The 144179-nt window shown below is 36.1% G+C and overlaps 2 protein-coding genes across 4 annotated transcripts in view; one reads left to right on the top strand and one right to left on the bottom strand.

Annotated features, from left to right (window-relative positions):
* Positions 1 to 27930: 27930 nt before the first annotated feature.
* ptbp3 (polypyrimidine tract binding protein 3) lies at positions 27931 to 64291 on the bottom strand. Of its 3 annotated transcripts, XM_073829138.1 has the most exons (12): positions 64145 to 64291; positions 59160 to 59327; positions 56028 to 56138; positions 51218 to 51392; positions 49629 to 49634; positions 42186 to 42260; positions 41299 to 41438; positions 39332 to 39365; positions 38817 to 38909; positions 36296 to 36512; positions 33330 to 33407; positions 27931 to 30800 (listed from the first exon to the last, which is right to left on the bottom strand). In XM_073829138.1, the coding sequence occupies exons 1-12, from the start codon at positions 64277 to 64279 to the stop codon at positions 30668 to 30670; spliced, it is 1365 nt and encodes a 454-aa protein (XP_073685239.1). In that variant the 5' UTR covers positions 64280 to 64291; the 3' UTR covers positions 27931 to 30667. The 3 variants fall into 3 exon arrangements, with proteins under 3 accessions (XP_073685239.1, XP_073685238.1, XP_073685240.1); XM_073829137.1 differs by lacking the exon at positions 49629 to 49634; XM_073829139.1 differs by lacking the exons at positions 42186 to 42260; positions 49629 to 49634.
* A 68715-nt stretch (positions 64292 to 133006) lies between these two features.
* The window catches only part of hsdl2 (hydroxysteroid dehydrogenase like 2), a 13832-nt gene continuing 2659 nt past the window's right edge, over positions 133007 to 144179 (top strand). Inside the window, exons 1-9 of the mRNA XM_073830077.1 lie at positions 133007 to 133195; positions 134412 to 134575; positions 136139 to 136237; positions 136327 to 136441; positions 139387 to 139490; positions 139602 to 139700; positions 140906 to 141100; positions 142280 to 142351; positions 142480 to 142626. Coding sequence (XP_073686178.1) covers positions 133179 to 133195; positions 134412 to 134575; positions 136139 to 136237; positions 136327 to 136441; positions 139387 to 139490; positions 139602 to 139700; positions 140906 to 141100; positions 142280 to 142351; positions 142480 to 142626 — 1012 coding nt within the window. The 5' untranslated portion in view covers positions 133007 to 133178. The remainder of the gene's footprint in view (positions 133196 to 134411; positions 134576 to 136138; positions 136238 to 136326; positions 136442 to 139386; positions 139491 to 139601; positions 139701 to 140905; positions 141101 to 142279; positions 142352 to 142479; positions 142627 to 144179) is intronic.

The following is a 144179-nucleotide window of genomic DNA, read 5'->3' on the forward strand; positions in this document are numbered from 1 at the left end:
AAAAAAACGCCACTCAAACCTATGTCGAATTCGCCCGAGATAAGGGAATTCTTTTTGATAGATGGTGCGTTTCTAGTAAAGTAGAGGATTTTGCTTCACTGAAAGAACTTACGCTACTCGAAGACTTTAAACAGTGTCTTCCAGAAAGAATGGTTTTGTATTTAAATGAACAAAAGGTTGCGACAGTATCTCAGGCAGCAGTATTAGCAGACGAATTTGTGCTTACACATAGAAACTTTTTTCAGCCAGTAATTGTAGAGAAGAGTTATGTAAAATCACCAATGAAGGTCCAGCAGCCTAAAGTGAGTGTCGAGAAGCCTAAAGAAACGCGAGACTGTTTTTACTGTCATAAGAAAGGACATGTTATTGCAGAGTGTTTGTCTTTAAAGTGAAAGCAACAATCTCAAGTGAAAGAAGTTGGATTTGTGAATACTGTGAGTCAAAGTGTGCATTTTGAACAGACAAAAGATAAAGTAGACAGTGTATATTTTCCATTCCTTTTCAAAGGTTATGTGTCACTATCAGGAAAGGAAGAAGATCAAGTAGAAGTGCAGGTGTTAAGGGACACTGGTGCAGCCCAATCGTTTGTGTGTTCAGATGTTTTGTTTTTTTCAGATCAGACATCAGTTGGGTCTAGTAGACTGGTCCAGAGCTTCGGTATGGAAATCATGAGGGTACCTGTGCACCGCATTCACCTGCAAACAGACTTGGTGTCTGGTTTCGTAGAGGTAGGAGTACGTCCAGTCTTACCAGTGAAAGGCGTATCCTTTATTTTAGGTAATGACCTGGGCCGGAGGAAAGGGTACCGTCACTTGAAGTGACCGATACATTGTCGACAGAGTGTAACCCGGATGAGTTGTCTCTGAGATATCCAAATGCATTTACCGCTTGTGTGATTACACGTGCACAATGAAAGAAAACTAATGAGGTGTCTTTATCTGACTCTTTCTTATGTGTAGATCAGGAGGCTGAGGAAGGGCCTGAAGTCAAGAGTCAAATCAGTGACCAGGTGAGTGAGGTCATAGTGAGTGGTCCATTGATCTTGAACATAACTCATGAGAAATTGATTGAGGCTCAGAGGAATGATGTTTCACTTTGTTTTAAACTAGCTGAGAGATCGGAATTGAGTAATGTCTCATTTGTTGTGGAAGATGGTTTACTAATGCGGAGGTGGCATAAAAGTAACGCTACTGATGATGAGTGGAACGTGGTCTATCAGGTGGTGGTTCCCTCAATTTTTCGCCAGCAGGTATTATCCTTGGCGCATGATCATGTGTTGTCAGGGCACTTAGGAGTGACAAAAACGTACAATCGTATTCTACAACATTTCTTTTGGTATGGTTTAAAGCGTGATGTGGTGCAGTTTTGTAAGACTTGCCATGTTTGCCTAGCCTGGAAAAATCCAGACCCTAATCTATTAAGATTATGGGTCTGGGATCGAGCAATGAAAACTGCCTAACTCGAGGGGCGGCACCAAGTATGCATTTGAAACTCTAACTGCACGCAATTGGATAACGCCACGACCAATCAAAACAATACACGCTTAGCTACCAGCAGCAGAGTTAAATGATGTTTCATTAACAAAGTTCGGGAGAAGTGCGTCAGATACTTAGCGTAAACATCACAAGTCAATCAGCGCCATAGGTTTAAATACAGCTGACTCACCTCAATTCACTCGATGGTTTATCAGTAAACCTCCACCACCCCATCTCATCACTCCGAGTTCTCACTACTCCTATTGGGGGGTACTCTGGGTTCGGGCCACTCCCGAGCTCGGAGCCCTTCACCGGACACCACGCCAAACATGCACTACTATTCTCCGGCTAATTATATGTAAGCGTGAACTCGGGAACTGATAGATTAAACTCTTGCCGTATCCAGTCGGCAAAACAGCAAAAACTTCCTTCTTGCAAAGGAACGATTCGAGTTTTCGGTTTTCTGTTCCTCTTTTATATGGAAAGCCAAGTCTAACTCGTTCATTGTAGCGGCCAAAGCCGTTTCAACTGTTGTTCATCTGTAGCGACAGCGATCTTTCAAAGTTTACTACATGATTCGGACGTCGCAGTGCTGTCATCATCAGCTTAGCTCGCCTCTGGCCCGCCTACATCAGATACACCGATTTGATTGGTTCCCACAGTTGCTTACGTATTGCAGTAACCTGCATCATTGCTCGATGCCAGAGTGTCTTGCAGAGACAATTCAAATTGTGCTCTCGCGAGACCTCTGGATTTCCAGGGTAATGTTTGCCAGTATTCTGGGAAACCGAACCAGGTGATTCCACCAGCACCTTTAATTCCAGCCCCTGTCATAGGCGACCCTTTCGAGCATGTGATCGTAGACTGTGTGGGTCCTTTACCCAAGACCAAATCTGGTAATCAGTTTTTATTGACCATTATGTGTACGGCGACCAGATACCCAGAAGCGATTCCTCTTCGCAATATCACAGCTCGAGCAGTGGTTAAAACGTTGATAAAGTTCTTTACCACTTTTGGTTTACCGAGAATTGTTCAGACGGATCAGGGAACCAATTTTCTATCCACATTGTGTGCTCAGGTTTTTAAATCACTTAATATTACTCATCGTATATCCAGTGCCTTTCATCCAGAGAGTCAGGGATCTCTGGAAAGGTTCCATCAAACACTAAAAGCAATGCTTAGGAAGTACTGTATTGAGACAGGATCAGAGTGGGATGAAGGTGTTCCCTTGCTTGTATTTGCAATTCTTGACACAGTACAGGATTCTCTCAAGTTCAGTCCATCAGAGCTGGTGTTTGGCCATGCCGTGAAAGGACCACTGAAAGTCTTGAAAGACAGGATGTTGGGTATTGCAAGATAAAAAAAAACAAATGTATTAGACTATGTGAGTAAATTTCATGACAGACTTCAGAAGGCTTGCATGCTAGCTCGTGAATCATTGACTGAAGCTCAGGGGAAGATGAAAAGGTGGTATGATAAATCTGCTGTAAATAGGTCTTTTGCAGTGGGCGACCATGTGCTGGTTTTGCTTCCTGTTCCTGGATCGGCGCTAATGGCACATTTCTCGGGTCTCTATAAGATCTTGGAGAAGCGGGGAGAGACCGATTACGTGTTAAGTACGCCAGACAGGAAACGTCAAAAATGGGTATGTCATGTCAACATGTTGCAAGCGTATCATACCAGAGATGATTCTGATGGCTCAATGGAGACTGATGCTCCATTGTTGTCTGTGAGATTGACTAATTCTGAAACTTTAGCCAATTTGTCAAGTTTCTTAGCACATCTCAATGCTGATCAGAAGAAGGAAGTGGTTAAACTTCTTCTATATTGGGTGATGTGCCTACACTTACAAATGTTTTACAACATGACATCGATGTAGGTGATGCCCACCCAATCAAACAGCACCCTTATAGAGTTAACTCTGCTAAAAGAGCTGTAATGAAGAAAGAAGTTCAGTATCTGTTGGAGAAGGGTTTGGCCAGTCCTAGTGTTAGTTCATGGAGTTCACCATGCCTTTTAGTACAAAAGTCAGATGGTACAGCACGCTTTTGTACTGATTACAGACGTGTTAATGCGGTAACGGTTCCTGACTGCTTCCCAATGCCAAGAATGGAGGACTGTGTGGACAGCGTGGGTTCTGCCAGATTCGTGAGTAAATTAGATTTGCTAAAAGGATATTGGCAAGTTCCGTTAACTCCCAGAGCCTCTGAAATTTCAGCTTTCGTAACACCAGACTGTTTCCTGCAATACAAAGTTATGGCGTTTGGCTTAAGAAATGCCGCAGCCACTTTTCAGAGGTTGGTTAACTTAGTTCTTGCCGACATTCCAAATTGTAATGCTTACCTTGATGACCTAGTGATTTACTCACAGAGTTGGTCTGAGCACATAACGCTTCTAGAAACCGTTTTTAAGCGTTTACAGGAAGCTACATTAACGTTGAATTTGGCTAAGTGTGAAATTGGTAAGGCTACAGTGACCTATCTAGGTAAACAGGTGGGGTATGGTCAGGTACGCTCGGTAATGGCAAAAATCGTAGCAATAAATGAATTTCCTGTGCCTAAAACCCGACGCGAGTTGCGTAGATTTTTAGGTATGTCGGGTTATTATCAGTGTTTTTGTCGCAATTTTTCATCAGTCGCTACTCCATTAACAACTTTGCTTAGTCCTTCAGAACCGTTTGTTTGGACTTCTGCATGCCAAATGGCATTTAACAATATTAAAGTGTTGTTATGTAGTGAGCCTGTCCTGGCTGCTCCAAATTTTTCAGTGGTGTTTAAATTGGAGGTGGACGCGAGTGATGTGGGAGCTGGCGCAGTACTCCTACAGGAGGATAAGGATGGAATTGATCACCCCATTTGTTACTTTTCTAAAAAGTTCAGTGGAAGTCAAAGGAATTATTCAACAATAGAGAAGGAAGCCTTGGCCTTGTTGTTAGCAGTTCAACACTTTGAGGTTTATGTGGGCTCTTCTACTTGTCCTGTAATCGTTTACACCGATCACAACCCGTTAACCTTTATTGCCCGTATGCGTAATCAGAATCAGAGATTGATGAGGTGGTTTCTTGTTTTTCAGGAGTACAATCTCGAGATTCGGTATAAGAAGGGTAGAGATAATGTAGTGGCAGATGCTTTGTCATGAATCTAAGGAATAGCGTCTATTGTTTTGGTTGGTTCTATCAAACATGGGTATATGTTTGTTTTTAAGAATGGGGGTGTTACGTCCTGTATTGGTTTGGGAGAGTTTTTTTTTTTTTTCTCTCCCCCCCTATCATTTCACAGGACCTGTGGTTGGACCACGCTTCTGTCAATCATCAATCCTGCATAACACCTGAAGGACCAATCAGACGTTAATGGGTGCGTATAAAGACTCGGATGTGACGCGAGATCGGGAGGAGTGATTCTTTCGCTCCCGTTTTGTTGTTATTTTTGTTGAATTTGAATTATCGTGTGTTTGAACTTTGCTCCTGGTTAATCATTTGGACGTGTTTGTACCGTGACTCGGCTCTCGGTTTATTTGTTCACGTCCTACCTCGACACATAGTGATGGGACCAGCTCAGCATGTCACATGACTTACATCTTACTTCACGCAGGGTAAAGTTGTCTAGACACACTAATTATTGAGCAGATGCCAATCTTTGTATTTATGTTTGTGAGTCAGAGTAGTTAGTGGCGTTTTACGCTGAAGATGTTATTTTCTTTGTTTAGTTTAGTTTTGGTTTGATGCTAGTTAGAGGGTTTATGTTTTATTATTTTCTTTCTTTTAGCACCGCTCTTGTCCCTCGCTTTTGTTTTTGTTTTTGTTTCTTTTGTATATAATTTGTAAATAGATCATTGTTGGGTTTTGAAGGTATCCTGGGTTTATTGTTTATATTATTAATGTTACCCTTATTGGGAGCTATGTAAAAGTGCATACCAGAAAATCTTACTAAATGTAGAATTCTGAATTCGATTGCCTGAGTTACACACACCCACACGTCCAAAGCAGAGAAAAGTACTTAGCTTGATCTTAACAATTTAATTTTTGATGTTACCTCCCAAACCCCTAGATGCCAAAATTAGGGAGACGTAACAATTTATATATATTTAGTTTATTTAATTACTTTTTTGTTGATATAAAATACATAGAAAATTTGTAAAATGTACTTATTAATTAAAAAATCATAATATATATATATATATATATATATATATATATATATATATATATATATATATATATATATATATTGTATATATAATTTACTAATTATGGAATGTAATTTATTGAAATGTTGACATTTAATTAATTTTTTATCTATCTATCTATCTATCTATCTATCTATCTATCTATCTATCTATCTATCTATCTATCTATCTATCATTTTTTGCTAATACAAAATACATAAAAAGTACATAGAATTTTTTTAAAATGTACTTATTTAATTTAAACTATACAATTTACTTGAAATGTATTTCAATGAAATGTAATTTATGTTTCAATTTAATTTCTTTTTAATTATCTATCTAAAATTTATTTACTTTTCTGCTGCTATAAAATACATATAAAATACATGTGAAATTTATAAAATATATTTATTAATTTCCAAAAATTACGGAATTTATTTTTATTTCTTTTTAAATTGACCTTTTTACTGATAAAATGTGTTTTTTTTATTTTTCAACTCTCTAAATGCATATAAAGAACATATGAAATTTGTAAAATTAAAATATTAATTAAAGAAATACATATTTTTTAATTTCTTTTTTTAATTGACCTTTTTGCTGACATAATGTGCTTTTTGTTTTGCAACAGTCTGATTTTGTGACTAATCTAGTTCAAGGTGTCTGTTTGGACAAAACAAGTCAGTGTTTGTAAACTAACTGTTAGTGTCCGAATTCCTTGTTGCATTGATCTCATTTTTTCCCTTAAGTGTCATATACTGCTGCACATTGCCGCTATTACGCTACTGTCTCTGAATGCCTGTGTTTGGATCTCAGTGCGGATAAGAGCAGGTGAGGCTTCAGACGGAGGCAGAGGTAATGCAATCTGGGTGTGGCGTCCATCTTTCACACACACACACACACACACACACACACACACACACACACACACACACACACATAGAGGTATCTTTGTCTCATCTAGCGACTGTCTCCACCGGGGAGTGAGAAATCTGAGCTGGCATGTGTGTACGTGTTGGACACTGGCAGTCCCACTGAGCCATCTGCTGTAGCAATGTGTCACTGTAATTAGGGCTGGATGGCTTGTGTCAGATAAGACTGCTCTTTTACAGCTCGCGTCTCCTGCAGCTGCACACGCTATCAGCTGAACAACGCATGACTGGCGGCCGTACAGACTCTTCTGATCGGCGGATTAAAGGATCTCATTGCAGGCAGAATCTTGCAATAATTTCCACTCTAATTATAAATTATATATGGTAATGATTGACTTGGAGTGTACCATTCACCCAAGAACTCACACTGAAGGAATGGCTCACCCACAAATGACCTGTTTTGCCTGTGATTGTGAATTATAGTCAAAATTTCGAGACATGAGCTCACAGTTTTGAGAAAAAGTAAAAATTGCGGGATATAAACACACAATTCTGAGAGAAAAAATAGCGAGATTTAAATGAGCAATTCTGAGAAAAACGTCACAATAGCGACAAATACGCTATATACTGAGAAAAGTCACAATTGCGAGCTATAAACTTGCACTTTTGAGGAAAAAGTCACAATTGCGAGATATAAATTCACAATTCTAAGTAAAAAGTCAGTTGCGAGATATAAACTCGCAATTTTTAGGGAAAAAGTCACAACTGCAGGATATAAACTAAGTTTAGAGAAAGAAAAAAATCACAATTGTGAGATATAATCTCGCAATTTTAAGAAAAAAAGTCACAATTGTGAGATATTAAATTGTAATTCTGAGAAAAAAAGTCATAGAATTTTTTTTTTAAATGTACTTATTTAATTTAAAATATATAATTTACTTGAAATGTATTTCAATGAAATGTAATTTATTACTATGTTTCAATTTAATTTCTTTTTAATTATCAATTCTGATAAAATTTTATTGATAAAATTTTAAGAAAAAAAATCACAATTGCGAGATATAAACTCAATTCTGAGAAAAAAGTCACAACTGTGCGATATAAACTTGCATTTCTGAGTGCGAGATATAAATTCGCAATTCTAACACATTTAAGATTTAATCAGAGATTAAACTCGTAATTCGGAGACAATAAAATAAACTAAATTTTGAGGAAAAAAGTCACAATTGCGAGATATAAACTCAATTTTGAGGAAGAAAGTCACAGTTGCGAGATATAAATTCGCAATTCTAAGTTAAAAGTCAGTTGCGAGACACAATCTCACAATTTTGAGGAAAAAGTCATAATTGCGAGAACTCAATTCCGCAAAAAAAAAGTCACAATTGTTAGATATAAACTTGCAATTCTGAGAAAAAGGTCTGTTTATTAGATATAAACTCGCAATTTTGAGTGAAAAAGTCACAATTGTGAAATATAAACTTGTAATTCTGAGAAAAAAAAGTAAAATTGCAGGATATAAACTCGCAATTTTAAGAAAAAAGGTCGCAATTGCGAGATATAAAATTAATTCCCAAAAAAAGTCACAATTGTGAGATATAAAAAGTTAGTATATAAAAGTCAGTTGTGAGATATAAACTCGCATTTTTTTTATAGTGATTTTTTTATTATAGACAGATGTAACACAAAACAGTACAGTGAGAAAAACAGTGTTTTTTTCCCCTATGCCCACTTACTTCCCTACCCATAAACCCCTCAGGAGGATTATAATGAAATTGTATATACTATACATACTATATATTTACAAAAATATGAAATGTATATAATGACATTTTTCAAATAAGAGAGGAAAAAAAAATTAACAACAACTAAATTAACCAAAAACAATTATACATATAAAAGTATATTCACATACTAACAAAACTCAGTCAGAATCTAGTGAGGTTAAAGAGTCAAAGGTATTTATGATGGGATTCCAAATTTTATAGAATTTAACAGTTGAGCCCTGAATAGTGTATAAACTCGCAATTTTGAGGGAAAAAGTTACAATTGCGAGATCTAAACTCAATTCCGAGAAAAAAAGTCACAATTGTTAGATATAATCTTGCAATTCTGAGAAAAAAAGTAAAATTGCAGGATATAAACTTGCAATTTTAAGAAAAAAGGTCGCAATTGCGAGATATAAACTCAATTCCAAGAAAAAAAGTCACAACTGTGCGATATAGACTTGCATTTCTGAGTGCGAGATATAAATTCGCAATTCTAACACATTTAAGAGATTTAAACTCGTAATTCGGAGACAATAAAATAAACTAAATTTTGAGGAAAAAAGTCACAATTGCGAGATATAAACTCGCAATTCTAAGTTAAAAGTCAGTTGCGAGACACAATCTCACAATTTTGAGGGTAAAAGTCATAATTGCGAGATCTAAACTCAATTCCGTGAAAAAAGTCACAATTGTTAGATATAAACTTGCAATTCTGAGAAAAAAGTCTGTTTATTAGATATAAACTTGCAATTTTGAGAAAAAAAATCACAATTGTGAGATATAAACTCACAATTGTTAGATATAAACTTGCAATTCTGAGAAAAAAGTCTGTTTATTAGATATAAACTTGCAATTTTGAGGAAAAAAAAATCACAATTGTGAGATATAAACTCGCAATTTTGAGTGAAAAAGTCACAATTGTTAGATATAAACTTGCAATTCTGAGAAAAAAGTCTGTTTATTAGATATAAACTTGCAATTTTGAGAAAAAAAAATCACAATTGCGAGATATAAACTCAATTCCAAGAAAAAAAGTCACAACTGTGCGATATAAACTTGCATTTCTGAGTGCGAGATATAAATTCGCAATTCTAACACATTTAAGAGATTTAAACTCGTAATTCGGAGACAATAAAATAAACAAAATTTTGAGGAAAAAAGTCACAATTGCGAAATATAAACTCAATTTTGAGGAAGAAAGTCACAGTTACGAGATATAAACTCGCAATTCTAAGTTTAAAGTCAGTTGCGAGACACAATCTCACAATTTTGAGGGAAAAAGTCATAAGTGCGAGATCTAAACTCAATTCCGCGAAAAAAAGTCACAATTGTTAGATATAAACTTGCAATTCTGAGAAAAAAGTCTGTTTATTAGATATAAACTTGCAATTTTGAGAAAAAAAAAAATCACAATTGTGAGATATAAACTCGCAATTTTGAGTGAAAAAGTCACAATTGTTAGATATAAACTTGCAATTCTGAGAAAAAAGTCTGTTTATTAGATATAAACTTGCAATTTTGAGAAAAAAAAAAATCACAATTGTGAAATATAAACTCGCAATTTTGAGTGAAAAAGTCACAATTGTTAGATATAAACTTGCAATTCTGAATAAAAAGTCTGTTTATTAGATATAAACTTGCAATTTTGAGGAAAAAAAAATCACAATTGTGAGATATAAACTCGCAATTTTGAGTGAAAAAGTCACAATTGTGAAATATAAACTTGTAATTCTGAGGAAAAAAGTCAAATTGCAGGATATAAAATCGCAATTTTAAGAAAAAAGGTCGCAATTGCGAGATATAAAATTAATTCCAAAAAAAGAGTCACAATTGTGAGATATAAACTTGCAATTCTAAGATAAAAGTCACAATTCTGAGATATAAACTCGCAATTTTGAGGGAAAAAGTCACAATTGCCAGATATAAACTTGTAATTTTGAGAAAAAAAGTCAATTGCGAGAAAAAAGTCACAATTGTTAGATATAATCTTGCAATTCTGAGAAAAAAAGTAAAATTGCTGGATATAAACTTGCAATTTTAAGAAAAAAGGTCTCAATTGCGAGATATAAACTTAATTCCAAAAAAAGTCACAATTGTGAGATATAAACTTGCAATTTTGAGTGAAAAAGTCACAATTGCAAAATATAAACTTGTAATTCTGAGAAAAAAAGTAAAATTGCAGGATATAAACTTGCAATTTTAAGAAAAAAGGTCGCAATTGTGAGATATAAACTCGCAATTCTAAATATATACCTGTAATTCTGAGAAAAACAGTCACAACTGCGGGAAAAAACCTCACAATTTTGAGAAAAAAGTCAATTGCGAGATATAAACTTGAAATTCTGAGAAAAAAAAGTCACAATTGGGATATAAACTCGCAATTTTGAGAAAAAAAGTTAGTTGTGAGATATAAACTTGCAATTCTGAGAAAAAAGTCACAATTGCGGGATATAAACTCGCAATTTTAAGAAAAAAGGTCGCAATTGCGAGATATAAAATTAATTCCAAAAAAAAAGTCACAATTGAAAAATATAAACTTGTAATTCTGAGAAAAAAAGTAAAATTGCAGGATATAAACTTGCAATTTTAAGAAAAAAGGTTGCGATTGAGAGATGTAAAATTAATTTAAAAAAAAAGTCAGAATTGTGAGATAAAAAGTTGTTTTGATTCAGTGGTGGAAACGGGGCTTCCATTAGACAGTTACCTGACATTTTTTACTTCACACTCCACAAAAAAAAAAAAAAAATCTAAATCCTAATTCATTTATTATAATCATGCTATTTTCATTATATTCAAGTCAATGTATTTACATGATTTCATATGCTACATTGTTATCATGATCACTATGCTATCCCTTACGTTATATACCATCTCGTAAGTGGATATTTCATTATTTAGAAATACCTTTTGACATTTGTGAAAACATCTTTATTTTTGGCAGTGCATTCAAAAAATAAGTAATAAGTAAATTTGTCTCTGTAATTACTTCCAGTTCATTTACCACAGAGAAATATGAATCAACAAGTTATGAGTGGGCTATTTTTGTCTAACATTAATATCTCTGCTCTTCTGAAAATTAGCACTGTATCCACAATCAACTCTAATATCAGGCCACCATGTTGTGTGTTTACACATAATTTACATTCCCTGCTGTACAATGGCCTCTAATATAAAACTAACCTACTTCCTGATCGCAAAAGAAATTTCCTATAAGGAAGTAAACAACTCACACTTTTATACAAAATGAGTAGTTTTGAAGAATGCCTGAGCTGCTCTTTTCCATACAATGAAAGTGGATGGTGATTCCAATCTTAATTATAAAATTAAACATATCAATAAGTTTTGTTAAAATATTTTTAAATACACTAAGTTTCTCGTGCTCATCAAGGCTGCATTTGATTAAAAATACAGTAAAAACAGTAATATTGTAAAATATTGTTACAATTTAAAATAACTGTTTTTTATTTTAATGTATTTTAAAATGTAATTTATTTCTGTAATCTAAAGCTGATTTTTTTTTAGCATCATGATCATGATCCTTCAGAAATGATTCTAATATGCTGATATTTATTTGCGTCTTTACTGTCAATTTTGATTACTTTAATGCAAAAAAATATGACATGCTGAGGTGTATTCAAGTCAGTGTATTTATGAATTGCATTCAGAACGCATTTCTATTTTATAAATGATTAAATTCAGGTCTGTTCTGACTTGAAATATAGTGCGCTAGTAACATGGACTGGTTTTATGATGATGTGCCTGCAGAGTCTCATACCTGCACTTAATGGCCTTGATGCTTTAAAGCCCTCATCTTCCAGAAGCAAGTCTTCCATGCATTACTCTATGGATCCAAAGCACTCATTCATCTTCAGTTGCCGGAAACATGATTCAACATCAGGGATGAAGGTCTGGCATGAGGGACTGGACATGCTATATTCCTGTAGTCAACATAAATCTTGTTTGCTACTTTACAGGCAGGTCTATTAACAGTAAACATGCTGAACTGGCATGACAGAGATGGAGGAGGCAATATAAGGAAATGAATCTTAAATGGAAATCTGAAAGGAAATGAAATTGTGAGATTTTATTAAAGCTCATCTGTGTTATCTAGTTTCTTTCATCTTTTGACAGCGTCCAATGTGAAAAATTAGCATACATACAGTGTCAGCCATAATTTATACATTAATAGGAAACTTCTTTATATGAGAATATGAAAAAGATCATATTTTGCCTATGCACACTTAAGATGGTCAGTGGATTGACCAAGTTTAAAACTAATGTACAGTGAAAATGTGAATAAATTTAATAAAATCAGAGAGATCATACAAAATGCATGTTAATTTTTATTGAGTACTGTCCTGAGTAAGATATTTTACTTAAAAGATGTTTACATATAGTCCATAAGACAAAAAAAAAAAAAAGCTGAAATTATTAAAATAACCCATGTCAAAAGTTTGGGAACCCTTGGTTCTTAATACTGTGTGTGGATGATCTATGACTGTTTTTTTTGGTTTAATGATAGTTGTTCATGAGTCCCTTGTTTGTTCTGAACAGTTAAACTGAGCGCTGTTCTTCAGAAAAATCCTTCAGGTCCTGCAGATCCTTCAGTTTTCCAACATCTTTTGCATATTTGAACCCTTTCCAGAAGTGACTGTATGATTTTAAGATCCATCTTTTCACACTGAGGACAACTGAGGGACTCAAACACAACTATTAAAAAAGGTTCAAACATTCACTGATGCTCCAGAAGGAAACAATGCATTAATAACAGGGGGTGAAAACTTTTGACTGTATGATTTACATGTAGTTCACAAGACGAAAAAATAGCTGAAATTATCAAAATAACCTTCAAATGTATGGGAAACCTTGGTTTTTAATACTGTGTGTGGTTACCTGGATGATCTTTGACTGTTTTTTTTGTTTTGTGATGGTTGTTCATGATTCCCTTGTTTGTTCTGAACAGTGAGTACTGTTCTTCAGAAAAACCCTCCAGGTCCTGCAGATTCTTCAGTTTTACAGCATATTTTGCATATTTCCAGCAGTGACTGTATGATTTTGAGATCCATCTTTTTTTTTTTTACACTGAGGACAACTGAGGGACTCAAACACAACTATTAAAAAAGGTTCAAACATTCACTGATGCTCCAGAAGGAAACACGATGCATTAAGAGCCAACTTTTGACTGTATGATTTTCATAAAAGATGTTTACATATTGTCCACAAGACCAAAAATAGCTGAAATTTTTAAAATAACCCCTTTCAAAAGCTCAGGAACCCTTGGTTCTTAATACTGTGTGTGGTTACCTGGATGATCTATGATCTATATTTTTTTGTTTTGTGAGCATCTTTTGCATAATTAAACCCTTTTTCAGCAGCGACTGTATGATTTGAGATCCAAATTTTTACACTGAGGACAACTGAGGGACTCTAACACAACTATTAAAAAAAGTTCAACATTCACTGATGCTCCAGAAGGAAACATGATGCATTAAGACCCAGGGGGTGAAAACTTTTGAACAGAATAAAGATATCTAAACTTTTTATATATATATATATATCATTAATGCGTCATGTTTCCTTCTGGAGCATCAGTGAGTGTTTGAACCTTTTTTAATAGTTGCTTGAGTCTCTCAGTTGTCCTCAGTGTGAAAAGATGGATCTGAAAATCATACAGACTTTGCTGGAAAGGGTTCAAATATGCAAAAGATTAAAAAATCAAGAAACAGGACCTGAAAGATTCTTTCTGAAAAAACAGTCCTCAGTTTAACTGTTCAGGACAAACAATGGATTCATGAACAACTAACACTAAACAAAAAACAAAAACAGTCGTAAATCATCCAGGTAACCACACACAGGTTCCTGAACTTTTGAAGGGGGTTATTTTAATCATTTCAGCTATTTTTTGGTCTTGTGGACAATATGTAAACATATTTTATGTAAAATATCTTATTCAGGACTGTACTAAATAAAAAATAACATGCTTTTTGTTTGATCCCTCTTATTTTTTTACAGATGCAAAGGCTTCCTAAACTTTCGCATAAAGCTGTATATGGACTAGGCATACTGTAAGCCATAATCTTTTTTTAAATTTTTTTTATGTTGATTTCATCTCTGCAGGTCGTTTTGACATTTAAGTTGAAGCTAAGAACAGCATGTTTAATATTTTTTCATGTAGTTTAGTTCATTGAGGCAAATCCTAAAATGCAACTGGTGTAACACAGAATGTAACTGTTTGCAGAAAGCATAAGCAGATACACCACATGTTTTTGTGCAAAATGTAAATGTGTATGTTTAAATAAATAATTTTATATAATCAAATTTCTTCTTCCCTAATTGGCTGGAATTACCTTTGTGTGTGTTCTGCTGCCCTCTAGTGGTCTAATGAACCCCCTTCTTCATAACCGGCCAAGAGGTTTAAAGACTTTGTAGCATTGTTACAACTACTGAAATGTAATTACTATTGAAAATAATTATATTTAACCATATGACAATATTTGTATCCAGTGGTAATGTTTCAAACAGTACACTACATTGTTGTCATTATGCTATCAGTTGTGTTATATGCCATTTTTAATTGTTAAGATATCGTTTGACATTTTTACTTTACTTTTGGCAGTGCAATCAAATAAGTCAAAGCATGTTTGTCGCTGATTACTTCCAGATGCCACAGAGAAATATGGATTCATATTTTTTGGTTTTGTAATTTTGTCTATTTTTCTGCTCTTTTGAAAATGAGCACTGCATCCACAAATACATTTCTAATATCAGCTTATGGTGTGTTTGTTTACTCATTAACTTACGTGCTCTGCTTCCTAATGGCTTCTAATTCAACATTAGCCTACTTCCTGATCACAAAAGCTATTTACATATAAGGAAGTAAACAAGTTTAGAAAGGTTACATCAGGGTATAATAATGCACTACTTTCTTAGCAGGTTGTGTTCCAAAGAACAGGCTTGCCAAGTGTTCACCACAATGACAAATCACTATAAGAAGTTTTGCTAAAGGCCTTAAAGGAATAGCTCAGGCAAAAATGACAATTCTGTCATTTACCCTCATGTCCTGTCAAACCTGTGTGACTTCTATTGTGGAACACAAAACATTTTGAAAACAATGAAAGGCTGAAGTTTTCTAAGTGAACCATTTCTTTAAATGCAATATGTTTCTGTCCATAGTTATAGTTATGGATAGTTAACCCAAAAGTAAAAATGTGCTGTTAATTTACTCACCCTCAGTCTATCCAAGATGCAGGCATTTCTCTTCAGTGGAACAGTAAAAATTTTAGCTGAAACCGTATGTGGTCCTTAGTGATTCATAAAATGCAAGTCGACAGCTTTGAGAGCCAAAAAAATAAGGAGCACAAAATATATTATGAGATATTGAGGTCTTGTAAAGTGAAACAATCAATCCATGCAAGAAAGTGAACATTATAGACTGTTTTCATGACACGTCATCAATCGACCATATTGGCGGCACTGAACGTAAACAATGCCACTGAACCAAGCATGCTGATTATTGCTGCTGAAAACGATCAATTATTGTCATGTTTTGGGCTGTAATCAGTCGGACCAGGAAAAACATTTGGAGCACTATAGACTTTTTCCCTGAGTAAAGGATGAGTGCCGCCATTACGAATTCTAATGTCAGATTGGATGTTCTTCTGTTCTGGTCTCCATAGGAACTCTTTCAAATAGCGTCCATCTGTTTTTAATTTAGCTTATGTCGGCAGCTTTATATCATTTACACATTCATTACACTTTGAGGAGTAAGGTACTGACAAATGACGGTCATTGCGACATTGCAAAGTGATGCTGCTATAGAGCCATGTGCTTTTTTAAAAACATTTTAATAGTTTTAACATTAGATTAACAGCTGGGAATATATGCTACTTTGACTAGAAACACTGGAGACCAGGGCCTGTATTCTTAAAGATTCTAAGAATCCTCTCAGAAAGCTTTTAATTTAGCTTAAAAATTCCTACGTGGGAGTCTTAGTTTAAGAGTGATTCAGGATCAATCTAAGAGCAACTCTGAGTAAAGAAAAGACAAAAACTTTTATCTTAGTGTGGAGGCGGGGTTGACCCCGTTGCTAGCTATGACACAGCCTTTTGAAGACTGTGATTGGTTGGTTGTCCAAGAAGGAAATAAAAGAGCACTTTTAAGTGTAGGGTCTAGTTTAAGCCTTCACTTTGAAATTATAGGCATGATTTTTCCTGTTTTACCGCACACACACCCATTATATAAGTTTATATATTTTATATGTTTATATATTTTTATTTACCACGCTGTTAATGTTGTATTTAATGTATTTGATAAGTAATGCACAGCAGCACATTAAGATTGTGAAAGTGCTGTAATTGTTTGTGTGATCTCTTTGCTTATAGAAGGTTGTGAACATACCCAAATTATTACTGCTGCATAGTTGCATTGTTTCCAGTTGCCAAATAAGTTCATGTAATAAATCTAGTGATTTCTTCCATTTCTGCACTACGTCAGAGATGTTAGCATGTCTCTAATAAACTCAGTCACAAACATTATATCTGCACAATCTCATGTGTAGCATCTTATGAAATCAATCTCATGCATTGTGTGCAAAATATTGCATTGCCCTCCTCATGTTTTGTCAATGTTCTCCAATGCTAAAGAAACTCTTAAGCCTCTTAAAAGTCCTCGTCCCTACTCCTAACAATCTGGGCCCGTATCCATAAAGATTCTGAGAATCCTCTCAGAGAGCTCCTAACTTAACCTAAAAATTCCTTGCCAGGAGTTTTAGCTTAGAAGTGATTCCAGAACATTTTCAGTGAACTCTGAGCAAGGAATGGATGGAAAATCCTATCTTAGTGAGGAGGTGTGGTTGACCCCGTTGCTAGGTATGAGTCATCATTTCAAAAGCCGTGATTGGTTGATCCTACAAGTTTGATGAAAATGAACTTTTGGTGATAATGAGCAAAGGATGTACCCTCAAATCAATAAACATAATTATACACTCTAATCTTACGCAGACTGTAATTGTAAATAATATTTCACATTCAAGAAAATATCTGGAAAATGAATAGTAAGCTGTAGGGGTTATAGCCTAACATTAGAATCTAAAATATGTGAAAACTTAAGCTCATTACACCCTGTTCAAATAATGATTCGTGTCTTATTTGCTCATATTAATATCCTAGCTGGCATATTTTGTACTTTCACTCCCATATGGACCCCATTGAAAACGAGATGTATTATCTCAAGGGGCTGTCCTTAATGAAGTAGAAATTGCAACGTTACAACTCAGTGTGGTCTTAATGAGGGTAACACGGCTCAGCTTTTCTACAACCTACAACCTATCCTACAAACACAGAAAATGTCCATTTTGTGCAGCTGCTTAGGGGAACTCCTAAGCCACTAAAAGTCCTCTTCCCTGCTCTTAGCAGATCTCGCCTTAGGAGCCCTTTTAAGCGCTAGGAATCTTGAGGAATAGCTTTTATATTAACTGGGATTTTCGTGTCACTTTTAGGGGAAATTCTAAGAAAATGTCATGACTCTGAGAATTTTCTTAGAATTTGGCCGCTAGGAGCCACTTTTTGCACAAAAATTCTTTAGGGATACGGGCCCAGGACCTTAAGACCTCTTTTAAGGGTTAAGAATCTTTCTGAATTACTTTTTTCTTTACTAGGATCTTTTCTTTAATTTTAAGAGGAAACACCCACATTTCTAAGAATTTTCTTAGAATTTTGTCACTAGGAGCAACTCTTTGCACTAAGATTTTTTATGAATACGGGCCCAGAAATGCAAAGCATTCTTCAGGTTAAGAGTCAGGCGTGACTTCCGTATTCAGGAAAAACATCTACAGACTGCCAAAAGTTAACAAATCAAGGAGAAGATTGCAAAAAAAAAAAAAAAAAAAAACTGTCTAAAAAACAAAAGGCGCTTGTGGCTGGCCAACCCTGCTGAAAAAAAAAATAGCTGAAACCAGGCTGGTTGGCAGGTCTTAGCTGGTTTAGGCTGGAAGCAGCTGGTTTTAGCTGGTCTCCCAGCCTGACTTTAGCTGGTGGTTTCCCAGCCTGACGAGCTAAGACCAGCCAGGCCAGGCTGGGAAAGTGGCCAAAACCCTTCTATAACCAGCCTGCTGACCAGCTATGACCAGCCAAAACCAGGCTGGTTGACCAACCAAAACCAGTCTAACAGCCTAGTCTGGTTTTAGCTCATTTTTCACCAGGGAAACTGAACCAGGTTTTCCAAGACAAGAATCTTGACAACATTAGTGTTTGTTCTTATAATTTCCAGTCAGGTAGGTGAAATAACAGGCTAATCTCTGGTGAAAAAAAAAACAGCTAAAACCAGCCTAGGCCGGTTGGCTGGTCTTAGCTGGTTTAGGCTGGAAGCAGCTGGTTTTAGCTGGTCTCCCAGCCTGGCTTTAGCTGGTGGTTTCCCAGCCTGACAAGCTAAGACCAGCCTGGCCAGGCTGGAAAAGTGGCCAAAACCCCTCTAATACCAGTCTGCTGACCAGCTATAACCAGCTAAGACCAGGCTGGTTGACCAGCTAAAACCAGCCGACCAACCTAGGCTGGTTTTAGCTGTTTTTTTCACCAGGGAAACTGAACCAGGATTTCCAAGACAAGAATCTTGACAACAATTGTGTTTGTTCTTATCATTTCCAGTCAGGTAGGTAAAATATTAGGCTAATCCCTGGTGAAAAAAAAAAACAGCTAAAACCAGCCTTGGTTGGTTGGCTAGTCTTAGCTAGTTTAGGCTGGAAGCAGCTGGTTTTAGCTGGTCTCCCAGCCTGGCTTTAGCTGGTGGTTTCCCAGCCTGACAAGCTAAGACCAGCCTGACCAGCCTGGCCAAGCTGGGAAAGTGGCCAAATCCCCTCTAATGCCAGCCTACCAACCTAGGCTGGCTTTATCTGTTTGTTTGTTTTTTCACTAGGGTTTCCAAGACAAGAATCTTGACAACATTTGTGTTTGTTCTTATTTCCAGTCAGGTAGGTGAAATATTAGGCTAACCCCTGGTGAGAAAAAAAACTGTTAAAACCAGCTTAGGTTGGTTGGCTAGTTTTAGCTGGTCGATCAGCCTGGCTTTAGTTGGTCATAGCTGGCGAGGCTGGTCTTAGCTGGTCAGGCTGGGAAACAACCAGCTAAAACCAGCTACTTCCAGCTTAAACCAGCTAAGACCAGCCAACCAGCCTAGGCTGTTTTAGCTGTTTTTTTCAGCAGGGATTATTAACTTTAGTTTAGTTAATTAGCCTACTAAATTGCTGCCTACTAAGTTCTTCTCTATATGATTTAGCAGTTTCCACACATTTTATAATTTTAAACATAAGTTTAAACAGCATAAATTAGCACAACAATGTATTCAGTAGTACATGCAAATAATGTTGTTTACATCCGAGTATTGCTATTGAGGAGCATCAGGGTAACTGACTAAAAAGTGCAAACCTGTAATACAGTTCTTCCTTATGTTTTCACGTGTATTACTGTAGTCCTAACTGTACTTTGCTTATTTAAATTTAATAAAAAAAAAATTAAAACCATTGCCTGCAAAAGATGGAAATCCTCTTTTCCACAAACTGATTCAGCAGTTTGTTTGCGACGTGATCAAGCAATGACGAAACATATACCCAATTAAATCAGCCAATAATAAAGTGAAACGCAATGGTTTACATATCTAAAGCATAAAATGTAAAGTAAGCTAGTTTTAACTTCACGCATGCATTAATGAATCTGTTTCCTCAGTTCAGTGACTGTTGGAGGATCGCTGAATAAGTGGCAAAAACAGCATCGTAGGATCACATACGCCGGTATTTTGGCTCATTACGAGTCGGAGTCACTGTCACACATCTTCAAGGTCTCACAAGTAAGTTTTGTTTAAATAACCTGTAGATTTGTGCTGCTCGAGTCAGGAACTGTTCAAACGATTCACTAAAAAGAACCGGTTCAAAAGAATGATTCGCTTGAGAACCGGACCGTTAGTGGATGCTGTAAACCTAATTTCGCTTCAAAAATATTCTTGATATATCTTTAATAGCCACGGGTATTAATATGCTTTTTTTTTTACTCTCAAATTGACCAAGTGTAGCATTTTTTTTAATGAATCACCAAGACCCACGGTTTCAGCTAAAAATCTTATTGCTCCACTGAAGACAAAAATTCACCTACATCTCGAATGGCCTGAAGGTAAGCAAGCAACTGCACATTTTCATTTTTTGTAAAGTATCCTATTATTCGGAGCAGGTTTAGACAGAGCAGCAGATAGCAGAGTTGGAGTTAGTAATAAGCTGAAGAGGTTAGAGGAAAAGGAAAGTTAAAACCATTCCAATACTCCTACAAACACAGATAAATCTCTCTTGAAGGAGAACCAAAGCTGTGTTTGCCAAGCATTGAACATGAAAGGAGAATCTGCTGAATTAAGGACAAATCTGGAAGGAAAGACATGAAGACGCAGAGGACATAGGAAAGTACAGATGTCATGACATTTATTCAAGGCATGCTACAATTAAAGTTGATTAGGAAAAACGTCAGCAGGGTGGGTAATAAGAATAAGAATAATAACTCTAATAATGAGTATGCATAATAAGCCATTCATCAACAGAAAAAGAAACGCTTTCTACAAAAAAAAAAAAATACAAATAAAATCTCCACTCAATCATGCACTGCAAAAATTAGAAAATATGTTTCTTTAATAGTTTATCTTCTATTTGCATTTATTACATCAAACTCATAAACTGGATACGCTCATGTCTCTCCCCAATTCCCACAAGTCACATAAACGGCTTTACAAATGAAAGCTGGTACTGCTATGATATCAAAATACAGAAGACAAATTGTGTTTTTATGTTAGTTTCCATAAATATAAAAACCAGTTCATATCGGTGTGTTTGTATCTTGTTCCCCGTAACCATTTTTTTGGCCAGGTTAAGGAAAAAAAAAACAATAAAATAACAAGGGAACACATATATACAGCATTTGTTTCCTTTTGGTAGTGAAACATTCATAAAACTATAAATTAGGTATTTCATTGCGTGTCAAAGCATCCTGAGATCAACTCAGGCACTTCTGTATGTGCGCTGTGCTTGAGCGACACCTCAGTTAGCTAATTTAGTCTAGCCCCTCCCTTTAATGCAAATTATACAGTTCAATTAGCATAATTATAGCCCATAAATTTAGTCGTGAGAAGAAAATAGAAAGCATTATGGCCAGAATTTAAAGTAGTATCTTAGAGGTCAACTGCATTGAAATAAAGCAATAACAGTTCCAATTCAATCAAGTCCTTTGGTTTGTCGTTATGGTTTGTCGTTTTAGAGTAAAGCTTTTTAATGGAATCGATGACGATATCAGCAAAAGTGTAACCGCTTATCCGTTTTACAGATCGATCCGGAGCAGTCCTTGAAATACTGAAAGCGTAAGGGCCCGGTAACACATTCAGAATCGCAAAATGAATTTCGTTTGAGGGGCGGGGAAAGGATATGGCTTGACCTTTCTGAGGGAAACAGAACAGACGGAGGGACACGTGACATGATCGAAAGTGGTAAATACAAGAAGTTTGTTGGTTTCTGATATACAGCCAGGAAATAAGTTACAAATAAGCTAGATGAAAGGCACATAAACTTTGGTCCTGCATTATTTGTGACTTTTTCAGTAAAAAACCTGGAAAAAACCATACACGTGTGTAACTGTTCGCGTGAGCGCGGATACCGACGAGAAAATGACGTACAACACAGCGGAACGTTGTTGCCTGAGTCAAGACGTGGTTGGAACATGTTTCGCTTGGAGAAACAAAAAAAAAAAACGACTTGTGACTTCTGTGACATGTTTATGGAGTCTGGCTTTTCTCCTGTTGATAAATAAAAAGCATCGCAGCCCGAAGCAGGCGCTCTGCGAAATTTCGCCTTCCCGAACGCTTCTGACGGACCTGACCTCTAGCGATCGCTCGCACACATCGGTGGACGTTACAGACCCAGAACTGCTGTTGTGAAGAGGCAGAGTGACAGACAACAATCTTGAACCAGTTTTCACACTCGTAATAAAGAAAAATCAACAACCCCCCAAAAAAAGAACAAAAAGTATCACAACAGAGCAAGAACGAAAACAGGCCAAAACCCCTAAAATGAATCAATTATAAGATACAGTAAATAAGATACAACTCCAAAACACACAGGCGGAGGTCTCAGACATCAGCATCACTCCATAGCAAAATAAAAGGCAGACCTGAACACTCAGAGCGAATGCTGTGGGCTTCTGGGTGTCTGTTTGGTCGTTCCGAGGCAAATTTAGACTGATCATGTGTATTAGGAGTTTCATAATCATATTAGAATGACAGAGCAGAGATGATATCAAGCAGATCACACAGTGTGATATAGTCCACGCTGGCAGATATCGATTTCTGAGTGGTCCTTCCTGTAGAAAAAACTCAACAGCATCATGTTATGGTTTGTGGGAGGTTGCCAGATTGTTGCGATATGGTTGCTAAGATGTTCAGAGTGTTTTAATGCTTTGCTACGCGGTTGCTAGGTGGATACTTACTGGCCCAAAGTAAAAAGAGGCCACCTTCAAGTTTCTAGATTAGTGGTCGAACGATTTTGATGGCTGATATAAATCGGATATCATACTACGTAAAAACAAAACACGTGCACACAGAAGAAATGCTGAAATTAAATGTACATAGTATTTACTGAATGTTATAAATTTAAAATGAATAAATTAACAACGTATTTATCTTAATAAAAATAAATCTGTAGCTTAGTAAAATTTACTACATATTCAGACTTAAATGCGTATTTGCTGAGGGTAGATGAGTATTATAAAGTATTATATGGGTCAATATCACTGTAGGGTGCCTTTTGGTGACCTGTACATAAATAGCTCATGATAACTTGACATAAAAATGACTACACTGTAAAATGTTTTCACCAGATTCAACTTAAAAAGTTCAGCAGCTGGCTTAAAATTTTAAGTTAAATCAGCTTAAAACTACAAGTCATTTTAACTTATTACAATAAAAAAATGAGTTGATTTAACTTGTGAGTTGAAATGACTTAAGTTGATGTAACTTAACATTTTAAGGCAGCTGCTAAACTTAAGTTGAAACTGGTAAAACTTTTTACAGTGAATGAAAGAGTGTATTATATTATTTTATAGATTAATAGTTATAGATTTTTTTTAAGTTTTGTGTAGGAGGATGCGTGCTATTTTGCTATGTCCCATGCACTGCTCATTAAATTTGAATGAGAGATTCAATATAGAATATAGTCAAATCATAAAATGTTTACATTTTGTTCTACTATTAATATTTTGTACCTCAGATTACTCAATTTAAGTGTATTGACCATTTTGGTAATAAAAACTATGTTTTTAATTAATAAAAAAAGAAGAAGAGCTTGTCCATGTTCCTTATATGGTTTTCCACCCTGTTGTATTGGGGAATTTGCCCCTTTAAGAAAAGGCCATCCCCTTTAGTGACATCAGGACAACAGATTTTTTTGTCTTTTCAGTGGCGGGAAATTTTACACCTGAGGTGAGTAAGCAGCTTAGCAGCTACCTTAAAATGTTAAGTTAAATCAACTTAAGTCATTTAAACACACAAGTTAAATCAACTCATTTTGATTGCAATAAGTTAAAATGACTTGTAGTTTTAAGCTGATTTAACTTAAAAACAACGCAGCTGCTGAACTTAGGTTTTTAAGTTGAATCAGGGTGAAAACGTTTTACAGTGACTTGCTTTTCCTAAGCTTTACATGTCCACCCTGTTGACATTAAAATATGCCGGAAGTGATTAAAAATACAGTATTTTCAAAATATGCAAGTTTAAATATACCAAATTCTCTTCAACGACCAGGATATTTAGCTGGTCACAGATTGTTGTAAGTGCTAATTAAAACTAAAAATGTCCACCCTGTCGTTTTTTCCACAATGTACACATGACAGGGTGGACATAGCATTTGATTGTAGTTAATATTGCCCAAAAACTAAAATGAATATAATTAATGTAATTATATATATTTATTAAAATTGAATAAATGTTTCTTTGTCATATTTTGTCATGCTTTCTGTGTTCTGCTTTATGTGTCCACCCTGTTATGTGCTGGTCCACCCTGTCGTCTTGAGATTTTAAAATAATATTTAAAATAATAATTGAATCATGTCTATATAATCCAATAGCAAGGTGCGGGGGCAATAACATACCAACCAAAAAAACTGCATCCGAATATCAGTTTTCTCCTAATAAGAAAAAAAATACATGTGCGAATTGTATGAGTTTCTTTTAAATCACATGGTTTATATAAAATCTTTTATGTATTTATAATTTGAAAGCAAACAAATAACCCTGGGACATCATACCTTTCAGAAAATACAATTTTCATCATAATATTGTAATGAAAATGTATTTACTAGTAATATATGTTCATGTCCATAACACGGTGGACATATCTTAAGGTTTATGCTTCGAATAATGGTCCATACTTAATTTTTCTGAAAAATGTGTGTTTAGTACTTGAGTTTCTACACTGTAAAAAACTATTTGTTGAGTCAAGTTAGAATAATTTGCTAACTTAAAATTTTAAGTTAAGTTAACTTGAAATGTTAAGTTGTGCTAAGCATCAACTTAGATATTTGAGTTTATTCAACTTAAATTTTAAATTTTAAGGCAGCTGGTTAACAAATTATTTTAACTTGACTCAACAAATTTTTTTTTTACAGTGTACTGTTTATGACATGACAAAAAGCAAATGGGGAATTAACACCAACATTTTTGACTATTGTGAGGGTTGAAAGGCACGCTATAGTGATACTGACCCATTTAGCATTTGCTTTTGTTACTAATAATATAAAAGCAAACGCTATGACACTTTTCAGTATAATTTTGTATAGTAATTTATAACTTGGAACCGTTAAATATAGAATAAAGATAAAGATGGAGAACGGGAGCTGTGTGCATGTAAACGCTGACTTTCTCAGCGCTGTCAAATTAAAAGTCCTGCTTTTGAGAAAAAAAATACAAAAATGATATATCGGTCGACCACTACTCTAGATATGACTTGAGTGGCTCCTTTAAAAGTCACGGAGTCCTTTTTTTTTTTTTTTTAGAAAAGAACAAAAACTTCACAGATGTGCTCAACAGCTCATAAATTCATACTATTTAATCAGAACAATAAGCAAGCTTACAGCAACCTCTGTCTCTGAGTGCGAATATTTATATCAGAAATCGAGGAACTTTTTTTTGGCCTAGAAAGGCTTTATGTAACAATGGTACGCGGGTCTAGCATACATATGTACACACACACACACACACACACACACACACACACACACACACACACACACACACACACACACACACACACACACACACACACACACACACACACACACACACACACACACACATTAGCGAGGGAGAATAGAGACCCACAGCATGCTCTGAACATTGTGGAGTTCACCGTTCACTTTTCTAATAAGAGCATTCACAGCACCATACATCATAACTTACATCTCATATCATATTAAGACCACATGGTACTGAGTCCCCACAAAATGCACATCTATAAGAGCTACACAACCAAAAACATAAAATAAAAATCAAGATCAAAATAAATCAACCCTCTCACCAATCCCACAAAATAGTACATAAGATATTTTAGGTAAAATTTCTAAAACCTATTTGATTATGAACACATAATAAGGCACGTAATAAGAAACTAGGTAAATACACAGTAAATATGATTTTTTTTTTTTCACCATGATTTCTTGAATGATTATAGTGGTACAAAAACCCGATGAGGTTTCAAATTTGATTTTTTTTCCTCTTCCATAAAAAAGAACAAATTACCAAAAATAAGTAACTTTTTTTTTCTCAAAAAATCTTGACAATCCTTAAGATATATAGACCTGAATAGTTTTGCTTTAAGACTGTAAACTTCAACAAAATTCAATTTCTTTTGAGAAGTGAAAGCGAGGTTTCGAATCGCTTCAGGTGAAATCAGTCAAAGACAAAAAAAAAGTCACTGTCCCTTGCCTTGCATGAACATGAAGCTTGATTTATTTCATAACTGTGACTCAAGGATATAGCGCACAGGCAAAGAAGCTGCTCCCTTTCGATGCTACTCAACAGGTCTACAGTGACCCTTCTTGGAATGTTAAAGCCAGATTGTACGCACAAGGGAGTCTTCATATATCCTAAACAGTCCCCAGTGAAACCAGTAATAATACGCTAGTACTAACTAAACAAATGCGTATACAGAATCAGCTTCTGAATGTGCACACCAATGTTCCAAAACCTAGTGAGCTGTCTACTTAGACAGCAATTTAAGGCATCACAGGCACGCTCCCGGCACAAAGGCTGTTCCAGCCTGCTAAGATATCTAATTTTGGCCAAAATCTAAGGCAGCATTGCTTGTATTCTTTGTGGATAAGGCAATCCCAGAATGCATTGTGAAGTTCATTCAAGATGGTCGGCGAATCAAGGCAAATGTTCATTGAATATTATAGCATGTCACTAAGATAATGTCACGGTACCTGGAGTGTAGAAATACATAGCACAAGCAAATATTAAGCATGATTTATTTATTTTTACACTCACATAGTTGTGATGTTTGTCGGTGTTCATGTAGTAAATAAAGCCTAAGTTCCAAATCTATTTGTCCTGATGCCGGAAGTAGAGTAGAGTACGTCAGAAGTAGATCGGGGCATTGCCCTCCAAAGGCAAAGTGCAGTAACTACGCCAACATTGAAACTGAGAAAAATGCCTTTAAAGTTTATACACCAGCTAGTCAAACAGGTTGACACTTTCGTTTCTCTGAAACGGGACAAAATTGAACCAGGAGACTTTGTCACAAGACATAACAGTTGTCACAAAGTCCATTTTAAGCCTTAACTCAATTTTGGCCAAATGTGTAGTTACTGTGCTTTGCCTTTGGAGGGTTGGGTCGCATTGTGCCACATCCAACATAGACAGTAATGGGTTCTTGTACCACATTATTAGCTTAGCAACATGATAACCTCAAACTCTATCTTTGTAATAAGCATAAAGAACAGGGTTAATTTTCACAGCCATTTTTGATTTAGATTTAGACGAAAATGCTTAATAGTCTTAATAGTCACATTTTAGTCTTTCATAGTTTTAGTCGACATAAGGTCATTGCATTTTTGTCAACTTTAAGTCATTACGTTTAGTCAAACATTTATTTTGGTAGCTATTTTATAATCTTCAAACAAAAATAGTCATTACTTCTAATAGTCTCTCTTTAGACCAAGGGTGCTCAACCCTGTTCCTGGAGATCTACCTTACTGCAGACTTCAGCTCTAACCCTGATCAAACACACCTGAACCAACTAATTAGGATCTGAAGGAGCACTTAATAACATAATTACAGACAGGTGTGTTTGATCAGGGTTGGAACTAAACTCTGCAGGAAGGTAGATCTCCAGGAACAGGGTTGGGCACCCCTGCTTTAGACCAAATCAGTTTAGCTTATGACAGGGGTTTTCAAACCTGTCCTGGAGCCTCCCCTGCCCTGCACATTTTGCTTGTCTCTCTCATCTAATACACCTGATTCAAATCATCAGCTCATTAGTAGAGACTGCAAGACCTGAATTGGGTGTGCCTAATAAGGGAGACATACAAAATGTGCAGGGCAGGGGAGGCTCCAGGACAGGTTTGAAAACCCCTGGCTTATGAGAAATCTGAATCAAGAATTGAATTTGGAAAAACTCAATGTTCACTTTTGAGTAGGTTAACATTAATGACACAGATAGGTATTTAATTAGGAATGCTGTGCCTTTAAGATGGAAGGCATGCATGTAATACTGACACATATTCGGTTTACGTTCACTTAAGCCATAACTGACTGTATTTATGTGAGATATTCAACACAATAGACATTTGGACTACTGATATTGGACACTTCTAACAGCGCAATTCCACCTGTCCCGCCTTTACTAACATTAGGTTAATCGACACCCTTCGGGTGCTGAGACCATTGTTTCAGATCACTAGTTCACGTTTTGGTAGCCTATCCGTCCACTGCGTCTTTCATACTGAGAAAAGATATGCAAACGCCCCTTATGATCCATTGACAGGGATGCACATTTTGAAAGAAAGTTAACTTAGCCTATAGGATGCGTTTTGAATGTCCGATAGCTTTCAAGAAACATTCTAGTCTGATTTCGTCTTGTTAACGATGACGCGACATAAATATATATTAGTTTTAGCTCACCAATGTCTCGTCTTAGTCACAGCACAAATGTTGGTTAACAGATATTTTTCATCATCTTTGTTGACAAAATGAATACTGGTAAATAATACATAGTACAAGCTCAATATTGGCATGTGCTGTGTTTTTCTACGATTGGACATGCTAACATCTAACTAAACTAAAATCAATCGAGACCTCAAATGCCACTCGAAACTCATAATGTATCAATTTTTGAATGGAATCAATGGAGGAGATGCTAGTTTTAGAGTAAACCATACTTGGAGCTTGCTTCCAAAAATCTGACAAGATTTCAATGGTCTCCATCAATTATTATCGAGTGTTGGAGGTATTTCCATTAGGTCAAGGTCAGGGGTGTCCAAACTCGATCCTTGAGGATCGGTGTCCTGCAGAGTTTAGCTTCAACTTGCCTCAACATACCTGCCTAGAAGTTTCTAGTATGCCTTGTAAGACCTTGATTTGCTGGATCAGGTGTGTTTAATTAGGGTTGGAGACAAACTCTGCAGGACAGTGGCCCTCTAGGACTTCGTTCGAGTTCCTCTCGAAGAGTTTCCTGTGCACTCCTAAGCTATTAGTCAGTTCAAATCAGTCACTTATTGGCTTTCATGGCAATTAGGATGCTGCCTTAGAAGGCAGCTGACTATGCAGCAGCTCACTAGGTTTTGGGAACTAGGTGGCGTCTCCGTCATTCAGAATCGCTTTTCCATTAATATTTGGTTTGGTCAGATGCAGAGGCATTTAGTGTGGGACTGCAAGGCAAAAGAGAGTGCCGCCCTCTTTTTTTTTGCTGTGACTCAATGGGCTTCGACTATGGTTTCTACAGAGCCCATGGCTGCAAACTCTCACACCTGTGGACAGAGCCGAGGAGTGAAAGAACAGAGTAGAGAGCACAGAACCTTCTGCCCCTCTGTGGAAAGATGGAAAACAAGAAGAATGAAAGGAAAAGACTCAACTAAGAGCAAGAAGGGGAACAGAATGGAGGAAATCATCAATTTCCCATCGAGATCACGGGCTATACCATTCACATTGAGAATTTCACTTAGGAGGAGGCGGAGCCTCCTATCAGGCTGGGCGTTGCTGATTGGAGCGTTTCAGTAGGGTTAACAGCTGGCCGTAGGTTTTCCGGAATGATCGTGCATGTTTGAAAATGGTCGCCCTGGTTCAGAGGAACCCGATCGACTGGACAACGACAACGCGTGCAGTTGCACACAGATGTTCTCTGACAGCATTGCAAGTGCAGAGAGCCCATGAGAGGCTGGTCTGTCCGATATAAAATTTTCATAACACAAGAAAAAAAAAAAAAAATCACGCCATTCACTATCTATTCACAGATGCCTACCATCTGGCTATACATCTTTGCACAGTAAACAGATATGAGGATGCCAAACATTCCCCACGGTGCCTGTCTTCAATTGAGATCGATCAAAGTGCAGAGAAACAAAAGGTTCGTAAGCCGAAACAGCTGCGACTTGTAAATGCACTCATTCTTGAATCCATAGCACTCTTATTTTAATGCTACTCTGAAGAAAAGGGACAAGCCCATTGGTCGAGGCCGTCGCTACAGATTTTTTTTTTCCAGCAGCACCTTGATGATGACGTCAGCGACATTCAAACGGTGACCGTGCGTTCAACACATCTCACAGGAGATGGGGCGCGCCATTGAAACAGCCAATGAGAATGTAGGTGTTGTTTTTTGGGGGAGGCTCAGAGGAAACTCCGTCCTCATTTAGGTCTAGGGAAACAAGGCCATTGGGCTACAGGGGTGTCAGTCTCCAATGCAATCGGCAAGTGTGCGGTGAAGAAACTTCCTCAGCATTTTGAGAAGATTCACCTTGTGTTAGTTTGCGTTTCACATCAACATAGTCCTCGCCAGTCGACTAAAGAGGGAGTCCTACTTCCTCCACACGGAGGTTCCCAGAAACATCACATTGTCATGGATATCCCATGTGTCTCCAGCCCTGGTTTCGTGAGAGTAAACCAAACTCACTCTCAGACTGTCTAAAGGTTCTGCAGTAGTCTCTTATTTGCTTTTTTTCTTCTTTTTTTTTCTCTAAGAAATCTCTAAAACTACCCCATGAATATCTGTAATTTTTTTTAAGAGTTTGTCAGCCAGTCTTGTTCTGTGAACGAAACAGTCAGACTGCTGAAGGTAGAAGGGCTGGAATGGGGAGGATGGGGAAAGGGTGTGTTTGTAGTGAAGGGGGTGCTAGATGGTGGATTTGGAGAAGGACACTCGCAGATGGTGGTTTTCTCCCAGGTCGTGGTTGTGGAGGTCGATAAGAGCCTGGATGGCTTCTTCCACCGAACCCAGCTGGATCAGCGCCATCTTGCGGTCCTTCCTATTAATCATATATGGATAGTGAAAATCAGACACTGGGTGATCCTGGGACAACTTAAATTTGGCCAAATTTAGGACCAGTTGACCCAATGACATAGAGATAAAGAAATTTTTAGAAACTGTAAAACACACATGCCAAGTTCTTGGAAATGTAGTCTTGGTATTTGTGTTGGTTTCAATTGGTTATTTATACCATTTTCAACAAAAGTTTAAATGTCAAGGGATAGTTCACCTAAAAATGAAAATTACCCCTTGATTTACTCACCCCCAAGCCATTCTAAGTGTATATAACCTTCTTCTGTTAGATACTAATACAATTGGAATTATATAAAAAAGAATATCTTGGGTTTCTCAAGCTTTATAATATAGTGGTTAAGATTTTTGAGCAAAATTATGCCCTCACACATTTTTTTAACAAAAATGCTTATTTTGTACTTCTAATAAGTGACTGGTGTTTTGTTTTGCTCTCTCCACTGCACTTCCACGTTCATCACTTCTCACAAGAGCTTACGCTTAAGTCCTACGTCATCACAGTGTAAGATAGAAATTACGGTTTATAAAGTTTTAAATAAGGACATTTTCGATCACAAATGCATTAATTAAAGGAACAATATGTAAAAAAAAATTAAGTATAAAAGAAAACACTCGAACAGTGTTATGTATTTTGTTGACTTGTGTACTTACATTACTCCCAAATGTTTCAAAGAATGTTTAAATCAAGACAAATAAGAATTTAAGTAGTGTAACAGACCATTTCATTGGGTCACCTGCCAATTATGTCAATTATGTTTATTTTGTAGAAAACATAGAAACACTAAAGACGCTTTATTTTGTTGTGGTTTGTACGGTTGCTCGATTATGGCAAAAAGCATAATCACGGTTATTTTGGTCAATATTGTAATCACAATTATTTAACACAATTATGACTGGGTCTAAAACTTTATATTGGTGATTAATCTAAAGATAGCAATACAACAGAAAATAAGATACAAATGAAAAAAGTAGCCTAACAGCCAACTACAGAAATTGAATGTAAAATAAAATTCAATGTAAGAATTAAACATGCTTTGTTTCTTATTAAAACAAAAAAAGTCCATTCAAGAGCGGTGAGTGTTTTTTCTCTTTGTATTTTTATGTTTTATTAATATTGAGCACAGAGACGGCAGAATAAATATTTTTTTGTTGCCGCTTTAAGAGCCACATGGATCCAATATGTATTATGATCACTGACAAGGGTTTACATGAATAATCACCAAGCACCTCATTTTGAAATATTTTTGCGCGTATTTGACCGTTTAGATGCGCACCTTAAAGATAACTTTCCATGTCCGTGTTCTGCTCTGTCTCTGAGCGCATAAACAGAACAGCGCAAGTTGTCTTTCATGATTTTAAAAACACAACATCAAAGAAACATTAATAAATCAAGCACGTCCCATTTTATGAAAGTCACACAATTTTGCGGATTTGCATGTGAAATTAGGCTTTTATGGAGGAGCGAAAACGCACCACTGCAGGGGTGCCCAACCCTGTTCCTGGAGATCTACTATCCTGCAAAGTTCAGCTCCAACCCTGAAGAAACACACCTGAACCAGCTAATTAATCTCTTAAGTAGCACTTTATAATTACAGACAGCTGTGTTGGAGCAGGGCTGGAACAAAAATCTGCAGGTAGGTAGATCTCCTGGAACAGGGTTGAACACCTCTGTACCACTGGAAAGGGGGCGGAATTGGGCGCAATAATCATTTCATCTTGATTACTGCATTTTCATGATCGTTTGAAGCCAAAATCGAAACTGAATTTTGATTAATTGCACGGCCCTAGTGGTTTTTATTAGACAGGTGACAAGTAGCATTATAACAGCACTTTTAACACACTCAAATGTATCTAGCATGATAAAACAGCACTGTTTTACCCCACATACGCATGACCGGAAGGAGCGAAAGTGGGTGACAAACTATGCCTTTGTTTCATTGTTTGTTTTGAAAATGTGCTTTCTAGAGGTGAAAACATTCACATTGTGCCTTTACCTTTAGAAGGTTTTATTAACCCTTGGGAGCCGTGTGGAGCACTTTTTTATGATTGATGGATGCACTTTATGGGACTTAAAAATCTCAACACCCATTTACTCCTAATAAAAAGCTTGGAAGAGCTAGGACATTTTTTTTTTTAAATAATTCTGATTGTATTTGTCTGAAAGAAGAAAGTCATATACACCTAGGACGGCTTGAGAGTAAATAAATCATTGTTGGGTGAACTATCCCTTTAATCAATGTAAATAGCAGTGTCCCTAAAGTGCCACCTAGGTACACACTTTTTCACAGTAAACTTAATATCACTGTTCACTTTTTAAGCAGATCATTTACACGATGTTTATAACATTCCATTTATGTGTTTTTACAAAACAACTCATCCTTATCAGCCATGTTGTTGTGAAGAATGGTACAAGCAGACTCTTTCCCATGTGAACAAATACTTAATAAAATGAGATAAATGAAGGCTGAGAACAACAACAAATGTAAAGAGAACTCACTGGAAAAACTTGAAGGCCTTGACTGTGTATCCAGAACTGGCAAACAGCTCTTTCAGAAAATCATCCGTAGTGGAGGGACTGGAGGAGGAAAGAAATAAAAACACAGTGTTTACAAAAGACAAAAAATAGCACCTTATCTGATGCCAGCAATAATCGAAGACATCTAGTGGAGTGAAACAACCGCTAATATGATAATATGCAGGATGTGATATGAATGAAATGTTGTGTATATTGCAATGTAGCCAACATCTAAAAAAATCCATAAGTATTTAATAAAGTTTAGTTTAATATAAATAATATAAAAATGCAAATAGTTTTGAGTTTTAATTCCCTCCCTAATCTTTAACTTAATTGTCATTTGCACATTTGCATTACAAGTTTTCTAACATGTTAGGTTTAAATATGCAAATGAGGCATTATTTAATGAAATACGCACTAATTTTCATACATTTCTAGTACAAAAATCTAAACACTGGATTAAGTCAGTTTCAAAATTATAGTTAAATTTTTTTGACATTTTAGAGTCAAAAGTTTTTACAGAGGGGATTTTGGGTACCTCATTTGGTCACGACATAATGCAGAAAAAACTTAGAACAGACAGAAAACACTATATTTGTTTACCATTTTTTTGGGGGGGGGGGGGGGGATGTTATATAAAATCAAACAAGTTATATGTGAACAAATCCCTCTGTAAAAACCTTCAGGATAAAGACAGGAATAAAAATGTAAAGTTTGGTGTGTGTAAGTGCTACTGAAGTGGAGATTTATGGCTCAGTGTAGGAGAAAAAACTCAATTTGAGAAAACGGCCCTTAAAAATATGCATTGTAATGAAATCTATTAACATAAATAGATAAAGTGCTATAAAAGAAACCCTTAACAGTGTTTTTGGATGTTTTCTTTCCACTAGTCAGAAAAAACACTATGTAAAACCAAAAAGCCCAAAATCTCAAACTTGACAGGTGCATGAAAAAACTGTGTTTTTGCCTGCAGTGTTTTCTCTTAAAGAGATAGTTCACTAGAAAAATTTTAATTTGATGTTTATCTGCTTACCCCCAGGGCATCCAAGATGTAGGTGACTTTGTTTCTTCAGTAGAACACAAACAAAGATTTTTAACTCAAACCGTTGCAGTCTGTCCGTCATATAATGGCAGTCAATGGGTTCTACGGCTTTTAGAGTCAAAAAAACATCCACAAACAAAACCAAATTAAAACCCTGCAGCTTGTGACGATACATTGAGTTGTTAAGACACTAAAAAATCAATATGTGCATGTTTGTGTGTTTTTTTGACTCTCAAAGCCATGGGTCCCATTGACTGCCATTATATGACTGACAGACTGCAATGGTTTGAGTTAAAACTCTTTGTTTGTGTTCTACTGAAGAAACAAAGTCACCTACATCTTGGATGCCCTGGGGGTAAGCAGATAAACATCAGATTTTCATTTTTGGGTAAACTATCCCTTTAACCCTTACACATAGGTGCAAAACTCTCATAAAAATATGATTTATTAATATTTTTCCCCACTTTTTACTGATGTCGATGTTTTAACCAAACATTCATAAATTTTTAGAATTGTAACACTTTAAATGCTGGTTTGTTTACATAATGCCACAGGTGTTTTTTTTTTACTGAAAAATATAAAATAGTAGTTAATTTCCATGTACTAAATGCTAAGCAGATATTTTTTCTTTGCTTATTAGATTCTTAGGTGTGTCAGTGAAGAACAACATTAATTTTGAGGCATTTAAGTTTTATATATGTTAGATTAAAAAAGAATAATTATATGCCAAATTTGAAAAAAAAAAATGGCACAATCAGGTAAAAAATGGTAAAAATGCAAAATATGAATCCTTGCCAAAGGAATAAATGTCTATTAGCAAATATTGCATCATTTTATAGTCAAATGGGTTGAAAAATTGCAGTTTTAATGGGTTTTAATGTGGACATTTTTGTCCTTAAAGGAACACTCCACTTTTTTTGGAAATAGGCTCATTCTCCAACTCCTCCCGAGTTAATAAGTTGAGTTTTACCTTTTTCAAATCCATTCAGCCGTTCTCCTGTTCTGGCAATATCACTTTTAGCATAGCTTAGCATAGATCATTGAATCCTATGAGACCAATAGCATCACTTTCAAAAATGACCAACGAATTTCGATATTTGTCCTATTAAAAGCTTGACTCTTCTGTAAGCTTCAATTTTCTAGGCCGTTAAGATTAGGAACTACACTCCTATTCCGGCGTAATAGTCAAGGAAGTTTGCTGCCGTAACATGGCCGAAGCAGGAGCAGTAATATCACGCAGCGCCTGAAATTCTGTCACAATTTCAAAAAGCCAGTCACATTGGAAGTTACCTAGCTGGGAACTAATTTCAGGTGCTGCGTGATATTACTGCGCCTGCTTCGTCCATATTACGGCAGCAAACTTCCTTGACTATTACAGTCAGAGTCAAGTTTTAAATAGGACAAATGTCGAAACTCGTTGGTCATTTTTGAACGTGATGCTACTGGTCTCATAGGATTCAATGATCTATGCTAAGCTATGCTAAAAGTGATATCGCCAGAACAGGAGAACGGCTGAATGGATTTCAAAACGGTAAAACTCAACTTATTAACTCGGGGGGAGTTGGAGAATGAGCCTATTTCCAAAAAAGGTGGAGTGTTCCTTTAAAGTCCTGAGTGTGAGTATTTTTTTGTACAGAGGGTAAAATTAATATTTTAAGGAAATGAGGGTGAAATATTACAATTTCAATAAAAATAAACACCTGAGCCAAAATTTATGCAGTTGGCATTAACACAGGCACACTTATAACTAAAAACTGAAATGGACAAAATGTCCATAAGGCCGCACAAGGGTTAAATTAGTCCAGCAAAACTGGGTTGTTTTTTGTTGCCGTTTTTTGAAACATGCTGTACTGAGCAATGAATGAGCATGTGGTGCCCGAAGTGTGGGTGTTTACCAGTCACTCACGGGATATTTGAGAGGTGCAGGGTGGCGGAGGGAGGGAAGATGTTCTGGAAGTTCTTGGAGCCGGGCTTTTTGAAGCGGTGCAACGGGCTCCCACTGAAGTCTTTGGTCAGGCCCTGATCCTCCTGACCCTCCCTGGGGAGCTGCACCGTCTGGTGCTTTGAGATGGTCACACGGATCACCTTACCATACAGACGCTGACCGTTCAAATGGCTCATCGCTTGACAAAACAAACCAAGAGATAATGTGTTACAGATAAGACACATCATATTACACTTACACTGAACAAATCTTTTTCTTACATTTGAACAACAAAGACATTTCTCACTCCAGTATGTCTGTTTAGCTCCAAGTACTTAACCTCATTTTGTAAACACATATGGCTTCATTCATAAAACAAGCAGAAGAGTAAATCATTTTGCAAATGATTTTTAATAAATTACTGTATAAAATGTTTTCTTAGTTGACCATTCTCAGGTAGATTTGTGTGAATCAAAAGCAAAACCATTCCTGCATAAATTTAATACATAAAAGCATTCTTATGCAAATTTCTGTGAATAATTCAGAAACCCTTTTTATGTAAATTTGTGTAAATCATTCGTAAATTGATTCACACATGAATTACTGTATACAACATTGATAAAACCATTCTTAGTTTCATCTCTTTGGAAATCAATAATAATGTGTTCTGTACTGTACATTGTTCGCAAAAGCATTTTTATGTTAATTTATGTGTTTAAATCATTAGCAGAACCATTCTTCTATAGATGAAAACCATGCATAAAATCCTTTTTAATTGCTTAGCAAAAACATTTTAATGTAATATTGTGTAAACCATTCATAAATTGATTCATACATAAATTACTGTATGAAACGTTAATAAAACCATCCTTAGATTCATCTTTGTAAATCAAGAACAAAACTGTTTTTACGTACTCTAAATTGTTCCCAAACCATTAAAACAGTTATTTATGTGAAAATAAATCAATAGCAGAACCATTACTCCATAAATTTAGATGAAAATTACGCATAAAACAATTCTCAAATGTCTTTTGCAAATTGATTCATACACATTGCTGTATAAAACACTGATAAAAACAGTTAATTTCTTTGTCAATCAATAGCAAAACCATTTTTTGCATACATTTCTGTGTTGTTTGCAGAACAATTCTTACATTAATTTGTGTAAATCGTTAGCAGAACCATTCCTCCGTAGATTTAGGTGAAAATCATGCATAAAATTATTCCTATGTAAATTTCTTAATATAATATAATATGTAATTTTGTGTAAATCATTCGCAAATTGATTCATATACAAATTACTGTATAGAACACTGATAAAAACAGTTAATTTCTTTGTAAATCAATAGCAAAACAATTATTACATGCATTTCTGTGTACTGTACATTGTTCATAAAACCATTCTTACATTAATCTATGTGTAAATCATTAGCAGAACCATTTCTCCGTCAATTTAGGTGAAAACTGTGCATAAAACCATTCTTATGTAAATTTATTTAAATAGTTTAGCTAATCTTTTTAATGTAAATTTGTGTAAATCATTTGAAAATTGATTCATACACAAATTACAGTATAAAACATTGATAAAAAGAGTTAATTTCTTTGTAAATCAATAGCAAAACTATTATTATATAAATTTCTGTGTACTGTACATTGTTTGAAAAAACAGTATTATATTAATGTATGTGTATTTTGGTGGCAAAACCATTCTTCTGTAAATGTCTGTGTAATGTGTTTGCAAAACCTTTCTGTAAATTTCAGTAAATCATTGGCAAAAATGATTTTCAAATTAAATTACTGTATAAAATATTATATTATAAATATTATTTAATTTTAATATAAATAGTAAAATTGTTTTAATAATTTCTGAGCACGGTACATTATTCGCAGTTGTTTCATAAATTGCTATGTAAATCATTCTCAAAAACATTCTAGCACAAAATTTATGTGCAAATAATGTTCAAAGTGTAAACTGTAAATGTATAATTCAATAGGAAAATTTACACACAAGCGATTTACACAAATTAATTTTTTCCAACGAATGATTTCTGAATTCACTGCATCCAAAAAAATAATAATTCAGGCACTGACAACCTGCACCTTTGCATTAAAATAATAACAAAATCCATGTTTTTGTTTATAGCTATGAAACATCAAAACATCGCAATCTGCAATCAATACTTAAAAGCATTTGTTCCTGCATTTAAATATGGTTATCACAACCAAACCAGTCCTTTCCTACATAAAAGATTCTTTTTCAATTCTGCTTTCTCCTTCTTAATTGCATCAGAATATTCCAATGTATCTAAATTATCAGACATCAAGTAGAAAAATGTAATTTTATAAATATTTCATTCATGGCACTGGCGACATCCACCAGCGATACAAGCACACTGATTTGTAGCTTTAATACAGACACAGAATACGCAGATAAAGACGACTGATCAAAGGATGAAGAGAATGTATCAAGATGAAAAGGATTTCAGTGTAATGCCTGACGTACCGAGCTGGGCTTGCGTGGCGTCTGCCATCTGTATTAAGGCATTCTCTTTCTTGTTGAACAGAATCTTGACTCTGTGAACATCTCCGTACACTCCTGCCGGGATAAAAGAGAAATTTCTTTTTTTTTTGTGCTCGAACACAGTGTGAACACAATTTACAGCAAATAATATGTTATCTGTGGATCTCAGTGTTTCATTATTGAAGGCAGAGGGCGACAGTAACTCCTCACATGCTCAGAGCGAGCAAACATTTGAAAGGATATCACTCACACTGAGGTCTGTCTCTGATGTTGACAGTTATTAAATTGTAGAGACAATAACAATGGCACACACTGAGCGTGTGTATGGGAGAATTTCCAACATTCATATGACGGGTCACAACGTGCAATCTGCAAATAATCTCCCGACTGTGTATTTGCAAGGAAATGGTCTCATCGCTCAGCCTCTATCCTCTACTGCCTTCATAAAAACAGCCGTCTGCACATCTAATCTAGAGGAGTAATAAATTCATCCTTACCGAATAAAATGAAGAGCCCGTGTGGTGTTATGCTCTGCAAGAGATGAGACATTATCAAAGAGATCACTCAATAGTACTGAAATGTGCTAAAAAGTGCTGGGAAAAGATGAAATGAGTGCGTGTAAAATGTATGAAGAAACATTAATAGATTTAATTTTAATTAATAGGAATTTGCAGTGAAACATGTTGATCACTTTAACCTGAATAGTGGCCACTAATGGTGTAGAGTTAAATAAAGAAAGTGTCTTGTGCTGAGACTGAATAAAGATGAAAATAGGTTTGGATTAACTCATATAACAGGACAAAAACTCCCTTTCAGTAAGGGAGGTTAAAGGCACTGATATTTAAGGTCAGTGAGTGTTTAGACTTACTGCATAGTCTTTGTACAATACTATAGGCTACAGTAATAGCTCAGAATAGTCATTGACCTTTACATACACATACATTTTTTACAAAAAAAAAAGCATTTTATGTAACTGCACACACCAGAAAGAACTATATATATTGTGTTTTTACATTTTTTATTGTGAAATATGTTATTGTAATGTATTTTTTATTAAACAAATGCAGCCTTGTTCAGCAGAAGAGACATCAAAAACATTCAAATACAGACAGAGAGATGACAGACAGACAGACAGACAGACAGACAGACAGACAGACAGACAGACAGACAGACAGACAGACAGATAGATGACAGACAGACAGACAGACAGACAGACAGATGACAGACAGACAGACAGACAGACAGACAGACAGACAGACAGACAGACAGACAGACAGATAGATAGATAGATAGATAGAATAGACAGACAGACAGACAGACAGACAGACAGACAGACAGACAGACAGACAGACAAACAGACAGACAGACAGACAGACAGACAGACAGACAGACAGACAGATAGAATAGACAGACAGACAGACAGACAGACAGACAGACAGACAGACAGATAGATAGATAGATAGATAGATAGATAGATAGATAGATAGATAGATAGATAGATAGATAGATAGAATAGACAGACAGACAGACAGACAGACAGACAGACAGACAGACAGACAGACAGACAGACAGACAGACAGACAGACAGACAGACAGACAGACAGACAGATAGATAGATGATAGACAGACAGACAGACAGACAGACAGACAGACAGACAGACAGACAGACAGACAGACAGACAGACAGACAGACAGACAGACAGACAGACAGACAGACAGACAGACAGACAGACAGACAGACAGACAGACAGACAGACAGATAGATAGATAGATAGATAGATAGATGACAGACAGACAGACAGACAGACAGACAGACAGACAGACAGACAGACAGACAGACAGATAGATAGATAGATAGATAGATAGATAGATAGATAGATGACAGACAGACAGACAGACAGACAGACAGACAGACAGACAGACAGACAGACAGATAGATAGATAGATGATAGACAGACAGACAGACAGACAGACAGACAGACAGACAGACAGACAGACAGACAGACAGACAGACAGACAGATAGACAGATAGATAGATAGAATAGACAGACAGACAGACAGACAGACAGACAGACAGATAGATAGATGATAGACAGACAGACAGATAGATAGATGATAGACAGACAGACAGACAGACAGACAGACAGACAGACAGACAGACAGACAGACAGACAGACAGACAGACAGACAGACAGACAGACAGACAGACAGACAGACAGACAGATAGACAGATAGATAGATAGAATAGACAGACAGACAGACAGACAGACAGACAGACAGACAGACAGATAGATGACAGACAGACAGACAGACAGACAGACAGACAGACAGACAGACAGACAGACAGACAGACAGACAGATAGATAGATGATTTGCAGTGGAAGGGCTCAGAGAAAGGGTGAGTCACTTATGTTGACATGAGTTGTGTCAAGGGACAGTGTTGAGGATGGGGATGGAAACTCACGTCGGGGTTGAGGTTGGAGACGAGGAGAACAGAGTGGATGGCGGTATGGGCCATGCCGTGGATGGTCATCCGTCCTGTCATTGCTGATGAAGGGATGGTGAGAGGTCCCAGAGCACCAGGCATCGCCTGCATAGACAGACCTGAGCGGAGCGCAGCCCGGCGGGAAGAGGGCAGATGGGAAGGGGAAGACAGGAGAGGAGGGGTAATGTGAGAGAGAGGAAGGGAACGTTCTAGAACAATCACTCGTTTTCACAACCTGTTGCCGCTTTTTCAGATAAACAACATAAGGTCTTGTAATAGCTTATTAAATCAATGTGTTCAGGCATGCTGGGTAAAATTAGTCCAAATGAGTATTGAATTGGATGGTAGTAAGAGGTTTAAATAAAGCCAGCAGAGATCAGGGTCAGGAGTGTGAAAACAGAGCTAAGCTCGGGAGTGAAACAACATGCTTCATATTTGATTTGAGTGAACAAATATTCAGTTGTAAATAATCTTAAATAAATGTTACGTGAATAATATTTCAGAAAACCTAAATAAAGATTAGCCCAGAGTGACTTTTAATGATGAAATATGTAATTAAAAAAGCAATGCAATCCACTTAAATTGGATGTATTGATCGCATAAATCAAAACAGGGTGCAAACTAATCAATAGCCAATTCAAATGCAAAGCTTTCTGTCTGTTTTCACGTGACGTCAATACTTCTGTTTGTGTTCAGTCCCTCTTTGCTCATTTTGCTGGTGTCAATCTGCAGATGCGTCTTGCAAGTGGCTCAGGTGATGACACCGTAATACCTCCAATTATTCAGTCTGAAGACTGCCGTGAGCCACACGACGCTGCCTCCATTATGGAGATGTGATGTGAGAGTGTGACTGTCTGAAAGCTTACCTGCCTGAGGGAAACCGATAGCAGGGGCGAAACCAGCCGCCCCGGGGTATGGAGAGGAAATTATCCCAGGAGCCCCTGCACACACACACACACACACACACACACACACATATATATATAGGGTCAACAATGACAAACAACTGATTTATAAAATGAGAGCACAAGCACATAACAGGATAGTGATAGCAGTGTGTGTGCATCTACATTAACACAATGAGCTTTTTCAGGGTAAGGAAAAGTCTAATATTTAAGATTTATAAAATGACACTTATTGTTGAAGCAAAAGATTTTAATTTCTGAGGAAATTCATTTTGATATTTCTTTGTGGGTGTACAATTATACTGTACATGTCATGTTCTGATAACATAAGTAAGATAAAAGCCTAATGACAATGATAAAGATAAACCTTATTATTAAATAGTTTTACATAACCTTTTATTATTTTTTCATGGGGAAAAATGAACTTGTCTTGTTAAAATATCTATCTGATGAATGAGTGACAGTCAACTTTGTGTGACCAAAAGACTCATATGGAAATTTAATTTAATATATAATAAATTGGATTAAGCATTCATTTGTAGTTTATTTTTCACTTGTCTGTTCAGTTTTTATCCTGATTATTAGTATACAAGTATTATTATTATTATTATGCCTATTTGTATTGCAAACCAGTGTCTGAGTGATACTATCTGATTATTTATTATTATTATTAATATTTTTATTGCAAATGAGTGTCTATGAGTGATACTATCTGATTATTTGATTATTATTATTATTATTTTAGTTTTTATTGCAAATCAGTGTCTGAGTGATAAAATTTGATTATTTTTGTTAAACATTATTATTATTATTTATGTTTTTATTGCAAATCAGTGTCTATGAGTGATACAATCTGATTATTATTATTATTATTATTATTATTATTAAATATTATTATTATTGTTGTTGTTTTTTATTGGAAATCAGTGTCTATAAGTGATACTATTTGATTATTTGATTATTATTATTATTATTAATAATAATAATTTCATAGCAAATCAGTGTCTATGAGCGATACTATCTGATGATTTATTATTATTATTAATATTTTTATTGCAAATCAGTGTCTATGAGTGATACTATTTGATTATTATTATTAATATTAATAATAATATTTTTATTGCAAATCAGTGTCTATGAGTGATACTATCTGATCATTTTATTATTATTATTATTATTATTAATAATAATAATATTATTTTATTGTAAATCAGTGCCTGAGTGATACTATCTGGTTATTTTATTATTATCTATATTATTTTTTATTATTATTATATTTATGTTTTTATTGCAAATCAATGTCTATGAGTGATACTATCTGATTTTATTATTATTATTAAGGTTTTTTATCACACATCAGTGTCTGAGTGATACTATCTGATTATTATTATTATTATTTATTTAACAGTTTAAATTATTAGGTTCTCATAGATTCTCACAGTAATTTTTTTTTATTTTTTAATCTTTTAATCTATGTCATTTAAAACTACGTCAAATTCAAAAGACATTTAAAGATGATGAACTGGAGATTATATAATTTCTGACATATATACCATTAGAAACACAATGTCCATTTATTTGTTAATTAAATATTAACACATAAAATATTTTTATATATATTTTGACCATTTATGATACGGCTAGGTTAATGCATTTAGTCATGTGATGCAACTTCCCAAGTAATGTTATTTTTATAAATAATAAATATATTCATAAAAACACTTTGTACCTTGAAAATACATTTAACGGTTTTAAAATAATAATCTTAATAACAATAGTGACAACAATAATTTATTTAAGGTGCAAGGGCAATATATTATTAACTTGTATTGGTTACACCACATGGCATTTTAAAGTCATGAAATATAAAACTTAAAAAAAAAAAGGGTAGGAAAGTATTTCAAAACCATACGAATTATAAGATTTTACTGTTATAAATTAAATTTAAATATTTTCCCTTTTCCCTCTCCTTTTTCTGAAAAATTATTGACTGATCCACTTAATAGATCTGCTTTATTAAAAAAATATAAAATCACTAACCCTGCAAAAGCCTTAAATAAATGATATTAACAGCAGAACAGCACAATCTATAAAAGAGACGCACATACATCTGTTCTGTACTCCCTGTATCACCAGTTTTATTATCCTCCTATAATTTCGAGCTGACTATGGCTTGCTGAGACCTGCACGCTCATGTAATTCACAATTTGCCCGTGTAATATCTTGAATTCCCAAGAGAGACAGGCTTAAGTGTGACACCATTGTTTAAAATGGATTTATTCAGCCCATTGAGATGTAAACCAGCACAGAGCTCAGAACAAGCAGTGTACATACATTTCAAAACAGTCCTACTGACAACAATAAAACATTTTCATGAGGGGTGTTGCGGCAGAAGACCAACAAAATGGCAGCGGTCTAATAAAAGCTGCCATTTGAACACCTTTTATAGCTTTAGCGGGCGTCTGGAGACGTCATCCAGCGCCCCTGAGATTCCTGCCTGCACCCAGAAACAATTCATCAGCTCTGATTTACAGACACACGCACAAGAATACACACCGGCCTTATCAGTATCCACACCGCCTCTCGTTCTAGACGGGTGCGAGTGATTTACAGAGCCTGAGACAACAAGATGCGTGGATGGGCAGCCACAGTTATCTGCCGCCCCCTCTGACAATCACACACACAATAAATCTACTGTGCACATGCTGTCCGGCCCACAGAACTTTGTGTGCATGTGCGATAAGGCGTGCCCTTTGATAGTGTGCATGCAACTGACCGATAGCATTATAATAAAACACACAGATCGACCAGGTAAGGAGGAAGTGAGGAAAATATCTCTTACACTGGTATTTCTAATAGAAAGGAAGTTTATTAGATAAACAGACAGGTTTGATTAAAAAAAATGAAATGTCAGTGTAAACACAGACAAAAAATGTCCTTGGTATCAACAAAGCGGGGTGTAGATAGAGCTGAAAAAATTTCAAATGAACATTTGCTGAAAATTAACTGACCCTGAGCCAAGATGTAAATGAGTTTGTTTCTTCATGTGATCAGATTAGAGAAATGTAGCATTACATCACTTGCTAACCAATGAAGCTCAATTCACTCCTTTGGAGTGAATGGGTACCGTCAGACAGCTGATAAAAACATCACAATAATCCACACCACTCCAGTTCACCAAGTTTGTTTCTTAATGTGAACAGGTTAGAGAAATGTAGCATTACATCACTTGCTCACCAATGGATCCTCTGGAGTGAATGGGTGCCGTCAGAATAAGAGTCTAAACGGCTGATAAAAACGTCACAATAATCCACACCACTCCAGTTCACCAAGTTTGTTTCTTAATGTGAACAGGTTAGAGAAATGTGGCATTACATCATTTGTTCACCAATGGATCCTCTGGAGTGAATGGGTGCCACCAGAATAAGAGTCTAAACGGCTGATAAAAACGTGACAATAATCCACACCACTCCAGTTCACCAAGTTTGTTTCTTAATGTGAACAGGTTAGAGAAATGTGGCATTACATCACTTGCTCACCAATGGATCCTCTGGAGTGAATGGGTGCCGTCAGAATAAGAGTCTAAACGGCTGATAAAAATTTCACAATAATCCACAACACTCCAGTTCACCAAGTTTGTTTCTTAATGTGAACAGGTTAGAGATATGTGGCATTACATTACTTGTTCACCAATGGATCCTCTGGAGTGAATGGGTGCCGTCAGAATAAGAGTCTAAACGGCTGATAAAAATTTCACAATAATCCACACCACTCCAGTTCACCAAGTTTGTTTCTTAATGTGAACAGGTTAGAGAAATGTGGCATTACATCATTTGTTCACCAATGGATCCTCTGGAGTGAATGGGTGCCACCAGAATAAGAGTCTAAACGGCTGATAAAAATTTCACAATAATCCACACCACTCCAGTTCACCAAGTTTGTTTCTTAATGTGAACAGGTTAGAGAAATGTGGCATTACATTACTTGTTCACCAATGGATCCTCTGGAGTGAATGGGTGCCACCAGAATAAGAGTCTAAACGGCTGATAAAAATGTGACAATAATCCACACCACTCCAGTTCACCAAGTTTGTTTCTTAATGTGAACAGGTTAGAGAAATGTGGCATTACATCACTTCCTCACAAATGGATCCTCTGGAGTGAATGGGTGCCGTCAGAATAAGAGTCTAAACGGCTGATAAAAACGTCACAATAATCCACACCACTCCAGTTCACCAAGTTTGTTTCTTAATGTGAACAGGTTTGAGAAATGTAGCATCACTTGCTCCCCAATGGATTCTCTGAAGTGAATGGGTGCCATCAGAATGAGAGTCCAAACAGCTGATAAAAACGTCACAATAAACCACACCACTCCAGTTCACCAAGTTTGTTTCTTAATGTGAACAGGTTAGAGAAATGTGGCATTACATCACTTGCTCACCAATGGATCCTCTGGAGTGAATGGGTGCCGTCAGAATAAGAGTCTAAACGGCTGATAAAAATTTCACAATAATCCACAACACTCCAGTTCACCAAGTTTGTTTCTTAATGTGAACAGGTTAGAGAAATGTGGCATTACATCACTTCCTCACAAATGGATCCTCTGGAGCGAATGGGTGCCGTCAGAATAAGAGTCTAAACGGCTGATAAAAACGTCACAATAATCCACACCACTCCAGTTCACCAAGTTTGTTTCTTAATGTGAACAGGTTTGAGAAATGTAGCATCACTTGCTCCCCAATGGATTCTCTGAAGTGAATGGGTGCCATCAGAATGAGAGACCAAACAGCTGATAAAAACGTCACAATAAACCACACCACTCCAGTTCACCAAGTTTGTTTCTTAATGTGAACAGGTTAGAGAAATGTGGCATTACATCACTTCCTCACAAATGGATCCTCTGGAGTGAATGGGTGCCGTCAGAATAAGAGTCTAAACGGCTGATAAAAACGTCACAATAATCCACACCACTCCAGTTCACCAAGTTTGTTTCTTAATGTGAACAGGTTTGAGAAATGTAGCATCACTTGCTCCCCAATGGATTCTCTGAAGTGAATGGGTGCCATCAGAATGAGAGACCAAACAGCTGATAAAAACGTCACAATAAACCACACCACTCCAGTTCACCAAGTTTGTTTCTTAATGTGAACAGGTTAGAGAAATGTGGCATTACATCACTTCCTCACAAATGGATCCTCTGGAGTGAATGGGTGCCGTCAGAATAAGAGTCTAAACGGCTGATAAAAACGTCACAATAATCCACACCACTCCAGTTCACCAAGTTTGTTTCTTAATGTGAACAGGTTAGAAAAATGTAGCATTAAATCACTTGCTCCCCAATGGATTCTCTGAAGTGAATGGGTGCCGTCAGAATGTCAAAACAGCTGATTAAAACATCGCAATAATCCACACCACTCCAGTTCATCAATTAACATCTTGTGGAGTGAAAAGCTGAGTGTTTGTAAGAAACAAATCTAGCATTCAGACACTTTTACCTTTAAACCATTGCTTCTGGCCAAATAATCCATAATAACTCTTCCTCCAGTGAAAAAGTCCCTCCTTTGTTGTCCTCTCACATCAAAAGTACACAGCATAAATGAGTACACCCTCTCAGATTAAATATAAAATATGTATTTTCTTAATGATCACTAATATAATTTATAAAAAGAAACATATTCTTAATAAGAACAGAGTAACATATGCTATTAATATCTGTAAAATAAGTAACTTAACCAATTTTGTTTAAATGAGGGATTGCAGAAATAAATACACCCTAGATTTAATTCAACAAAGCGTAATATTTTAGTACTGAATATGTCCTCCATAACTCTACGTACACTGCTCTGACGCTTCTTGGCCCTTCATGATGAATTTTCACATCTGTCCTGTTTAACTCCTCGAGGACGACCTCCTTAAATGCCCTGGTCTTTAATGGGGAGTGTTGCTCAACTTGTCCCTAAGAGTGTTAAGATTGAGTGAAACTGAAAGAGTTTTCACCTTGGGAGAATAAATATCTTCATTGTCATGTTGGGAAAAAAATCCCAACACTGCAGGGAATGAAGAGAGGGTAGCATTTTCAGTTTAAGTTTTTTTGTATTACATCACACAGTGGTGTGTGAATTGATGACAGCATTGATAAAGCACAACTCCCTCACACCTTCAGCACTCATACATCCCTATAGAAGAGCTTTACTACCACTGAACGTCACTGTGGGAACCAGGCACTTCTCACTGTACTCCTCTTCTAGCAACAAAATAACATTTTGAATGCGGTTAGATCCGAAATGATTGGCTTGGTCTCATGAGACCAGTGTATGGATTCCCAGAAGTCTATGTTTTGTAAATAAAAATGGCCTTGGAAAAAGCTAAATGAGTTGATTGTGCTTTGGCTACAGTAGGTAGTTCTGGTGTGGACAAACAACCATGCATGTCACTTCTGCAGGCTGCATCTTATTCTGTCAGATAAACTGTCACTCTTTTCATAGATTTAGCTGGCTCTGAGACACTTTCTTGGTGTTTCTCCTGCTCTTTTTCTAGCGAAAACTCACTCATCACTAAATGAAAGCTTAAAGTAAAGGCCTGATTATTTCAGAGGCCTTTTCACAAGTTCATTGTTTTTGAATTTCTGTGTTACTTTTGCTATATTTTCACACTTAAAACAATAATTTGGTATTCCTCTTGTACCATTGTCCTCTTTTATGCTAAGAAATAAATCTCCTGACTGTTCTCAAGTGGTTTCATTGTTGTCAGCATTAAGTCTGAGAATGATTCAGTGGGCTATATAAAACTTTTAATTGTCAATAATTACTTATCTTTAACAGTTTTGGTCCAACATACTTATCTGTTGATCAAAGCTTACCTTAAAGTCGCACCTGAATTTTTTATTTAGTTTTATTTAGTAACATTCAGGAGGGTGTACTTATTTTTGCAACACAACATTTTATCACTTTGATAAGAAAATGGCATTTTCCTGAATAATTTTAACATTTTCCTTTGGTAACTGATCAAGCAGACTTGCTGGAATATTATATCTCTAAAGAACCCGAACACGTCTTCCAAATAAAGAGTAACTGCTGAATTTGTTGAGTTTCGCATTTATGCTGTGCACTGTATTTGTTTAGAGCTGCTTTATCTGGGCATATTTCTGTCCTGATTCAGATGAGGTACCCTTTTAACTGTTATTATGGATTATGGACTCGTATTTTAGCCAAAAATTGACAGTTTAAAGATAAACTGTCTTAATAATGGATTTTCCCCTTTAAAAACACAGATTATCACAAGACGTTAATTGATGGATTGGAGTTATTGATTATTTGTAGATTTTTATGATGTTTTTATCAGCTGTTTGGACTCTCTTTCTGACGGCACCCATTCACCGCAGAGGATTCATTTGTGAGCCAGTGACATAATGCTAAATTTCTTCGAATCTGATGAAGAAACAAACTCATCTACATCTTGGATGGCCTGAAGGTGAGTACATTTTTTTTTTTTAGCAAATTTCCATTTCTGGGTGAACTTTTTAGTTTTTTTTAACTCAGAATATACTTGTAGAAAATCTATAATCAAAGTGGAAATAAATAGTAAATAGTGCAAAATGTCTTCAAATGTCTTAAATTTACATCTTTATGTATAACAAAATAAATTCGATATCCTTTAGCTTGGGACAAGAACTTCCTTTGAGCTAGAAGAAAAGCACAGACTAAAGCAGATGGTGTGTGTGTGTGTGTGTGTGTGTGTGTGTGTGTGTGTGAGAGAGAGAGAGAGAGTGTCTGTATCTGGGTACAAGTTGTCTCTTTTAACTAATATGCTACCAGCTTCAAAACAACATGATAAAACCACAAAACGTCCTCCAGCACTTCATTTATAAAAGATTCTCCAATTAGTGCCACTTCTGACAGATAGAAATCTCATACCAAAATTATTTTCAATATGTGAAACCACAAAACCAGTCATAAGGGTCTTTTTTAAATTGAGATTTATACATAATCTGACAGCTAAATAAATAGGCTTTCCATTGATGAGTGGTTTTTTGGGATAGGGCAATATTTGGCCGAGATACAACTTTAAAATCTGGAATCTGAGGGTGCAATAAATAAATAAATAAATAAAAATATTGAGAAAATCACCTTTAAAGCTGTCCAAATCATCAAAACATGTTGTGAATTTTGGATGGGTGTAATAGTAATGATGTATGTGACCCTGGACCACAAAACCAGTCATAAGTTGCATGGGTATATTTGTTGCAATAGCCAACAATACAATGTATGGGTCAAAGCTATCAATTTTATGCCAAAAACCATTAGGATATTAAGCAAAGATCATGCTCCATGAAGATATTATGTACATTTCATTTCATAAATATATCAAAATGAAATTTTTGATTAGTAATATGCCTTGCTGAGATCTTAATTTGGACAACTTTAAAGGCGATTTTCTCCCATTTTTTTGCACCCTCAGATTCCAGATTGTCAAACAGTTGTATCTTAATCAAATATTGTCCTATTCTAACAAACCATACATCGATGCTTATTTATTCAGCTTTTAGGTGATGCATGAATCTCAATTTCAAAAAATGATGACTAGTTTTGTGGTCCAGGGTCACATATTTAAATTTTTGGGGTTGAGAGTTGACGATACTGACAGCATTATTGAAGAAAGTGATTCTTTATTATTAAAAAAGACTTTATTATTAACACTAATTATTAAAAATTATTAAAAATATTAAAAATATAATTAATAAAAAAACAATTATAACATCTTCCCTAACAAAATAAATCAAAGTAGAATTTTTAATTTAGAAGAAATTTAATTTAGTGAAAAATAATTTAAAAAATTTAAGCTAAAAGAAAAAAAATTATCATCTTTCTTTTTTAAAATCATCAATGGGAGACAAAACGTCCCCTAATCAAACATTCGCCCATATATTTCTGTATCAGAATCAGAATTTGCTTTATTCGCCAATGTATGTGTGTATATTGTATGTTTGTGTCTTACCAAAAGCGGTCTGCATTGTGGGGTCCAGCGTGGGCTGCCCGTCCCCTGAGGGTAGGTCTAGACGTGTGAAGTCCCTGCTCTTGTCGTTGTTGTATTTCACATTCAGACTGGTCAGCTTGGAGAATTCAACACGCAGAGTGCAGCAGCCGTTGTAGATGTTCTGCCCATCCAAAGCCTGAACCAGACATAAAGCATTAAAATGCCATTTTCAAAAATAAATGAAAGATCTCTTAAATAAAAACAAGCTTATTTTAGGGCAATTAAGTATTTTTTCTGAGTAGAACTTACATTACTAGAAAGTGTAAAGCAAAAATAAATCTCATTGTCATTACTCTACTGCTACAACTACCAGTCAAAAGTTTTTGAACAGTTAGATTTTTTATGTTTACTTAAAGTCACCAAGTCTCCATTTATTTGAGTACTGCAAAAATAAAATTTTTAAATATTTTTAAAAATGTAATCATTCCTGTGATTTCAAAGCTAAATCTTTTGCATCATTACTCCAGTCTTCAGTGTCACATGATCCTTCAGAATCATTCCAATATTCTGATTTGCTGCTCAACAAACATTATTATGTTGAAAACAGCTGTGTATAATTGTTTCAGGTTTCTTTAATGAATTAAAAGCTCAGAAGAACAGCATTTATATGAAATAGAAATCATTTTTGATCAATTTAAAGCATATTTGCTAAATAAAAGTATTAATTTCTATCATTTCTAGCACACACAAATAAATAAATAAATAGATCAATAAAAATACTGACTCCAAGCTTTTGAATGGTATAGTGTATAATGTTACAAAAGCTTTTTATTTCAGATAAATGCTGATATTTGGATCTTTTCTAATCATCAAATGCTGAAAAAATTGATAATAATTGATATTGATAATAATAAATATAAATAATAATAAATTTTTTCTTAAACAGCAAATCAGCATATTAGAATGATTTCCGAAGGATCGTGTGACACTGAAGACTGGAGTAATGATGCTGAAAAATTAGCTTTGATCACAGGAATAAATGACATTTTGAAATATATTCAAATAGAAAGCAGTTATTTTAAATAGTAAAAATATTTAAGAATATTACTGCTTTTGCTGTATTTTGGATCAAATAAATGCAGCCTTGAATTAAAAAAAAACTTTTGACTGGTAGTGTATATTATGAAAATTACATATATATACACACACATTATAATATATATATATATATATATATATATATATATATATTTATTATAATATAAATTATATATATAGCATTAATTAAAAATGTTTAATTTTTTTTATTTATTTTATTTGAATTCTTTTCTCATCAGATTTACCCAGCACTGCATGTTATCTACGCAGTCACGCAGATACCTGAAGCGTGTTTGCTTTTCCGATCACAGGACATTGAACTATTCCGGCACATTCTCATTGATTACACCTGCTCTACTTCATTACATCAGGGTTTAATGGAGCCTGAGCATCTCATCTCATCTCAGCTTTTCTATCTGTTAATCAATATCTTAAAGCAAGCGACAGCCAAACTCCTAAAACAGATCTCGAAGAAGCCGCAGTGACGAGGTTTGTATCTCCACTGAACCTTTTAATGCTCTTTTAGTGCAAAACCACATGAAAAGCAACATCTGCAGTGAGAATGAATCAATAAACACACAAACCCATGAAACTTCAAAACATATTTGAGGAATAATTTTCATTTAAAGTAATCTCTCACTATACTAACCCTGAATATTAGCCATTATAATGACAAAAATGGCTTTCTCGGGTCAGTTTACCCATAATTGCCATCGCGTTATGGCCACTTTGGATATATGAACCTTAGATAAGAAAACAAGATCTCCAGTCAACATGACAGAGTTTGCTTCTTAATCCAGTGCGACATTTTGCTTATTGAATTGTCTGTGTAGGCCTGAAGCGGGTTTGGCAGGGCGGAGGCGATGTGAAATAACCTCTCCCATGGAGCCAGTTCATTTAAGTAAACCCTGATGACAAATGCAAATCACATCTAATCCTGACAGTGGCCTGAGCAACCACAGGGAAGAATAAAGAGCTGTTGTAGACGTCTGCGCTGTTAGCTTTAAGCAATGATGTCCAAATTATGAACGCTGGATGATAAAATAGGATCTCTTGTCTCAAGGGTGGACTCTTTGGCTCTTTTGGGGCGATAAGCCCTTCAGCTGCAACTGCAATACACTACCAGTCAAAAGTTTTTGTCCTGCAAGTCTTTTAAAGAAGTCTCTTCTGCTCACCAAGCTTGCATTTATTTGATCCAAAGTACAGCAAAAACAGTACACTTTTGAAATATGTTTATTATTTTTAATAACCGTTTTGTATTTGAATATATTTTATATTTCTATATATATTTCTGTGATCAAAGCTGAATTTTCAGCATTATTACTTCAGCCTTCAGTGTCACGCAATCCCTCAGAAATCATTCTAGTATGATTTGCTGTTAAAGAAACATTTGCTATCATTATTATCAATATTTAAAACTGCTGAGTACATTTTTTCAGGATTCTTTGATGAATAGAAAGATCCTTAGATCAGCATTTATCTGAAATAAAAAGCTGTAACATTATACACTAAACCATTCAAAAGCTTTGAGTCAGTATTTTTTTCTTTTGTTTTTTTTGGGAAAGAAATTATAGAAATAAATACTTTTATTTAGCAAAGAAGCTTTAAATTGACATTTATTGACAATTAACACTTTATAATGTTACAAAAGATTTGCATTTCAGATAAATGCTGTTCTTCTGAACTTTCTATTCATTAAAGAAACCTGAAAATATTCTACTCAGCTGTTTTCAACATAATTATAAATGTTTTTGGAGCAGAATCAGAATATTAGAATGATTTTTGAAGGATCAAGTGACTGGAGTAATGATGCTGGAAGTTTAGCTTAATAAATTACATTTTAGAAATATTCAAGAAGAAAACGGTTATATTAAATATTTCATAACTTGACTGTTTTTGTTGTACTTTGGATCAAATAAATGCAGGCTTGGTGAGTCAAAGAAAATTTTAAAAAACATTAAAAATCTTACAGTTCAAAAACTTTTGACTGGTAGTGTATATAAACCACTGTTTAAATTCTGAGGTTGGTTTAAATTTATTGAACGTTTTTGAAATAAGTGAAAACTTTTAAAATTTTTATTTATAATTTTAAACAACTGTTTTCTATTTGAATATATTTTAAAATGCAATTTATTTCTGTGATCAAAACTCAATTTTCAGCATCATTACTCCGAACTAGACTTAAAAACTCATAATTGCGAGTTTTCTTACAATTTTGAGAAAAAAGTCAGAAATGCAAGCTCATATCTCAGAATTTTGAGAAAAAGTCAGAATTGTGAGATACAAACTTTTACAAAAATTCTGACTATATAACTTGCAATTGTGCATTTATATCTTATATATATATCTTTTGAGAAAAAAAGTCAGAATTGCGAGTTTATATCTTGCAATTCTGACTTTATTTCTGCAACTGTGAGTTTATATCCCACAATTCTGACTTTATAACTCGCAATTGTGCATTTGTATCTCAGTTTTGAGAAAAAAAATGTTTATGATGTTTGAATTCTGTGATCAAACCTCAATTTTCAGCATCATTACTCTCAACGAGACTTGATACTCACAATTGCGAGTTTATATCTCACAATTTTGAGAAAAAGGTCAGAATTGTGAGATACAAACTCAACAAAAAAAGTCAGAATTGTGGGTTTATATAGTAATTCTGACTTAATAACTTGCAATTGTGTGTTTATATCTCACAGTTTTGAGAAAAAAAAAAACTGAATTGCGAGATGTTGACTCGCAATAGGAAGAAAAAAATCGTCTGAATTGGCATTTAGTGGCAGAAACGGGCTTCCATAGAATTACATGTATTCATGCTATCAATTTTTCATAAAATGTAAAAATCTACTTTTAATTAGTGTTACATTAGTGTTCTGCAATTGATAATGGCTTGCATTTTTCCATCTTAAGACCCTGGTAAAGTAAGCTGCATTTGCGCACAATTGTTCTTTTTTTGCAGCAATTTTAACTGGGAGGAAAGGGGGGCTTCATAGCCCGTTTCAAAAAAGACCCTGTCCCCACCCCTCGTGTTACACTAACAAATACTCTCTTTGTGCAAGGAGGCAATGCAACATGGCAGCCGCACAATAGATAACACCCCCAGACCAGAGGAGTAATTACTTGCTAGCTCTTTTCCCCTGGTGAGCTGCATTGGCATTCATTAGATAACCTCAACGGTGACATATTAATTACAGGGGCGCTTTGATTTGTGCGGTCTACTGGGAGCTGGTTTTCCTGCCGTCTTCCTGTTGCTTTGACAAATTTTCGGCTCGGCACCAAAAAAAATCAGGGAGTGCCAAAAATGAGGTGATGGAGGACAGGTGTGAGCGGCCTTGTGATTGATGGTGAAGCTTTGATTATATATGGGACGGCTGAGCGGTTAAGAACCAGCCTTGACCACAGATAAACCGTCTAAGAAAGACAGCCTTAGGAAATAAACTAGGAAAAAAAAGTTCTTTATTTGCCACAATGGTTTTTTGAAGAGCCTTGAACATTCATGGAACCTTTTAAATGCAGAAAAGTTTCTTTATATTTAATACAGGTTCTTTAGAATTTTAAATGTTCAGAATGGTTCTTTTTTAGAACTGTTTACTGAAAGGTTCCTTGGGGAACCAATAACGGTTGCAAAAACACCCTTTTGGAACCTTTAGTGTGTAAAAGCTGGATGGCATGTTTTCATCATACCAACAAGATAATGAGAGGATAGTTTTGTGGGTTCTCTATGGGTACTGACCACTTTGGCGTGATGTGCGTGCATTGGATCTGCATACTGAAGCAAGGCCTGGAACTGGTTGTTCTTGGTGAAGGTAATGATCTTCAGGACTGTTCCAAATTTTGAGAAGATCTAAAGGAAGGAGAAGACAAAAACGAAAATATTAGAGGACAGACATGTTAGAAAGTCTAGTTTAAACTAGACCAAGGTGGTTTTGAGAATCCCAATAAAAACCAATAAACTAGACCAGTTTGACCAGTGGAAGCCAATTATTTATGACGCTGAGACAAGTAAAAAAGTTTGAAGGTTTGACAGGATAGTTCATCCAAAAATGAAAATTGTCCTATGATTTACTCACCCTTAAGCCATTCTAACTGTATATAACGAATACAACTTATATTAAAATGTCCTGTCTCCTCCAAGCTTTATTATGGCAGTGAATGGCTGTTGAGATTTTAAAGTCCAATAAAGTGCATCCGGCCATCATAAAAGTACTCCACATGGCTTTGGGGGTTAATAAAGACCTTCTGAAGTAAATCAATGCTGGATTCTGGAGCTTATGCTACGCCTACTTCCTACAGCATCCGCTGGTCTCTTTTGAACTAGAGCTAGAGATTACAGTTTATAAAGTTTTAAATATGAATATTTTTCTTACACAAACACATTCACTTCAGAAGGCCTTTATTAACTTTCCGGATCCGTGTGGAGTACTTTTTATGATGGATGGATGCACTTGATTGGATTTTAAAATCTCAACAGCTATTCACTGCCATTATAAATCTTTGAAGAGGACAATTTTTTATTATAACTCCGATTGAATTCGTCTGAGAGAAGAAAGCCATATACACCTAGAAAGGCTTGCGAGTGAATAAATCATTGGGTAATGCTCATTTTTGAGTGAACTATCCCTTTAAGATGATTGTTTCCAAAACTTTTGAGTCCCACAAGACTGGGCTACATGAAACCCTATGAACACAAGCGTTTTTTGCCAATTTGACCTTGTTGAAGGGCAATTTTACAAGGTCACTAGGTGATAAAGTAGAAAGTGTACATGGTAAACAATGAAACAGTGCAAGCAAACGAATGGGGTAACAAGTATATCCTGCTTGATATGTTGCAGAAAGCAAAAAAGGACTGTATGTTTTTTTTCTCTGTATGTCATGATATTACTTGATGCATCAATTAAGTGCTAATGGGCCATTCCATGTCAAATGAATCAAATACCAGAAACTTTTGCTAATATTTATTCTGAAAAAGATAAACATCTAAAGAAAGATGAATAATGATAAAAGCCAAAATATTAAATGTCATGGATGAATATTTACTGAGTAATCCACTATTTTGTAGAGTGGGGTTAAAATGACAATGGGTCAAGATTCAGAGCCAATTTACAGGGGGTCAAAAATGACTTCATGGTAGTTTTACACAGAGATTGGTAGGCCTGTTAGTGAAATCTGTTGACTTTAGCAATCATTGTTACATTTTGTGTCAATGGTGACCATTCGAAAATGGGGAAACAGCACATTTCAAGTTTTTCTCCAAAGTTTGCATGCTTGTAACTCAAGAAATATTTAAGATATCTTAATGTCCTTTTAGATATTGGGTCTTAACAAACTTTTCTTTTGGCATCTTCATTTTTAAGGCCCTACACGATTTGATTCCAGAGATATTGGAATTTCAAAACGGCTCCAGTGGTCAATCATTAAATTGTGCATATTTTCAATAGTCAAAAACCCAATGTGGGTCAATTTGCAAAAATATAATACTTATTTTCTTTTAAAGAGGAATGTCTGAAGAACAAATACTGTTAAAAGTAAATGTATCTCAATTCCTTCTGTTAAAACATCTGCCTTAAATACTCAAGTTCTTTTTCCAAAGTTTGCACGCCTATAATTCAAGAAGTACTGATGATTTTAGATTTAGTTTCAACATTATTTGTTCTTCAGACATTCCTTTTTAAAAGAAAAGAAGTGTCATATTTTTGCAAACAGACCCACATTTGGTTTTCACCACTTAAAATTTGTACAATTTACCGATTTACCCCTGGAGCCATATTGAAATTCCAATATCTCTGGAACCCAACCAAGTACGTCCTTAAAAATGAAGATGCCAAAAAGGAAAGTTTGTATCTAAAAGATCATTCAAATATCTTAAATACTTCAAGGGCATGCAAACTTTAGAGTAGAAACTTGAAAAGTGCTGTTTTTCCATTTTTAAAAGGTCACCATTGGCACATAATGTAACAAAGATAGCTAAAGTCAACAGATTTTACTAATATAACTACCAGTCTCTGTGTAAAAACATTATGATGCTGACACCTTTCTGAAGTTATTTTTAACCCCCTGTAATTTGGCTCTGAATCTCAATTAAAAATAGCCATTTTGACCCCCTTTACAAAATAGTGGATTACTCAGTAAATATTCATCCTTGCCTTGTAAATATTCAACCTTTGGTTGACTTGACATGGAATAACCCTAATGTAATTGAAAAAGCATGCTGATATTGTAACAGAAATATTCCCAAATATCAAAACGAATCAAAAATTATATAAAAATTGAATCAAAGGCTTGTGAATCAGGAATCACTGCCAATTTCCAGACCTATGACAAGCGTCATATGAAAGAATCATAACATTTCAGTATAGTGTAGTCTTACTACATACATTGCAGATATGCTCACTGAATATAAACCTAACAGACAACTCAGATCACTAGGATCGAGTCAGTTAGTAATATCAAGGGTTCACACAAAACAAGGGGAATCCGCTTTTAGCCATTATGCCGCCCACAGTTGGAATCAGCTTCCAGAAGAGATCAGATGTGCTAATACATTAGCCACATTTAAATGCAGACTGAAAACTCACCTGTTCAGTTGTGCATTTATTGAATGAGCACTGTGCTACGTCCGAACAGACTGCATTATTTTATGTATAATAATTTTTACTGTTAATTAATTTTAAATCAATTTTTAAATCATCTTAAATGTTCTTAAATTCTGTTTTTATTGTTGTGATTATTATTTTAAATTTTTTATGATTTTTATGATATTATGATTTTAATTCTTTTTATGTACAGCACTTTGAATTACCATTGTGTATGAAATGTGCTATATAAATAAACTGGCCTTGCCTTGCCTTGCCTTGCCTTGCCTTACCTGGTGTAGCACTTCAAGAGACACTGGGTAGTAGAGATTTTCTACAATGATACGAAGCACAGGACTTTGTCCAGGCATCATTCCTCCATCACTGGCTGTCGCAGTCCCAGAGAGACCCATATTCCCAGAATGCACTGCATTGACAGCTTGCAGGGCAGCCTGAGCTCTCTACAAATGAGACACAGAGGGTTAACATTCTGACCAAACTCTTCTAAAACTTTACACTCACACTGAGTACACACAAATACACCTTAATCTTACTACTGCACTCCCTGATTCCCACAGCTCTAATATGCACTCTCAGCAAATGACTCTGTAATGAGCCGTTTTACATACTGTAAAACTAATAGCTCTGGGTAAAGCAAAAGTATAAAGGAGGCACTAAATATGCAGAGATATTGTACCCTTCGTATCAGTTCGTACAAAATTAAAAACAAGCTAAATAATGTTAGGGTTTATATATCGGTGTAATGTTAGTGCTTCTTCACCCTGTCAGGCACAAAGTGGGGTGCTTTCCACCTATAAACAAGTTCAGAAAGTTTGTTTTTCTTTGGCAATTTATGACAGGTTGAAAAATGAAAAATGCATACCTTGAAAAGTGGTACAATTGCATGTATGCAAGGTAATATTTTATGTCTAAAGGGGCAGTTATATTATATAACCATGAAAATAATCCATATATTCCTGGTTATATAATAATTGATAGCTTAAGCAAAAAATGGAAAAACTTTTTCTTTTTTAAAAACTTGAGGAAGATTTCATGTATTCAAGGTGTAAGAAAACATTTTTGGTTGCACCACTTGACAGAAAATGTATACATACATATATACACACACACACACACACACACACACACACACACACACACACACACACACACACACACACACACACACACACATATATACTGGGTCTATACTACGCGAGCTATGATGACTTTCAGCTTGATATTTTAGCGCAGATGTATACCTAGCCGAATTACATTGTAGGGGGCGAGAACGAGTCTTTGAACCTGTGTGTATGCCTACTGTGAAATTACCACATCAAACTAGACGTGCTAACATGGATGCAGCTATGAAGCCGCCGTGTTTGCTTCAGCGCAGGGCATTGCTAGACCCTTTTACTGGGGCACGTGCCCCAGTGAAAATCTGCTGTGCCCCAGTAAAATCTCAAATTTGAGTTATAATTTACTTTGATAATCCCGAAATAAAGACATTAAACTATATGCAACAACTGAATTGACGCTTCTAAAAGCAACGCAGTTTAACTATGCATGCAGATATCCATGCCCGCGCGCGTCTGTGTATTTAACTGTAACGCGCACGTCGCGCAGCCTTTTACGCAGAAGTACATGCAGTGAATAGTTGGTTACACAAGTTTGTATAGTTAATTGTGTTGTAAATGCAATTGTCAAGCAGTTTGTGATGCATTTTGGAAACAGGAGATGAGCCCCTGGTCTAATGCGCCACCTGGCTTGAGAAACCCGTTCTCAAAGACTTTTAGTCATTATTTGGGTAGCACTCATATTCTGAATGCCTTCGGCAGAATTCAAATTAGCCATTTTAATCTAGATTAATTCCAAGAATTAATTACAGTGAGATTAATCTAGATTAAAAAAAGTAATCTATGCCCACCACTAATATATATACACATATATACAGGTATATGTATATGTATATATACACACACACACACACACACACACACACACACACACACACACACACACACACACACACACACACACACACACACACACATATACATATACATATACATGTATATATGTATGTGTATGTATATGTATATGTGTGTGTGTGTGTGTGTGTGTGTGTGTGTGTGTGTGTGTGTGTGTATATATATATATATATATATATTGTGGCGGGAGGGGCAAACGACAGACACAGTGGGTGTGGCGTCAGGCCTCGGAGAGGCTTTTATTAAACAGAAAATAAGGGAAAGTGAGTCCATAAAGTAAAACAGTGTCCAAAATAAAAGGGGAGTCTGGTGTCCTCGGGTGCTGGGGCAGCGTGACGGAACGGTAGTGTTCAGAGGGGAAGGGTCCAGGAGAGGGGCGGAGTCCGGCGGCCGCGGGCGCTTTCCATACTAGCGCCGGGGTGCTAGGGCGGCGGCATCTCCGGCAGGCTCATCCCTCTCGAGCTGTCCGGCGCTGGGGCGGCGGCTTCTGGCGGCCTCAACCGGACCGCGGGTCCGGCGGCTCTCCAAACTCTTGTGGCGCGGGATTCCCTCTTCACCCCCTCCTGGACCCGCGAGGACACCAGCGTGCATGCACGGGGGAAAGAGACCGGTCTCCCGAGGAGAGGCGCGCTCGGGATTTAAACAGCGGCGGTGATGAGGCTTCATTTACATCAGGTGTCCCCATCACACGCCGCCAGCCCGAGCCGATTACACGCCCCTCCTCTCCCCTACACACCCACTCCCGTCGGGAGCCTGGAGAAGGGCGGCGAATACGGGACGGGGTGGTGATGAAAATTAGGGGGGCGGGCAGACGCCTCGCCACATTCCCCCCCCCCAAGCGACATCCCCGTCCTAAGGTCGCCGCCCACGCAGGAGTGCTACCTTCCTCATCCAGGCTCCAGCGGTCGGAGTGGGCGGGGATTCCTCTCCAAGGCAACGCTCCCTCTCGCCGCGTACCGGAACAGGGACAGAAAAACCGGTATTAGTCGACAGCCTCAACCAACCGCAGGATAAGTGACTAACTGAAACATCACTTACCCTTCTTGCGGCTGGGAGGCCGTCTCCGTAGTTCTCCGTCCCCGTCCGGGTCTTCACGAGCTTTGGCGAGCGAGAGGGGATGACGTCATCAGGTGTTGCCCACTGCGCTGTCTAAGCCCCGCCTTGCCCGCATTCTCCACCACTGTGGCGGGAGGGGCAAACGACAGACACAGTGGGTGTGGCGTCAGGCCTCGGAGAGGCTTTTATTAAACAGAAAATAAGGGAAAGTGAGTCCATAAAGTAAAACAGTGTCCAAAATAAAAGGGGAGTCTGGTGTCCTCGGGTGCTGGGGCAGCGTGACGGAACGGTAGTGTTCAGAGGGGAAGGGTCCAGGAGAGGGGCGGAGTCCGGCGGCCGCGGGCGCTTTCCATACTAGCGCCGGGGTGCTAGGGCGGCGGCATCTCCGGCAGGCTCATCCCTCTCGAGCTGTCCGGCGCTGGGGCGGCGGCTTCTGGCGGCCTCAACCGGACCGCGGGTCCGGCGGCTCTCCAAACTCTTGTGGCGCGGGATTCCCTCTTCACCCCCTCCTGGACCCGCGAGGACACCAGCGTGCATGCACGGGGGAAAGAGACCGGTCTCCCGAGGAGAGGCGCGCTCGGGATTTAAACAGCGGCGGTGATGAGGCTTCATTTACATCAGGTGTCCCCATCACACGCCGCCAGCCCGAGCCGATTACACGCCCCTCCTCTCCCCTACACACCCACTCCCGTCGGGAGCCTGGAGAAGGGCGGCGAATACGGGACGGGGTGGTGATGAAAATTAGGGGGGCGGGCAGACGCCTCGCCACAATATATATATATATATACATATATACATATATACATACACACACACACACACACACACACACACACACACATATATATATATGTATATATGTGTGTATATATATGTATATGTATATATGTATGTATATATATATATGTGTGTATATAAATTTTATATATATATATATATATATATATATATGTATATATATGTATATATATATATATATATATATATTTATATACACACATATATATATACATATATATATATACACACACACACACACATATACATATATGTATATATATATATATATATATATATATATATATATATATATATAAAATTTATATACACACATATATATATATACATACATATATACATATACATATATATACACACATATATACATATATATATATGTGTGTGTGTGTGTGTGTGTGTGTGTGTGTGTGTGTATATGTATATATATATACACATATATATATACACACATATACATATATATACATACAGGTCAAAGACAAAAAAGGGGTTAAGGATAAAAATAAATAAGTGTAATATTTCTTTAACTTTATGTTGTTTTCCCCCACAAATTAAAAAGGTTTCTGTTTAATGTAATTGCATTGTTGTTTTTATTTTTCTGAGCAAAAATTAATAATAATTTATGACATATTAAAAAAAGAATTACTTTAAATCCAAATAATAATTACTTGTAATTCTACATTTTTAAAATGTGACACTATACTACGTTTTGCCCATTTGTCAGTAAGAATTTGTTACTCATTTAAAACACAGTAATATTTAATATGATCCCTTATTCTTTTACATATTTTAATATGTACAAGTCAGAATAAGCATGTTGTTTGCATTTTTACATAAATATTGTGTTACACTGAATGACAATGTAACATTATTTTAAGATTTTATTCTCCAAAAACTTTGAAACCTTAAAAGTAGACACTTTACTTTAATTTAATGTGCTTTATGAACATAAAATCACTTTTGTTAATTTATATTTTAATATACATTTTATATATATATCTCAAAACCTAAATTAATACAAAAAAAAGGACATCTCTAAAGGTGCGAGCAAAAAGCATTATTGTCTAGAGTGTAGACATATATGAAGTCACTTGTAAACCAGCTTTAAAGCAGCTTTATATTGGTGAACACAACACATTTTTTGTGACCACTGAACATTTTTGTTTTTGCACAATCTCCCAGTCATGCAGAATCCTATTAAATTTTACCATGAAATTTCACCAAATAAAACTGAAAAAAGCACAGCATTTGTACAAATAACAGTATCTGTTCTTGGAATAAAATTATTAAAAAGTTTGACAAATGCATTTGAACTAAATAGTTGTTAAATTATGCTTTCACATAATCTAGCATAACATTATTTGTCATTAACCCTACTCTGCCAGTAAAAAGAGGTATTTGAAAGTGTTTGGAGTGATAGTAATTCTTACCCCCTGATTGGGCAGATTATCGGTCTTGAGCTCACGGTGGTTGGAATACTGGATGTAGACGGGCTGGTTGCGGACATGGGGTGTGGCTGTGGTGTAGTAGTTGACCATGGTGATAGCTGCTTCTTCAGAAGCCATTTCTATAAAAGCCTGTAGTAGAAAGACAAACACAGTGTAAGTGCTCATCCCTGATAACAACAGCATTCAGCTAATTGCACGTATGCCAGTTAATCCAGCCTTTTATTAGTCTGTTTTAATGCAACAGTCAAATGAAATAAGTAGCAGTGGGCTAAAAGAAATGGAGATAAGTAAGAATCAGTGCTGCTCTGCACTTATGGATGCAAATATCTGTAGCATAAACAATGCAAGACAAAGTCTAACACTTAGAGTTAAAGTTTTGTTCAAATCACTAACCCTAAACGTGAGCAATGCAATAGTGATGCTTGTCTTAAAAGGCACCTCTAATATTTATTCTGACCTCATTGAGCAAGGTGTGAAAGATTTATAAATGCAGAATCTTACAATAAAAGGAATCTTTTGAAGCCTCAATCAAATCAAGCAGCAAACAACAAATTATGCAACAGGGCATTAGATATCTGCCTGCCTGTCTTTTCTTGTCTAAATATGCCAGTTTCCATTTGAATATGAAAAGACGCTCGAGTGGAAGCGGGAGACCGCCGTGTTTTCACAGGGCTTCTGTTATTAGACGGACCTTGATGTGTTTGAAAGGACACACACTTCAGTTTCTATCACTGGCTATCACTAATGAAGCGAAAACAGATCTGGACCCTTGACCATCCCCTATAAAGGAAAAATACAGACAACATGATTCTTTGATGGTGGTGTTTCTTAGTATAGTGGGTCAGTCTCATGATAATAACCCTTGGATGATAGTACAGTCCAAAACCAAAAATTACAAAAAAGTACAAAAAATACAAAAAAGTTATTACAATAAGTTATTCCTTTTTTATATGCATTGAAGGATCATCAAATATAAAGTTCTATTCTAAACAGTTTTGGGGGTAACGCATTACAAGTAACGCAAGTTACGTAATAATATCCAATTACTTTTTCCCCCATTTATTGATTAAAAGCTCTCCTCTTGTCCCCATGTTGAGAGAAATTGCGAAAAAGATGTTACTTTAGTTCTAGAATAAATGTGAACATGCATTTATTTATCTCACTCACTAAAAAAAAACAGATACAGTATTCCTCAAAATGAATAAAATATCCTTAATATATATATAAAATAGAATATATCCTTCATGTATTTAATTCTATTTTATTAACCGTCATCTTTGCTGCCGACCTTTGATGATCCAATTCATCGGTACTAATAAACAAAAATTACTTAAGCTAATCTAACATTTGTTTTCCTTTTTTTATTGCTGAAGAGTTGACATTTTTTTCTTCTGCGGTCTACTGTACAGACGTGAATTTTCTTTTCTCTAAACCCAAGGCTTTTGGTGTAAAAAGGCTATTACATTTGCCAAAAATAGAACTTTTTATATTAAAAACAAGCAAGCAAGCCCTGCCCAGATTTAAAAAAGTAATACCAAAGTAATGTAACGCATTACTTTCCATAAAAAGTAACGTAATTAGTTACTTTTTTAGGGAGTAACACAATATTGTAATGCATTACTTTTAAAAGTATCTTTCCCCAACACTGATCCTAAATGATGTAAAAAGATAAATAATATATTATTATATTATTTTTTAAATCACAATGAGATTTAAAGGAATAAATCTTAATAAGCTTCATTTTTAATGTCCAAGACAATCCCTGAGAAAATGGTATTGTCACACCATTGTCCCCACAGAGGAAGTAGGCCTACATTTCCCAAATCATGTTAGTTACACCGTGATGAACCACACAGAGATTTAACAGTGGGAATATGTATGCTGGATTTCTCTGATCTTATTCATGCTGTTTAATCCGGAAATTCCACTGCTAAACCAACATAAAAGCATAAGGTGAAGTTTGAGAATCTCAAAAGGCACATTTCAAACTCATCAGTGTTTCTCAAATGCATAAGGTTCCAAAGGTCATGCTGCTAAATGCGTACAGAGCTGAAAGAAAAAGAAGAGATGTGTTCACAGGTTAATGGAGCACCTACTTGGTTTTTCCCTTTAAGCATCAACAGGTTGGTAACTTTGCCGAAAGGAACTCCTAGTGAGACGACCTCTGCCTCGGACACTTCGATGGGAACTTTGCGGACGTGGAGGACGCGGGAGGGGACACAAGGAGATCGTTCTCCTTTATACTTTTTACCGTCAGTGCCATTAGCTGCCAAAAAAAGGAGAAAGAGACAGATTATCATTTTTGGATTTGACCAGTTTTCCAAATGCCAAAACTGGCATTGATGTACATGGATAATACAAAAGCAAGACCCGTCAGACACCAAACACTATTATTATCGACTGACTGACACCAAAAAGGTCACTGTTACAAAATATTTTGCAATGTTTTAGCCTCACAAAGAACAAAGGTTAAGATACACCAGACGGAAACACAAAACAGACAATACTACAGTGGTGGGCGGCATCTCTGACACTTCCCCTCGAAACAATACGACAAGCCTCTTACAGGATTAAGCAACCTTCTGTAGCCTGTCAAGACTCCAAATGGCACCCATTGTGGGGCGTTTGGCACTTGGCTATGTCCAGGGGCACATCACAGGCTGGTGACAGGTTTAACAGAGACAGGCCGTGGCGAAGTGCCTGCCTCAGCTCAACACTTGCAGCGTTCACGTTCTTTCAATCCCTTGCACTGCTTGTGTTCGTCTGATTGCAGATAACAGCATCAACGCAATCAGTATCGGTATCAGTCTCAGTGTCGGGTGCAAAATGATGGTAGAATATGCATGTATTATACAGTGGTCAATTTGCCTAAATTCCCATTATTAGCCAAAAAGAAAAAATCACTATTGACCAGACAATAACAGAAGTCAACATTTGAATGTTTTCTTTAAAACTGTCTCTGAACATTAAACCAGGTTAGGAAAAAGCGTTTTGCTTAGTTGCACACCAAGTAATTTCAAAAGCAAAACAAATGAATGTCCTGAAATTGCTGCATTGTTAGACTCTCCTATTATGTATTTGTCTAATCATTGGTAGGTCATGCATAAGCAATGAACTTAAAAGCTCTATTACTGTAATACAGGGAAAACGTATTCAGACACATTAAAATATGGGTCAAATGTTCAGTTTGCATGTGTGTATGTTAGGTAGAAATGGTACCAATTTTTTCATGGTGAATGCAGAATGCAGTGAAAGTGAGATCTCTCTCTCTCTCACACTGATACACTCTATTTTTCCAAAGTTAAGCCTGTCAATGAGAGGAGGCAGAACACAAAAGAAAGTGCTGCCATCAGCAGGACATACAGCCACAGTTAAAAAAATAAACAGGCTCAATATGATGATCCAGACTCGCCCCTTACAGCATAGTGATCTAGCTCCTCAGCTTTGAGTAGTGATCCAATCCATCCCTCTCAATCCAGAGATCTAGACCCTCTAGAATCCTCTTACACCCCAGCATAGTGATCTAGACCAGTGGTTCTAGACTCCAGTCCTTGGGGCCCACATTTAACACACCTGATTCAGATCTCCAGCTTGTTAGGAGAAAGATCCATAAACTGAACTGAGTGTGTCAGATTCAGAAACATACAAAATGTGCGGAGGACTGGAGTTAAGAACCACTGGTCTAGACCCTCTTATCACAGACTCACCCTTACAGACTGACACAGCAACCATCTCTCAGTCCAGAAATCTAAATCAAGAATTTCTTTTCTGGAGGGCCACTGTCCAGCAGAGCTTAGCTTCAACCCTAATTAAACACACCGGAGCCAGCAAATCAAAGTCTTACTAATCAAGGGATTACTAGAAACTTTCAGGCAGGTGTTTTGGAACTGGCTAGAGCTACACTCTGCAGGACAGTGGCCCTCCAGGACCAGAGTTTGACACGTGATCTAGACCCACTCCTTACAGCCCAAAACAGTGATGCCATCCCTCCCTCCAAGTCCAATGACCTTCCTATCACAGCCCAGAGATTTAGACCCTCCTGTCACTGCCCAGCACAGTGAACCAATCTCTCCCTCCCAGTCCAGAGATCTAGACCTACCCTTCACAGTCCAACACAGTGATCCCATCTTTCCCTTCCAGCACAACATAGCAAACTAGACTGACCCCCATAGCCCAACACAGTGATCCCATCCCTCTCTCCCACCTGAGAGATCTAGACCCTTCCCCCACAGCCCAGCAGTGATCCCAACTCACCCATAACAGAAAAAAAGATCTATACCATTCCCTTGCAGCCCAGCCTAGCGATCTAGACCCTCCCCTCATAGCCATCACAATAATCATATCCCTCCCTTCTCTTCCAGATCTAGATCCTCCTAGCTTAGACATCTAGACCCTTCCCTAGACAGCCCAGCGGTGATCCTAACTCATCCTCATAGCTCACAGATGTAGATCCTTCCCTTGCAGCCCAGACCAGTGATCTAGACCCTGCCCTTACAGCCAGCAGAATGATCCCATCCCTCCCTCCCAGTCCAAAGTGATTCAAGTCTAGCAGTGATTCAACCCCTTCATCCCAGTCCAAAGATCTAAAGCCTCCTGTCACAGCCCAGCACAGTGATCCCACCCCTCCCTCCCAGTCCAAAGATCTAAACCCTCCTGTCACAGCCCATCACAGTGATCTGAACCTTCCTTCCCAGTCCAGAGATCTAAACCCTCCTGTCACAGCCCAGCACAGTGATCCAACCCCTCCCTCCCAGTCCAAAGATCTAAACCCTCCTGTCACAGCCCAGCACAGTGATCCCACCCCTTCCTCTCAGTCCAAAGATCTAAACCCTCCTGTCACAGCCCAGCACAGTGATCCCACCCCTTCCTCTCAGTCCAAAGATCTAAACCCTCCTGTCACAGCCCAGCACAGTGATCCCACCCCTCCATCCCAGTCCAAAGATCTAAACCCTCCTGTCACAGCCCAGCACAGTGATCTGACCCTTCCTTCCCAGTCCAAAGATCTAAACCCTCCTGTCACAGCCCAGCACAGTGATCCAACCCCTCCCTCCCAGTCCAAAGATCTAAACCCTCCTGTCACAGCCCAGCACAGTGATCCCACCCCTTCCTCTCAGTCCAAAGATCTAAACCCTCCTGTCACAGCCCAGCACAGTGATCCCACCCCTCCATCCCAGTCCAAAGATCTAAACCCTCCTGTCACAGCCCAGCACAGTGATCTGACCCTTCCTTCCCAGTCCAGAGATCTAAACCCTCCTGTCACAGCCCAGCAGTGATTCAACCCCTCCCTCCCAGTCCAAAGATCTAAAGCCTCCTGTCACAGCCCAGCACAGTGATCCGACCCTTCCTTCCCAGTCCAGAGGTCTAAATCCTCCTATCACACCCCAGCAAAGTAATCCAACCCCTTTCCTCCCAGTCCAAAGATCTAAAGCCTCCTGTCACAGCCCAGCAAAGTAATCCAACCCTTCCTTCCCAGTCCAGAGGTCTAAATCCTCCTATCACACCCCAGCAAAGTAATCCAACCCCTTTCCTCCCAGTCCAGAGATCTAAACCCTCCTGTCACAGCCCAGCACAGTGATCTGAACCTTCCTTCCCAGTCCAGAGATCTAAACCCTCCTGTCACAGCCCAGCACAGTGATCCAACCCCTCCCTCCCAGTCCAAAGATCTAAACCCTCCTGTCACAGCCCAGCACAGTGATCCCACCCCTCCCTCCCAGTCCAGAGATCTAAACCCTCCTGTCACAGCCCAGCACAGTGATCCAACCCCTCCCTCCCAGTCCAAAGATCTAAACCCTCCTGTCACAGCCCAGCACAGTGATCTGACCCTTCCTTCCCAGTCCAGAGATCTAAACCCTCCTGTCACAGCCCAGCACAGTGATCCCACCCCTTCCTCCCAGTCCAAAGATCTAAAGCCTCCTGTCACAGCCCAGCACAGTGATCTGACCCTTCCTTCCCAGTCCAGAGATCTAAACCCTCCTGTCACAGCCCAGCACAGTGATCCCACCCCTTCCTCCCAGTCCAAAGATCTAAAGCCTCCTGTCACAGCCCAGCACAGTGATCCGACCCTTCCTTCCCAGTCCAGAGGTCTAAATCCTCCTATCACACCCCAGCAAAGTAATCCAACCCCTTTCCTCCCAGTCCAAAGATCTAAAGCCTCCTGTCACAGCCCAGCAAAGTAATCCAACCCTTCCTTCCCAGTCCAGAGGTCTAAATCCTCCTATCACACCCCAGCAAAGTAATCCAACCCCTTTCCTCCCAGTCCAGAGATCAAAACCCTCCTGTCACAGCCCAGCACAGTGATATGACCCTTCCTTCCCAGTCCAGAGATCTAAACCCTCCTGTCACAGCCCAGCACAGTGATCCCACCCCTCCCTCCCAGTCCAAAGATCTAAACCCTCCTGTCACAGCCCAGCACAGTGATCTGACCCCTCCCTCCCAGTCCAAAGATCTAAACCCTCCTGTCACAGCCCAGCACAGTGATTCAACCCCTCCCTCCCAGTCCAAAGATCAAAACCCTCCTGTCACAGCCCAGCACAGTGATCTGACCCTTCCTTCCCAGTCCAGAGATCTAAACCCTCCTGTCACAGCCCAGCACAGTGATTCAACCCCTCCCTCCCAGTCCAAAGATCTAAAGCCTCCTGTCACAGCCCAGAACAGTGATCCGACCCTTCCTTCCCAGTCCAGAGGTCTAAATCCTCCTATCACACCCCAGCAAAGTAATCCAACCCCTTTCCTCCCAGTCCAAAGATCTAAAGCCTCCTGTCACAGCCCAGCAAAGTAATCCAACCCTTCCTTCCCAGTCCAGAGGTCTAAATCCTCCTATCACACCCCAGCAAAGTAATCCAACCCCTTTCCTCCCAGTCCAGAGATCAAAACCCTCCTGTCACAGCCCAGCACAGTGATCTGACCCTTCCTTCCCAGTCCAGAGATCTAAACCCTCCTGTCACAGCCCAGCACACTGATCTAGACGTAGGGTTCTAGAACAGTGTGCTGGGCTGTGACAGGCCAGTGACCTAGACTCTCCCCTCATAGCCCAACATAGTAATCACATGTCAGCCCAGTACAGTAATACCATTATTCCCTCCCAGCACAGCACAATAAACTAGACCAACCCCCATAGCCCAACACAGACCCATCCCTTACCTCTTAACCCAGTCCCCCCTCTAACAGCCCGTACCTTCCCACCAGGCAAAAATCTTCGAGCTTCATCTGCTCTCAATAGCATTTTTCTTCTTTTCCCACAGCTACAGGCTTGTACTTACAGACAAGTTGTCATTTATGATGCAACATTGACACTAAAAGGAGAAGTACCCATGTGACTACACAACCAATAAGAGTCAAACGACTGTAGTGTGCTTAACAGCTGTTAAAATGAATCATTGCCAAAGAGAATCCAGTAAAATTCACCTCAGAAATGGGATTTACAAGAAAGAAACCTCATCAAAGCAACAGGCACCAAACAACGTGTAGTCCTATGGGGCTTAAGATAATAAGTGACGGCCTTCTGGTATCTGTCTTCAAGCTGGTGTCAACAAATCTTTAAGGCTTTCAAAACCATGATAAGTGTCAGATTCTTTCACAACATCATAACAATGCACTAAAAAGTCTAGCAATCTGAAAAACAAATAAATGGGTGCTTAAACCATGTTTACACACATGTACACATACTGATTCCTGTACTGTCTGTTGCACAAGCAGATAAAATATAATCAGCGTTCCAATTATGTCTTGCCCAGTCTGACTGCTACAAATACAAACCCTTATTTAATGTTAATGAGGTCTGTCTTAGTCCAGACCCTGCGTCTAGATTCAGTCGAAAGTGATATGGATAATGAAAAACAAGCGTGCATCTGCAAGACATCTAATGTTAACACACAGAACATGGGTCTGATTAAATAGGCAACAAAACAAAACCTCCAGTAGAATAACTGGATGCAGGTTGAGGCAGCAGTCACATGCAGAGAGCTAACAAACTGAGAAAAGAAATGAGATAATCCCTTCACAGAAAAGGCAGATCGCATTCATGCTATTTGCCCATAATGCAGAAAGTGACGCGTGAACACAACGTGACAAAAGAGAAAAGCTTTTCTTTGTATCTTTTTACCAATAAACTGCTGTTAAAGAGCTCTTAGTCTGCAGTTTTCTTCCCTGGTGGCTCATTCGGAATATAAAAATTGCATGTTTGAATAAGCTCAATTATGAAGCTTAAGCACATCCTAAAGACGACCCTCATTTGCACAATCTCGGATAAATTTTGCTTTGTTATAACTGAACCCTTACTGCATCCAGGGATTTGTTTATGATGCATGGATGAGACTCTCATGTGTCCTAGAGACAGGCTTCTCGCCACCGGGAGAACAAGAAGATGATTGGCCCATTTTTCCAATGACCCTGTGTTACCATGGTGACCATACACATGACCTATCAAGGCATCTGGCTTCACCACGGCGATTCATCTCATTGTGCCGTTAACAAATCTTATTGTGTGTTTAATGTGATTAGAGGAACCATCCCTGGATCGAATATGCCACAGGCTTTTCAAGAGGAAATGAGTAAAAAGGATCTTTGAAATTCAGTGGCCATATGTGAACTCAATGCCTAGAATCTAGATTTCTTAAATCATTTAATTGTAAATCAACTTAATCATGTAAGCAAGAACCCATAATAACTTTTATAATGACATTAATAAAAAATGATATACTGTTGAACAGATTTACAGTACCTAAAAAGTGAAAAATTACGAAGCCATGCAATTTTGATCTGTATTTCACTTATATTTTGATATTTTATTTAAAGAAATTATTATTATTAGTCTGTAAGAAAGACTGACCAGCATATTAATTATACATTAAAATTAGCGCTGTCAAATGATTAATCATGATTAATCTCATCCAAAATAAACGTTTTTGTTTAAATAATATATGTGTGTGTGTACTGTGTATATTTATTATGTCTATATAAATACACACTCACATTACAGTATATATTTTGGAAATATTTACATGTATATATTTCTATTCACATAATTAATTTTATATACAAACATATTTAATATATAAACATAAAATATTTTTCTTAAATATATCCATGTATGTGTGTGTATTTATATATACATAATAAATATACACAGCACACACACACATATATTGTGTAAACAATATATTGCAATAATTGCAATTAATCGTTTGACAGCACTAATTTAAATATTTTCAAAGTTATTTAAAACTGCAATAATATTTTACAATATTACCATTTCTTTGTAATTTTATTCAATACCTACATAAGAGATTTACCAATCCCAAACTTTTGGTTAATAGTGTTACTAAATTTATTGTTAATAAATTCATAATAAATATATAGGGCTTGATGACAATACTCTTTTTTTTGCCAATTTTTTGATGTACAAAACAGTATGAAGATGACAGAAAAGGTATAGAGTGTTTTCACGGCACGTCATCATTTGGCCATATTGGCGGCACAAAATGTAAACAATGCCACTCAACTGAACTAAACAAGCATATTTTGCTGATTATTGCTGCTGAAATTGATCAATTATTGTAATGTTTTGGGCTGTACTAATCAGTCTGCGAAAAGTTATTTAAGGAGAAAAATGCAAAACACTGTTTGAGGAACAAAAGGCGTTTATGGATGGCTAAAGAGTAAGAGTAAGAATCTTGACATCATTCGTTTTTCTTCTTATAAATTCTGGTTAAGTAGGTGAAATATTAGGCTAATATCTTAATTAATATGTCCAATACACTTTTTTTTACTATATTTAGTAGGAGAACTTACTGTTAACTATTTTACAGGTTTAACTATAGCATGTTTACACTATTTTACCGTTAAATTCAGGGTCATTTTTTACAGTACCACCTATTAACTTTAGTTTGTCAAAATATCGCACCCTTTCCTGCTTACTAAGTCATTCTCTATATGATTTAGCAGCTTCTACACATTTTTAATGTGGTTTAGACTGTGTAAATTAGCAGAACAATGTATTCAATAGTATATTAACCATGCAATCTATGCTATAGTTTACATCTGAGTATCTCTAATATGGCCATGCATCTGGGTCACTGACCAAACTGTGACATAAGAGCAAACTCTATATTTCTTTTCACATTCTGTTATGTGAAACTGGCTAAAATTAATTAAAACTGTTTAGAATGACAATTTATTCTGTCTAAATTTAAAATCAGGATACATTTACTTTATAGTTATCTAAATAGTTACCCCAGGGCATCCAAGATGTAGGTGACTTTGTTTCTTCAGTAGAACACAAACAAAGATTTTTAACTCAAACCACATTTTCATTTTTGGGTGAACTCTCTCTTTAAGACTTGTCATTAGAGTACACAAACAACTCCAAAAAGTGAGACAAATGTTAAACACTGTTTGCACAACAAACAAAGCCAAAACAGCATGAGGAAGTTGTTCTGCAAATGGCAGGATTTCTCCAGCTTGTAGAAAGCATCCGCTTTCTGTGATGTTTGTCTATGCCTCACCCGAGAGACTAGAGAAGAATCTTTCCCTGCCATCACAGTTAATTCAGTGATGCACGGTCAAATCCCACTACAGTAAAACCGTTGCTAGGACACCACAGAATTCACGGAATGCTATTCGCAACCGAGCTCTCCTATCAACAATTCCCATATCTGACATTCCTGGAATGCCGGCCTTCACCACAAGCATTACCTTTGTGCCGTTCCACCTGCCTGTTGCTTTGTCACAAGCACTTGCAATGAAAAGTCAGAACTTTGATGATCCAGTATGAACGGAGTAGTAGTGTTGTGTTTGATAATGGCTGGTTACACACTCACACACGCCCAAAGCCCAGTCAAACATGTCTGATCAGCTTTAACTCATGGTTATGGGCTGAACTGTCAACTTTGCCTGGAGCAAGAGGGAGTATGTCAGGTTTGACAGGGCAGAAATGCTCTCGCATTGTTCTGGCAGAGTGGTCTCAGTAGACAGCAATCAAGTGTGCATGTGTGTGCCAAGGTGGAATGACTCCGAGCCTTTAGGCTCTCATATGCTTGATGTGCTGAAACACAAGGTTTGCCTCACATGGGAAAAAAGGATACGGTCTTACATGCTTTTCAGATCACAGGCTCTGATGTGCAAGAGTTCATAAACGACAGCTTTATGATAAAGCAGTGACTACAGGAGCTCTTTAACTGTATGCTCTTAAACGGTTTTCACAGGCAAAATAATTAATGGATGAGATGGGAACAACAACAAAACGACTGGAGATGCAACAAAAACAGACAGCCATGTTGAGGAGTGCTGGTGTGAGGCAGTAACGAGACATTTTATAGCTCATATCCAGCTAACAAAAATATGTTCTGAGAACATTTTGGTAACTTTCCCTTAAGTTATAAAAGCGTTCTTTCTTTTCAGAAAGTTTTCTGAACATTAATGGGAACATTCCATTTTATTATTTTGCAAATGGAATGGGAACGTTACTTATACAAATCTCCAATTACATTTTTTTTTTTTTTTTACAAATTATCCCTCGGTTTCATAGACAAGGCTTAAAGGGATGGTTCGGAGTAGAATTGACTTCATTGCTATGCACTCCGAAGCCCATGTAAATACCCCATCCGGAGTTTTTTTTACCTTAGTCGAACATTTATGGAGATATTAGAGTTTTTCTAATTGCTTGTTACAGGAGTGATTGGTACATGTGATGTATCTCGTAAATTGCACCACTAAACGTGCAAGTAATCTTACCAAACTTGTACAGTAGTGTAAATAGGTTATGTACTCACAAAACGCTGCATCGGAACATTTGTAAGTCCACCATGAGTGTTTTAAAAACACGTTTTACCCGAGAACTACTAGTCTCAGAAACTACAAGTCGACGTCACTTCCCTGGTTTGAAAAAAGCACGTAAAAGTCCTCCTACTACATCTGTGTGCATGTCAACTTGTAGGAGGACTTTTACGTGCTTTTTTCAAACCAGGGAAGTGACGTCGACGTGTCGCCATTTGTAGTTTTTGAGACTAGTAGGGATCCGCTAAAACCTAAAACCTATAACGCATAACCTATTTACACTACTGTACAAGTTTGGTAAGATTACTTGCACGTTTAGTGGTGCAATTTACGAGATACATCACATGTACCAATCACTCCTGTAACAAGCAATTAGAAAAACTCTAATATCTCCATAAATGTTTGACTAAGGTAAAAAAAACTTCGGATGGGGTATTTACATGGGCTTCGGAGTGCATAGCAATGAAGTCAATTCTACTCCGAACCATCCCTTTAAGCCTAGTCCTAGACTAAAATTTAAGTCTAATCTATAACTGACTGATCTAAAAATAAATATATCAGTGCCTTTGTTTTGTCTCAAGATGCACACCAGTAATGTTTTTGTCTAAGCGTGTTGATAAAAAATGTCCTAATTGAACTAATCCTGGCTTAGTCTAAACTCTGTCTGTGAAACCAGGCCCTCAAATCATGTATTTAAGCCAACATTTTGATAGCATTAATACAGACCTGATAACTGAATAAACATTCTATTAACTTTTGTAACATTTCTTTTAACTAATTTTCCAATTTTACAGTAAAAATATTAAACCTTCCCAAGGTGGATAGACTACCAGAAATCCAAAGTAGATTTATAATGATTGATATATTGTTTTTTGTACCACTGTAAAGTATGTTTCTCACTGAATATATTCTAAATGCTTAAAAAAACAAAAAACAATCAAAATATTTATAAAACATATGTGACTCTGGACCACAAAACCAGTCTTAAGTAGCACGGTATATTTGTAGCAATAGCCAAAAATACATTGTACTTTTCTTTTATGCCAAAAAACAGTAGGATATTAAGTAAAGATCAATGTTCAATGAAGATATTAAGTAAATTTCCTACTTAATTTTTAATTAGCAATATTCTTTGCTAAAAATTTATCTGGACAACTGTAAAGGCAATTTTCTCAATATTTAGATTTTTTTGCATCCTCAGATTTTTGAATAGTTGTATCCCGGCCAAATATCCTATCCTAATAAAGCATACATAAATGGAAAGCTTTTATATTCAGCTTTCAGACAATGTATAAATCTCATAAAAAAAAAAAAAATGTGGTCCAGGGTCACTAAAAATTCTTCCTGGTCCTCAAATTTAATAAACTGAGAGGAGTGCAATATTCTAGTGATAACAGCACTCCAACCGTCTCTGCTTGCTGTATTTTTCACAGCGAGTATCATGGCAGGAGCCCAAATCCACTATAATTTTATAAATACTACATAATACATGCTGCATGTGCATGACCAGCTTCTAATTAAACAAAATTGAACTTTTTTTTAGTATAGTTATCATTTCAGTTAAAGAAAAAACAACACAAAACTTCAGGGAGTTTTTTTTTAAAAACTATTTCCATCAGCATTAAACAACAGGGACTATATTGACCTTGATGTAAGATAACTAGATTGGACTATCAGCACAAAAATTCATGGTCAGCTTTGTTATGGCTCCAGTTTTGCCTAACAACAACCATGTTGTATTGTGAAGGCCGTTTTGCATCAAGAAACCCAAACAATGAACAGCTGACTCAATAACAGAAATATAAGGTCAAATTCAATTCAATGAATACTGTGCCAGAGCTAACTGAGCTAAATGATAATGACAGGGTATTTGAGATTAGCGGTTATCAGATACAGAGTTGTTACTGGCCGACACTGCACAAGAAAACAGTGTAACCTAAGGTGGTTAGCTGATCTCCAAGCCTGACGAATCTGGTTAGGCAGGTTTGCTTTGATGGTTTTAATCGGATAAACCAGATAAGACCAACAAACCACCCTAGGCTGTTTGAAATTGAAAGTTTGAATTGGACAAAAGAAAATTTCTCAATGGAATTTCAGCCAGGGGTGAAAACTTTTGGAATTTGGAGATCGGGGTAAAATGAATTTATTATGTCTTCTGGGAAACATGTAAGAACCTTCTGTAGCTTCTGAAGGGAAGTACTAAATGAAACAAATAGGATATTTATGCAAAATAAGAAAGTACAATGTAAAAAAAGTATGTACGCAATAAGTACATTGTACCAAATGATTCATTTAAATGTAAGTACATAGTAGTTAAGGCCACCTAATGTAAAGTGGGACCAAAAAAACAGCTGTGGATCATTCAGGTAACAGCACACTATTAAGAATCAGGTGTGTGTAAACTTTTGAACGGGATCGTTTTTATAAATTCAACTCTTGTTTTCTCTTTGTCTTTTATGTGAAATATCTTATTCAGGTCAGTACTAAACACAAAATAACATGCTTTTTTTGTATGATCCCTCTTATTTTGTTAAAACAATTAATTATGCGTTCTGGCGTTGACAACTGAGTCTCAAAAATCAAACCATGAACCAAAAAAAAAGACTGACTGTACCATGACTATGCCAAAAAAAATGCAATGATTCATGGCAAGTGCCAGGAACACCAATACTTCATGGAGAAGTGCAAACCTTGATCTTCAAAACAATAGTGGCATCTCTGTTCCCTTTTGTATAAGTTTCAGCACAACAAACACATCAGCTATTCAACGCTAAACCACATTTAAAGCCGTCTTTTTGCAACCACTAAAATGCCAAGCAAGCCTTAAAGCACTCACTGTGCAGCTTTCATGAGAAGCAGAAAATATCAAAATATAGAAGCTGTCCGGAGGCTATCCCACTTTAAACTCTGAAAATAATAGAGACACTGTTTCCCCTTTCCAAAGCACAAAAACATATTAAGGAATATTGTTTATCGGGGTGAGGATGAGCGAGCAAGAGAAAATAAAAGACAGAGAGGGGTAAGAGAAGATGATGATGGGGAGCAGATGGGGTCATTTCATTCTGCCCTCCATTTTATCTCCATTCAGATGCTCAAATAACAGCTAACACACTCGCCAACCATTTCACCACCAGACACTGCTCACTGAAGGGTTTGCAGCGCTGTTAGAAAAGTTTAAAAAGCAATAGCAATATATTTTGTATCAGTATTATTTGTTATCATAACTGTAGACAAACATTCATGTTTGCAAACTCAGACGCCAAGCAGTTTCGTAACAAATCTGGCTAATACACACAGGATAATTTACAGTCAGTTTGGCGCAAAATAAACCTTGGCATGCTGATCAGGACCCCAAGGCGAAACGGAGGTTTATGTGATAGGCCTAATGAGCAGCTGATTGCAGTATACATTATCCACCTTATTACTCAGCTACTTACAAAATAAATAAATGGACATGAAATATTGATTTGAGTTTAAATTATTGTATTATGTAAGTGATACGAAGGACATTAAACTAGCACAGCCGCTTTGTGTTAAATCAATTGGCCAGTGCTGTAACCAATCAGAATAAAGTATTATTTCGTCCCACTTGTACACCCTTGGTTATATTAACAGAAAAGGAAGTCATTTCAGAAGCAAGGAAAGTTATGCAATTTTAAATAAAGGTTATGAAAAGACATTTGTCGTCAACTGCGAACAAACAAGGACGACTTTGATTTCATGTGGTCTTTAAATTTGCGACTGAAAGTAACTCATCAAAAAGGCCATCATCTCTAAAAGTGTCTAGACTGTTAATGGAAGTGATGTTGAGGAACAGACAGTACCTGTGGATGGAGTGGAACTGCTCATGGTAGTAAAGCAACACGAGGAGGCGGAAACAGGAGGCTCTCCAGATGCCCACTGAAACACACGAATATCAAAGTTTCAGTCAAAATGACAAGTGGGAATCCGAACAAATATGAGAAACCACCCATAGCACCCTAGAAACAACCTAATGTTTTGAAATATCCAATTCGAGCCTGTAAAACCAACCATGATTAAGCAATGCTTAAGGATTATCTACTCTTATTTCACCGCCACACTTGGATGGTGAGATTATCCGTCCAAAATCTGTGAGTTAATAACACGGAGCGGCGTGGCGAGTGCACAAAACCAATCGAAAGCCCCTGCGCTGCATTAAAGGACTGTTTTCAGTGCAGAAGGGAAATTTCTGCAGCGCATCAATTCCTTGGGGACGATGTCTAACAAGCACACAAATGCATCCATTAGCTGCAAATTGTTTGCGAGGTGGGCGGGTCAAGAACACAATCTATTCAGCTACAAGATGGCTGGCACGTGATGCTGCCCTCAGATAGACACACTCCAGAGGAAATGTCTCCATTTGTGTTGTACTTCCTGAGTGAGGCACTTACAGCTCAGGGAATACCGGCGTAATTGTCTTACTTGTCGGTTTCTAATTTTAGAGCTTTTTTTATGACCGTGCCGTGCAAGAATGTGCAGAATTTAGACATTTTATGTTTAGTCTATTATGTCTGCAAAAAAAAATCTACTTGGGCAATTCAAAAGTTGTATAAACCAGTGTTGTTTTAATTAATGTTTCGAATTAGCTGGTATTTTAATATTTTCAGTGTTAGGTTTCGGTGATTTTAGTCCTTAAACTTCAGTTTCCATCTAATATTCATATTTTATTTCAGTTTTTTCAATAATTACATTTTTTTAATAGTTTTAGTTAACAATAACGGCATTGGTTTCTACCAATCCAAGCAAATGTCATCCCTTTTTTGAACTAATGCCAAACTGTAAAGTTGTAAACACCAAAACATCAATAATAAAAACCAAAAGCACATATGAAATTCTAAATCAGAAGAAATAAACAATATTATACAAAAATGTGACCCTGGACCACTTAAGTAGCACAGGTATATTTATAGCAATAGCTAAAAATAAATTGTATGGGTCAGAATCATTAATTTTTCTTTTTAGGCAAAAAATCATTAGGATATTAACTAAAGAAAATGTTCCATGAAGATATTTTGTAAATTTCCTACCATAAATATATCAAAACTTAATTTTTGATTAGCGATATGCATTGCTAAGAATTTAATTTGGACAACTTAAAAGGCGATTTTCTCGATATTTTGATTTTTTGACACCTTCAGATTTTCAAATAGTTGTATCTCGGTCAAATATTATCCTATCCTAACAAACTAAACATCAATGGAAAGCTAATTTGATTCAATTTTATCTTTTGATTCAATAAAAAAAAAAAACCTTATGACTGGTTTTGTGGTCCAGGGTCACAAATGAAAGAAAAATATATGAACCAACAGGCTGGATTTTGCCTGAAAAGTTACTCGATAATAACTTCTCATATATAGAACCGTTGCATAAAAGCGATTTAAAAATTTATTTTACTGAATATCTGCAGAGCTGCGGTTTGGCCGTTCACACCCTTGTGATATTGCTTAACTATAAAGTTAAGAAAACGAAAGGGTCATTTAAAGATCAGTCATCATGGTTGACACGTCACAACCATGAGAATATTAGAATAAGACCAACCTCATTTATATACCAATGCTGTCAGTAGGTTTTTTGCCAGTAGTTTTCACATACAGAACAATAGCCAATCAAAACTAAGGTCATTTACATTTAAAAGTCGTAAAGGTATAGAAGTAAAACCAGATTGCTTAATTCTAAGGAACAAAGATGGAGGAAATGTCTGGCTGTTCTCACACATTAGGTATTTCTTGGCACACTCATTTTAGGGTGTATTTGGTGCCACCTGCTTTTGTTGAGGGGGCATTACTAACATGTCAAAGGCTAGACCCTGAAAAAGACAAGCGCGTTTTTTCAGATGCATTTCCAAGAAAAAAAAAAAACACTGTCTTATATTCAGGACAATACGGTACTTTAAATTTCACCAAGCTGATTACTCACTAAAAACTCTGTCTGTTCATTCAGACTAACTGGCAAATGCAGAAGGCACACAAACACAAGAGGCGGGATTTATTGCATGAACCAATCACAGCCGATCATAACCAGTCATATCCAATCATATCGCGATGGAGGCATAGCCTCCTCTCAGGTGACTTTCCTCTATTCATTCTTAATTGACCATATGCAGGGAGCGTTCTTTAGAACTTCCGCATAATGATAAGCCAGCTTGTTAACTTCCGCTAAAGCTCATTTTATATGTGCTATATATAGGTAGACACTGTTAAGACTCTACTACCTTGTTCTTATCAGAATACTGAGACAAATAATAATTGCAACATTGTAAATAATGATAGCGGCATGAATATTCAGTTTCATATTATTTAACCGAGTCTGGTAATCCCAGGAGAGTACCTGCATAGTTCTACATTTAAATGCTGACAGCTAAACACTATCATAAGGTGTTTAGGCTAACGTTAGCTAGCTAGTGATACTTCTCTTCAAGGACGTCTTAATCGTATTCTTGATAATCAGTAACTTGCCTTCATAGTCATGAACACATTGTTAAAATCTTGTAATATTTTAAAGCCTTTATTATTTTTCAACTCTACAGCTGTGCAATAAAATTCACTTTAAAGATTTACTTTTCAATTATAAAGACGACATGGAAAAAAAAGTCTTTTCACGGAAAGCAATGTCTTTTTTAAGATGAAAATGACATGGAATTACTGGTATAACCAGAAGATGGCAGCAGAGCATCAATCATTGGCTGCAGCTGCCATTTCAATTTATCTAGTTTTTTCAAGACGTCTTGCTTTTCGATTTATTATAAAATGACTAGTGTAATAAATTGTACTTTTACTGCACTGAAGTATATAGTATAGCAAGTGCAGAAAGTTATTAAGATAAATAAATAAGCTCAGACACAAATAGCCTATAAGGGTGATTTACTTAAATATTATTATTTAAACACACACACACACACACACACACACACACACACATATATACATACATACATATACACATATATATATATATATATATATATATATATATATATATAATTCTTTTACCATTATTATTTAACTTATATATACTTATAAGTATATATAAGTTAAATATTAATGGGATAAGAATTAAATAATGCACTCGATATGAATCGATATGAATATTGATAAAATATTTTATATAATTTAATAACTACATCTTTTAAGCTTTATCTTGAACTGTAAAAGCTATTAATAACCGATATTTAACCAACACGAACTTGTTACTGCTGTAGTTTTGTTACTCTAAATTTAGTCTGAATTAGATCTTTTTTTGTCATCAGCTTGTTAGATGTTTCGTCCGGCTATTATTGTCAATTATAGCAATGACTCGCACATATTTAGCCGATTTACCCGCGTTTGTCATTCGTAAAACTGTATACATGGACGTTTGGACTTCTCAGACAAACAAAACTTTTCTTCGATTGTGAATGGATTATGTAGAGAAAACGAGCAAAGTACACTCCTATTACGGCACATGTAACCCCTCACACCCGGGTCCTACCGCACCCTCTCCGAGCGGGTCTCGAACCTGGGTCTCCGGCACGGGAGGCGGACGCACTAACAAGGAGGCTTAAGGCTGCAACCTCTAGCGTCGGTCGCTAGTGCGTCTCTTGAGATCAGGGGAGTGAGGTTTACCCGCACAGCTCCTACTAGCTGGCCTCCGTTACACTCACCCCCCTAAACCTCACTCCCATCCGGGTCACGGCACCAATGTAACCCCTCACACCCGGGTCCTGCCGCATCTACTCCGAGCGGGTCTCGAACCTGGGTCTCCGGCACGGGAGGCGGACGCACTAACAAGGAGGCTAAAGGCTGCAACCTCTAGCGTCGGTCGCTAGTGTGTGTCTTGAGATCAGGGGAGTGAGGTTTACCCGCACAGCTCCTACTAGCTGGCCTCCGTTACACACAGTACATTTGACCGGAAATGACTGAGTCGGCTAGTCTAAAACAAGGAAGTAATCCGTGCATATGGTCAATTACCCCCAACCAAACTCACCACACGCTGTAGGTGGTCTGTTAAAACTCAATGGGCTCGAAGGAGGTGAAAGAAACACGGACTCCCGCTGTAACTTACTTATATTTTGTAATACCGGTGTTTTATTATTTTTTTCTATTCCATATATTTTGAGAAGGCACTGCCTCCCTTGCCTCCTTGGAGAAAATGCCCCTGTTTTATGCAGACTTCAGGGAAAAATAAACTGCAACAAAAGGTCACTGACGTGGCCTGGTGGATAGAGCATGTGCTCTGACATGTTGTGTATGTTGGAGACTTGTGTTCGAATCCAGGTTGGGTCATTTCCTGATCCGATTCGACCCTCCACCCACCTATGTTTCCTGCCTGCTCTCTCTCTCACAGTCTAAATCAATAAAGTGGCTAAAATCCCAACAAATGGATACACAGCCCCTGTAACAACCAGTCAACAGGTTGACTAAAGCCTCAAGAGTAGAGAAAAATATAACCTATAAAGTGCAGCCAAGCAGACGTTTGAGATCGATCGCAGATGTAAACGAGACAAGACAGTTCGTAGCTCATATTAATAAGAGTTCATGCGTGATACACGCAGCAGGTCTGAATGCAGCACAGCGGCCGCTCGCTCCACCGTTTGTGTTATTCAACTCAGCCCAGGTGTTGTTGGAAGGGAGAGCTTGCTTAGCAGGCGGAGCCACCGCCATGCCATCTCCCTATTGGTGCGTTCCTGTCACCTCAGCCTACCAGGAAAGAACACAAAGCTTATCTTTGCTTTTTTTAGATGAAATTCAAATGAGTCCAGGCAGAGTATGAATATGCAAAAAAAGGAACAAAAACGATAGAATCTCTTTACCCTTTACAGCTAAGCCCCTCTCTGATGCCTGTGACATTTTGTGCGCCGAGATGGACTGAGGGTGATGAAACACGACACTGATGCCCAGTGCCCGCATCGTAATCGCCATTTCTCTGAACACGCCCTCTGAGGGTCACGCCCTCGCCGGCACACACCGCTCGCCAACTCCACAGTGCCATTTTCCCACTCTGCCATCGTTATAGTTGACTGTCTTTAATTAGTCACGGCCAGAGAGAGAGAGAGAGAGCAGTCTGATTGCAATTACATCCTTTCACTGGCATTCTCTCACCAGCCTCAAATTCTGTATGAAAACTCATTATAGAAACAGACATTTTGACTTCAATAATGTCCTCTTGAAATAACGAGTGTTTGGATTTTCTAAATATTTGATCATCAGATCATCGGTGTTAAGAGATATTTCAGGAACGGTCACATTATATACTTGACGTGATATAAATAGAGCTCCTTCGTACATCAAGGTTGCAAATATAGAAACTCTGTAAGGATCTGTCCAGGTCACACTTCAGTCTAAAATGAAATAAAACATGTAATCAATTATATCTTGCATTAAGAAAATGAAGCCATTTTCAGGCCCATTAAGATCTGTTGCAATATTCCTTCTATTATTTTATGACAATTAGTCACATTTCCCTCCAGTAGTCATTACCGTAACGCAAAAACACTCATTACTTTAATGTCATCTATGTCAGCCAGCTGGAGCATTTTATCTTGGTGATGTATTTGCAATAGAAGAATTCACAAAACATCATTTAATATTACACACAAAACCAAATATTTTTGCTTTTTGCCACCACACCAAACCAGGCATAAAATGTATATCAGCGGACGTAAGATCGGTATAAGGTCACAATAAAGACGATAATGATAACTATACAATTTTGTCCGTTTACACAAAGGACGATAACTGAAAAAATTTCATCCGTTTACATCAAGGACGATAACTATAAATTTAACCTTTTATCTGTTTACAACAAGGACAACAATGATAACCGTAACTATAACATTTTGTTAGTTTACACAAAGGACGATATGTAAAAAGAAATGTCATCTGTTTACACCCAGGACAATAACAATAACCATAACTATAAAATTTCGTCCATTTTCACAAAGGATGATAATCAAAAAAAATAAAAAAAATCTGTTTACACCAAGGACGATAATTTCATCTGTTTACAACAAGGACAGTAACGATAACTGCAACTATTAAATTTTGTCAGTTTTAAAAAATTTCATCCGTTTATACCAAAGACGATAACCATAACTATAAAATTTTGTTTGTTTACACAAAGAACGATAACTTTAAATACAAAATTTCATCTGTTTACACCAAGGACTATAACTATAACGATAAGTATTACATTTTGTCCATTCCCACCAAAGACGATTACTATAACTAAAATTTTGTCCGTTTGCACCAAGGATAATAACAACAACAACTATATATCTGTTAACACATAGGACAATAACTATAACTATAACATTTCATCCATTAACACCAAGGATGATACTGTAATGATAACTATACAATTTCATACGTTTACACCAAGGACAATAACTATAGAATTTTATTAGTTTACACCAAGGACGATACTATAATGATAACTATAAAATTTCATCCTTTTACACCAAGTACAATAACTATAACATTTCATCCATTTACACCAAGGACGATACTATAACGATAACTATAACTATAAAATTTTGTCTGTTACACCAAGGACGATACTATACCGATAATAATAACTATAAAATTTCATATGTTTACACCAAGGACAAGAACTATAAAACTGTTCACACAGTGCTGCATCCAAGCATGTTAACAAAGTTGAGTTGAAGAAAAAAAGTGTGGAAGAAAAAGATGCACAACCAACCGAGAAAAACTTTGGGTAACTGGGAGATGAGTGAAGTAGCAGTGCTAGTCATTTAGTCATCGCTCTTTTCTAGCTGGCTCGCGCATCACCTGTTTGATCGCGATGACACATTACGTTGAATGTACCGTTCTCTTAGTGAATTTAACAAATAATTATACCTAAGTTAATAACTAAGGGAAATTTTTGTTTGAAAGCCAAACCTTTATTATCAAATACCGACATGATATAAGTAAAACATATTTAAAAGTACATTTTCAAAATATGTCTCTGGCATTGTTCAGAGGGCCGGTCCAAATGTGGGGGCGGGCCGCATTCGGCCCCCGGGCCTTAGTTTGGGGACCCCTGGTTTACACCAAAGACGATACTATAACGATAATAAAATGTTATTTGTTTACACCAAGGACGATACTATAGCGATAACTATAAAATCCCATCCGTTTACACCAAGGATGATAACTAGAACTATAAAATTTCATCCGTTTACACAAAGGATGATACTATAACGGTAACTCTAAAATTCCATCTATTTACACCAAGGACAATACTATAACGATAACTATAAAATTCAATCCGTTTACACCAAGGACGATAACTACAACTATAAAATTTTGCCTGTTTATACCAAAGACGATAACTTTAAACTTTTTACATTTGCTGTAATTCTTAGCAAACAGTCATATCACAACTATAATAATGACACAGAGGAACAATATTGTTTGATGAGCAATAAAAACACTGACAGCCAATCAGAATTAACCTGATTTTAAAGAGCTTGAGCACTTAAAGCGGCAGATGACAAAACTGCAGCACATGCTTATAATAAACAGAACATTATAAAATGTATTCTTGGTATGAACAGGCTCTTACACTGGCCTGATTCAGCAAGTGACCGTTCTGTCAACTGCCCCAAACACTCGCACATGGGCACTGGGCCATCCTTAATGGGCAGCCCTAGTATCACAGTAATGAGAATCACTATTAGGAATAAACTTAAAAACAACACTCTTGAATCATTACTGTAATGAGAATATGGAGCGATAAAGAGCTTCATTGTCCTGAAAGTAATGTCACAAATGGGCTTCATTTGAAGCCTGTTAAAACAAGCTTCATTTTCATTTTGCAAAATATTATTTGTTATTACTTTTATTTTTTTGAGGTAAAATGTGTCCCGGACATGTTTTCATGAGATTCATAGTTTAGTTTATTTTCCTCCAGGTGTTTACACATCTATTAATTAATTAATTAATTAATGCATCTTTCTTGTTTATCTCTCTGCACATTCACTAAACAAAGCTTCGGGTGCAAATGCAAATTGAAACGCAGGTGTGACTGGTTTTCTTGATAGGGGAGATGTTGTTTCCGCAACAAACAGAAAGCTCCTGCTACTTGTTGCTTAATGCTATTAATAAGACGTGTTGCTGAAAAAAAAAAAAAAAGAAATCTGCTGGGGAAATTAAAACTTTTAAATGATCTTTTTAAAATGGTGCGGAAAGGAAGACAAGGCTTTAAAGATAGTTAATAATGGTTTGATCATTTTATAGCCTGGCTGGGGGATATTCTGTAATTAACAGGGGCAGACAAAATGAAATCAGGTTGTCAGGGTTGCAGAAGTTAATAATGTAAAAGCGCAATTTTCACCGTTCATTAATCTGGAGAGCACATCGCTGGAGGTTATCTGCAGGATTTTTTATTTAAGCGTGGACAAGCTATTGTTTTGACACGCAGCATCAGGGTATTGCTGAGAAAACAGGGTGTAGACTAAACACAAACAAAAGCTTTTCTTAAAGAAATAGTTCACCCAAAAATGTAAGGCGTGTTATTTACTTAGCCTCTCTTTACTGAGACTCGGCGCATCATGTTTGGTTACTAGACATGTGAGCACCAATGTTATTCAGCGTCACTGTTGTCAACCTGGTGTGATGCATCCTGATGCGCCGTATTTGAATATAAGCAAACTAGTGCTGCACAATATTGCAAGATTTTGCTTTTCAGTGACACGTATATACACATGGCACAACCGGATGCATCTTTCTAGAATCATTTGGGTGATTTTGTTAGGGAGCACATATGCATTGAAAGTAAAAATAATTTTAAAAAGCTAAAAAAATGACCTTTTCTGTGAAGACTAACTGCGGCGTTAACTATAATCATAACTATAACTATAAAATTGTCCTCAGTTTACACCAAGGACAATTACTATAACCATAACTATAAAATTTTTGTCCGTTTACACCAAGGATGACAATTTTAACCATAACTATAACAACATTTTGTCAGCTTACACCAAGGACGATTATTATAACGGTAACGATTTCTCTGTTTAAACCAAATATGTTAACTATAATGATAACTATACAACTTTGTCCATTCACACCAAGGATGATGACTATAATGATAATTATAATTTTTCATCCTTTTACACCAAGAACGATAACTATAACCATAAAATTATATCTGCTTACAAGTAGGATAACTTTTATCCGCTTACACAAAGGATGATAACTATAAAATTTTGTTTAGACCAAGAGCAATAACTATAACGATAACTAAAACGATAAAATTTCATTCTTTTACACCAATAATGCTAACTATAACTACAAAATTTCATCCATTTACAAAAAGTTTGATAACTATAACTATAAAATTTCACCCACTTACTCCAAAGACATTAACTATAACGGTAACTATAAAATTTTGTCTGTTTACACCAAGGATGATGACGATAACTAACGATAACGATAACTAAAATATGTTGTCCACTTAACATAAAGGACGATAATTATAACCAAAACTATAATTATAACATTTTTGCTGACTCCAAAGACATTAACTATAATAGTAACTATAACATTTTGTCTGTTTACACCAAGGACGATAACTATACGATAACTAAAACTACACAATTTTGTCCTTTTACACCAAGAATGAAAACAGTAAAATTTCATCTGTTTACAAAAAGTATGATAACAATAAAATTTCGCCCAGTCACACCAAGGACAATTACAATAACGGTAAAATTTTTGACCGTTTACACCAAGGATGATAACAATAAGGATAACTACAAAATCTTGTCTGTTTACACCAAGGGTGATGATTATAATGAAAACAATAAAATTTTGTCCGTTAACATTAAGAACGATAATTATAACCATAACTATAACAATTTCGCCTACTCCAAAGACATTAACTATAACAGTAACTACACAGTAACATTTTGTCTCTTTACACCAAGGACGATAACTATAACCATACCTATAAAATATTGTCAGTTTACACCAAGGACGATTACTATAACGATAAAATTTTGGCTGTTTACACTAGTGTTGCTTTCGTCAACGAAAATTATGACTAAATATCGTCGTCAACGAACCTTTATCACGTGATTACTACAAAATGAACATGCACAAAACTACACATGTACATATTTATTCGTTATGATTTATTCTTAAAAAGTGAATGACACTTGAAACCTGTGCAAGGGGTTCGTGTTATTTGATTTTGTTGTAAATTCAAATTAGAGCATCTTCCATGTCTGGAATGGATGTATTCTTGAGCCTATAAGGTGACAATAATATAATAAGATAACCTTGTTTGAAATGGGTTTGGCTAAATGAAAACTTTGGTTTCGTCTATACTACTAGGTACTTATACTATATTGACTGGGTTAAATAAAATTGCATTACTAAAAAGAGACTAAAATACAATTTTTATTGACTAAAAATAGACTAAAATGTCATCAGTTTTCGTCGACTAAAACTAGACTAAAATGTCATGGGTAATTCTGACTAAAATAAGACTAAAATGCTCAGACTTTTAGTTGACTAAAACTTGACTAGACTAAAAAGAGTATGAACGTGACTAAAACTAATAAAAACTAAAATGACAGCTTCACACAAAGACTAGACTAAAACTAAAATTAAAACCGGCCGCCAAAAACAACACTAGTTTACACCAAGGGTAATGATTTTAAAGCTAACTATAAAATTTTGTCAGTTTACATCAAGGACGATAATTATAACCATAACTATAACTATAAAATTTCCGCTGACTCCAAAGACATTAACTATAACGATAACTAAAACTATACATTTTTTTTCCTTTTACACCAAGAACAATAACTATAACATTTAATCTGTTTACAAAAAGGACAATAACGATAACTACAAAATTTTGTCTGTTTACATCAAGGACGATAATTATTACCATGACTATATCTATTAAATTTTCGCTGACTCCAAAGACATCAACTATAACGATAACTAAAACTATATATTTTTTTCTTTTTACACCAAGAACAATAACTATAAAATTGTCTGTTTACATCAAGGATGATAATTAAACCATAACTAGAACTATAAAATTTTCGCTGACTCCAAAGGTGTCAACTATAACGGTAACTAAAATTTCGTCTGTTTACACCAAGTACGATAACTATAACGATAACTAAAACTATACATCTTTTTCGTTTCACACCACGAACAATAACTATAAAATTTCATCCGTTTACAAAAAGGACGGTAACTATAACTATAAAATTTGGTCTGTTTACACCAAGGATGATGACTATAATGTTAACTATAATATTTTGTTCGTTTACATCAAGGACAATAATTATAACCATAGCTATAACATTTTTGCTGACTCCAAAGACGTTAACTATAATGGTAACTAAAAAAAATTGGTCTGTTTACACCAAGAATGATAACTATAACGATAACTAAAACTACAAAATTTCATCCATTTACACCAAGAGCAATATAAAATTTAAAACGTACAGTAATCCATTTACAAAAAGAATGTTGATTATAAATATAAAATTTCATCCGCTTACACCAAGGACGATAACTATAACGGTAACTATAAAATTTTATCTGTTTACACCAACGACAATAATTACAAACTTTCATATTTGCTGTAATTTATGAAAATAATTAAAACCACATCACAACTACAACAATAACGACGCAGAGGAACAAGATGTGTGTGTTTTTTTTATTTTAAAAAGCTGAAAAATGACCTTTAACCATAAAGACCAACTGCAAACCCTCCTTTTAGGGTTGAGAGACTTCACAACCTCACAAACATATAGCCATCTATCTAAAACAGAAGTTGACAACCCAAGCCTTATTCAATTTCACTGCATGGAAAAGAGCAGCATGAGCATTCTTCAAAACATCTCCTTCTGTGTCCCTCAGAACAAAGACTCATACAAGCTTTAGGGTGAACATTAATTTACGAGTGAACCATTTCTTCAACATAAAATTGCTCAGGCAAGACAATAAAACCACTTTACTCACATGGCAACAGAGAACAAACTATTACCTATTATGAAAAGCCATTTCAAAACAGTGCATAAAACCCAAAACTGGATGCAGCAATTGATCCTATGGGCACTGTGGGATGCTCGGTTGCTGTTTTTGATGTTGAAAGCAGCAAAGAGAAAAACCATGGAAACAGGAGGAGGAGGAGGAGGGGGGGGGTGTTTTCAAAGGGAGGTTTGGCCTTATGTAATATTCAGTACCAACGATGCTACCAAGGAGGATATCAGGACAAGCTGCCCTCAGAGCCCTAAATTACACAATACAAACCTAGCGTTTATAATGCAATTACCTAAACATAGTACGCCGAGCCCATCTACAAATAAAGGCATTTTACATGCATCTGCCTGTCTGCGCCGGCCGGTGAAAGAAAAACTACCACTTCCCTGGAAAGGCACAAATATTACACAGCTGACAGCGAACAAATCAATATCCTCAAGTCTCCAGCCATCCGCTTCTACTGGGTTTCACCACAACATGTTGCTGTGCCAAATTGCCCTGTTACCACGAACATTGCCAGACAATAACATTTTCCATCAGACCAAATTGAGGAATTGAAGAGCGAATTTGTGTCCGAGAGCTTTCTGTCGGAGCAGGGAACAGGCTGTCTGGATGCATGCCAGGCTCAAATGATATTTAGTTTTATCAATCTCCTCATGCGACGGACTCAAAACAAGCTAAACTAGTGCCTGGCCTCCCAGCTTGGGCTTAAAGCGAAATGCAGAACCGACGTTGTTCTCCCGCGGCGCGAGCAATTTTCAAATGAATATCAAAGACGTTAGACAGACAACAGACCATCTCCTTCCTGATAGAGATATTATGCAACGTGTGAATAATTCCTCAGCCATTTGATGTTACTTTCATGGCCTTGTTATTCAAGTTATTGGATTTACGGATCATGCGTGCAGAGGCAGGCATGAAAATTTGCGCAATAATATCTCAGAGGTGAAGAATTTAAGGTGTTATCGACAGGGCAGGCAAATAACTGCGTGGTGAAATAACTGATTGATCTGTGAAACGTAAAGGTGTTTAAACCTGTAGGTTAGGATTGTGCATTAGGCTCAGATCATGTTTTAGGGAAAAGGTCTTGTTTTCTAATTAAAAGTACTTAAAAATCTTGAAACTAAATTCATTTACATTAAGAAGATTTTCTATAATTAGGTTTATTTTTCACATGCACATTAGCAAATTATGGACTTCGTATACTGTAAACAAAATGTCAAATTATTTGTCAGTAATTTTAGATACACATATTTAAATAGATGTAAATAATGAATTGAAAAAATGGTTTACAATGAGTTTATGTATATGTGACCCTGGAACACAAAACCAGTCTTAAGTCGCTGGGGTATATTTGTAGCAATAGCCAAAAATGCATAGTATGGGTCAAAATTATTGATTTTTCTTTTATGCCAAAAATTATTAGGAAATTAAGTAAAGATCATGTTCCATGAAGATTTTTTGAAAAATTCCTACTATAAATATATCAAAATGTAATTTTTGATTAGTAATATGCATTAAGAACTTAATTTGAAGAACTTTAAAAGTGATTTTCTCAGCATTTTGATTTTTTTGATTCCAGATTTTCAAATAGATGTATCTCCACCAAATATTGTCCTATCCTAACAAACCATATATCAATAGAAAGCTTATTTATTGCTTTCATATGATGTATATATCTCAGTTTTGTAAAATTTAACCTTATGACTGGTTTTGTGGTCCAGGGTCACATATATATAGTGTATATATACACACACACACACACACACACACACACATACATACACATATATATATATACATATATATATATATATATAAATATTAAATTCTAAATATACACTACCAGTCAAAGGTTTTTGAACAGTAAGATTTTTAATGCTTTTAAAGAAGTCTCTTCTGCTCACCAAGCCTGGATTTATTGTAATATTTTTACAATTAAAACAACTGTTTTTTTATTTAAATATATTTTAAAATGCAATTTATTTTTGACGTCAAAGCTGAATTTTCGCATCATCACTCCAGTCACATGATCCTTCAGAAATCATTCTAATATTCTGATTTGCTGCTCAAAAAAACATTTATTATTATTATTATTATTATTATTATGTTAAAAACAGCTGAGTTAAATGTTTTCAGGTTTCTTTGATGAATAGAAAGTTCAGAAGAACAGCATTTATCTGAAATAGACATCTTTTATAACATTATAAATGTCTTTATCATTACTACTGTTTATTTCAGATAAATGCTGATCTTTGTCCAAAGAATCGAAGAAAAAAAAGGTACTCAACTGTTTTAAATATTGATAATAATAACAATAAATGTTTCTGCAAATCAGCCTATTAGAATGATTTCTGAAGGATCATGTGACACTGAAGACTGGAGTCATGATGCTGAAAATTCAGCTTTGCATCACAGGAATAAATTACATTTTAAAACATTCAAATAGAAAGCAGCTTTTTTAAACAGTAAAAATATTTCACAATATTACTGCATTTGAATCATATAAATGCAGGTTTGGTGAGCATAAGAAACTTCTTAAAAAAACATTAAAATCTTACTGTTCAAAAACTTTTGACTGGGAGTGTGCATATTTAAATTTTAAAAAGTTAACACTGAATTTTAGATATACTTATTTGAATATTTCAACATATGTAAATACTGAATTTCAGAAAAATACATTTTTACACACACATCAAATAAACATTTAATTCTAGCTATGCATATTTATGTTATCATCCAACAAGTTGGCGTGTACCTATAATAGTCTTTCAAAGGATGTTTGGATACTTTTCCCTGAAAACAAGATCAAAATACTGATTAAGAAATTGATTTTTTGGAGTGTAAATCTAACACATCAAATGGACCGAGGGGGTGTGGAGTCAATTTTCTTTGAACAAACTGGGTTCTTCGTCTGCCATCATATCTAATCATTTCCTCCGATTCGCTTCCTCAGACTGTGATGGAGGAGAATTAATTCTCGATGTCTGCTTTTTATCTTGGAGGGACCCCGCTGTGCGCCTCGAGTGTGTGAACATGTGTTTAGTCTGCCTGAGTAACTGTTTTAACCTCTTAGTCATGCGTCTGTGACCAGACCTCGCAAACAACAACTCAATTTCACCTAAAAAGGAGACAATGAGCCAATTCATAAGACATTTATTGATCCCTTTTGTCTATAATTTCTGTCATCTGCAAAAAATAGTGCCTGCCTTTCACTGCTCAGCCAAACAGACAGTGTCCCTGCATATTAAAAAAGGATAGGAGAAAGTATTTTAACATTAATAACTATATATTAATTTTAAAAAGTCAAAACAACCAGCGTCATAATTATTTTTCACTATGCACACGTGCAAGGAACACTATGTTCAGATAGCAATCTTCACAAACACTTCGCTGTTAACCGCAACATAAATAACTGCAAAAAATGTGAAAAAGCAATCTTTCCAAATATTATTGCTTAGTAAACATACATTTTGATGCAAGGTTGCCATATTGGAAACACATGGTACAGTAAACCAGGTGTCAACAAGGACTTTCATCAACAGATGGAGTCCACAGTGCAATGAAGCAGAAAAGCGGCTCGTTTATTAAAACTCGTTAAGTGTCATCTGCAGCTTGAGAATCATCCTTGATGCATAATGTAAAATTCATAAGGATGTATAAGAGAAAGTCTGTTTTTTACCATTTTTTTTATCACTTTTAAATGGTAACTAATTTTTAAAGGTCACAAAAAAACTGTTTTATTCAGTATATTGTAAAATATTTTAAAATGGTGCAAATGACAGTGTCTTTAGAAGTATTTCACATTTGCAAACATCCAAATAAGCGAAATAGTAAAGTATTTCTGAAGCCATAGTCAATGTTAGATAAAAAAAATAAAGCGTTCTCCAAAGCAAACTAACCATGTATAACAACTTGGTTGACATTTTTTAGACACGTTCATATAAATAACTCAACAGAACAAATGCTATTTTCCCCCTAAAACTATTCAAAGTTAGTCTAAATGTGAGAGTTTGCCTTCAAAACAAGAACCACACAAGCCAAACTGTACCTTAAACTCATCTCCAGCATGTCAGAATATTCCTGTGTTCATAAGCGACGAGAGAGAGGATTAAAGAGACAGACAGAGGGACACAGACAGACAGAGAGAGAGAGAGAGAGAGAGAGAGAGAGAGAGAGAGACAGTATAAGGAGGAGGAGAGTGAGAGAAGTGCATGTGGGATGAAGGGAAGAGTGAAACAGACGGAGCTCAAGAGAACAGTGAGGGTTCGAGAGACAGACAGAAAGACAGAAGGGAAGATGAACCGAGGGAGGAGGAGGTGGAGGAGAAGGAGAGGAGGGTGTTTTATGGGCGTGTGTGTGAGGCAGGATATGCGCGTGCACGCACTATTGTAAAACGGGCCGCTGTCTTTGTGCGTGGACGGAAAGGGGGGTTAAGAAATGTGTGCGCGTACATATTAACCCTAAAGCAAACAAGTGAACGTCGTAAAGTGTAACCTCATACCGCTGTTGAGAGGGCGCGAGCATCATCGCGGGGAAGAGACAGAAGCAAAAAGACGAGAGCAACAGGTTGATGAGCAGTCTCCTTAGAAACAGCGGGAGTGCGCACGGGGAACAGCTGTCCTGTGGTTTCGTATTCGCTCGCTGGCTGACACGCTGCAAACGAGCGACGCAACGAAGGACAGCCAACAACACGCCATTAGGAATCAACTAAACTGTTTGCGTAGTTTCTCACCTCACCACTCAAGCGTTTGCACGACAAACGAAGTGTGAATTCACAATAGCTTACTACTCTTATTTCAACCATGTCTTTATCCAACATGTTTTACAACGCAGACCTATACTGTGTTTTCTGCGAATGGACGAGACTTTCAAGTTTTAATTCGCTATAGATGAATAAGAAGTGCAGTAAACGATAAAACCGTTGCGCTACAGACCAATGTGTTTATGATTATGATAGCAAATTAAAATTATATGTGACCCTGGACCACAAAACCAGTCTTAAGTAGCACGGCACGGGTATATTTGTAGCGATAGCCAAAAATACATCGTATGGGTCAAAATGATCGATTTTTCTTTTATGCCAAAAATCATTAGCACATTAAGTAAAGATCATGTTCCATGAAGATATTTTGTAAATTTTCTACCATAAATATATAAAAACTTGATTTTTGCTTAGTAATATGCATTGCTAAGGACTTCATTTGGACAACTTTTAAGGCGATTTAATCAATATTTAGATTTTTTTGCATCCTCAGATTCCAGGTTTTCAAATAGTTGTATCTCAGACAAACATTGTCCTATTTTAATAAACAATATATCAATGGAAAGCTTATTTACTCAGCTTTCAGGTGACGTAAGAATCTCAATTTGGACAAATTTACACTTATGACTGGTTTTGTGGTCCAGGGTCACATATGATACGACATATCAGTTTGCAATGTAAAGCAGCCTAACGCACTTTTTGTACAGGTAAAATAACTTTAAGTGAATGACACCGGAAGTCTCACACATTCAAATTAGAATGGCCACGCCCACTCTTACTGAGGGAAGGTTCACACAACATTAGCCTGGTTTCCATACAAAGTTATGGAAACTAATGCTGCGTTCCAGGCAGGTTTTTGAGCCCGTACATTACAACTTCAAACCATGACTCACGACTTTGTAGCATTCCAGGCAAGTCATGCCAAACTGCCTGAGCGCATTTATTATTATTATATTTTTATTAATTTGATTGCAACTTTGCAAAGTCAATTTTACCATCGTGTACCACTTGCATGAACACCGCACCCGTAGATGTTTCGCAGGTTATGTGACGCCAGAACTATACATTTATACAGTTGTTCCTGGTCCACTTAGCGTTCACACTGGCATTTTAACAGCGAACCTAAAGATACCAAACCTAAAGGCTTCACTGGCGTTGCTTGCAGCAGAAGTTGAAAACTGTTTACATTTTCAAGCACCAACATAGGCATCAGCCTTGCAAATATACTAGTACAGGCACTAGCCAATCATGTTTGTGCTGGATGTGATTGGCTTACGTTACTTTGACGGTCACATCAGCACCAAGCTTCAGACATGCCCTTCATCAAGCGTCAACGCTGACACCGTGTGATTGTACATTAGTTCGTCTTCAGAGCACAAATTAAGATATTTTTGATGAATAATTGCGGAAGACATGATTTGGAGGAGAAGAATTGTTGAATAAACTTATTTTTGTTTTCTTTGCACACAAAGTATTCTTGTAGCTTTGTAAAATTACGGTTGAACCACTGATGTCACATTGTCCATTTTAACAATGTTCTTACTACCTTTCTGGGCCTATTTCACTTGTCTATGCACTCAGGGTCAGAAAGCTTTTGGATTTCATCAAAAATATCTTAGGGTGTGTGCACACATGTCATGTTTGGTTCAATTAAAATGATCTCTGGTGCGATTGCTCTGTTAGTGCGGTTCATTTGAGGAAGTGTGAACACAGCCATCCGAACCCTGGTGTGCACCAAACAAGCAGACTGAGACTGCTAAAAAGATGACTCTCGGTCCTCTTCCAAACAAACTCTGGTGTGATTTGAATGAAATATGAACACGACACGAACCAAAAACAGAAAGTAATGAAGAGATGCGACGCTATGTGAAATGTTTTCACAAAGAGAATGTATGTGTATCCAAAACAAAACGAGTAGACGGCAAATGTGGAGCAACGAGGAGGTAAAGTGCCTATTTATGAGCTCTTTGTGAGTTTGCAGGTGGTGAAAATAAAATCATATGCACACAATAATGAACGCGCTTAGTCAAGCAAACTGTATTAGGTGTATTCAACTTAAAGTTGCTTTAAGTCGAACACGCCTTTTCTGTTTGTTTGGAGTGTTTGGTGAGTTCTGTCATGAAATATACGTCATTCAACCCGACCGATCAGGTTGTGAACGTATCACTATGCCTTTAGGTTCGGTATCTTTAGGTTCGCTGTCAAAAATACCAGTGTGAACGCAAAGCGGACCAGAACCAAATGTATCACTTTCCTTTTTGGTCCAGGACCAAATAAACCGAACTACAAGTGTGAACACATCCTTAATTTGTGTTCCAAAGATGAACAAAAGTCTTGCGGGTTTGAAGCAACATGAGGTTGAGAAATTAATGACAGATTTTTAATTTTTGGGTGAACTATCCCATTAAGTCCACTTATTTTTTTTAAATCTGAACTACTTTCATCTAGAACGCTGTGTCAACTGTGGGAGACGCTGCAAAAGATGCAAGACATGAGCACAACAGTCAAGCATGTCCGTCTAATGCATGTTTACATAGAAAAACAACTAAAAAGCAGCAGCAGAATTCAAAAACGCATTCTTTGTAAGCGGCCTCTAAGAGAAATATGCTAGTATGCTGTTTTGAATTCAGTGACAGTCTTTGAAAAGGCCCTGGTGACTCATTGTGTTTACCATTTACTTATAAAAAAATCTGTTTGGAGATATATTGATTTAATATTTATCTTCATTTTCTGCATATAAATAAATGGGAATATGAACTATGGAAACTGGGATGCATTTTCCCCGATAGTAAAGCACGGCCACATTATTTAACAAATTTTAAAATATAACTTTAATTATTTAAGGTGCCATAGAATGGAAAACTGTTTACCTTGGCATAGTTGAACAATAACAGTTTTGTACAAGGACATGACATACCGTGAGTCTCAAACACCATCGTTTCCTCCTTCTTATATAAATCTGGTGTTTGCAAAAGACCACTGAAAAATAGGCTAATCCTAACATAACGGTGACTATTACGTGAGATCATTAATAATTACGCCCTCAACATTTGCATCGCCCAATCATCAGAAGTTCTGCAGGTATGCTATTGTGAACAAAACAAAGCGAGGACAATAGCAAAAATAGCAGATCACGGGAATAAATGTTATGTTCCAGGTTGTGCAGGAGATGTTAAGTGCAGGGAATGGTTGGTGTCTGTAACTCAAAAGGCAAGGAAAACAAATAAGGCGATCTAATAAAATAAGGCGAGCCACTGAAGGGACATGGTTGGCTTAATGCTAGCGGTAGCCTTTTACATTGCAGTCCATAAGATTTCACTTACCACATAAATCGAGAGCTGGAGAGATGACTGCGATTGATTTACAGATCCTGAGCATCACTAACAAGCATCTAAACTTATGTGGTAAGTTCTGCCGCTGTAGTATAACGTTACACAGAGCACATGCGATCACAAAAGTGAAGGTAAAATGCTCGTGCATTCAAAATGGCAATTTAAATGAACCACACATTAAAAGCGGCTCGAGCTCCGTGATTAAATACTTTCCTCAATGTGCCAGCTACTGAAATGAGCCGCTCTGTGAAACAGCCAATCAGAGCAGAGCTCCTCATTATTATTCATGAACCTTCCAAATAAGGTAATAACAGACCACTTTATTCTAGGGACAAATCCTAGGGTTGTAAATGGACCTGTAAAACAGTTTCTGGAGATTTTTTGCCCTTTTCTATGCCATATACCTTCTATCAGAGAACAATTTAAAATATTGTAGCAATGCATTCAATGGCACCTTTAATAAAGCCTTCTAATTTGACTTTATGTGCTTGAACATTCTTCAAAGTATCTTCTTTTGTGTTCAGAAGATGAAAGTCATACAGGTTTGGAACAACTTGAGGGTGAGGATATAATGAACAATCCCTCCAAGTTCCCAGTTAGGCATGAAATTACCATAATGTAGAAATAAATAATGTAATTGGTCTATTCAGTCTTAGCTAGCTAGATAGTTTCCTAGTTTTATTTTGGCATGTCATTGCTCGTGCACTTGCGTTATACTAGTAAGCTGATTGCTGATTAAAGCCGTATAGTCAGTAATGGAAACATTCCACATTATGGAGACTTGCTCGTCTAGCTGTTTAGATTTTTTCAATTTAACAAAGTGTTCTAAGTTTGACACGCTACATTGTCATCAAAACCATTAAATATAATCTAAACCCTGTCATCAACTCTTTTAATTATAATGTTAGCAGTTTTGTTGCATCCCTGTTGTGAGATGAAGGACAGAAAGGGTTGTGTGTAAAAGTAGGTGTGTGTGTGTGTGTGTGTGTGTGTGTGTGTGTTTTCCAGCTTCATTGTCTATGATATCTATTATTGAGATGGGCCCCCCTCGTCAGTAACCGGATACGACTGGACAAACACAGCTAACAGAACATTCCAATTAACTAGCGCTGCTGAAAGAGCCGCCGACTTACTCTGTGTGACACTGAACGCAAACAACAGATAATACGGTACAAATGGAAAAGTAGAAGAAAGGAAAAGAGGGCTGTATAAAAGGCAACAAGTGTACCATACAAGTTCACAGGAAAACGGTTACCATGGTAGATTTTTAAGGGGTCGGAAACTGGCAGGAGAGGAGAATTTCACCTCAAGTAAAATTAACATCAAACCAGCAGTGATATTTCAACATGTCTGCATTTGCCACAACATGTTGGGTCTGACACATCTGGTGAAAATTGTCTGAGATTGTTTTCAAGACAACCAGCCAGATCCAGAGTTCTAATTCAATTAATAATTTCTTTCTCTCTCAAATGCAGCTGGACAAACAGAAACAAGAAATCACACAGCTCTGTACTTCAAGGATGCAGGTGAGTTAAGATTGTTTTGGTGGTTCACAGACACTCCTACACACCAAAAACCTCCCAAAATCTGCCTTTCGATACCCTCAGGAGGGCAGTGAAAGCCCTCCAGGAGGGAGGAAGAGAGAGAAGGAGAGTTTGGGTTGGGTGATACAGGCTGAAATGTATCAAAAAGAGTCCTTGGACTCAAACTACAGGCTCTTTGTTTGGTTTTCTCTGTTGTGTGGATAGTTGAGGGACTGATATCCATCTAGTCTACATTCACACCTCAGATGCTGTCAGAACTGACAGAAAACAGGAAAGTTAATCAACACCAGCTAATGAGTATGCACTTCCTGCTCAGCGTTCTTCATGCTTTTGCACTTTTTGCCATGTTTTGTGAGAAACCTGCCAAAATTGTTTATTTAACAGCAAAACTGAAAGAAGTAAAGGGGTCATCCACAAGTTCATATGATTATTTAGGGTCTTAATGAAAAGTCTCTAATATACTTTTATTAAAAATTCTCAATAGTAGTGTAAAAAGCACCCTTTAACCTTGCCAAAACCAGCTCTGCAAAATATCAGCTAATTTTATCGCATGGGCCCTTTAAATGCAAATGAGCTCTACTCGCCCCGCCCCTCTCTGCTGAGGGATTACGGGCTGTAATGTTTACTTTACCCACATTTAGCCTCATTTAGCCGCGTTTATCGGCAAAACCTGCCAACAAGCACATTATTAAGAAAGGCCAAATTGCAAAGATGCACTCACCTCTGCTGTGGGTGAAGCTGCATCACTTATGATTCACACAAACATAGACACATATGTAGATCGGGATCTGCACTTTCCTTTAAAAAACTAAAGTAATGTTAATCCTCTGCCTCTTCAGCGGCTCAGATGTCAGTAGTAAATGACTACTGTTATGTTCATTATTACATCCAACAACAAAACACCTCAATCGCTCAATTAGAGTCTTCCTCTGCACCTGAGTCACACAATGGCAATCGTATTTGGACTGTTTAGGCTCGGTGAGGGCTATTAAATTTCATCAATTGGTTTAAAGACTAAAAAGGGTTTAAGCATAAAAACAATTTGTGTAATGCTGCATTAAATTAAAATATATATATTTAAAAATGTTCTGTTTAATTTAAAGGTGCAATAGAATGCATTGAAACAATATTTTAAATTGTTCTCTGATATCTACATTGAAGGTATATGGCATAGGAAAGGGCAAAAATTCTCCAGAAACGGTTTTACAAGTCCATTTACAACCCTAGGGTTTGTCCCCAGAATGAATTCTCTGTTACTGCCTTATTTGGAAGGTTCATGAATATTAATGAGGGGCTCAGCTCTGATTGGCTGTTTCACAGAGCTGCTCATCTCAATTGCTCACACATGGAGGAAATATATATTTAATTACGGAGCTATAGTCGCTTTTAATATGCGGTAACTATTAACGATCGGGACTATTGTGTAATAGTCGGTGTTATGTTGGAATTGACCTATTTTTCAGTGGTCTTTTGCAAACACCAGATTTATATAAGGAGGAAATGGTGGTGTTTGAGACTCATGGTATGTCATGTCCATGTACAAAACTGTTATTATTTAGCTATGCCAAGGTAAATACAGTTTCCCATTCTATGGCACCTTTAATAGCATTTTTGTTTTTCTAAACAAAATAATAAATATCATACATTTTCCCTAATTTACAGAAGACACCTACTAAAATGTCATTTAGTGTAACAACTTTGTCAGACATATTTTTCAAATTTCATATTTCTAACAAAAATCTATTTATGGCATATTAAAAGGCAAAATTCTTTCACCCCAAATACTAATTAGTTGTAATTCTACTTTTTTTTTTTAATTTTCCACTATCCTAGGTTTTGCCCATTTATCATTAAGATTTTTTTTTACTTTTTATTAAAAAAAAAGTAATATGCTACCTTATTCTTTTATATATTTTAAGATGCACAAGTCAGTATAAGCATGTTGTTTGAATTTTGACATAATATGTTACACTGAATGACAATGCAACATTATTTCAACCAAATTGTATGCTCCAAAAACTTATTTGAAATCTTAAAAGTAAACTTTCTAAATTTATTTTGACATGGACATCATGACGTCTTTGACCCAATTACAAAGAAACAAGTTGTTAAAGAGTTGTTTAGAGTTAAATAAGTAATTTTTAAGTAGAAAAACTGAAATAGTACTTTCTTCTACTCCAATAATCTTGGCAAAAAATGTTTTACATTGTATTTGCACGCATTTCGGTAATGAGAAACTGAAGGCCTTAATTGTCATGAAAACAATGTCAGGCTTAATTTTCTTGATGCCAACGCGACCTGGTTCTGTTTTGTGAGATTCACCTAAAACGAGTCAAACTCGGCTCTAACCTTGGCTCTCGCTATCAAAAACAAAACAGAACGGATAACAGCAAGACAAAAAAGAAAGAGGAACTGCAAACTCATGTTACTGTGGGGAGGGCCAGACCAGTGTCCATTTCCCTTTAATATTGTAAGGAGGTAATAAAGAGGAGAGAACTGAAACCAGCCCAGCTGACAGTGAGGCCAGATAGGAGCAGCCATATGATCCCATCAAACCCAGCCTGCCTTTTACCTGAGCTGCAGCGTCTGTGGGGGAGAACGCAGAAACCAGAACGCTGAGATGTTCTGTCAGCCCGGCTTTATAAACTGACCCTGACGCTGGAGCATGTCAACATGAATTCACTGCAACTAGAGAACCTACGCTCAGAAACATATACAGCTATATGTTATACAGAGACATACGCTGCAAATAAGAGAGAGCATTGCATCTTTTTTTGGACATGTTAAGAGACTCGGATGTTCTGTCACTGTTAAGTTGAACTGAAAGCTGCATATCCTCTAATAATGCTGAACTAACATAGATTAAAAAAACATTTACTCACCCACATGTAGTTGGTTGTTTTTTTCCAAGTCATTGGGGGTGCAAACAGCATTGTACCCTACTGACTTTAAAGGGTTAGTTCAACCAAAAATGACAATTCTGTCATAATTACTCACTGTCATTATTCATCTTTGGAGCACATATTAAGATATTTTTTAATGAAATTCGAGAGCTTTTCTGTGCATAGACAGCAACACATCTAGCACACTCGTGGCTCAGAAAGGTAGTAAGGACATTGTTAAAATAGTCAATGTGATGTAAGTGTTTCAACCGTAATTTTATGAAGCTACGGGAATACTTTTTGAGTGCAAAGAAAACAAAAATAACAACTTTAGTCAATTTTCTCTTCCATGTCAGTCTTCGTTGCTTGTTCAGGAGAGTTTCACAATGCAGAAGTGTGTCTATGCAGGGTTAGAAAGCTCTCAGACATAATCAAAAATATCTTAATTTGTGTTTTAAAGATGAACGAAGGTCTTACAGATTTGGAACGACATGAGGGTGAGTAATTAATGACAGGATTTTCATTTTTGGGTGAACAAACCCCTACTTTTACGGGGGGGGATTTATACATTATTTGAAAGCTGAATAAATAAGCTTTCCATTGATGTATGGTTTGTTAGGATAGGACAACATTTGGTCGAGATACAATTATTTGAAAATCTTGAATCTGAGGGTGCCAGAAATCTAAATATTGAGGAAATTGCCTTTAAAGTTGAACAAATGAAGTTCGTAGTAATGCAAATTTCTAATTTTTTTTCTAATCAAAAATTAAGTTTCGAAACAGTTACGGTAGGAAATTTACGAAATATCTTCATGGAACATGATCTGTACTTAACATCCTAATGATTTTTCGATCATTTTGTATTTTTGGCTATTGCTAAAATTATACTTGTGCTTGTGGTCCAGGGTCACAAATCGATTTAAGGTAAGGAATACACTCTTAAAAATAAAGGTTCTTTATTGGCATCAATGGTTCCATGAAGAACTTTGAACATCCATGAATACCTTTAAATGCAGAAAATGTTCTTTAAAGTCAAAAAAGGTTCTTTAGTTTTTTTAAAATGTACTTCAAAATGGTTCTTTTAGAAACTGTTCACTGAAAGGTTCTTTGGAGAACCAAAAATGGTTCTTCCATGGCATCACTGCTTTTATTTTTAAGAGTGTATCATAGAGACTTGGTTTTTTTTTTTGAGCAAACACTTTGTCTCCATCCTAGAACTCCCTATTGGGTTATTCACACAGAACTGTCCTATGGCTCACATTTTTAAATGCAAAAAGACAAGATGCAAGACAGTGGAATGAAAAAATGTAATATTTTTTAACCTCTTTGAACTTGAGTGTCACGTTTATAGATTGGTGTGTTGCAAAAGATACAAGAGTTCAATGATCAAATACATCCGTCTCATATGGAAGCCTATTTCTGCCATTGAAAACAAAGAATTTCTTATAATTCTGACTTTATATTTGATATGAACATATTTATATATGTTCTGTAATTTTTTCTTCTAAATTCCGTGTTTACATCTATGTTCACAATTCGTTTTTTCTGTTTTCATAAAAAAAACTGGGATTCACTTCTGACTTTTCTCATTGCAACTGTGACTTTGTCTTGCAATTCTTATTTTATTTTATTTCTTTTAGAATTGTGAAATAAAAAGTCATAATTACCTTAAATTACCTAAAATTTTTACCCCATGGCAGAAACAGGCTTCCACAATCTAGCACAGGGGTGCCCAATCTCGTTCCTGGAGATCTTCCTACCTGCAGAATTTTGATCCACCCTTATCAAACACCTGTGTGCAATTATCAAATGCTCCCGTTGATATTAACTAGCTGGTTTAGCTGTGTTTAATCAGGGCTGGAGATGAACTTTGCAGGAAGGCACTGTACACTCTTAAAAATAAAGGTGCTTTAAAAGGTTCTTCACAGCGATGCCATAGAAGAACCATTTTTGGTTCCACAAAGAACCATTCAGTCAAAGGTTCTTTAAAGAACCATCTCTTTCTTACCTTTTTATAATCTGAAGAGCCTTCTTTTGCCACAAAGAACCTTTTGTGAAACAGAAAAGTTCTTCAGATGTTAAAGGTTCCTTATGGAACCATTTAGACAAAAAAAAAAAAGGTCCTTCTATGGCATCATGAAGCACCTTTATTTTGAAGAGTGTAGACCTTCAGGAACAGGATTGGGCACCACTGGTCTGGAAAAGCTCTAGAACAGCATAGTGCCATGCTAAAACAACTCAAAACATCTTAATAACCACAAGGCAACAACTTGACAACCAGCCAGAACACGCTACACTGTAAAAACATTTTTCTTATGTATGTTTCACAAAGAAATACTATTTTAGTCTTTCTACATAAAAATGTCACATTAAACTCAATGTTACTTTTTGTTATTTAGTAATTATTTGTAAAATAGTACTGTGGTGGCAACTTTTGCCAGGGTGGTTTTAGCTGGTTTTAGAGGGGTTTTGGCCACTTTCCCAGCTAAAACCAGCTATTTCCAGCTTAAACATGCGAAGACCAGCCAACCAGCCTAGGTTGGTTTTAGCTGTTTTTTTCAGCAGGGAAAGTAGCTACAGTGCCCTCCACTAATATTGGGACCCTTAGTAAATATGATCAAAGATGACTGTGGAAATAAAATAAATTTAAAAAATTTTAGCACACCAGGGTGGCTAGGAGTAAAAAATTGTCCAGCCATGACTTTCTGTTCCACAGGATTATAAATATGAGGAACACAAAAGCCAAATTCCCTTGATCATCCATCACAAGGAGTAAAACCAAAGAATGTAGTTCTGATGTGCAGAAAAAGTTTGTTGAGCTTCACAAAAAAAGAAATTGGCTGTGAGAAAAGAGCTAAAGCATTGAAAATCCCCATTCCCACCATCAGGGCAATAATTAAGAAGTTCCAATCAACGAAAGATGTTACAAATCTGCCTGGAAGAGTACATGTGTCCATATCATCCTAATGCACAATAAGGAGGAGAGTTTGAGTGGCCAAAGACTCTCCAAGGATCACAGTTGGAGAATTGCAGAGAATTGTTGAGTCTTGGGATCATAAACCCTAAAATAAGATGATCAAACAGCCCCTACATCACCACATGTTGTTCCAGAGGGTTTCAAGTAAAATCCTCCTGGCTCACCCAAAAACAAACTCCAGGATATTCACTTGTCAGACAAACAGGACTGGCTTTTATGGTCAGATGAAACTAAAAATGAGCTTTTTGGCAGCTAACCCTCCAGATGGTTTTGGTGCAGACAGGGATAAAAAAGTACCCCATGTCCACGGTTAAAAATACTGCTGGGTCTTTAATTTTGTGGACCTATTTTTCTGTCAGAGGTCCTGGACATCTTGTTTAGATACATGGCTTCATGGATTCTATCAAATACCAGCAAATATAAAATCAAAACCTGACTGCCTCTGTTGGGAATCTTATAATGGGCCATGGTTGTATCTTCCATCAGGACCATGATCCAAAACTAACATTAAAATCAACACAAAACTGAGTCACTGAGAACAGAATGAAGCTTCTACCAGCCGTCCCAGTTCCCTGACCTGAACCCTGTATAGAAACTGAAGAGAAGAAGCACCAACATGAAGCTGGGAAGAGAGAGATTCTGGAGAATCTAGAGAGATTCTGTATGAAGAAATGGTTCTGATCTCTTGTCAGGTGTTCTCCAAACTCATTAGACATTGTTGGAGAAAACTCGCAAGACGTTGGAATAATTGGGTGCCAGTAATTGTGGCCAACGTGAACTAGAGAAAAACATTTATTTCATAATGAGATTTCACCCCTAGGTTCTATTGTTTTACTTCAATGACAGGTTAGAATTTTGTGAATTTTTGGAATGAAAGATCAAGAGGATAAATTATGCAGATTTATTTTCACATCCACTTTTGCTTATATTTACCAAGGGTGCCAATATTAGTGGAGGGCACTGTATATGTAAACATCTAATGTCTAAAAACCCCTAAAGTAAATGTTTTTGTTTCACTAAAACATCTACAAGCTAGCCAGCTGAGCTAACTAACAAACATAAAAAAAAATAACATTGCAAGTGTTGAATCAAATCAGTAAAAGTCAAAGATTTTGATCCAGCAACGAAAGCTTCCCTCACAGGGCGGGAGAGGAACACGGGGTTGAAGCGACGTGGGAGCCAGGTTCATCCGGGCCACCGCATAGTTCTCATTCCTCACAGATGAGAAGTGAGGTGAGGAAGAAGGGGGAGATCTTTGGGTGAAACACAGGAGTACAGTAGAACAATAGCCCTCTCTGCCCGTCTCCCAGCCCTGCTAGCCAAAACACAGGCCGCCAGTGGAGACCAGAATGCCAACAGAGAGCTAACAATACTCAGCAGTCAAAATACTGGAAGCTCTACGGTAACAGAGCAACATCCATGGTGTCTGATGTGAATAGAGACACTTAAAGTTCAAAGTATACATAGTTTTTTTGCGTATGATAGGGTATGTGTACAGTTCATTCCGTGTAATGCTGCATTCATGCCATGTCCTAATTATTGTAATTTTGAAATGACAACACGTTATGTTCTACTTGAAGCTGTTCGCACCCTTGGACTTGGAACTATGGCACATATCGCTTATGAATCTGAGGTGGTCACGTGTTATAAGTTGTAGCTCTCCGAAAAGTCCCAGTTCAAAAGTTGTAATTACAAATTCTAAGAGGATGTGAATGCTTTTTACAAGTTGTTATCCCATAATCACGGTAATTACGATATGGCGTGAACGCACCTTAAATTTCACCATTAGCAAACTGATTTTTCACATACTCTGCACGCTTAGCTCACACATATGGCTTGAATTTTTTTTTGCAGTAATTACTTTGTCCACAAGGTGGCAACACTGGCGCGGGCTGTTGTTTCAAAATTAAAAATAAAATAAATGAAAGATACTTAACAAATACTACTGGAGACGCAACAACAACAGATGCTTGAGTTGACAAGTGTCTGGTGGGTGCACATAAGCAAAGCGAATATTCGACACTCGCGTTACTCACTGTAGATGATTCGCAGGATTTTTTGCAACACTTGCATGTGCTTTCCTACATTTTCCGAAAGAACCAGATGTTTCAATAAGCTCTTTGCTGACTGACTTGCACAAAAATGTGTTATGCAAATTTTTCGCTTGATTTGAAATTTGTTTTGCATCTGTTTGCTTTTATATGTAATCTACTCGCTTTTGGTGGGCACAGGGTATAAGAGATGCACACAACCGAGTAAAATGACATTTTTATCAGTCATAACTTGCATAGACACTGGACAAAGATGAATTTTTCTAGTGCGTAAATGTTAAATTGCATTATATAAACCCGAGTTATGAGGTCAGAAGAGATAAAAACAAATAATTCTGAGAAATAAAGTCACAAAGAATTTAAAGCATGCGGTTCTGACTTTATAACATGCAATTGTGAGATTTAAACAGATTTGCGACTTTTTTACGTTGCCAAAAAAAGTTATCTCTGAATTTTGAATTTATTTATTTCTGCAATTGTGAGTTTATATCATGCAATTCTAAGAAAAAAGTTAGAATTGTGAGTTTATATCTTGCAATTCTGACTTTAGAATTCATAATTCTGACTTAACTCACAATTGTGAGTTTATATCGTGCAATTCTACGAGAAAAATTAGAATTGTGAGTTTTTATCTTACAATTCTGACTTTAGAACTCATAATTCTGACTTTATCTCACAATTCTGACTTTAGAACTCATAATTCTGACTTAACTCGCAATTGTGAGTTTATATCGTGCAATTCTACGAAAAAAATTAGAATTGTGAGTTTATATCTTGCAATTCTGACTTTAGAACTCATAATTCTGACTTAATAACTCACAATTGCGAGTTTATATCTCACAATTCTGACTTAACTCGCAATTGTGAGTTTATATCGTGCAATTCTACGAAAAAAATTTGAATTGTGAATTTATATCTTACAATTCTGACTTTATAACTCGCAATTGTGATTTATATTGTGCAAATCTAAGAAAAAAGTTATAATTGTGAGTTTATATCTTGCAATTCTGACTTTATAACTCGCAATTGTGAGTTTATATCGTGCAATTCTACGAAAAAAATTTGAATTGTGAATTTATATCTTACAATTCTGACTTTATAACTCGCAATTGTGATTTATATTGTGCAAATCTACGAAAAAAGTTATAATTGTGAGTTTATATCTTGCAATTCTGACTTTATAACTCGCAATTGTGAGTTTATATCGTGCAATTCTAAGAAAAAAGTTATAATTGTGAGTTTATATCTTGCAATTCTGACTTTATAACTCAAAATTGTGAGTTTGTAACTCATAATTCTGACTTTATAACTCGCAATTGCGAGAAAAATCAGTGGCTTCCATACAACACACATACCTATAATTCTGTAGATATGAATAATGCAGCAAATTACATGCAGGAAATTTATGTTTATTATTTACAGACACTTATGATTTTCATCTGGTGGTTGAAAAACATTTAAATTATCCTCAGTCTTTTCTAGAGACCAGAATATCATAGAGACTTAGGGATGCATTCTTTTGATGGTCAGAAGAAAACCCACTAGCAATGCGTTAGTAATTACCCACAACACAGCTTTAGATAGTTTTCACCACCAGTTATTTTGACGTGGTTTGCATTAAGTAAAACTATGACGTTAAAAAGCAAAATTCAGTATACATCTCATTGATGATGCACACTTTGTACAGGCAAGCAGATAAACCCAGAATATAAACCCAACATGTTTTGCAGTGTGATTTAGTGATTGAAATATTGCAGCGATTGCTTAATATGGGTCCAAACTTGCATTTTGTTCGCATATAATTGTTTTTGAGAGCTTGGAAGCAGATGGAAAATTGACAGGCGTGTGCTGCAGTTCTATGGATGTTTTGCCCTCCAGGTCTTTGAGCCGGTCACTTGACTGAATGTATGAATTGCATAACAACAAACTTAAAACCATTCAGAACCGGTTACTTGCTATATAGATCCTGGCAACACTTTTGCATTTCGCCAGTGAGTTCTGCATGTCTATGAAACTCAAATGTCCTCCAGAAAATGTAAAAATCGAGTTACTTTTGAAAATACTTCCACAACTGGGCCAACAGAAGGCCTGCGAGCTCATAACTGCTGACAAGGAAGAATGGCATCTGCTGAAATAGCAAAAACGCTGGCGAATTTACTCTACAGGATCAATGATGAAGTAGCAATGAAAAGTTTTTCATAATACCTTCAAGGTCTGACTTTGCAGGTATTACAAAATGTACAAATACAGACGGACTCTGCCAATGGAAACTGATTTTACAGCGTATAAAAAAACTATTTGTGAGTACTATTTGGGAGTATGAAGTGTAAAAGAAATAACCGGATTTTCTAGTCATATGACCGTTGCATTCTTCTCAGAATTAACCCAACACAAAACGAAACGGTCACAAGAAAATGGGTGACAGAGGGGAGAATAACATAATATTAAAACTATTACAAGCTAATGTGTAGATTTATATTTACATATGCTTGCAAATGGCTTTTTTTTATTCAGGTTATAAAGGTAAAAAAAAATCATTGCAGTCTTACTGGTCTGTTCAGTCAAGTCGACAGCCAATAATGTTGTGTCAATTGCTCTGCTGTTTTGTCAGAGAAAATTCAATGGTGTCAGCAAAGTGTTTTTGGAAGGATATTTGAAAGACTTCCAGTGACAGCATCTCTGGTTTAATAGCGTGTACTCTTGGCGAGAGGAAAAAAGGGGCAGTAGCTCTAGAGTGCTGCCAAAAATGGAGAAAAACTAGGCATTTGGGATTTTCCCACCATCATTTAAGGGAGCTCAGTGCTTGGAAAAAATGAGAGTACCATCCTCCGCTATTGAGTTTTTTTTTATCAACAGGCTGAGTCATGTTTTGACAATACATGCTTTCTTTTTTTCATACTACATGCTTATGAATAATGGGATACTGGCAAAGTTATTGAACATATGGGCATATGACATTTTGCATGAGTTTTACAAGTCTGAAACATCAGTGGAAAGCTCAGTGAGTTGGGCGAACCTGTTTGAGGCTTCAGACATGATGCTCTGGTTAACCAAACGGCATCTGTTGTGCCTGAGTTTGGCAGACTGGTAGGGATTTGCGCTGGGGGAGACGGGGGTGTGTCTGGCGTGGCCAACCCCTCTAAATCTACTCCCTGTAATTTACTCTGGGCTGTGTTTGCCACATACTTCACTTCTGATTCACTCCCCAAACATCCCTTCAGTTAGAAGAAACAACTTTTACTATATACGGAATAGCATGCTACCAATCTATCACAGTATTTCTGCAGTATGCACTACATTTGTACGACTAATCAACTTAACCTTCCATTTCCAGAGTTAAACCATAAAATAAACCACAATGTTAAAAATCTCTTTACTGACTCTTTAAATGTTGATGTTCTGATCAAATATAAAGTTAGTTCACCCGAAAATTTAAATTAGATCATTATTTACTAACATTCTATCAGACGAATCCAATTGGAGTTATATTAAAATTTATCTGGGAACTTCCAAGCTTTATAATGGCATAGACTGTTATTTCTCCTCATCAGTCCAAAATAAGTCCAATAAAGTTCATCCATCCATAACAAAAACTAATACAGTTCTAATTTCAACATTATTTCTTCTTTAGACATTGTTCTTTATAGAAAATAAGTATCAGCTATACAGGTCCTTTTCAAAAAATTAGCATATTGTGATAAAGTTCATTATTTTCTGTAATGTACTGATAAACATTAGACTTTCATATATTTTAGATTCATTACTACACAACTGAAGTAGTTCAAGCCTTTTATTGTTTTAATATTGATGATTTTGGCATACAGCTCATGAAAACCCAAAATTCCTATCTCAAAAAATTAGCATATCACGAAAAGGTTCTCTATACGAGCTATTAACCTAATCATCTGAATCAACTAATTAACTCTAAACACCTGCAAAAGATTCCTGAGGCTTTTAAAAACTCCCAGCCTGGTTCATTACTCAAAACCGCAATCATGGGTAAGACTGCCGACCTGACTGCTGTCCAGAAGGCCATCATTGACACCCTCAAGCAAGAGGGTAGGACACAGAAAGAAATTTCTGAACGAATAGGCTGTTCCCAGAGTGCTGTATCAAGGCACCTCAGTGGGAAGTCTGTGGGAAGGAAAAAGTGTGGCAGAAAACGCTGCACAATGAGAAGAGGTGAGCGGACCCTGAGGAAGATTGTGGAGAAGGACCGATTCCAGACCTTGGGGGACCTGCGGAAGCAGTGGACTGAGTCTGGAGTAGAAACATCCAGAGCCACCGTGTACAGGCGCCAGGTCAAGCCACTTTTGAACCAGAAACAGCGGCAGAAGCGCCTGACCTGGGCTACAGAGAAGCAGCACTGGACTGTTGCTCAGTGGTCCAAAGTACTTTTTTTGGATGAAAGCAAATTTTGCATGTCATTCGGAAATCAAGGTGCCAGAGTCTGGAGGAAGACAGGGTAGAGGGAAATGCCAAAATGCCTGAAGTCCAGTGTCAAGTACCCACAGTCAGTGATGGTCTGGGGTGCTATGTCAGCTGCTGGTGTTGGTCCACTGCGTTTTATCAAGGGCAGGGTCAATGCAGCTAGCTATCAGGAGATTTTGGAGCACTTCATGCTTCCATCTGCTGAAAAGCTTTATGGAGATGAAGATTTCATTTTTCAGCACGACCTGGCACCTGCTCACAGTGCCAAAACCACTGGTAAATGGTTTACTGACCATGGTATTACTGTGCTCAATTGGCCTGCCAACTCTCCTGACCTGAACCCCATAGAGAATCTGTGGGATATTGTGAAGAGAAAGTTGAGAGACGCAAGACCCAACACTCTGGATGAGCTTAAGGCCGCTATCGAAGCATCCTGGGCCTCCATAACACCTCAGCAGTGCCACAGGCTGATTGCCTCCATGCCACGCCGCATTGAAGCAGTCATTTCTGCAAAAGGATTCCCGACCAAGTATTGAGTGCATAACTGAACATAATTATTTGAAGGTTGACTTTTTTTGTATTAAAAACACTTTTCTTTTATTGGTCGGATGAAATATGCTAATTTTTTTAGATAGGAATTTTGGGTTTTCATGAGCTGTATGCCAAAATCATCAATATTAAAACAATAAAAGGCTTGAACTACTTCAGTTGTGTGTAATGAATCTAAAATATATGAAAGTCTAATGTTTATCAGTACATTACAGAAAATAATGAACTTTATCACAATATGCTAATTTTTTGAGAAGGACCTGTATACAAAGTGACCGACATTTGGTTTTCAACCACTGAAAATAGGTAACATTTATCAATCTGGACATGGAGCCTCATTGAGATCCCCATATCTCTGGGACTGAATGAAAATTAAGATTCCAAAAGAAAAGTTTATGAAGAACCAGAATCTAAAATCACATTGCAATATCTTAAATACTTCTTGAGCTATAGGCACGCAAACATTGCTAAAAGAATATTTATGGCACTCAGACTGGTATGTTCAATGCAGTTGTTTTGACAGAAAGAAACATCTCTAGTTTTAAAATTATTTGTTCTTCAGACATTCCTCTTTAAAAAGAAGAATCATATTTTTTCAAACTGAGCCACATTTGGTTTTGACCACTGAAAATGTGTACATTTTTATGATTTACTCCATGTTTAAATTTCACTCTAGAACCAAATCTCATAGGGCATTAAAACCAAAGATGCCAAAAGGGACGTTTGTTAAAACCCAAAATCTAAAAGGGCATACGGGTATCGTAAATACTTCTTGAGTTACAGGCATGCAAACTTTGGAGAAAAACTGAAAATGTAGTCCATCAGGCCATACAAGATGTATGAGTTTTCTCATATGAACAGATTTGGAGAAATGTAGCATTACATTACTTGCTCACAAATGGTTCCACTGTAGTAAATGGGTGCCGTCAGAATGAGAATCCAAATAGCTGATAAAAACATCAATTAAAGTCTTGTGAAGTGAAAATCTGCTTGTTTAAAATGTGTTAATGATAGATTTGTTTTCACAAACATTCAGCTTTTGTCTTCATAAGATGTTAACTGATTGATTGGAGTGGTGTGGATTACTTGTGGATTATTGTGATGTTTTTATCAGCTGACTATGAAATGATAAGCAAGAGATATAACGCTAAATTTCTCCAAACCTGTTCTAAAACATCAATTAAACACAAATGTCTAATGTTATTTCAAAATTGTTCACAAATGCATTCTTAAATAATTCGCTATTATGAATTTAACATGCAAATGTACTCAAGAATGGCTTTACAAATGGCAGTCATAAAAAGTTTTTTTAATGAGACCTATAGCCTATAGCCAGGCAATGATGGTTTCTCACCATCAGTGAAAAATCGCCATTCATCTCATAACACAGAACAGCACAGATGGAAATAGAAGCTATTCTTTCTTTATGCTTTGAGAGTGGCTTTTAACTGTTGAACGAACTGGTTAAATAAATGCACTACGGTGAGAAGCCTGTGTAATTTGGACTGCATAGAAGCGGTAATGCCTTAAACCTCGACACTAGGTGAAAATGCATTACTTTCATAAGCGTTCCCAACATTAACACCGAGCTGATGGTTTTCATCGCTATTTATTCACCTCATAATATATTAAACAGCTCTGCCAACTCTTATAAAGGCAACACGCTTGTTCACATACATCAGCTGCTTAGATAATGTAAAGTGCTTCACCTTTCACCTGAATCTGCAAACGCCGAAACACAGTCACATGATTGTCGTTTAGTTTTCCTAAACAAAAAAACACAGTGAAAGACACTTAAATGGGCAGGACTATCATTGGGATATTGCACCGCCCCATGGCACTGAGGCTCTGTGAGGGTGCACATATGAGAGGAAGATGATGAATGGCAGGAAGCCTGGGATTTTGCCAGACGTCAACAACATTTCTTGTTGTAATCCTTTAGGATGGATGGAAAGCATGATGTTCCATTACAAAGACTCAAACACCTCACCTGAGGAAAATGAGCATTATATGACTCATTTTAAAGGGATTGTTCACATTGATTCTAAATGCTGTGAACCACAATTGAAGATGTTTTGAGGAAAGTTCATGCTGTTCTTTTCTATACAAGCAGTCAAGCTGTGAAAAGGACAAAACAGCACCATATAAACACCATAAATGTGTCCAGATTTTCTGAAGCCATCTGATAGACTTTTATGAGAAACAGATCAAAATCAAATGGAAGCTCAAACGTTCTGACTTGACGGTCGAGAAGCAATGAGATTTGTTCCTGTGTGTCAAGTACGTACAATAAATTTTAAAAAAGTCTATTTCAAAACGTCACATGTAATTCAATGTGTTACTTGCAATTTCTCTGTAATCATTTGTGAGATTTACAAACTATTGCAAGTGAAAGTTGTTTCAAAGTAAATCCAACACCACTTTTTTGAGTTCATACTTGATGTGCTATTTGATCAATGTTTATATGTGAATAAAAGCTTAAATTAAATCTGTTTATCATCTTATATAAAACGATTGCATCTCAGAGGACGTGGATTAAACAGTTAGATACATATGGATTACTTTTATAACGTTTTTATGACTTTTTAAAACGTGAAAGTATTGGTTCTGTGGACTTTCAATGGAAAGACAGAAATCTCTCAGGTTTTATTAAAAATATGGGTTGAAAAGGAATGGGAATTTTGTGGGTTTGTGGGTTTTTTATGGGTTTGGAACAACATGAGGGTAAAATAGGGCTGTCACAATATCAGATTTTTCACCATTTCACAGATTATCGCAACCTCAAAAACAGTATATTGTGATTTCTATAGAAATTGAAATGTATACATCTTCTGAAAGCTGAATAAATAAGCTTTCCATTGATATTTGGATATTATTTGGATAAGATACAACAATTTGAAAATCTGAGCGGGCAAAAATATCTAAATATTGAGAAAATCATCTTTAAATTTGTCCAAATGAAGTTCTTAGCAATGCATATTACTAATTTTACTACGTTTTGATATATTTATGGTAAGACGTTTACAAAATATCTTCATGGAACATGATCTTTACTTAATATCCTAACGCTTAGGAAAAAAACAGATAATTGTGACCCATACAATGCATTTCAGTCATCATCAATCGGCCATGTTGGCGGCACTGAGCGTAAACAATGCCACTGAACTGAACAAAAGTTTGCTGATTATTGCTGCTGAAAATGGTCAATTATTGTCATGTTTTGGGCTGTACTAATCAGGTGCACCAAGAAAAACATTTGGAGTACTATAGACTGCCAAAAGTTATAACAAATCAAGAGTGCAATAAACTGCCTGAGGAACAAAAGGCGTTTGTGCGTTGGAAACCGAACCAGAATTTCCAGGGCAGGAATTTTGACAACATTGGTGTTTGTTCTCATTATTTCCAGTCAGGTAGGTGAAATATTAGACTTATATCTAATTAACTAATAACTAATTCTGCTCATACGTATCTTTACCACTTATTAACTTAAAATATTGTGCCCTTCCCCGTTTACTAAGTCCTTCTCTATATGATTTAGCAACTTCCACATGTTTTTTCTGTGGTTTAGACAGCATAAATTAGCAGAACAACGCGCAATCAATGCTGTTGTTTACATCCGAGTATCGCATCCTTCAAAATATCTTCCTTTGTGTTCCACAGAAGGAAAAATCATATCATATAAGTTCGGAGAAACAACAACAAGAAGTTTTTTGTTTATTAAACAATTTACAGTATGTTAAACGTATTCAAAAGCATGCTGGTTTGCATGTGGATGCTGCCATTATTCATGGTAACAAAATAAGGAACTCTCTGACAAAAGCCATTGTTGCTTGTCTCCACATTATTTATTCTCTATCAATCATTATAACGTATGAGTGCTATCATTTATGCGAGACCAAAGACAACCTTTGAATGAGCAAACTTGTGATAAAGCAAGTAACATTTCCCACTGCACATAAGCTGATGGGTCAAAGGGTCATGCTTAGTTGATGGCAGAGGGAACAAGGCATTTTTTACAATGCTAACAACAATGTGACGCATTCATATAATCAGGGATTGACTGGATGGTTAAAACTGGCTTTTCTGAGACAAATTGTTGAAGAATAAATAGCTTGATTACATTGTTTTAGAAGCAGAGCAAGTTATTACAATTGGATGAAAGATTATTAGGCTTAAATCCAAATATACTGGAATAACCAATATATCTTAAGCACTAAAAAGCATAGCTTTTCACAATAGAAATGTCAGGGAAGTGCCAAGAATGACACACATTGCGTAATCGCTCTCATGATCCTGTAGTGTACTGAAGGAAGTGCAATACATGAAAACAAGGAAGTACTGTACAGTCTCCAGCAACGCTGATCGACTTGGCCATATCGACAGCAACATTATGAACTACATTTATACAATAAAGAAAAAGTAAATGGTGTTTGCTATGCAAAAACCAATAGCAATAGTGATTCTTGTCTTATTATGAAACTGTGGTTCTTGACTTTTGTGCTTGGAGAAAACACTCATGAAAATCATTCCAAAGCTCCTTGCCAAGATTACAGAGAGTCGCAATAATTAGTTCCCTAAGCTAAACATAAAAGTCATTCTACTGACTTTTAGAAACACAAACATGGACGAGCTCAAATGGATGTGATCAAGTGCCGACAATTAGCTGAACATTAAGAAAGAACTGCTTGAAATGATGATAACAGCTAGTAAACGTCATACATTCTCAGATCAAACGGGGCCGTTTACAAAGGAAAGAAGCGGTGTAGTATGTGTGGAAGTGTGGGCAGTGTCCATATGGCAGACATGTGAGTGGGCGAAACATGTCGCCTTCCTACTGAAATCCTGAAAAAACCTTGGTCTATTTGAAATTCAGCACAGCTGAGAAACAATGGCACTGCATTTGAATCTGAACAGGCTGTAGGCGCTGAATATCTTATATTTTATATACCTGTGAAAATGTAAACATATGCACTCTGGGAGGTGGTTATAAATAGCAGCATTCAATATTAACACAAGATTATTTTTATAAAGCCTAAACAAACTATTAATGTCAAATTAATACATTTTAAATCAAAGCTCAGTTTTAGTTAAGACGGTATGAATGGCCGCATGCATAATGTCTCCTGCGATATTGCAAAAGGGTCAAATATAAAGAAAAGGGAAAGTTTTTATATATGTCAGTTTTGAGAAAGTTTTATTAATATATTACCAAAAAAAAGTAAGATGTTAAATGTAATAACTCTGGTGTAACCAAGTTAAAATACATTTTCCCTTTATCTTGAATACATGCAAAATCTTAATAAATTTCTTCCAAAATATTTTAAATACTTTGATTCATAAATATCACTTTTTGTGGGACCACATGGCATTTTACTATATTCTAAGATATAAATTGCTATTTTATACATGGTGGGTGAATAACTTGGCAAAATTTAATGGTCATAAAACCTGTAGTATCAATAATTATAATAATTAATAATAATTTATATAAATATATAACATTCATAAATAATAATCATTTAATAATTAGTGTTTCAATAAATTTGCATTAGAAATACAGACTTTATTAGTAATTTTCACTGTAAAAAAACACAATTTGTTGAGTCAACTTAATATAATTTGTTACCCTGCTGCCTTAATTTTAAGTACAGTCAACTTAAATAAGTTAAGTCGACTTGAAATGTTAAGTTGTACTAAGTGACAACTTAGAAATTTGAATTGGCTAAACTAAAAATTTGGTTTGTTAAACTCACAAGCTGGCTTTGTTCCCCAGCTGCTATAAATTTTTTTAAGTTGAATCGACCCAAATACCAAGTTGTCACTTAGTACAACTTAACATTTCAAGTTTTTTGAGTTGACTGAACTTAAAAATTTTAAGGCAGCCGGGTAACAAATTATTTTAAGTTGACTTAACAACTTGTTTTTGTTTCTGCATGCTGGGCAACATTTGATGGCCATAAAACTTGTAGTATTAATAATTAAAATAATTAATAATAATTTATATAACTATATAATAAATAATAATAATTTATTAAGTATTGTTTCAATAAATTTGTATTATAAATATAGACTTTTTTTAAACCAATTCTCACTGTAAAAAACTAAGCTTCCAACTTAGATAATTGAGTTGACTAAACTAAAAGTTTGGTTTGTTAAACTTATAAGCTGGCTTTTTTTCCCAGCTGCTATAAAAATTTAAGTTAAATCAACTCAAATATCTAAGTTAATCTTAGTACAACTTAACATTTCAAGTTGACCAAACTTTTTTGAGTTGACTGAACATAAACTTTTAAGGCAGCCAGATAACAAATTATTTTAAGTTGACTCAAATAGTTTACTTTTTACCCACCCTGTAGTTTTTTATGTTTATGCATGCTGGTCGCACCACATGACTATGATTTGTACGTTTTCAAACATTAAGCAGTTTGTTCAAATATTTATTGTTTTTAATAAATAATAATATATTTAATAAATAATAAAAGATTATGCCAGACTACTCAATAGCATTGCTTTCACAAATCTCAAATTATTATTTTTTTTTAAATATATTATTATGATATCAGGACTTTATTTTTGGACTTTATATCCCCAAAAATATAAAAATAAATTTTACTTCAGTAATTCCAAACATGCTCATCAGACATATATTCAATGTCAATGTAAGTCAATGTATGTACAAATTAATTTTGTAAATAAAGAGATTTAGACTAAACAAACTATGTCATGTTATTGACCAAAGGAGTAAACTAGATAAAATTTTTCAACATGCTAGTGTGTTGTGGGCCTTTGTAATGCGGTTGGGGGTTTGTTTTCACCACTTCGTTAACCCAAGCGGTGTGAATACTGTAACCGCCTAACATAAGCGTCGAAATACACACACGCTGATTTGCCACGCAGTATGAAACCAGAGTTAGTACCACTTAAAAGACAATACAAAAACACAGGTCAGCTATAGGATGCGTGTTTGCACTTCAAATAAATGTCCTTTTAGAAAGCTGCATCGTCATTTTCACATGCCGACATTAAAAATAGACCGGCTGCTTTGAGATAAATCTTCATAAGGTCTCTGATCCCTGTGAGGCCAGCCATCACATGACAATGTTTTTCTCTGTAGTGCTTCAGGCCTTAATAAAATAAGACAAGAGCCTTTTCCATTCTCCTCTCAGATCTAGCGCTACAGTGCACCCCGTAACCTTCTGTTCTGACCTACATATAACCGCCAGTTCTTTACATTTAATAAATCGCCTTGCAATAAAAGCACTGATCTAGGATGAGTTCGTGGCTTCCATGTCCAAAAGAGTTTGATTACATGGACAAGGAGAAGCCGATGGCTGATAAGCACTCATTTCCTGCTGTGCTTTGTACGTTCATGGGCTGTAGCCTGTGACTCACAGGTGTAGATGCTGATTGAATAGCCTGCTCTTATTTGTCATTACATTAAATGGTAACGAACATTACCTCAAAATTGTTGAGGAGTGGTGTGCTATTGCATCTTTTATAGATCGGACTTATTTTTGATTGGTGAGCAAAAACGGCCAACCTCCATTGAATGAGGGATCCGATGTCTAGTGACTAAGAACAATGTTGGTAACCAAACAGTTTGGTTACAGCATTGGCTTCCACAATATGGAAAAATACTATGGAATCGTCAACTGTTTGGTTACCAACATTCTTCAAAATATCTTCTTTTGTGTTCAACAGAAGAAGGAAACTCATACAGGTTTGGAACAACATGAGAGTGAGTATATCATAACAGAATTTTTATTTTGGGGTGAATTATTTCTTTAACCTCGTTTAGTAGGTTTTGAAGGATGCCGAACTTAGTGGAATGGTCAGAAATCCTACTACTATCCATCTGACACTAGATTTTGCTATAATAAGGCAATTATTTGCCTATATGGGTAAGAAGTTATTAAAGGATATGCTGAAGCAAAGATATAATCATTAACTAAAATTAACTGGTTTGGCATTGCACTTTTTAAAAAACTCTTATCTGCCGAATGCAAAGTCCAAACTTGGCGAAATTTAGCATATATAGACAACCGGACAGTCTGAGGATGTATGCCAAGTTAGGTCAAATTATGCGTTGTTGTTTTTTTTGTCATATTATATCATTCTTTCCTATTACAATGCTTGCTACGGATGTGAAAATGCAGAAAATCGAACCCGATTCGACTTTTTTCTGATGGACTGAAGTTATGGAGGCAGTGTGTAAATGTGAATGACACAACGGTTGTATTTATTTTTTTTAACTAAGTGTGCAACGGCCTTTATTCGTTTTCCATGCCTTTCTGACTACGGATTCGCTATTCGGGCACATCCTTATTAAAAAACACACTTATAATCACATATATTAGAAAAATACACAGAAGTTGTATCACCATGTACACCAGCCTATTGTATTTTTTATATTTATTGTTATTACCCAATACATTCTTAAAATTAAAGAATCTTTATTGGCATTGATGGTTCCATAAAGAGCTTTTAACATCCAAAACTTTACAATGCAACAAAAGGGTATTTATATGATTAAAATATTCTTCAGACTAAAAAAAAATGTTCACTGAAAGTTTTTTTAAACACTTTCCAAACAGGTTTTCATTTCCAGTTTTGGTTCACAAAGAACCTTTCAAAAAACTACATAACCTTTGTTCCACTCTAAAGAGCTATTTGTTGCGATGGAAAGATGCATTAGATGTTAAAGGCTCCTCATGGAACCATAAATGCCAATATAGAACCTATAAGTCTTAGAATTAAAAAAAAAAAGCAGTTTGCCTCAAATTATCAAACATTTCAATGAGGAAAGACCTTAAGATGACTGTGAAACCCTTCATGCAATATACAGTATGATGGGTATACAGTGTTTTTTTTTTTTTGTAAGCCCTCGCTATGCAGGAAGTATGGGCATAAACTCATGATGTAACTCACCACAATCTAGCAGGGGAACTTCCCAAAATCTCTCACTGGTTTTTGAGGGAAGTCTCAGCTATCATGCTGCTAGTTATTCCTGCATCCCACACTTGGTCTAATTATCGCAGCTCAGACTTATCAGGAGGATACTGACAGGATGAAACATTTCCTCCTGAAGACAACATTAGTCTAAAAGTGAAACATCTTAAATGAATCACCCACATGAGGCATCAAAGTGCCCATCACACGGTTTCCATTTTGGAGCTATTGTGATTGGGTTACAATGCATTATAATGAACTCTAGGAGCGATCATTTCTAATTCATGTGGGACAGAAGGCTGGAGCCTTTTTTCTTTGTGCACAGGGAAAAAACAGTGCATTATTTGGAAGAAATCCACTAAAACTGTAAAATAAATGTACATTTCATACCAATTTGTAAAGTATACATAAACCATAGTAGTATGTATTATACTGAATGTGATTTTAAAAGATTTTCTTTAAAAAACAATTATGCCCATACAATATCTTTAAGATCCTAAAATAGGCTTCGTTTTCTGTATTTTAAACATGTTTTAAACAAGTTCTTTAGCCTAGAAATTTAGGCACTTCAGCATTATTTAAACACAACCATATGCAACCTGCACAATTGAAGGTGTGTTATTCTGAATAAATCCCAATTTACAAGCAATCATTTCTCATTCGTGTGGGACAGAAGGTTGTTTTGTGCAACAGTGAAAATAAATTGTGCATTATTTGACTGAATCTAAAAAACAACAACTGTATATTTCATACCAAAAAATAAATAAATAAAGACATTCTATTTTGGATGAAGAAAATGACTTCAGGGTAAAAGTATTGTATGTAAAAAATAAATAAATAAATAAATAAATAAATTAGTTAGCAATTAATCGCATCCAAACTAAAAGTTGTGGTTTACATAATATGTGTGTGCTGTGTATATTTATTATGTATATATAAATACACACACATACAGTATATATTTTGAGAATATTTTCTATATTTATTTTGAAATACATTTTTATTCAATAATTAATATTATATATAAATATATTTAATATATAAACATAACATATTTTTCTTAAATACATCCATGCATATGTGTGTATTTATATATACACACATTAAATCTACACAGTACACACACATATATTATGTAAACATTATTAATCGCGATTAATCGTTTGACAGCACTAAAATAAATACATAATATTTGTAAAGTAGCTATATACCCTAGTAGTATCTGTTATACTGAAATTAATTTAATTAAAAAATATTTTCTATTTAAAAAATCATTAAAAAACATTCCATCTGTACAATACTAATGTATATATTTTTTGGCCACTGAATAAAACATTTTTTTTTAAAGGTTATTGCGACTTATCTCACAATTCAGATTTTTTTTCCTCAAAATTGCATAATACAAACTCACAATTTTGACTTTTTTCTTAGAATTGCTAGATATAAGCTCGCTAGTCTGATAAATAAAGTCGCAATTGCATAGTTTAATCTCGCTATTGCCAGTCATAAAGTCAGAATTTCGAGATGTAAACTCGTAATTCTGAGAAATTAATCAGAAATGCAATTTTGTGAATTTTAAGAAAAAAGTCCGAATTGCGAGATACAAAGTCGTAACTGTAAGAAAAAAGGATATAAACTTGCATTTCTGACTTTATTTCTTGCAATTGTGAGTTATACCCCACAATTCTGACTTTATATCTAGAAATTCTGACTTTATAAGTCCCAATTGCGAGTTTATATGTAAATTCTGAGAAAAAAAGTCAAGACACAAACTCACAATTGCAAGAAAAAAAAGGCAGAATTGCGGGATACAAACTCGAAATTGCGATTCGGACTTTATATCTAGCAATTCTGACTTTATAACTCGCAATTGTGTGTTTATATTTCACAGTTCTGAGAAAAAAAAGTCAGAATTGTGAATTAATATGACGCAATTTTAAGAATAAAAAAAATCCTAATTGTGAGATACAAAGTCGTAATTGTGAGAAAAAAATATAAACTTTTGTATCTAACAATTCTAACTTTATAACTTGCAAATACAAGTTTATGTCACAATTCTGAGAAAAAAGTCAGTGCAGTTAAGAGAAAAAAGTCAGAATTGCGAGATTCTACAAAGTCGCAATTGCGAGAATTGTGAGTTTATATCCCATAATTCTGACTTCATATCTAGCAATTCTGACTTTATAACTCACAATTGTGTGTTTATATCTCACAGTACTGAGAAAAAAAGTCAGAATTATGAGTTTATATGACGCAATTCTGAGAACAAAAGAAAAAATGAATTGCGAGATACAAAGTCGCAATTGCGAGAAAAAAATATAAACTTTTGTATCTCGCAATTCTGACTTTGTTTCTTGCAGTTGTGAGTTTATATCTAACAATTCTGACTTTATATCCAGCAATTCTAACATTATAACTCGCAATTACAACTTTATGCCATAATTCTGAGAAAAAAGTCAGAATTGTGAGATATAGTCGCAATTGCGAGAATTGTGAGTTTATATCCCACAATTCTAAATTTATATCTAGCAATTCTGACTTTATAACTCGCAGTTCTGAGAAAAAAAATTCTGAATTGTCACAATTACCTTTTTTATTTTTTATTCAGTTGCAGAAACGGGCTTCCATATTAAATGCACTCAACTGTCATGACAATAATATGACAATGCAAAAAAAATTAAAATAAAAATAGGCTTAATTTTCTTTATGCAAAACTTTTTTTTTTGTTGAAATTAGACGATTTGTGAGATTCACATTTATTGTGAACACATTAAAATGTAAATTTACTAAATTCAAATGAACGCTAAAGCATGTCTCCATGCTTCAAAACCACAAATATTGATTTGTTTTGAGCACAATAACTACACCTAGAAGCACGGGTATTGGTTCTGCTGACAACTGGTCGAGCCAGTTTATAGCCCACAGGGCAACATCTCTCAAGTACACTTCGGACATTACCTCAACAAGGTCGATTATTTAGGTTAGAGGGCACTCGGAATGTGGATGCAGGTCAGACACAAACCAGCTCATTTATTTCTAAATTACATCACTATATCACAAAGCCTTATAGTTGGCCATGACACAAACACAGGCCTCCACTGAAACTCTGCTTTAGCACTTACCCTAAAGCTTTGTGCCGCAATCAGTGTCGAAAGTACTTTAGCAACTACCTTCCTTTTTTCCCATTACTTCTGTTTTAAAATCTGAAAACATTCAAGCTAAGAGCTGCATGTCAAACATTTACCAAGCTCTTCTTCGTATTAAGATCATTATACAAACATCATTATTTGTAGTCTATATTCAATTATTCAAGTCCTCAAACAAATTAGGTTTGTCTAGCTGCGCTGTTCCATTGCATCACTTTTGGTTGATTTCAGGACACAACGTTACCAGATTGAGCACAAACTGAAGCCCAGGTGGATACCAGGTGGACACCTTAAGCTTCCACATTTATTAAAAGCCAATGAGAGACATGGAGGCAAAGTGAAAAATGGGCATTCAGTCTTTTAGAAGCAGATTGTAATCCCCACGCTTGGGAGATGTAGGAGTTGTTTGATGGTGAAATCCCCCGGGAGTGTGAAAACGCACAATTATCTAATGCTTTCGCTTGTGCAGAGCTGCAAATGGCGCTTTATATGCATTACTAAGTATACTGTGCTACAAAATTAACTGTGGGAAAGATAAGCACACTAAAAAGACAGAACGGTGTAATGCTATTATGAGAAACTGCTGCTGATCTTTGTTCTGTGTGGACAACATGAGAAGTTTTTGTGAGCTTAGACATTGAGGCACTTATGTGTTAACAAAACGAAACCGTAACTTGCGCAGTTCAAGGTGTGGTAAAAACCTTTCAAATAAACCATGTTTTACTAGCAATTCCTGAACAAATCTTTTATGTTTTGATGAATCACTTGAATCTGTTCACTAACCAGGCCAGAATGATTCTTTCATGAATCAGTGAAGGAGTCAACTCAGCAAGTAACATGGATGTGTCTCAAATTGCCACCTATATCATTATGTAGTGCACTATTTGAGGTGTCTGAAACCATAGTGGTAATATCGAGTGCATTCATTCAATCCCATAATGCACCAGTGACAACCAATGCACTGTTTGGTACCAAATTAACTGAGAAAAAAGCATCTCTTCACACAAAGTCCAAATTTACTCATTCATTCAGACAAAACCAGTCATAAGAGTCATTTTGTTTTAAATTGAGACCATATTTGGCGAAGTTAAAACTATTTGGAAATCTGAGGGGGCAAAAAATATCAAAATATTGAGAACATTGCCTTCAAAGTTGTTCAAATGAAGTTCTTAGGATTGCATATTACTAATTAAAAATAAAGCTTTAATATATGTATGGTAGGAAATTGACTAAATGTCTTCATGGAACATGATCTTTACTTAATATCCTAATTATTTTTGGCATAAAAGAAAAATCTATCTTTTTGACCCATGCAATGTGTTGGCTATTGCTAGCTGTGCTACTTATGACTGGTTTTATGGTCCAGGGTCACATATAACTGGATTATTGTAGGAAATACTCAAACATTGGGTGATTTTCAGTCATGAGCGATATATTTCATAAGTTGAGAAATAATCACTGAGGATTTAATTGATGGGACAGAAATATTACAAATGAAACACACTGGAATAAGTTTATGAGTTGAAGCGGATGAGTTTGAATATATAAAACATGAAAAACTACAGTCTTTCTTGTAATTTCACATTATATTTAAAGCTGAAGTCCGTAACTTTTGGCGCTCTAGCGGTTAATAAACAGAACTGCGGAAGAACATTGTTACCGGAGCTACTTCTCTCTGTTTATGTCTATGATGAATCACGCAGGTACTGTGCAACTCCGCAAAATAGTCCGAATATAAAAACGTGTTATAGACGTACCGTAGTGATCCAGGATAAGCCAAAAAACACGGACAGTGTATTCATAATGTACTCACTTATTATATAAAGTTTGTAATAATAAACACACAAAAAAAGTTGCGGACTGCAGCTTTATTAAAATCTGAATGTTTTTTTTTTTAATAAAAGCGAATCAAAAATGGTAATGAGCAATACTGTATGTCTTACAGTTAAAGCCTGAAATATATTAGGGACCGCGTGACGTACTGAATCACTGAAGTGATTCATAAACAAGCTGTTCGAAAGAACCGATTCCGCCAAACGACTCACTAAAAAGGACAGGCAAAGCAACAATAAGTGAGTAACGTTAACGTTTACTAAAATATATTCTGTGCAGCACGCAGTCCCCCGCCCACACGAGTGTAAACAACGCCAGTTAAGCACACATATAAAGAACACGCAAAGTGAACGATAAATAAAACGCTCAAGCTGTCGATACTGTAAACACGCGTCTGCGTACAATGGGAGCGCGCTGTTTGTCGCGACGCGCTGGCTGTGCAAAAGTCGCCAAACGTAATATCGCGATATATAGACGAACATCTCGTTATTATTGTAAAATCCTCACATAAAATTCACTTCGGCGCGTCGGTGGGTTAAAGCAGGAGCGCTTAGCGCCAGGAAACACTGTTTTCTAGACAGCTTCGCCTCAGAAACGCCCCTTCACGGCTTTAAAATGGCAGCAGCACATGAGGAGCTTTTATTTCCTTAATTCCCAGTATTTCACAAATGTGTTTACATCGACTCCATGCTTTGTATGTAAAAGAGCAAGGTTTGAGCGCAAACGAGGAGTGGTTGTGTAACAAAAGAGCGACTAGCAAAACGATCTCAAATTCTAAACAAACCCACTTCCTTGAATCTAACTTTGATCATGGTATATTCATAATGCCATACGCCCATATTTTGCATCTCAACAACATTAAACGAGTAGCATTGTTAACCCGTAAGTGAGGCGCATCGTATTTTTTAAACAAGCCAAAAAAGCTAAAGACTGTCACTTCATAATATTTCCATTTGCATTTAAAAATAGTCAAAAACAAGCAGCCTAAGGTTACATCTCAGCAGTTTACGCGTTTGCTCCCTCCCCCACTTTTCCTCCCATGCCATTTCTGACGTGCCATTATTATCAATACATACAATAATGCAAACACTTCAATACAAGAGCAACTCAACAAGCGCGTAATAGAAAAATAAGCCACTGGAAACTCACATACCCATCCATTGCACAGAGCAAAACAGAGGCGAGGTGAAATAACAATGCAAGCACAGGAAAATGAAGAAACGGGTGCTGCTGTTACTACAGTTCGACTCCCCAACACAAATTCACTCTCTCAGGCACAAAGGCACGCACACACTTCCTGCTCCTGACGTGAACACACACTCACTCACACACACATATACATGTACAGACGCTTCTCTGTACAAAATGGCCTCCCCCTTTCAGCAGACACACCTTTGAAGAACCGCGTAATATTTTTGTTGAAAGCACCAATATAGACTTCGTCAACAATAAGTTCCGCGCGCCCGCTATTTTCAAGCCCAGTGCGTGGTTTGGGCTAATTTGTTGATGGTATCAGCACTAGGAGCTCTATAGAGGATAATTTTGTTCCTGGAATATATTTATTAATTAAGGTAATGGGCCTTGGGGAAGAGCATTAGGAGCTTCACACTTGCAATAAACACGCAGTCGATACATTCATTGCGCTATCCGAGTGTCAAACACTTCCTGGAATGAACTCACACGATGCTGACTTGTGCATTGAATTATTCACTACTATACTTCCCGTTTGTTTTTTAAATAATGACTATTTTTACACGCTTATCGTATCAAGACAGCAGTGAAGATGTTATCCTCTCAGTACCTGAAGCGTGTGAGAACTTGTTACACTTGTTGGACCAGCTGAACTGCAGTCTTGTGCTTACATGGTGTGTTTGTGTGTCGCAAAAACTACTGTGTAATCTTACATTCGTAGCCTGTAAACTATTCCAATGCATTGAGAATATGAATCAGCCGAAATGTTAAAACAGTAGGGTTTTTCCAAACTGGGGACCCCAGGGGGCCACAGTGGTGCTAGGTGGTCTGTGGAAAAGTTAAACAGTGAAAAACAGTGTAAAAAAAATAATAGTAATGAGCTAAACTAACAAAATGTAATAAAATATATTAATAATATATTTATATTATTATATATAATACATTTATATTCATATAATTTATATTATATATAAATATATTTAATATTATGCATGTGCTGTTAAACGATTAATCACGATTAATCGCGTTCCAAAATAATAGTTTTTGTTTATATAATAATTGTGCATGTGTATGTTGTGTAGATGTATATTTTGAAAATGTTTACATTTATATTCATATAATTTATATTATATATAAATATATTTAATATTATGCATGCACTGTTAAACGATTAATCGCGTTCCAAAATAAACGTTTTTTTAATATAATAATTGTGCATTGCGCTGCGCATGTTGTGTAGGTGTATTTTTTGAAAATGTTTACATTTATATTCATATAATTTATATTATATATAAATATATTTAATATTATGCATGTGCTGTTAAACGATTAATCACGATTAATCACGTTCCAAAATAATAGTTTTTGTTTATATAATAATTGTGCATGTGTATGTTGTGTAGGTGTATAATTTGAAAATATTTACATTTATATTCATATAATTTATATTATATATAAATATATTTAATATTATGCATGCACTGTTAAACGATTAATCGCGATTAATCGCGTTCCAAAATAAAAGTTTTTTTAATATAATAATTGTGCATTGCGCTGCGCATGTTGTGTAGGTGTATTTTTTAAAAATGTTTACATTTATATTCATATAATTTATATTATATATAAATATATTTAATATTATGCATGTGCTGTTAAACGATTAATCGTGATTAATTGCGTTCCAAAATAAAAACGTTTTTGTTTATATAATAATTGTGCATTGTGCTGCACATGTTGTGTAGGTGTATTTTTTTTTAAATGTTTACATTTATATTCATATAATTTATATTATATACAAATATATTTAATATTATGCATGTGCTGTTAAACGATTAATCGCGATTAATCGCGTTCCAATATAAAAGTTTTTGTTTATATAATAATTGTGCATGTGCATTTTGTGTAGGTGTATATTTTGAAAATGTTTACATTTCTATTCATATAATTTATATTATATATAAATATATTTAATATTATGTATGTGCGGTTAAACGATTAATCACGTTCTAAAATAAAAGTTTTTGTTTACATAATAATTGTGCATGTTGTGTACGCCTATATTTAGGCTATGTATTTATAAACACACACACATATTTTGAGAATGTTTACATTTATATTCATATAATTTATATTATATACCTAAATATATTTAATATTATGCATGTGCGGTTAAACGATTAATCGCGATCCAAAATAAAAGTTTTTGTTTACATAATAATTGTTTATGTTGTGTACGCCTATATTTAGGCTATGTATTTATAAACACACACACATTAAGTATATATTTTGAAAATGTTTACATTTATATTCATATAATTTATATTATATATAAATATATTTAATATACACATGCATGTGTGTGCATTTATATAGCCTTTACATAATAAATATACACAGTACACACACATATATTATCTAAACAAAAACTTTTATTTTGCATGTGATTAATCATTGCACAGCACTAAAATAAAAACATCAATATTGAGAGGCCATGAGGTTATTGTGAAGGTGTTTACATTGCAGTTTTGGAAAAAAATATTATTATTATTAATAATATTATATATCATGAGAGATTGCAAGCAACACATGGATTTGTAGGCAACCCTGGGGAATTAATAAAATACAGAAGAAAACAAAAATGCAAAACTGGGTAAATAATTGAGTTACATATTATGATATGATTAGCTTTCCAGCACACTAGAGGCCGCTAGAGAATAAACTGATCAAATAAATCCAGAGAATGAGAAAACGATCTCTGTGTAGTTTTTTCACTTGCAGAATTACAAAAACATGTATATTAATTTATTAATAAATCATTGTTATTTATTTATTAATGTAAACCATATATCATTTTAGTCTATGCTTTAATATGATTTAATATGCTTTTTTTTCATTTTATAAACAATACGAACAGTGTTTTGTAATAACGTAAAAGCAAAAAAGCCTTAGCACCATTTTTTCTCTTTTTTTTGTTTTATTATAACCTTTTAAATGTTGTTCATTATGCCTTTTCTGAATGAAAAAAAAAATGTTTTAGCATTGTTTTTTCTAATATGCATGGTCATAAAACGTTGCATTTCCTCGCTGCTTTATCGCGAACATTGTTTATTTGTTTACAAGTACAAATAGTAAAACAGCGTTTACTACAATCTTATTGACTTTAAAATAAAACTAAAATAAAATAACACATTTGTTGTTCTGTTTTGCGAAGTCATGCATTATATCAACACTACAAGATACAGCATTTAAAAGTGTTTGTGGTTTTATTTATGTGACTTGTTGCTTTTTGTATTTTCTTTTCCATTCTCAAATGTTTTTTGTTGTTTACTGAGCGTTTGATGTTTAATCGCATATTATTTAATGTTCCTTTAAACATTGTAGCGCGTTCCCGACTCTACCGGAAGTAGAGTGAAAGATGGCGCAGTGGAATCTGTTACTGGAGTAAAGGGCAAATCCACAAACGTCGTTTTGATCTGGAGGTCCTTGGCGTTCACTGTCCGTGTTACGTTTAATGTTACACGCATTGATCCCGTAGCTCATTCCGTTCCCAGGTCAGACACAGCACAGGAGCCAGAATGCTGCAGAACACAGGGTGAGTTTGTCTTGATGTTCCTGATGTTATTCTTGATGTTTAGCCCATACGTTTTGTGTAGTGCTTGTTGACTGGTATTAAAATACTTGTTTTATACGTTTGAACTCATTGACGCGAGTGTTTTCAATGACCTGAGAGGGCTGGACTGTGTTGTCAAAACTTTTCAGCCTGTATTGCTAATATAACAGCTGTCTGTTAAAGCTAATTTAGCATTCAGCTGATTACATAAATCCATTTTCCTTATAGTATGTTTATATTGTTTTTTATAATTTGACCTTTATTCTAATTTTCTATGCGCAGGTGTCAAGGAATGCCAACGCAAACAACCATGCGATTAACATTGCAATACAGCTCAGGTTCATTAAGCATAAGACAAAATGGACTACAAAAGTGCAAACAAACAAACAAACATATTTTTAGTTGGTGAAATGTAGAGAGAGTGCTATTAAAGAAATAGTTCACTTTCAGAACAAACATTTACAGATAATGTACTCCGCCACTCCATCCAAGATATTCATGTCTTTCTTTCTTCAGTCGTAAGGAAATTGTTTTTTGATAAACATTTCAGGATTTCTCTCCATATAGTGGACTTCTGTGGTGTTTGAACTTCCAAAATCCAGTTTAAATGTTGCTTCAAAGGGCTCTAAATGATCGCAGCCGAGGAAGAAGGGTCTTACCTAGCCAAACGATCGGTTATTTTCTAAAAACATTAACAATTTATATACTTTTTCATCTCTATACAGAGTACACACAGAGCTAGACAAGACTAGCATTTGATGTTAAAAAGTATATAAATGAAAATGAAAATAACCAATCTTTTTGCTAGATAAGACCCTTCTTTCCTAGGCTGTGATCGTTTAGAGCCATCTGAAGCTGCATTTTGGAAGTTCAAACTCGGGGGCACCATAGAAGTCCATTATATGGAGAGAAATCCTGAAATGTTTTCCTCAAAAAACATAATTTCCTTACGACTGAAGAAAGAAAGACATGAACATCTTGGATGACAGTGAACTACTCCTTTAACATTTTCATAAATATCTGACATTGCTGACAAAAAGTAGGGACAAAATTATGCAACATTAACTTTTTAAAAAATAAAATACTATATCCACAAATGTATTCATCTCCGGTTATGTTTTGCATGTCCGTCATTGTTTGTGTAGTGCATTACTTACATTGTAATGAGATTATTATATGATTATGCATTTCATTTTAGGAAGCTGGCAGGATGTACTATCTTCATTACCGGAGCGAGTCGAGGTATTGGCAAGGCCATTGCTCTCAAAGCGGCGCAGGACGGTGCCAATGTGGTCATCGCTGCCAAAACTGCTGATCCTCACCCCAAACTGCCGGGCACCATCTACACAGCTGCTGCAGAGAGTGAGCGCAGGAATCAGTTACTCTTACACACGATTATATTCAGGATTCAGGAGAAAGTCCCATTCATTTTCTTCATAGTGAAAGATTTGTATCTATAGCTTATGTATTTAAAAGGATTACAAAATAACAATTTCTCATAATTTTCTCACCCCCATGTCATCCAAGATGTTCATGTCTGTCTTTTTTAAGTCACAAAGTATTTTAAGGAAAACATTCCAGGATTTTTCTCCATATTATGGACTTTAATGGTGCACAACGGATTGAAGGTTAAAGATGCAGTTTCAGTGCAGCTTCAAGGGGCTCTACACGATCCCAGCCGAGGAATAAGGGTCTTATCTAGCGAAATGATTGGTTAATTTCTAAATAAAATTACTATTGATATACTTTTTAACCTCAAATGCTTGTCTTGTCTAGCTCTGCGATGTGCATGCGTACTCTGAGCCCTCTGGTTTAATGCAGTTTGGGTATGTCGAAAACCTGCAGAAGTACCAACCCAGTGTTTACAATGTGAACATGCAAAGAAAGTTGAACACCCTTTACAAAAAAAGGTAAAACAGCGATGTAGGACGAATTTGAAGTTGGAGGAGAAAGCGAATTTTCTTTCGACATAGCCTAACTGTCTTGAATTAGAATAAACAGAGTATGCATGCTCAAGACAAGATGAGCATTTGTGGTTAAAAAGTGTATAAATTTTATTTTATTTTTTTTTATGAAAATGACCAATCGTTTCACCAGACAAGACCCTTATTCCTCGGCTGGGATCGTTAAGAGCCTTTTGTAGCTGCATTGAAACTGCATTTTTAACTTTCGAGCTGCTGATCCCCATTGAATATAGAGAAAAATCCTGGAATGTTTTCCTCGAAAAACTTAATTTCTTTCCGACTAAAGAAAGAGAGACATGAATATCTTGGATGACAAGGGGGTGAGTAAATTATCAGGAAATTTTTATTCTGGAAATGGATTAATCTTAACTTTCTACACAGCTCTGAGATTGTCTAGATTTTTAAAACCGTGTTTAATAGCCAAATGTCCATAATCCTGAAATGAGAGCCACCAGCAGTGAATGCATTTCAAATGATTTTACATGCAGTCATGTAAATATTGTTGTTTATATAGATATCATTACAGTCTATAGCACTGATGTGAAAATTCATATGTATTACCAGGCCTGAAGTGTGCCTAGGAAATATTCCTGACACCATTACGCCACTTTCACCCACTTGGACCGTTGTCATGAGGTCATGGGTTCATGATGTTGATTATATTTCTGTCACTGTTATACCTCTGCCTGGACTGTTGTCACAAGGCCATGGATTCATGTTGTTGATTGTGACTTCATGCAGTGAATGGGTGCCGTCAGAATGAGAGTCCAAACAGCTGATAAAAACATCACAATAATCTATGCAACTCTACTTCATCAATAAATGTGTTCTGAAGTTTGTTTGTAAGAAACAAATCCATCATTAAGATGTTTTTGACTTTAAACATTGCTTCTAGCTAAAATAGGAGCTAAAATATTTCATAAATTTCATGTGATAAGACCAAATAACATCTGTTTGATAGTTGAAGCTGTTGGAGGGAAAGCATTGCCGTGCATCGTAGATGTTCGTGATGAGAAGCAGATCAATCAAGCCGTGGAACAAGCCGTGGAGAAATTTGGAGGTCAGTTCGAGCATTTGAAATGTCTCATGATCTTAGCACTCAGAAATGGGTTGTAATTTGTCTTTTATCTTCTGTGTTGCTGTCGGCAGGAATTGACATATTGGTCAACAATGCCAGTGCCATCAATTTAACAGGAACTGTGGAAACTCCAATGAAGAAAGTTGACCTTATGCTAGGCATCAATCTTAGAGGAACGTACCTGACGTGAGTAAAAGTACTATTTTTTTGAGACTGACAGAGGATCACAATAAACAACAGAATAATTTTCTATGTTAATAGACAGCTTGTCACAGATATTGTCAGTAGAGCTTAAAATGATAGTTCACGCAAAAATGAAAATTTCCTAATGATTTTCTCACCCTCAAGCCATCCTAGGTTTATATAATGTTGTTCTTTTAGATGAATGCAATCAGAGTTCGGAAAAAATGTCCTGGCTCTTTCAAGCTTTATAATAGCAGTGAATGGCTGTTGAGATTTTTAAGCAAAATGAAGTGCATAAATATATCATAAAAAGTACTTCACACAACTTCAGGGGGTTAATAAAGGCCTTCTGAAGTGTTAGAAATCTACATATTTAAAACTTTATAAACCGTAATCTCTAGCTTTCACTAACTGTCGTACACATGTTCATGAGAGACTGGCATTCCAGCGGGTAACGAAGGATGTAGGAATTAGAGAGCAAAACATAACACCGGTAACAAATCAGAATGACGAAACAAAGATTTGAAAAGAAAAATGTTGGAGGATTTTGATATAAACCAAGAGGAGACTGTAAACAAAACTTGGTTCTTGCGAGATAGCATATTATCACCGGAATTTACAGTGCCTTGCGAAAGTATTCATACCCCTTCTTTTTTTTTCGTGTTTTGTTGTGTTGCAGCTTTATATTAAACTGCTTTAAATTACCTTTTTTTTTTCTCCACATCAGTCTACACTCCATGCACCATAATGAAAGCACAAAACTGGTTTGTAACAACTTTGCAAATTTAGTAGAAATAAAAAACTTAAACGATTCCATTGCATAAGTATTCATACCCTTATCTGGGAAAGTTGACATTAAGCTTAGGAGCATTTGTATCGCTTGTAGATATTACTACACTTCGAGTGGAGTTAACCAGTGGCAAATTTCATTTAAATGAGTTTGATTTGATTTGAGCAATAAAATGAATAACAGCTGAAAATGCATATCAAAGTAAATCAGAGTAAAAGTAAGCCCTGAGGTAAAAAAAAAAAAAAAAAACTGCCTATAGAGCTCAGAGACAGGGTTGTGTCAAGGCACAGATCTGGGGAAGACTTCAGAAAAAAATTCTGCTGCATTGAAGGTTCACAGAAGCATGTAGCCTCCATTGTCCATAATGGAAGAAGGTTGGAGCAACCACGACTCTTTCTAGAGCTGGCCTCTAGAAATAGAGAATTGATGGAGAAGGGCCTTGGTTAGAGTGGTGACCAAGAACCTGATGGTCACTCTAGTTGAGCTCCATGATCATATGTGACCCTGGACCACAAAACCAGTCATAAGGTTAAATTTTACAAAACTGAGATGTATACATTATATGAAAGCTCAATAAATAAGCTTTCTATTGATGTATGGTTTGTTAGGATAGGACAATATTTGGCTGAGATACATCTATTTGAAAATCTGGAATCTGAGGGTGCAAAAAAATCAAAATACTGAGAAAATCACCTTTAAAGTTGTCCAAATTAAATTCTTAACAATGCATATTACTAATCAAAAATTACATTTTAATATATTTATAGTAGGAATTTTACAAAAAATCTTCATGGAACATGATCTTTACTTAATTTCCTAATGATTTTTGGCATAAAAAAAAAATCAATAATTTTGACCCATACAATGTATTGCTGGCTATTGCTACAAATATACCCCAGCGACTTAAGACTGGTTTTGTGGTCCAGGGTCACATATATGCAGATAGCAGAAACTTACAGAAGGACAAACATCACTGCAACACTCCACCCATCTGGGCTTTATGGTTGTGTGCCCAAACTTAATCCTCTCCTCAGTGATGACACATGAAAACACACTTGAAATTTGCAACAAAGCACCTAAAGGACCCTCAGACTGTGAGAAACAAGATGATGCCTCATCATGTTTGAAGGAAACCAGGCACTGCTCGTCCTGCAGAGTACCATCCTAAAAGTAAAGTGTGCTGGTAGCAGCTGCAGGGACTGAGGGACTCATCAGAGTAGAAGAAAAGCTCAGCACAGGAAAATATAGAGATAGCCCTAATGAAAACCCATTCCAGAGCATTCAGAATCTCAGACTGGGCAGAAGGTTCACCTTCCAACAGGACAATGACCCTAAGCACACATCAAGAGTGGCTTATAGACAACTCTGTGAACGTACTTGAGTGGCCCAGCCATAGCCAAGTCTTGAACCCAATCAAACATTTCTGGAGAAACTTGAACATATCTGCCAGCCTCCATCCAAGCTGACAGGGCTTGAGAGGTGAAGAGGTGAGGAGAAGAATGGCAGGTAATTGCCAAATGCTGATGTGCAAAACTTGTTGCATCATGCCCAAACAGACTTGAGGCTGTAAAGGTGATTTAACTAAGTACTGAGTTAGGGTATGAATACTTATGCAGTGTACTTATTTCAGTGTTTTATTTTGAATAAATTTGCAAAGTTGTTAAAAAGCTGTTTTGTGCTTTGTCAATATGGTGTATGGAGTGCAGATTAATGTGGATAAAAAGTAATTTAAAGCAGTTTAACATAAGGCTGCAACATGGCAAAACATGAAAACAATGAAGGGGTATGAATACTTTCGCAAGGCACTGTACGCTACGCCTATGTCCTACGTTATCCGCTGGAACGCCACTCTCTCGTAAACACGCGTACAACAATTAGCAGAAGATAGAGATTACAGTTTATAAAGTTTTAAATATGTATATTTTTCATACACAAACACATCGATTCACTTTAGAAGGCCTGTATTAACTTCCTAAAGTCATGTGGAACACTTGTTATGATGGATGAATGCACTTTATTGGACTTTATAATCTCAATAGCCATTCTCTGCCATTATTAAGCTGGTTTGAGGGTGGTAAATCATGAGTCATTTTTGAACGAACTATTACTTTAACTTGTTTTGAACCTGCAATAATTCAGACTGCTGTTTTCATTACAGGTCTAAATTGTGCATTCCACATCTTCTGAAGAGCAAGAACCCTCACATACTTAATCTCAGCCCACCTCTCAACCTCAATCCCATCTGGTTCAAAAACCACACAGGTGAGCGCAAGACCATTCTTACATTCAGTGCTCCAGGGCTGCCACTGAACATTTATTTGATCATAGTGACAAATAATGACGCTGATCTTGTTTTCCGTTGTGTCTGTGTAGCATACACCATGGCAAAGTATGGCATGTCCATGTGTGTTCTTGGGATGGCTGAAGAGTTCAAGGGATCTATTGCCGTTAATGCCTTATGGCCCAAGACAGGTAATGGCTTTCCTACATCATTCATTGAATAATTCAATTCGGAGATCATTAATGCACAAGTAGATATTGCTGATTCTGGATTCTGTAATATATATCTACAGAACTCCTACAAAAGAAAGCCTTAGTTGAATATTAAAGCAATAGTTCACCCCAAAATGAAAATTGTCATCATTTACTCATCCTCATGTCGTTCCAAACTTATAAAACTTTTATTCATCCTCGAAATGGCACTGAAGGTATTTTTAATGAAACCTTGGAGGTTTCTGTCCCTCTAAAGAAAGTCTTTTCCAACAAAACTCCTAAAGACATTTTAAAAGTAATTCAGATGAATCAAGAAGTATAATTCAGGTCTTTTGAAGAGGCAAATTTCTTTTATTTAATAAACAGATTCATTTAGGCTTTTATTCACATATAAACACTGATCAACGCATATATGGAGCTAATATTTGTGACCCTGGACCACAAAACCAGTTGTAAGTGGCATGGGTATATTTGCAGCAATAGCCAAATATACATTGTATGGGTCGAAATGGTCAATTTTTCTTATATGCCAAAAATCATTTTATGATATTAAGTAAAGATCATGTTCCATGAAGATATTTAGTAAATTTCCTACAGTAAATATATCAAAACTTACTTTTTGATTCGTATGCGTTGCTAAGAACTTCATTTGGACAACTTTAAAGGCGATTTTCTCAATATTTAGATTTTTTTTTTTTGCACTCTCAGATTCCAGATTTTCAAATAGTTGTATTTCGTCAATGGAAAGCTTATTTATTCAGCCTTTCAAAGATGTATAAATCTCAATTTCCAAAAATTGACTCAACACAAGCATGTTCTGTTGCTAGAAACACCAAGGTCATGGGTTTCAATCTCAAGGAAAGCTAAAAGTGATGTAATTATTTGCTTTGAATGCAAATTTAGCTTGGGATAAAAGCCTCTGCCAAGTGCATAAATGTAAACGGGTGTATTTGTGGCGCTGTATGCAAATGAACAACATCAAACTGAAAGGATGTTCTGTGAAGTCTCTGATGTAAATGGTGCACACGTACCATTGTTTCACATTTCTGTGCTGAGCCTATTAATATTCAAAGCTTTAGAACAGTATTTGTTGTGAAAGGTGCTGTGAAAATGAAGTAGAATTGAATATTAATCAAAATCAACAATGATAACTGAAATACTCTTGTTGCATCATCTACCTTTAGCCATTCAGACAGCGGCCATGGACATGCTGGGTGGTTCTGGGATTGGTAAACAGTGCAGGAAGGTGGAGATCATGGCTGATGCAGCCTACGCCATCTTGAAAAAACCCACCAGCTTCACAGGACAGTTTGTCATTGATGAGGACATTCTCAAAAAGGAGGGCATTAAGGACTTTGATGTGTATGCTGTTGAGCCAGGTTGGTTATGCAATATTAATATTTAAAATTTCCTATTCAATCATTAGCAATATCAGTCATATGGTTTGTGTAAAAGTTATTTCACACATTTTTAGTGTTTTTAGACCCTGTATACAAAAACATGACATTTCTGACATACACTATATGGCCAAAAGTATTGGGACACCCCCTTCTAATGAACATGTTTGACAACTTTAGTAATTTGCATAAGTGCAAACCTTAATGTTTAATAATTATATTCTAGGGGGTTGTGTGCTTCTAATTTTATGGCAACAGTTTGGACAGGACCCTTTTCTGTTCTAGCATGACAATGCATCTGTGTATTAGGCAAGGTTCAAAAAGAAATGGTTGATTCAGTCAGTGTGGAAGAACTTGACTGGTCTGCAGAAAGCAAAGTCCTAATCTGAGCTGAACACCTCTGGTGTGACTGTAAATGCAGACCTTGAGCCATAAACTCATCATCAAACACCAATGACTTGTACATACTCTATGATCAGAAGTATTGGGACACCCCTTCTTTAGAACAGAAAAAGGCACTTCCAAAACTGTGGCAACAAAGATGGAAAAATATATATTTTCATCTCTGTTGCAACAGTTTTGGGAGTGTCTAAAATGACTTTAGCCATATTTAAAAGTCATTGGTGTTTGGTGAAGAGTTTTTGGCTCAAGGTCTGCATTTAAAGTCACACCAGAGGTGTTCAACTGGGATTAGGACTTGGTTTTACCAGATCAGTCCAGTTCTTCCACACTGACTGAATTGACTTATACACAGATGCATTGTCATGTTAGAACAGAAAAGGGTCCTGTCCAAACTGTTGCTATAAAATTAGAAGCGCACAATCCTCTAGAACAGGGTCCCGGTGTCCTGCAGAGTTTAGCTCCAACTTGCCTCAACACACCTGCCTGGAAGTTTCACGTATACATATTAAGACCTTGATTAGCTGGTTCAGGTGTGTTTGATTAGGGTTGGAGCTAAACTCTGTAGGACACCGGCCCTCCAGGACCGAGCGTGGTGACCCCTGCCCTAGAATATAATCATATGCTTAAACATTAAGATTTGTACTCATGGAAATGAGTAAAGTAGTCAAATCTGTTCATTAGAAGCCAATACTTTTGTCAATATAGTGCACTACAGGAAACTGAATGTCGACACAGCACATAAAACTTAATTTCTTTTAGGTCATCCATTGCTTCCTGACTTTTTCTTGGATCAACAGCCAGAGGATCTAGCCAAACAAATTGAGGAGCACGGTGAGTTATGAGGCATAACCAGCACATTCAGTCTGTTTTTGTTCTGCTTGGTGACTGACTTGCATTGACTTCCAAGCAAACTTCAGCAGACTTCTAAGTGAGTGTCGATATTTGAACTCTGTCTTTAGGTGGAACTCCAGTTTTCAAAAGTGGAAAAGCCAGCGCAGATTCCTCCGCCAAGGGACCTATTTCTGACATGTTCAACATAATCAGAGGAATTCTCAATCCTGATATAGTGAAAACCACACAAGGAGTGTACAAATTCGATTTATCAGGTAGGTTTGACTTTACATTTAAAACATTTCAATGTCTTCTAGCTAAAACGCTCATCAGATTTTCAGTTTCGTTCCACTGAATAATAAGCTATAGGGATTGGTAAAAATATTGATTTCTTGATTTTTAATCGATTCTCCTTTTTAGGAATCTGTATTGATTCTTAAATCCCAAGATTAGTTTACTCTCCCCTTAGTTTTCAGAAATTGCAATAAGCTTCGTGCTTTGTTACTTTTGATATGAAACAAAGTCTCAGATTTTAAATTCTGTCAGTTTTTTTTTTTTTTTTTTAACAGTATTTAAACAAAAAATGCCATTTTGGTGCTGTTTAGTGTGGAGTGACAGATCGCTGTAGTACCAGTTTCAGATTGAAATAAACATGAGTAAACATCTGAAGGTATATTAAAAGAGAGTACAACTTTCGAAATCTGTATCGTGTCTCATGTAATCGCTTATTCAGTGTTTCAACCATGCAAAGATGTAAAAAACATATTTGGTAACCATAAACTCCTTATTCAGCTAGAAAAAGGAACTCGAGAGAAGGGGCATTAAAAAATATAAGCATCAAATAACATATTCATTATAATTTTTGCTGTTCTTCAGCGTTTGAAGAAATCCGTCAAGTTTTTATAGCATCCAACATTTAAATGTTTATATTTTAAAAACGAATTGGAATGGAAATATAATTGTAATTTAAGGGTTTGTATACAAATCAGTTAATTTTAACCTTCAATATTATAGTAATGTAGTACCAACTGACTCTCATGTATATTTTACAGCATTGGTTGAGAGATATTTTTCTATGAGAAAATTTGCCACGTTCTGTTCCTGATGTACACTATCAGTCAAAAGTTTTTGAACAGTAAGATTTTTCATGTTTTTTTTTTAAGAAGTCTCTTCTGCTCACTGCATTTATTTGATTCCAAGTACTGGAAAAACAGTAAAATATTGAAAAAAAAATGTACTAATATAATGTAATTTATACCTGGGATTTCAAATATTCTAATATTCTGATTTGCTGCTTAAAAAAACATTTATTAATATTATGTTGAAAACAACTGAGTAGACTTTTTTTCATTTTTCTTTTTCAGCATTTATCTGAAATAGAAAAAATGTACTTAACTGTTTTAAATATATGATTATAAATGATGATGATAATAAAAATAATAATATGTTTTTAACAGCAAATCAGCATATTAGAATGATTTCTGAAGGATCATGTGACACTGAAGACTGGAGTAATGTTGCTGAAAATGTAGCTTTGCTCACAGGAATGAATTACATTTTAAAATATATTCAAATAAAAACCAGTTCTTTTAAATTGTAAAAATATTTCAAAATATTGCTGTTTTACTGTTGCTGTACTTTTGGCTCAAATAAATGCAGGCTGGGTGAGCAGAAGAGACCAATTAAAAAAGTCTTATTGTTCAAAAACTTTTATTTCCAAAATAATCGATAATGAATCAAACTGCAAGATTGTAAATCAAATTGAATCATGAAATATGTGTCAAAACCCAGCCATAATAAAGCCCATTTCTGCCACATAAGAAAAAAA

Source organism: Garra rufa, chromosome 23 (assembly GCF_049309525.1).
Source record: "Garra rufa chromosome 23, GarRuf1.0, whole genome shotgun sequence".
In the NCBI taxonomy this organism is placed as follows: Eukaryota; Metazoa; Chordata; class Actinopteri; order Cypriniformes; family Cyprinidae; genus Garra; species Garra rufa.

What these genes read in the sequence shown, in the direction of transcription:
- ptbp3 (XM_073829138.1), bottom strand. Translation starts at nt 64,279, where the DNA reads ATGGCTTCTGAAGAAGCAGCTATCACCATGGTCAACTACTACACCACA. An exon ending in ATAATCTGCCCAATCAGGGG is followed by an intron (nt 59,328 to 64,144) that starts GTAAGAATTACT and finishes TCTCATTTGTAG; the next exon opens with AGAGCTCAGGCTGCCCTGCA. An exon ending in CTGCACCTCTCAAATATCCC is followed by an intron (nt 33,408 to 36,295) that starts GTGAGTGACTGG and finishes TTCCTCCTCCAG; the next exon opens with TCCCTCCACTACGGATGATT.